Source organism: Vanellus vanellus, assembly GCF_965231255.1.
Source record: "Vanellus vanellus genome assembly, chromosome: 2".
NCBI classification, from domain to species: Eukaryota; Metazoa; Chordata; class Aves; order Charadriiformes; family Charadriidae; genus Vanellus; species Vanellus vanellus.
The window spans coordinates 64573170-64695150 of record NC_138906.1 but is presented as its reverse complement, the minus strand read 5'-3'; the positions used below and the strand labels follow the sequence as shown (position 1 = coordinate 64695150).

The 121981-nt window shown below is 42.2% G+C and overlaps 5 protein-coding genes across 7 annotated transcripts; 2 read left to right on the top strand and 3 right to left on the bottom strand.

Annotated features, from left to right (window-relative positions):
- Nucleotides 1-1899: 1899 nt before the first annotated feature.
- ZDHHC3 (zDHHC palmitoyltransferase 3) lies at nt 1900-28526 on the top strand. Of its 3 annotated transcripts, none has more exons than XM_082499533.1 (7): nt 1900-1983; nt 13778-14107; nt 16810-16934; nt 20167-20263; nt 22160-22241; nt 24037-24167; nt 26859-28526. In XM_082499533.1, exons 2-7 carry the CDS (start codon nt 13802-13804, stop codon nt 27015-27017), a joined length of 900 nt encoding a protein of 299 aa, XP_082355659.1. In that variant the 5' UTR covers nt 1900-1983; nt 13778-13801; the 3' UTR covers nt 27018-28526. The 3 variants fall into 3 exon arrangements, with proteins under 3 accessions (XP_082355659.1, XP_082355658.1, XP_082355660.1); XM_082499532.1 differs by lacking the exon at nt 1900-1983 and adding an exon at nt 2158-2195; XM_082499534.1 differs by lacking the exons at nt 1900-1983; nt 26859-28526 and adding an exon at nt 24988-25634 and having other exon boundaries at nt 12943-14107.
- An 8955-nt stretch (nt 28527-37481) lies between these two features.
- TGM4 (transglutaminase 4) lies at nt 37482-58010 on the bottom strand (the record flags this gene model as incomplete). The annotated part of the gene is given in 18 exon segments (XM_082499175.1): nt 37482-37672; nt 38199-38335; nt 38839-39008; nt 40342-40689; nt 41336-41587; nt 42244-42347; nt 42606-42744; nt 43248-43422; nt 43983-44090; nt 45516-45634; nt 46249-46378; nt 46669-46775; nt 46909-47088; nt 52213-52258; nt 52260-52377; nt 55524-55585; nt 57048-57259; nt 57926-58010. Coding segments are annotated over 18 exon segments (2634 nt in total). The 3' UTR covers nt 37482-37530.
- A 4915-nt stretch (nt 58011-62925) lies between these two features.
- TMEM42 (transmembrane protein 42) lies at nt 62926-69574 on the bottom strand (the record flags this gene model as incomplete). The annotated part of the gene is made up of 3 exons (XM_082478946.1): nt 62926-63658; nt 64511-64657; nt 69464-69574. The coding sequence occupies 3 exons, from the start codon at nt 69572-69574 to the stop codon at nt 63515-63517; spliced, it is 402 nt and encodes a 133-aa protein (XP_082335072.1). The 3' UTR covers nt 62926-63514.
- Nucleotides 69575-71443: 1869 nt separating this feature from the next.
- KIF15 (kinesin family member 15) lies at nt 71444-107916 on the bottom strand (the record flags this gene model as incomplete). The annotated part of the gene is made up of 35 exons (XM_082499443.1): nt 71444-71632; nt 71924-72055; nt 72484-72649; nt 74278-74315; nt 74883-74955; nt 77469-77575; nt 77967-78131; nt 78379-78483; nt 79461-79607; nt 81072-81194; nt 82039-82143; nt 83097-83183; nt 83454-83529; nt 83965-84050; nt 85653-85803; nt 87163-87328; nt 88046-88151; nt 88916-89023; nt 89914-90111; nt 90450-90591; nt 92910-93048; nt 93469-93646; nt 94700-94909; nt 95545-95636; nt 97335-97458; nt 98170-98292; nt 99733-99858; nt 100005-100214; nt 100924-101103; nt 101469-101566; nt 102512-102549; nt 103663-103739; nt 104782-104965; nt 106269-106311; nt 107898-107916. 35 exons carry the CDS (start codon nt 107914-107916, stop codon nt 71561-71563), a joined length of 4194 nt encoding a protein of 1397 aa, XP_082355569.1. The 3' UTR covers nt 71444-71560.
- Nucleotides 107917-108295: 379 nt separating this feature from the next.
- KIAA1143 lies at nt 108296-117456 on the top strand. Its single transcript, XM_082479461.1, has 3 exons — nt 108296-108457; nt 109984-110143; nt 115929-117456. The coding sequence occupies exons 1-3, from the start codon at nt 108350-108352 to the stop codon at nt 116138-116140; spliced, it is 480 nt and encodes a 159-aa protein (XP_082335587.1). The 5' UTR covers nt 108296-108349; the 3' UTR covers nt 116141-117456.
- Nucleotides 117457-121981: the final 4525 nt, after the last annotated feature.

The following is a 121981-nucleotide window of genomic DNA, read 5'->3' as shown; positions in this document are numbered from 1 at the left end:
TTGTTTTTTGTTGGTTTTTTTTTTTTTTTTTAACCTCAGAGATAGGTCTGAACGAGGTGCAGCACAACGGGGCAGATTGGCGCAGGAGCAGGGAAGAAACCAAACGGTGCCGTGAGGGAGAGTGCGGTTGGTCCCCTGCGAGGTATCCCTGGGAAAGTAGCATGGGAAGTGTAATTAAAAACTTGTATTATACATTAAAACAATAATTAAGGGTTGGTTGGGGTTTTTTTTTTATAACCTTAATTGAAAGTTTCGTAACAATGAGTGGTTAATGCTATAAGCCTCCCGCTTCTTTTGCACAGGTCTTGCGCATAATTTTCAAATTATTTTAAAAGTTGCTATCTGGCTTCACGCTGATGCTTACTTAGGTAAGAGTGACCCATGGCTTACAAGGATAACATGCCACGCCGCCAGAGTTTCTCCAGGCATTTCCAGCTCTCCTCTGCCCGGCTCCTTGCACAATCAAACACATGGAGCGTTTCTGGCTGTGCCTACCTGAGCAGGTGGCGCGATGCAGTGGGAGCAAACCTGAAGATTGAGAGACGTTTGGGAGGTTCTACTTTGCGCTGGCACTGCTCTGGTCCTGTTAGCAGGCTATGCATTCATTAGCAGTTGGGTGGATTTCTGGGGTGCATCCCATGGCTTCCCAAAGGAGCCCCATTTCTGCACGCCAGGAGTATTGTGTAGGGGATGGATTGCTGACTGCTTCTCGGTGGGGAGAGCCAGCGGTGGGGCCCAGCTGAGCTGGGAGTTGGAGGCTTGGGCAGCTCGCCCTCCCCACTGACCCCGAGGGGGCGGTGAGGGGGCCAGCCCTCCTGCCTGGGCCAGGGGATGCCAGGCAAAGGCAGCGCCCCTGCAGAAAAGGGGCCTGGTTCGGACATTCTCCCTAAATAGCGCTGCTGTCCAGCACAGATGGACCCTTCGTCTGACCTGCCATGTGGGTTTTGTACCCTCATGTTCCATAGTGTGAGCCAAGCTCTGCTGAGGAGAAATTAGAAACTCCCTTGTAAAAGAGAATGCCTGCTCTGAAACAGAGTGTTAACGCTGGCGCAGCCTGTGATGCCCACTGCGAGCACGGGGAGATGATACACTGGCTCCCAGTCCTGCCTGTGCCGCCGGTGAGCCCACAGCAGCTAACAATTCCCATCGTGAGGGATGAGTGATTTTTATTTTTTTTTTTTTTCCTTTTTTATTTTCCTCCTTCTTCTGCCATCCCAGCCTGGAGCCTACCAAACTCTTGCATGGCCCAGAGGCCCAGCTCACGCATCGCATAGAGGCCGGAGCACCCCGGCTCTGGCTCGTCGTTCCCCGGGGACAGCAGGGGGCAAACCCTCGCTCTAAAAAGCACTTCCTCGCACACTCGAATTCCCACCTCCGATGCAAGGCAAGGGTGGAAGTTACCAGGCAAAAAGGATGCCGGTTGTGGTTTTGGGTGTTTTTATTTTAACGAGGGCAAAGCCATGTCTTCTCCTTAGCCGACATAACGCCCGCCTGAGGGAACCACCTAGGAGGTAACGATATCCCACCCCCCCCCCCTTCCCCCTCAGAACGGGGAGCACCGAGCGAACTTCACCCGGTGACGCTCTGTCCTCATGGGGGCCGGGGGATCTTGGGATACCCACAAACACCCGAGCTCGCCTGGGGCTCGGAGCCGCGCAGTGAAGCCCCGGGTAAAACATAACAAAAAAAGGTGATTTTTTTTTTTTTTTTTTCCCCTCACAAAACCCGCATTTCGCCCCCGCCCCCGCACGCCCGAGACGTAAACGCGCACCGGGCACAGGCGCGCCCCGGCGGCTGGGCCGAGCCCCGCCGGGCGCGGCGCCGGTGCCCGCCCGTGGTGCCGCGGCGAACCCCCCGCGCCGCGCCCGGCGGTGGCAGCGGGGCGGGGAAGAAGGGCAGTGGGTGCGCGCTGCCTCCCGCCGCCGCCTCCGCTCACTTCCTGGTTCCTCCCGGCGGCCGCCCCACCTCCTCGCCGAGCTCAGCGTAAGGGGGGGGGGGGGGGGGGGAGCGGCGGCGGAGAGAGCGTCGGGGGTGGCCGCGCGGCTGCCGCGCGCGGGCTCCCCGGTGCGGCGGGGCCGCGCGGGGCAGCCTCGGCCGTGCGCGGCGCTGCGTGCGCGGCAAGTCGGGGCCGGGGGGGGGGGGGGGGGGGGGGGGGAAGCGGCGGGGCGCGCGCCGGACCGGCGGCGGCCTGTGGGGTAGGTGGTGCGAGTGACGGGGGGGGGGGGGTCGGGGGGGGGGGGGGGGTCGGCCCGCCGTGCCCGTGCGGGCAAGGTGTGCGCTGGCGGAGGGAGGCGGGGGGCGGGAGCGGGCCGCCGTCGACTACCGGAGGGGAGCGGCCATCCCGCCGCCGGCGCTGAGGGCGGGGGCCGCGCCCGCCGCCTGACCAACCGCCCGCCCCGGCCTTGCCGGTGCGCCCGCGCCCCGCGTAGCCCCTTATGCGGTGCGGGTGGTGGTGGGGGGAAGGGGATGGCGCGGCCGACCGAGGGCCGCTCGGTGCCCCGCTTCCCTCTGCCGGCGCCCCGGGCGAGGGGCTGGGTGTGCGGCGCGGCGGATCGCGTCCCGCAGCGGCGTCTTCTGGAGCTGTTGGCATCGGTGGGCACAGGGGAGGTGGGCTCCCGCTCGCCCCCTCGCCTCCCGCTGATCCGCCGGCTTCCAGCCCCGGGCTTTAAATACTGCGAGGCTAAATATGTTGAATAATACTGGGCTAAATACGTGATTTAAGTCCGCGCTGGCGGCCGTGCGGAGGAGCATAACGTCCCCTCAGCAGGAAATTTAAAATCGGAGCCTCCGGCAATGTTATCGGGGGTCCCGTGGTCTGGATTGCGGTGTGGAAAGGGGGTCCTGTGGTCCATTCACGCATTGCAGTGATGAAACGCGCCCGTCGGCCAGCGGCTGGACAGTGGAGCGGACCCTCTCACTTTGGAGGCGGCTGTGGTCACCTGGCGTTTGGCTGCGGCTGTCCCATGGGACCGTAGGGCGGTTGCGACTTCGGCATCGAGAGTAATCTGTGTGGAAACCATGGTGCTGTGCTGTGGCGGGTTTAGTTGAAATGGATGGGGAGTTGTATGATAATAGGAAGCAAGCCGGACTGTGTTTAAACAGCAGCTTCTAAGTATTACTGGAGTATTTCTGAAATTTTAGGAAGAAGCGACCACTCATGATGGCTTGTTAGAAAACAGTCTTCAAGAAAACATGGGCATGGTGGAGGAGGTAGCAGTTTGGTCTCTTGATGCACTCTCCTGCCGGTGTGCCACTGAGAGATGCCGCGTGGACAGCAGCGCTTGGTTAGATTTCTTTTCTTTGACCCTTATTCACAAAGGATAAATTCTATTTTTTCAGCGTGCAGGAGATTGTGTGCCAGGCTCCTGACACAGCAAAAGGTGCGCAATGTCACATGCATAGGAAAGGAGCCCAAATTCAGATGGTCGTTCCGATACAGTGGAATCACAGAGAAGGGGTTGGCGGGATGCAGGGAGTGACTGCCTCTGATGCCTGGTGGTGTAGATAGCAAGGCTTTAGTGGGTACCGTGTTTTTCTTTGCTTGCTGAAAGCAATAAATATGTCTTTTGTATAGTGTTACAGGCGTTTCAGTGATAACAGTCACTATAAGGGGAGCCATGTGTTCATTCATGTGTCTTTAAAAATGCAGCCCCACATGCAATAAAGATCCAGTCCTTCAAACACGACAACTCTGTCAGAGTAGCTCTTAGTGCTTTCTCACTGATGCAATAGTATTTGTCATACCAATGGGAGCTGCCTGTGGTTGTAAGTTGCATCTGACTGAATGCTCATTGAAATTTTAGAAGGTGTGACCAGAAGCTCTGTGCGGTTATAGGTTTATAAAAGGACAAATGTAAGGTCTGCCTCAAAGCTAAAATATTTGTTGCAATGTTTAACACCTCCCAGGTATTTTGGGGTACGTTTCTGCTTCCTTTTTAGTTTTCATTTTAAGTATTGTACTTACAGACAGGGTGTGTATTCCTATTTCAAATTGCTTGTGTGGTAGTAGGCAAAAATGTCAAAACGTAATTTATTGCAGCTGTTGGGAGCAGGTTGCAAGAAGATGAATTCTTAATTCCTCAGCAGATGCCAGTCTGCTGTGCTCAGATAGTTGCGTGTCTGTTCTGGACAGTTTCTTTTGTGTCAGCAAAGGGGAGCAATAGATAGTCTGACAGTATGCATATAGCCTGGGCAATGGTAACTCAGCTTTGGTGATTCTCTTTTTCTCATCTAATATGAATTTACTGTTCTTGATGGGTGGGTTGCTGTGCATCTCCAACAGAACAGGAGCTAGTAGCGTCACATAACCAATGTAATTTAAACCCGTGCGTTGCATTATTTCAGGGAAACCTGGTCATGCAGCCATGAAGCTTGCTCGTGCAGATGTTTCCCATGCATCTATAATAGGATATCTGTCCTGTAGAGGAGACTACAGGGTAGGTGATGGGCACCCACGGTGGTGTCAGTCTGAAAGTAGCTCGGCTGTAGCTCAGCCAGTCTCTGCAGATGTTAATTGACTGAGCTCATGGTTTTCTCTGCGGTGTCGACATGACCTTTTACTTAGGATGATATTCTGGAATACAGTTTTTCTGCCTTCCTGAGAGAAGACAGCAGGTAGTGTAAAATACGACAAGATAGAAAAGCTTGTTGTCAGTTTTTATTTTCCCTGTCCTGTGCTTAGCCGGTTGAAGCAAATGAGATGTGAATGATGGTACCCAGAACATGGTATTTGACTTATGCACATAACTAACCTGGAAGTTAAGGTTGTGTTAGAGAAAATGAGAAGTTAAAGCTTTCCTAATTAGAGCTGCATATTTCCTGGGTTGTGCAGACAATAAGAAAAAAGGATAGCCTCTAACTTGACTGGAACTGCAGTGCAGCAAGTCTGCCAGTAACGCTTTACACATTGTCCTTTTGCGAGAGAGTCCAAAAGAGAGAGCCAGCTTGCCTCCGCAGGCTGTGGGTGCCAAAGTCCTCCTCATACAGCAGTGGTTCACAGGTAGTGAGGTGCAAGGTGTTCCAGGCAAGGTGCAGCTAGGTACTGGCTCTTACTCCACAGGAGCAGTGGCAGGGTAACTCCTTTCACCTGCTTCTTGCTGTGCCCCCCGGGGTGGGGGGATGCTTGGGAGCACTTCTGGAGACTGGAGAGAGATTTATCTAGGTTTACAGCCCCCTATCTTTTTACTCCGCCAGATTGCAAGGTGACCATACAGAACCGGTACTGTTACGGGAGAAGGAGTAGGAGTGTAAGGAGACGAAGAAAAAAAAGCAGAGGTTAGGCAAAGTAAGGAAATGAGAAGGAAAGCTACAGTAGCAGGGTTCAGCTACAAAAATGTTGGGGATTGATGTTCCAGGAGCTGTAATAGCAAGTAAAACAAGGACACAAAAAACTCAGTGTTAATACCCTTGGACAAGAGAGGAATGTTGAATGGGAGGAAATGTAAGGCCCTTGTTGATGTTTTTGCTGCTAGCCCGGTGGTGGATGGCGTCTTTGTGAAGTTCAGCTGTGAGTTTTGCAATAACGCAGAACTGACAAGGGTGACCAATCTTAAATGGCGTGCGGCATGCAGGAGTTAAAACAAATGGGCTCAAGTTGAAACAGTTAAGAGTGAATAAAGGTAGTATGAAGTACTATGCTATTCAGAAAAAAAAAAAAACCCAAACAATAAAACATTTACAGTCCTAGTGGGAAGGCAGTAGTACTATACCATAGATACAGAGATCAGAGGGCTATAGCAGGCGATAAAGGGAGATAGTAATGTGATATACATCTTTGTTCTTTGCAATAACTACTTCAATCACTGATGTCCAATATAGCATAGAATAAATAAGCAATATACTATGTCTTGCACTTAGTCTGCTCTCCAACTCTCAGTATTTTGAAGGATAACAAAATTCATGTTTTCCCACAGAAATTTTTTTTATGGAGACAGGGATCACTTGTGCTTACTAATACAACAGTGAGCATAACAAGAAATACTCAGTTTGCCAACTCAGAAGTTCTTTCCTACATTTCAAAAGCTTTAACATACAGGAACTTTGAACCTGCAGGTTTTTCCAGTTCTCTGAAGTAGCAGCATAGGTTTCTTCTAGGCTAACTCTTAACATCGCAAAGGTGAATCATGACAATTGTGATTTTAACTGAAGGCCTTTTCACAATAGAGGTGATAATTTTTTGGTCTCTGTTTTATTAATGCACTATCTTAATGTATGCCCTGTGTCTTTCTGTATTTGGTTTAGATACCTGCTTAGGTGTAGTATTTAGATTTAAAATCTAAATGCCTTACTGCCTTCATACCTCTGTTTTCCCTACCCCTGCATGGTAGGGAAGAAGTGTAGACTACAAGTGGGGTGTAAAATACAGAGAGACTGGGTGACTTGTTCATGCTTGTGAAGGGGATGCTGTAGCAGAAGCAGGTGAGAGCCAAATCCTAGTTTACACCATCTCAGTGAAAAGGTATGTCTGATAGTTAAGGTGCTCCTTCTACCTTGAAATATAATATTCAGAATACTTTTTTAGACTAGGATGGTTCTGCCAGCTTCTTATTATGATTAAAACTTTAAAGCTGCAACTCTTCTCTGCTTCTCTGGTAAATACATTCCTTCTGCCATGAAAACAGTGTAGTTTGTAAAATAGATGCTAGAACTAATACCAGTTGTATAAATAAACCTTCCCCCTTTAATTTTTGTCTTGTTTTTTTTTTTTTTTTTAAGTTGATACAGGGAACACTGAGAATTTAAATTCCCTTAATCCAGTGGCTTGCTGTTTTAAGTCCTGAGTCAGCATCAAAGTTGCAAAGCTGTCTAGAAGACTGGGACAGCTTCTCCTGTTTTGTCTCTCATAAGGCTGTCTATTCAGGATAACTGCAATGCTGTGGGAAAGCATGACAGCCCCATTTGTTGTTTTCTGCTTCCCAGTTCAGTCCCTTCTGCAAGATTGCCCTTTCCTTCTGACACTTACTCCAGATAGGTGGCAGTGCCACAAAGCTGCTTTGTATTTATATGTTCAGGATTTGTATTTCTCTTTTTACATAGGTTAAGTAGCTTGTGTATATTTAGTCTATCGGGAAATTGTACGACTGAAGTGACAGAATTTCTCTGTTGCCATTGCAGCTCTAATAACTGTTAAGTTATTTTTTAGTGGTTTGTACTTAATGACAGTTTTGTGGAACACCTTCCATCTCTGTGGCTTTTTGATCAAAAGCTTTTTGAGATCACTAACCTTGTAATCAGACCGAGTCAGATCCAAGCCCGACCTTAGTCTCTGTTGCCCTTGTGACTAGTGTCCTGTTCCTAGACCTTGCCCCAATTTTGTCACTCATCCGTAGTGGTCCAGTGTCGCTGTACCTTGGACAGTGTCTTTGTCTCGGCTCCTTCGCTCAGGCTAGCAGCTGACAGGCCTTGTAGGTGGGAGTGCTGTCGCTTACCAGATAGCTCTTAGGTCGGTCTTTATTGCATTATAATTTATTTATACAATACATACCCATTAGTTAAACAGAAATGATATAGACATTAACCAGGAAGCTGTTGCCATCTGTCCTGAGACATTACGTGCCACAAACATTAGCATAGGAGAAAACCATGTTTTTAATTGAGAAAATGTAGCTTTATTTTCCTTATAGTTCTACTAATGGAATTCCTCTGGTACTGTTGAAGCTGCTTCTTGTTTGCACTGATGTAGATGAGAGGAGAACTGTGGGATTTGTGCCTTATGTGGATGTGTCTCTTTTGAGCGCATCAGTTCAGCCCAGTCCAGGCCCTCAGGATGGAGTTTTAGATCTGACAGATGTCTTTGAGATAATTTCCACCTCCCCCTGCTCTCCTAAGGGAGAAGTTCCCTCTAAGTATTCATACTTCCCTTCTAATGTATTCTTCAGAAATGCATGACTTCAGTTAAGTCTTCTTCTCTATTAAGATGCTTCTAATAAAGGTATGATTTTTAATGTGATACATCTTTACTAAGGTCTTGTTCACACACGGCTTCTTCAAAATAATAATTAAAAATAAAAAATAATAAATTATGATTCATCAAAGTAGTTAATGATGTAAACCGTTTTCTAAACCGTGACTACAAAGCAACATTGTAATATAGCCACTTACTCCCTTCATGCATAGAAAAATGTTATAACTGGTTTACCGTTTGGTTTTACGTGCTCTCCTTCCCCTTACAGGCAGGTAATCCAAGCCTGTGCATTTAGCCTGAAAAAACACAAGTTTGTTTTAAGATCTGTAATTTTTTTTTAAGATTATTTTTAATGCATTTAATATAAATCACATTCTGATTTCTTTATGCCATTTTTCTTCAGTATGGGAAGTGAAACTGATGAAATTGCATGACTTCAGTAGCCAAAGTTTAGGGGAATGAGAGATGTTTGTGAGCCTCTTGCTAAAAGCAGATGTGTAGCTGGTGATGTACTACTTAGGCTGAAACCGTACCACTTAATATGGCCTGAATTTCCAGAAGAAAAATGAAAATTAATCTGCGCTAGGCATTATCCTGTTACCCTGCTCCTGGGGCGGCTGGAGTAGGGCTAGCAGTACTGACTTTGCCCTGTGACATTTTGATCTGAGTCATCGGATGTCCCGTCAGCAGAGTGTTAAGCCCTGTGCCTGATCCCTCCCTATTGCTTTTGCCATTTTAACGCAAGAGAAGTAGTTTGAGGTTTTGAATTGGCGTTGAGTTTGTTTTGTTTGGGTTTTGGGTTTAGGTTTGCTTGTTTGTTTGTTTTGTTTTTTAACCATCTGTGGAGTCCCAAAAATATTCCAATGGAAGTACAGCTCTCTATAGCAAATTTAAGCCTGCTAATAATAGGCTTGCTTTTTTTAGCCACCTTTCACAGACCTGTTAGAAATGTCCCATTAACCCTCCAGGGTTTTGTAAACCCAGGGTTGGAAACTGCTGTGCTGATGGATAGCTGGATGAAGCTGCAGGAGACTGCCAAAAATTCTCAGCATAGCTGGGCTGTTTTGTTCCACTCCTGCTGATCAGATAAAGCTTTTTAGGCCTTGCAGAAGCCATTAGGAAAAAATTATATGAATACTGATATTTCCTTATTGTCCCTGCTAGAACTTGCTTTGGCAAGTTTTGACAGGCTTGTTGTTAGATTTGGGCTGTATGAAAGTGTGGCAGGAGAAACATAGGTAAATATCCTGTTATTTAGAAAACACACTTTCTCTCATTTCTGTTGCAAAGGGAGATTAAATATGCAGTGTTTTAATCAATGCAGTTTTACATAACAGAAAAAAAATGAAATAAACTTCAAAATTAACTCCCTTGTAGTTTCAATCTGTCTGCCTGTTTGGGGTTTGTTTGTTTTATTTAAAGGTGCCCCTTTAAATAAATCCTGTCCTGTGCATCTAGATCACCTAGTTCAACTGTTTGCTTCATTTTGATGATGATAAAAGGTTAACTTTAGCATTGTTTATCAGCTCTCAGAATATTGTCAATGAACTCTGGTTCTGTGTGTTTCATAAAAGCTGTTCCGAAGCATCTCTTTAAAGTATATAAAGACCCAAACTGAAAACCTGAAAAAATGCACATGATCTGCCTTGGTCACATTCTCATTCATTCTTTTTTTTTTTTTTTTTTTTTTTTTTTTCTTTCAGAATTGTTTTCATGTAATTGGCAGAACTTGAAATTCACTTGGTTCATATGACAAAATGTAACTTCTTCCTGAAGTTTAATGGACTTCTAATAGAGGAAATGGTTGCAATGTAGATAGTAATACTGTAGTTTTGCAAGTCATACCCATGTGCTTGACTTCACTAGTGTGAGTAATTACGTGAAAGTCAGCTGGGTGATGATGATGATGGCGTTAAGCTTGGTGTAAGTTTTATAACATCAGAACCTCAGGTAGCGTTCAGGTACATGCATTGGGTGAAGCCCCACATCATTCATTACTTCATTCTTAACATGTTGTTTGGCAGTCACAGTCCATTAAAAATAGATATTTGACATGGCTTATGGCAGGTCAAAAGACAGTTACTTCGTTTATATAGGGTGTAATAGCATATTTTAAGTGTTCATTGTAGCAGGAAGTGGATTTTAATTCATTTTATTTACATTTCTAATGTGTGTATCACATGGTTTTTTGATTGTTGCTGTAATGCCAAATGCCTTCCAGACAAAAAAGAAAAGGTCTTTGCTCTGAAATGTCGTTAACCTAAATTGATGTGTGTGTTGTCATTGTGTCTCACACTTACCTAGTGGCCTCTCTTATAGCCTGACACTGTGATTAAGTCCTTAAGCCCTTTGCCTTCATTGTTTACGTATTGTTTGCTCCAGAACAGGAGGGACTGACATATTCCATCTGTGTGTTATAAATTAAGTTCATATGCAGCATGATTCAAGGGCAGGCCAGTTAGTGCTTCCTCCCCCATACAATCGTTTTTGGGGGATATTTTTTGCATGAAAATACCAGGTTGGACAACATAAACAAAAGCAGATGTTTCTGTATGTGAGAACAAGGAATTAAAAACAAAAAACAAAAATAAACCAGGTCATGTAGAAGAGAAGCTGAGACACCAAGCTCCTGTAACTTAACTGTAAGTTAATGTACACTAAAACACATATGTATTTCTCAAAGAATGAGTGGTATTTATGTACTGATTAATGATTTTTCATTGTCGCCTGATGATGCCTCTAAAGCAAGCATTAAATAACAAAGTGCATTAAATAACAAATTTGTCCTCCAGCCAGAAGGCAGAATTGGACGCCTGAGCTGTGTCCTCCTAACTGCTTCCTTACCGCACTACAGAAATAATGAGTCCCCAGACTTTCAGACTGAGGTGCCTCAAGGCCTCTTCCAGTTTCTGCTTAAACAGTTCCACAGCAATAGCTTTTTTTTTTTTTTTTTTTTTAATTTAGCTCAATATTTCTGAGGGCGAGCTGTAGAACTCTTCTTGGGAGTGAAACCACTTCCTGCATTTGGAAGAGATGAATTTTTATTTGACTGCTGAAGTGTGCTGTTCAGGAGTAAACCCACAGTTTTAATCACTATGTGTTTGTCTAGCTTTCAGTCAATCTCTACTAATACTGACCTTAAGGTGACCTGTCAAACTAATTCCTCTGTTAAATAAGAGTTTGCTTTTCCTGTGGCTCTTTTCATTCCTTTGCTTTGGGAAACAAAACCTCAGGGGAAAAAAAAAAAAAGGTTCAGAGTCTAGGAAAAAATCCTGAAAGTCTGTGCTCAGGCCTAATCCAGCTTGTTACTCCACCTGGCGTGTCAAGTCTAAGACTTCCATTTGAAAATCAAACACCTAAATTACTATATTCTTTCTTATTTTTTAATGCAATATGATGTTACTGTCAACTAAACATTGTTGTCAGGCATGAGTCTTTAATTATGTCAGCTTTATTTCGAGCTGGCAAACCAGCATAACAATTTTAATAAGATTATTAAATAATGCAGTGAAGGTTAACCTGTTTCCTTGGGGGAGGGGAGGGACTGAGTCTTTAAAATACTTGTTAAGTCAGTGTGAATGTATGAATACATGTGTCCTTACAGAAATTCTGAAAAACTGGGGAAAAGGTATGGATTTACTAGTATAGTAAATTTTTTTTACTAGTATAGATTTATCTGAACTTAGACCACCAGATTGTCTGGGCAATCACTGTTTCTGAAAATTATATAGCTTGTCTCCCGAAGTACCGGGAGTCATGAGGCTAAATTATAGCTGTGGTTAAAATACAAAGTAATTACAATGTGGTATGTGAGTTTTGTGAATGAGGAGAAGGTTTTTGATTTTGTTTTTGTTTTTTTCTCACCAAAGTAAATGAGATCCACACGTGCATGTGTTTATCTTGATTTTTTTGTTCTCTGTGATGTGCGTATAAATATGACTGATGTGCTTTAATGTTAATCTGTGAGACTTTCTTCAGATTCCTAAAACATCTTAAACTCTTTTACTTGGCAGCATGCTAAATGCTCAAAGCAGAAATATAAGAAAATACCTAATTCTCCTACTTTATTTATATCTGTTATGTTAGAAAACAGATGCTGTAAATGGTCTGGTTCGTCCACTTGTGTGCACTTAGAAACATTGCGCTCTTGTCTTTTCCCTCTCACTGTGGCAGTAGCAGTTCCAGTCACCTCTCTTCCATGTCATTTGCACGAACGTGCACAAGCTCTTCTCTGCTTGGATGTAATTAATCATCCTGCTCATTAATAACTTTAATCTTTGGCTGTGAAAGACTGATTGTCCTTCATTAATTTGGTCCTCTTGAAATAACAACTAGAAAGCAAGCTACCATCTCTTTTCCTATCTAGGTAGGGGCAATAGTGTCTCCATTTAGGTTGGTAGACTGCAAAATAGAGCTTTCCTCTTGTACTTGACAGAACTTAGCTGTAAAAGTTTTGGGAGAAGTTTAAGGTCCTAGGTACTTTCACGATCCTCTCACTGTCTTGTCTATAAAATTTATCCATTTTGTGTAGGCAACAGTATCACTTTTTTAACAATTAAAACTCAAAAATAGCTTCAGTGTGAAGTTTTGCCAGGAAACATAATTAATGATGAACATTGTCTCCCTTTCTCTGAATTAAAATGGAAAAATGCACTCTATTTTTTGTAAAACAGAATAATCCTTACATGTTGAAATACGAGGAGGTTGAACCCCTCTGTTCAGGTATATGCAGTTCATTGTATTTGGTAGTGAAATTATTCTGTCTGTTTTCGTAGAAGGTGGGTCTTTGTGTAGAGGTTGTAGTGGTTTTGAGTGTTTACAGCATTGTGCAAATACTCTGTTAAGAAGTATCTTTGGCAGAAGTTGCTGGGTGTATCAAGAGCCGCTTTCAAAGCGTAGCATTCCAGGTGTGCTCTAATGTTGAGTGGTGTACCGTCACAGTGCAGATTGATTGATCCCCTGCCAAAGTCTTACGAGCACCTTTTTTGTTTTCTCAAATGCCCGCATTTGGTGAGAGTTACATTGAGACTACAGTAAGTGCCATGCATACCTGGAGTAGTAGAGTTTCTGGCTCCAAGATGGACCTTACCTTCTGGATGGGCAAGGTGCCTGCAGAGACAGAGAGGACAGGGCAATGGCAGCAAATGTCACGTTAGTGCCCTTATTGCAGTGGAGTGGACTTGGCTAGCAATGCTAAAGGGGAGGTAAAATGAATGCCATCGAGGGATGGAGCAAAGGTGAAAGGAGAAGCAAAAGTGAAATGAGAAGCATGGCAAAGTAGAAGGCTTAAGAGTGATGTAGAGCCAAAGGAGTTGAGAGTTTTTTTTTGAGGAGTTTTTTTTTCAGTTTTACCCCAATGCTATGGGTCAATGGATAAGGTGAAAGGAAACTTCTTCCACTTGCTAAGCTTCCCAGTATCTGTAGGAAAGACCTTTCCCTTTCCCAGGTCTGATGCAACAAAAAGGGACCCTGCCAGCTGTGCCAGGTCTTTACTTTTTTCCTCACGTGACTGTGTCCAGTTCTTGCTTCAGTCCCTGCTGTGGCAGCTCCTGTTGGCACCTGCCTGGTCACTGTTCTCTTCATTAAAACACTTGTTGCCTTTCCTCTGGGGGGAGTGGAGGTGGCACACTAGTGGATTTAACGTGTAATTAAGCAAGTCTTAAAAGCATTTAGAGAGTCTTCTGAGTAAGAGGTGTTCTGATAAGTGCAAGAGTCTGGTTTCCAAATCCATTATTTCAGGTTTGATTTATTTACCTTTTTTGCTTTTTCAGCTGACTTTCTGCAATTTGGAATTTCCCATGTGATCCCCATGCCATTATGCGAACAGAGGTCTACATGTCTTACAAAGCAGTGAACACTGTTTCTCTCTTTCAGATGCAAGTATGGACATAATAGCCTATGATGATTACTCCAGTCCACCGCTTCAGAGATATTGAAAGGAAACCTGAATACCTCCAGCCAGAAAAGTGTGTTCCACCTCCTAGCCGCGCTTCCCTGGGAACAATGTGGTTTATTCGAGATGGCTGTGGTATTGCATGTGCTGTCGTTACCTGGATGCTGGTGTTCTATGCCGACTTTGTAGTCCTTCTTGTCATGCTAGTTCCATCGAGAGATTATGTTTATAGTGTCATCAATGGCACACTGTTCAACACCTTGGCTTTCCTCGCTTTGGCTTCACATTTTCGTGCTATGCTGACAGATCCAGTAAGTATATCTCTCTCTGTATGTCTCGGAAAGAAACAGGCGGTGTTTTTCTTGTCTGCTAGATGTTGGGTAACTTAGTTGCTGAGTGAATGGCAGATTTAAATAACTTTTGTGTGTCAGCCTGCTGAGTGAGGCTGCTGATGTGGTATGCTAATTTCTCATCCCACTCAAGTCAGATGCAAAGTCAAGGACCCAGCTTTAGATTCTCATTGTGTGAGCAGCTCCTCTTTTTGCACTGGGAAGGAGAGCGTTTCTCTCTGACGCCTGCATTCTCCCCAGTGGCAGATCTGGTGTTTGTGGCTTGTTGTGTCTTGACAAACAGGAAAGCTGGAAAAGCTGGTTTTGGTTGTCTGCCTTGGCAAGTATTGCTTCAGCAGAATGGAGTAGAATGTGTGTTGTTTTGAAAAGCCATGTTACCATCTCTCATACTAGTGATTTAGTTGAGTTTATTGAACCATGCTGAAATAAATACTATGTGAGCATGGTAAGAGCTGACAGTTCTTAGGCAGATGGGAAGCATCAGAGTTGTAAGACCCCCGTGTATGTCTCCATAGGACATTGCTTTACGAGAGACCTGGTCTGCTGCTTTCTTGTCTTCCAGCTAGTGAGAAGATACAGTTTAGTACCGTCGTGTTTATTCTGAGTGGCCTGTGATGGTTTATTTTGTTTAATAACCTCTGGACAGTAGATTCAGTTCAAAACCCCATCTCCACTAGTCAGTGGAAGGAAAAAACACGCTTAGACTCTTCTTGGCCCCTTCCTCCCGAGTGTTCTTGTTGCTGTTGAAAATAGTGGTGTGCCTTTGATGCTCTAATTATTCCTTCCAAATATATTTCCTACTTGAAACCTTGTTAGGTGCCATTAAAACATCAGTGTAATCTTTGTTTCTTAGTTTCCACCTCTCCCAGAAGTCACAGCGCTGCAGAAACGGTTTGATTTGGGGTAGTTTCACAGTTTATGGTAAAGACTGATGCATTGAATGCCACTGCTGCTGGGCAGAACTGTGAGCAGTAGCTGAGAGGCTCAAACTTCTGGTCCTTGGACTTGGGAATGAAGGGTTGCAGCAATTTGTTATGTAGTCTATATCCTAGGGGTTCTCATCGTTGTTGTTGTTAATTATTGTATGTTATATGGCTTTAATGCCTAGGGACCTTCAGGTCACTGAAATTATTTTGCAGAGTTAGCAGGAACTCTTTTGAAACAAAAGCTGTTTTCTGAAACAGACTGGGCAAGCAGTGTTGCAGAAACAGATACAATCTCTATGCAGAGTAATTGGGAAAAGATATGTTAATTCCTAGTGCGTGGTGGGATTTTTGAGTGTGGATGGTAAGAGCCAGTGGAATTTCTTTTTTTATTCTTTGTAGAGGATATCAGATAAATTAAATGGAGGAGGGAGGATAAAGCGAGGGGATGCAGCAACATCTGGCAGACAATGTGAGTCAGGGATGAAGGAAGCTGCTGGGATGTGGAGAACCAGGGGCACATCTAGGACTGGAATGAAACAGAAAGCACCGCTGAGGCAAACAAATAGGAATTCTTTTTATAAATAAATGAAAACGTGACTTGTTCAGAATGTCATGCTTTTCAGGAACTGCTTCCTATGGGTTCTTGCTAAAACATTCCTAAGGTTTTGAGCTTTGCAGTGTACTAAAGAGAGAATAACAGTTGTAGCGTTTTGTGGAAATGGGTCGTGGTAATTTTTAAATTGGTCAGGCCTGTTAGGAGGTTTCTGTGTAAAAACTCAAAGGCTACTCAAGAAAGCCTTATAGTACTGGCTTAATGTGCAGTTCTCTCATTGATGTGTATTATTCCCATTTATTGCTGTTGGGAGGTTGTATAGGCGTGTTAAAAAGAGACTTCCATCAGAAATCTGTTAAAATATTACATCGCTGCTTTTATTTCAGTATAAAAGTTAACATCTACAGAGGTGCATTTGTGCCAGTGTACCAGCACGGATTTCATACAGCACATTTCATGACCTTTGTCCTCTTTTTTTGTTGTGTTTTTGTTTTGTTTTGTTTTTTTTTAATTGAGCAAATTTATGGCCCTAGAAAGGCTAGAAACTCTTGAACTCAGGCTCCTGCAGCAGCTATATGTGACCTGTTTAAAGACATGTGTTTTAAAGTGGAAATTGCATAGCTAAGAATGCTTTACCTAGTCTTATTCAGGTGGGAGGAGTCTTAGTGTTCACCGTTTGAATGTTAAACCCTAATTAAGTAATAAATACACGATGGAAGCATAGCTATAAATACATGAGGCGTTTACCAGCAACTCTTAATGTACACAATATTACTTCAGAAGTAGCTGCTTCTACTGGAATAAAACATCTGTGATTTCCAGTTTGTGGTGTAATACACTGGCATAATAAATTTGGTGATAGATGTGAAGAGAGCAATGAGGATTCTTAAGTATTTTAAGATTACTATAGGGTTACAAAAAATCACTTAAGTGAGGATTTACTGGTGTTCAAAAAAATAACAAAAACCACCAAAATGATGTTTAAGTATGTGGTTCCATATATTAGGACCTCGTTCTAATTTATTTTCTGAATATTCTTGCTCTTCCTGAAACTCTGTTGATCTTAGGGAAGTTTTTATTTCTTTCTCATCCCTCCCCTCCCATAGTTTTAAGTCATCCTATTGTTCTTAGCACTCGTAATGTACATAGGTTAATCTTCTGGTTTGTTGGGTTTTTTTATGCAGGGTGCTGTACCCAAAGGTAACGCCACAAAGGAGTTCATCGAGAGTTTACAGCTAAAGCCAGGACAGGTGGTTTACAAGTGCCCAAAGTGTTGTAGCATCAAACCTGACAGAGCACATCACTGCAGGTAAAGTCTTTTCTGAGGACTGCTATTTTATCGAGACCTCAACGATTATCCAGTGTGCCTTGGATCTAAATTGTTACTGGAGTCTGAGACTGGAATGGTTAAATTGAGAGATTGGCATCCGAATTCTGTTGCCAGTAGCGCCAGACACGTTCAACCTTCTCTGAAAAAATCTGGAGCCTTTTCTGACAATTTTTCATCTATAGCAGGCTGGGGCCACTTCTTGCAAAGTGAAAAGGACTTAAAATGAATGCTGCCTTGACTCCAGACCTGTAATTGACGTTCCATAAATTTTCATGTAAATGTGACTTAAAAAGGGACGTTATATACCAGAATAGAAATTCATAAAGTATAATGTCTCTCAGAAGGTCAGTGTCCTTTCTATTTTTGTTTTTATTTACAAACCCATTTGTCTTAACTGTAGATTCTACTTAGAAGTGATATTTAAAGTTCAGGTAACTGTAGATACTTTTTTAAGAGTTCCAACTTCCACATTTTCATTGAGTACTGTGACTTTGTTTTGTGCTTTGTGATAGATCAGTATGTCTACTGATCTGTCACCTCCTTTCTCTGGTAGGATAAACTTCCCTAAAGAGGGTAACAGGTAGTGAGCTTTTTAGTAGTAAAGGCAGTGAGCAAAACCACCACCTACTTCCTGAAATTCTCTTCTGCTTTTAAAACAAATGAACATGCTTTCCAGTAAGTAGTTAATAACTTTGCATTAGTGTCCCTTCCTTACTTACTCAAAAAACAAAACGTACTGAGGAAGCTTGTATCACGGTTACTGCTGATTCATGCAGGGGTCTTGTGGGGAGGGGAATACATGGTACTGAGCTGAACAACAGCTGAAACTTGTTCTGCTGTTTGCATTTTTCATATTTATTTTCAGAACTTTAGTTTGCAAATGTTTTCCCTTTTTTTATTGGTTTTTCATTTTAATCAAAATCAGGAGTTGGTTATTCAGCAGGAGCAATGTGATCGTGCCTATCACTTATTAATGCTACTGTAAAATCCCCTCTGACACTTCTTCAATTATGAATGAAACTTTGCATCTAAAATGCCGTCTTGCTGATGACTCGCAGCATAGGTAAATGAAAAAGACTCTTTGGCTAAACACAAAACCTCGTCTCCACGGTCCTTTTTTCTATGCTTTAAGATAACTTTTTAGACATTAATATTTGGGAAACTGATCCACTGAGCACTGATGCTGTTGAGAATCTTTGAGTCAAACATTTGTTTGTGGGATAGGAGGATTTATTGGGCTTTCACACATCAGTTATGCATATGCATCAGCAGGAGGTGCTGCTAGCTGCATGCCTGAGGGACCAAGGTGCTTTTTGATTCATATGCTACTTTGTGAGCCCTCCATGCCCCAAAAACTATTCCTGCCAGCATTTGGAAGCTGGGTGGTTGAGCAGGGGTCTGAGTATGGGCAATCCCTGCTGCCTATAGTTTTCAGTCTTGGTTTCTGTGTTTCCTTTTTCATCAGCTAGTTTCATGCTATGCCTCTTACCCAACTGCTTTTGGTATGTAAACATGGAGCAAAACCTCTCCTCTCAGCCTTAGCTTCCTCCTTCACGGAGGTCGTCTTTGGCTTGGCTGCTTCAGGTTGTCCCTCTGGGGAAATAGGACCTAGGAGCACTTGAACAGGTTGCTTGGGTATTTACCTGTTTTCAGAGCCCAAGGGAACTGTGTGCACATCTGCAGGCAGTAAATTAGACCACAGGGAGGCATCCTCCTGCTTTACACCACCTGCCCTGCCTCCCCCCCCTTCTTTTTTTTAAAACCAGTAATTGATACTTGTCATACGAGGTATGACATTATCTGGCAGATAAATTGTTTTTACTGTGCCAGCTGATTTTAGTTCCCGTGTAGCTGAAAAATAATTTCAAGCTACTTATTCTAGCAAAATGAGATTTTTCCTGTTTTCCACTGCCCTTGGGATTGGCAGGTAATAGGGTACCCGTCCCTGCCTGAGCAGAAGCAGCTCCTGATCTGGCCCCATGCTGGGAGGCTGGGTCCTGCCTGACCAACTTAGGATCAGGGCTATAGTAACTCATAAATGTTTTTCAGGCATTGCATGTATCCCTGGGGATTACCCCCTCCCACCGTGTAGAGTGAGGGCAAGGCTGTTCTGACAGAGAGGTTTTCTATTATTTATTCATACGTGCTCATAAGAATGTGTTTTAAGTTTTTGTTTGAGTTTCCCTTAAGCATTTGGATGTTGAAGTTTATTGTTTATATTAAGGTCAAAATATTTTTTGTTACAAGAAGAAAAATAAAATTAGCAGAGCCCTTGATCCTTTCTGTTTTAGTGCTGCCAGAATTGTTCTGGAATGGCTGTTTCCTTTGTGGGTCTATTGTTTGTTTGGTTTGGGGTTTTGTGTTTTTTTTTTTCATATTTGATTTCTGTGCTTGTTTGTGCAATGTAGTATCAGGAGACTGCCTTTCGTCTCCTATCATATGAGAAAGCAGCGGAGAAAAAGACTTCCTTTATTATGCAAGTTGAAGCAGTTACTGACTAAGCAAGAGAATGATGTTCAGACAAAGTAATAATCTTTTAATTATTTGACTTCTAGCCACAATGTGCATGCTGGCAAGAATTTGAATTTTGGTTTTATTAGTCTGGTTTTGTGAAGTGCATTAACATCTAGTTTTACCTTGAATGGATATTGTGATACTGTCTTCCTGACTGACTGCCGCAGCTATTTTATGCTAGTATGTGGCTTACCTTGATGTCAAGAATATTTTCTAATGCTTTATTTAATTCTCTTTTTTGCAAGTTCCTGCTACCAGCTAATGTTAGTAAACAAACCTTAGTCTGCTATTAGCAGCTCTGAAAAATATCTTTATTCATTACCAGTTTTCATATCTTTCTGGGTTTTGTGTGTTTTTAATCTGTGGAAATTTTCACAGACCGAATACGTTAAAACTAAATTAAATCAGATTTTTTCCATCTGCGTGAATGTATTGTTCAAACCATATTTTGGCAGAACCACTGATGTGAATATTATGCTAATGTGTCTTACTTGGCATTAATTTTTTACAATAGTAATTTGGTATTGTATGGTTCATTTTGAACAGACATAGTCAAGTGAGCAAACCACAGTAAATTTATTTAGGTTCAAATTTCAACTCTGATTCTTTCCTTTAATTTCTGTGTCCCCTAAACTCCTGTGAAATCTTGTATTCCTGGAATGAAATGTGCTATAAATAAAGACCTGTATTCTTTCAGTGTTTGCAAGAGGTGTATTCGGAAAATGGACCATCACTGCCCGTGGGTCAATAACTGTGTAGGAGAGAATAACCAGAAGTACTTTGTACTGTTTACAGTAAGTATTTTGCAAGTGGTGTTTGAGGTTGTCCGGTGGGCAGCAATGAAATGCTGTGTGTAGTCTGTTAAGCAGCTCTGAAGACTGGCTTGCTTTTTTTTCCCTCTTGTTTCAGAAGAACTTTACAGGGAACTCTTGCAGACTTTTGTTTCGCTAATTAGGGGACACACAACACAACAACGGGGAAAAGGCATCATGGGAAGTATTTGCCAGGGTTTTGTGAGGTTTGTGTTGAAAGTTTTTCAGCACACTATTTCATAGCGTGAGTAGTTAATTGTGTTGTTGAGCTCTTTGAGGCGTGGGCAGTCCTTTTACACCGTACTGTGGCTGATAGGGTCCCAGGCCATGTGTAGGATTCCTAAATGTTGTAGTTGTATGAGTACCCGCGTGGGATCATATAATAAGAGCTGCTGCCACATCTTAAGCGAGGAGTGGGAAGTCTGCATTCCCTTTGGCAAGAATTGTCCACCTCTTAGTTGCAAGTGGTTTATTTTTGTACTTGAAAATCAAGGAGGTGTTTGACTTTTTGTACTATATCTGTGGCATCATGCATAAGAAAACAGGAGTGCAAACTTGAATACTACATATTTATGGAAGGGTTGAAAGCTGTTTCATCAAAGTGAACTGCAAATATCCTGTGGGAGTAGCGTGAATGTTACAAGGCTGAGTTTCAGCGATGCTCTGTTTTATTAATAAATCTTTTGAGACATCTGTAGGTTCAAGGAAGAACGTTCTCATATTACCAAGTAAAAAGGGGGAGATTTTCAGTTAAATGGAAAGGCTTACTGCTAAACTTTTGTTCCAAGGTGTGGTTTGGTAGGATGTGGTTTACAGAACAAAACAAATCCTATTTCTTTCACTTGAGCAAGGGTTTTTACACCATGAGGAGTGAGCTGAGTGTTTTAATCCTATCAAAAATATTTCTGTTTCTGTTAAAACTGACATCTACTTTCAAGTGGGCTGTATTAAACACTTAATGTAGTTGATAGAGAAAAAAAATAAGGGTTGCTGGTTTTGTTCTTGGTTATTCTTTTTGAGCCCTGGGGAGGTGAAGGAACGGCAGCATGCTCAACTTGCAAGGAAAACCAAAATACTCTCCTATCATGTTTTATTGCTTCTACAGGGGTTTGTTGTAACGAAATCTCTCTCACTTCCAATATCTGCTGACCTTTGTCAGAGTCTGTACGTTCAGGAGAGTCATCTTTTTAGCTCTGTCTTAGTAAATTGTAGTGTACGTGTAGTGTTGCCTGTAGTTTAAAGCTCTTTGTTACAAAGCTAAGACCTAATTTAACCCAAAAAGGATTAAGTACAAAATATTAAAGCTTGAGAGAAACTTTCCATGCCAGTGTCTGCCTCAGTGAAAAATACTTATTAAGTAAATAAATAATTTTTCTGAAACTCATGCTGGAAAATAGATAAAATGCTTTTTGTGATTAAAACAAATTAGCTGTTGTTTCTCTGGGAAACTGTAGTGCTCTCAAGAGCAAGGATGTAAGCTTTGACAACATGATACCTCAGAGAGCTGCTGCTGCTCTCTGAAAGTTGCACTGTACTCAGTGGAGATAAGGACAGTAAGCTGTGTGGAAGGCCACGCTGGGGCGCGGGAGGCTGGGGTTTGTGTCCAGCTGGCTTTGAATTAAAGAGTCTCTCTCCTGTGCCCTCAGAGCTGTTAGTAAGGCCAGAATGTGTCTGTGTAGTCTTGGCATTTGCCAGCCTCTGGGAGCTTGTTTAGGGGGAATGGGAGGGCTTGGTGGTTTTTAGAGCGGTTTGTGGCTTGGTTGTTTGTTGGGTTTTTTTTTAAGTCTTAACTCTTTGCTTTATATGAAGTGTTTGGAAGATTTAGCATTTTGTTCTTTAAACTTACCTCATATCTATATTATATCCTTTATTTTTCAGATGTATATAGCACTGATTTCCCTGCATGCTCTAATCATGGTGGGATTTCACTTCTTGTATTGCTTTGAAGAAGACTGGACAAGTGAGTACTAACAAAGTATCTAATTAAAATACCAGATTAGCCTATGAATAAGACCTTATAATGTGGTTGCTTGTAAGGCAACCCCTTTTATGCTGGTTTCAGAAGAATGCTCTCAGGGGTCTGTTGTGCTATCTCGTTTGTTTGGTTGGTTTTTGTTTTCATGATCAATCCTAGAACTTCATAATTCTTTCTGACCGGCTGGGATCTCTGTCCTGAAAAGTCCTGTTTCAACTTAAGCCTGATACTGTGTAGGGAGAAGCTAAGATGTAAAAACACCTAGATAGTATGTGTGAATAACCTACTGTTGACGTGAACAGAGCACTAATTTCCAGAATGCCAACACAAGATAAGAAGAATGTGTGCGCTTTTTTTAAAAGAGTAATGTGAATCATTCTTGCGAGACTGCCAGGAAAACACGCTAACTCAGATCCAAAAATCCACCCTCACAAGAACAAACAATTCCTTTCCACAAAAAATACCCACCCCAAAAAAGCCAACCAACCAAAAAAACCCAACCCTCACTCTGGAGCCGCCAGTGAGTAAATTTTCATAAAGCCAGTTGAGATGTGTTTTTAAACAAATGGATATAGGAAATCCTCTAGGTAATGCTGAGTCAAACATCAAGCTGTCAAAAAATGTGTGTGCAGATCTATGTGCTGCTTGTGTATTTTTTTGGAAGAGTATGAGCTTTGTTTTTCTTGGAATTTCAGTTGTGACATTAAATATAATGACCTCTTTTAGTTCATAATACTGCAGAGGATGGGTACGTTTACACATATGAGCTGAATTTGACAAGGTTGTTCTGCAGTTCAAAGCTTTGCAAAACAGCTGCCAGCTGTCACTGTAAACATCTTGATTTGACTACAGCTGCCAGGGCCATAGGGGAAGGATGCATCAAAAGAGAGTTTCCTTTGCCTGCTTTCTCAGAGCCTGCGTCTGTGGGGGAAGCGCTTTCCCACCTGTCCCAGGTTTAGGTGGCAGAACAGAGCCATTACGAGAGATGGATCTGTTGTTGCAGCTACCTTGGATTTGCATTGGTTGTGTTAGCCCTGATTATGGTGTATCTGTTAAAGCTTAACATCTCATGAGGAAAAACAGGGTTTCTTTGGTGGTACTCATTCTTGGATTTCAGAAAAATCTGGAGATATTCTGACATACACAATACCCAGCTCAACACTATGATTTTTGCCCTGTAACATTTTCCTTCCTCTTTCTTTCTTCTGCTTCTCTTTTACAGTTACCTTCTCGGATTTTGTCACCTCTTGCCTGAGTTTGCCCTATAGACTATGAGGAAAAAATAGAATTTGGCTTAATTTGCCCTTCTTTAGGTAGTAACTTAGAACAGTTATGAAAGGAAGCATACTCTGGTTTTATGTTGGTGCTACAGAAATAATTATCCTTGTGTCCTGACCACCAGTTTGAGATTTCTAATTTTCCACTCTCACTGTGGAAAATCCATTAAGATTAGGAGTGGAATTTAAGGTGAAATGGAGTAGAATAGAGTCCTAGACAGTGTGCTGGGGAAACACCAAAGTGGAAAAGAAAGTTGCATTCTTAAGCATTGCAGGTTTTTTTTTGTTTGTTTTGCTTTTTTTTTTTTTTAACTTGCAGGAGTGATCATTTGATTGAATATCCTCAGGAATGTCAGAGCTTCCCTGTGCACCTTTTTGAGAATGGCGATCATACAATTTATTTTGATACTTTGAATATGGAAAACTCGTGCCTTAGCAGGTGTTTTGCAGCTGCTGCATTACCTGATCTCTCCCCTTCCAACTCTGTTGTTTTGTCTTCACAGAATGCAGTTCCTTCTCTCCGCCAACTACAGTGATTCTTCTTATCCTCTTGTGTTTCGAGGCTCTCCTGTTTCTCATCTTCACATCGGTTATGTTTGGGACCCAAGTACACTCCATCTGCACTGACGAAACGGTGGGTGACTCACACAGTCTCTCCTTTACCCTGTCTCTCTCACCGTTTGTAGAAACAGTGAAGGGCTACAGGGTTTTACCTCATTGCACGGGGAGTTCGTGTACGTGTACCCTTTGAGGAAAGACCCAGCGTAATAAACGGAGCTAGCAGTGCTGGATTGTGTTCTCTGAAGGTTAATGTGAGAAGTAGTGTCCACCTATGTATTGGCTGGGATGCTGTGTTGACAGTACCTCTGATAAGGCAGGCATTGGTAACTGGGATTGCTCTGTTGAGAGTTTTTGTCCCTGTGGATTCGAGAACCTTTTACTTTAATAAAGTGCTTTTATTTTGGTATTGTCTGAAATTCAGCTGTGTCCCCCCCAGTGTCACTATTTACAGCTTTAAGTGCTGGAAAGACAAGATGAGTAGGTTGGGGAGGGACATATATACACACACTCTTCTTTTAGTCTAGAAGATTTCCAGTTTTAGCTGCTTGGTAAACAGTTCAGAAACTCCTGCCAGAGGGAAAAAGAAACCGGAGTGGAGTAGGCTCATGGAAACCTGCTGGGTACAGTCTGCTACAAAGCCACCATGTCATCCCCTATTCAAAGGTGGCATAGTAGAGGTTACGTAGTAGTGTTGCAGCCCATCGTATATTCCCTGCATTTACCCACTTCTGTGAAGATGGAGCTGGTGACTCCTGGGGAAGTTCCCACACTTGTGAATACTGACGGCCTTCACCAAGCATGCTCAGATATCTGAATTAACTGGAGTGGTTGAAGAGAAGTGATAGTCTTAAAAGAGTGACGACTTTTTTTTTTCCTCCCCTGTCCTCCTTTAGTTTTCTCTCCCCTTCAGTTGTTTGCCCATGGCCAGTTGAAGCTAGAATAGCTATTTTGGCTGCCGTTGGAGAGCTATGACTGGCATTACGGACTGTAAGAGCCCATCACTCCCGAGTCATTTTTGCAGTACTTTTTTTAATGCTTGGCTTCTGCAAGAGGCCGATGTTCACACTGTGGCTCTTCTGTGTTCAGAGGAAGACTTCAGCTGTTCTTTCTGCTGGGGAGAGCCCCAGGAAGAAGTACAGTGTCATACAGAACAACAAGATCCTGCTGAGCTTGAGTTTATCAATAAGTGTGTAAATTAGCAATGCTGCCTTTGAAATCATCATCTGAATTTCTCAATCTTTGAGACCTGTCAAGAATTTTTAGAAGATGCTTCCTACAGCTGAGCACCCAAATAAGTCCCCCTATTTTCTCTTCCCCTTAAATTAAATTCTGGGAACTCATAGATGTTAAAGGAACAACGCTACAATCTGAAATAAAAAAATGAAATATAGTCTCCCCATGTTGGGTTGTGGGTTTTCATTTTTGTTTTCTTTTTTAATATGTACCAGTAAGGATTTTGCTCTGGAATGTCTCATTGTTGATTTGCTAGCATTGAGCTAGCTGTGTCGGGCAAGCAATCTGTTTTGAGCAGAGAAATATTTCCAGATTAAATTCTTCCATTCTTCCTGATGTGGTCGGTTGCAGTGTTTTACTTCACGTTATAGAGGCAAGGCTGTATCTTGCCCTTTCTCACCCTCCTCTTACAATCACTGGGAGACCTATTTCCCAACTTGTGTACTCTGTCCCACCAGGATGGTTCCTTACCGCCTGAAGGGACCCAGAACCCTAGTATTTTGCTGTTGTCTTTAGAGGTGACATTTACCAGGGATCAGCACAACCCTTGCAGTGGACCCATGTTGTGTTCTGCAGAGCTCCCAGAATCAGTAATTTGAGAGACACAGATGTATTACAATTTGAGAGACACAGATGTATTACAATCGATAGCAAGGGAGAGACATGTAGGTCAGGAGAAGCTTACTTTGCAGAAGGTCTGGAGTTAAAGAACAGAGTGATCTGCCTGCTGCCGCTACCCATGGACAAGTAATGCTCTCCAGTGACTGCACTCGTTCGTTTTGCTTCTTGGCAGCCAGGAATACCCTTCCTGAAAGACCAAATTCACTTTGTGGGTTTTAGACACAATACAATTATTTTTTTTCTTTTTTTAATGATTGACTAGTGAATGTTTCAACTGATTGCTTGTGGCTTGTTTTTGTTCTCCCTCTAACCTTTACTAAACAATGCCGATGATTTCTCTCAAATCGGTATCTTTTTTAACCCTTTCTCCCTGCTGTCAGCCCATGCATGTTTTAGCAGTGATTCTAATGAAACATGAAGCGGCACCAGGTAGACTCAGCTACACTGAGCCATGGGCACTTCCTGAACTTGCTTGGTGAATCTGGGAGCATTGTAGAGATTATCTTTGGGTTTGTGGTTGGTTGGTTTTTTTTTTTTGTCTGCAAGCTTATAATGGTTTCCTCTGAAACTTTCCATCTGGTTAGTGCATAATGCTTTCAGCCATTAAAGCACATACTTTTTGTTTGGTTTTAGGCGGCGGGTTTTTTTTAATTGGTGTCAGAGGCAATTGGAAGGCAGGTCTTAAAAGGTTTATGAAATATACCTGAAAGAAAGTCATTTTATTTCCAAGGGATACTGTGTATCCTTAATATTTTTTTTTTTTAGTATAAAACAATGAGAAGAAAAGGAAAGGCAGTATAGATGCATTTTTATTTTCTTACTCCATCCCTTGGATAAGGGGTAACTGAGAGTAGACCTTTCCCCAAATCCAGACTACGTTTGACTGAAAATGTGATATTTCTGTTTTCAGGGAATAGAACAGTTGAAAAAGGAAGAGAGAAGATGGGCTAAAAAAACAAAATGGATGAACATGAAAGCAGTATTTGGCCATCCGTTCTCTATAGCATGGCTTAGCCCATTCGCAACACCAGACCAAGGAAAAGCAGACCCGTACCAGTATGTGGTCTGAGGAATTCTTGACCAGCATTTCCACTAAAATAGAAACATATTACAGCACTACTGTTATAAATTTTCCATGAATGTTTAAAACAAAAAGCAAAACAAACTTTTTTATGTCTATTAAATGGCTGATAATTGCAGAGGAAAAAAAATAGCCCTGTATTCCACAATTTTAGATAATTCTATATCTCTGGCTGAAACTGCTGCTGCTTTTCTTTTTTCTTTTTTTCTTTTTTTTTGTATTTCTATTTTTTTTATCTTGTTAACTTTACTGGCCTTTGTTTCTCTCTGCTTTCTGTATGGCATAACTAATGTGAAGGGGATCCTCTTTCTCTGTTGTGACCCACCTCTTCTGAGTAGATTCTCATGCTGTCTCCTGACTGTGATGAGCTCTGTGGAAGACATATGAGTGCCAACAGCCCTACACAGACACCTTTGGACTTCCTGAAGGAACACATTGCTCTTTCATAAGTGAACCTGAATGGGGAAGCAAACATTTCACTTACCAAAAGGTGCAAGACAAGAACGCAACACAGTAAGAGAGCCAGTTGACCTGGTGATCACATACAGTTAAAGTCCTTCAAACAAATGTTGCCAATACTGATTCCCACCCCACCCTCCTTCTTCCTTCCAGCCACAGAACTGATTTCATCTTTCTGGCATTATTTTGTCTGTTCCCTCCCTTGTGCGCAGGAAATTGTTGCCCTCTTAGGGTAACTATGGCAGATTTAGAAGACTCTTCGGATTATTAAATGCCTTACACTTGCAGGAAAGAAAGAAATCCAATTTTCAAGTGTTTAGAATAGCAGAATCATCTTGTTTGTGTGTGTTTGTCTTGGTAAATGACTTGTTAGAGCAATGCCTGCTAAACAGTGTTAACGTGAAAAACTGACGTGAATGCCCAGATTACCGTAAAGACCAATATTGATGGGATGTGTAGGTGTACCAGGGTGATTGATTCTATATTCTTAGCATTGCCCTGGGTTAGAGCTTTGTAAATCTTCCCTCATATTTATGCATACATGTGTATGCGTGTAAACACACACACATATATGTGTAAGTATTTTAAATTGGGAAATATTGATGGTAAGGAGCATGCATACTGTTATGAACTGTGTGATGATGAAAGTGGGAGGGACAGAAGGCATTTCAGGAACGGGTAGAGCCTAAACCATTCATAACTGCAACTGACAACTTGTGTTCAAGCAGAATTTTATTATATTTTTGGATCATGACTCCCATGGGCTCATCAAGTGATTGCAAACAAAGGAAAAACACAAATCAGCTGTGTCCATGACTTCCAAGGAATCTTTTCTTTCCTTGGTTTAAAATGAAATGCGTTTTGGGGGGGGAAATGACCTGTTTTGACTGCTTTAAAGCCATGAGGGAAGGGAGGGGAGTCAGAAAAGGAGAAGTTTAATGGATGTCTCATTTTGGAAGTAATGTGAATGCTGCATCTTTTCAATCTGTCAATGCTTCCATATGGAAAACAAATGCAATAAAACTTTTCCAAAAACTTGTTTGCTGTTCTTATTTTCTTTCTTTGCTTTAAATGTTGGGGAAAATCTGTCATGGTTTTCTTAACTTTCACTTTAGTATGCGAGCAGGCAGAAGCATGTAAAGGTTAACTGAGCATTCAACTTGTAAGTTTAGAAATGAGTTAATCGGTAATATACTGATCTGGTAATTGGTGTTACTGTATCTCTTGGAAGAGGCTTCATGTAACTGCTCTGCTGTGTAAACGGGCAGTTCCTGCAATCCTGCTTGCTCAGGGTTAGATCATTAGGATCACGTTGTGATCTCTGCTGCAGGACTGCACGGAGGGATCCGCAGGCTGCCACCGTGGGAAGATTCCTGTGAAGGAAACGTGGCTTTTGCGTACACATTTCCTTAAAGAAGAAAAGTTCAGGAAAAGGTTAGGGTTTGTTTTTATAGTGCTGAGGCTGCTGATAGTGGAAAGCTATTGTAAATAAATAGGTGCCTCTGATTTAGGAATGCCGTGGTGTTTTTCAGAGAATGCTCCCAGCTTAATGGTTAAGGGCTGGATCTTTGGCCAGGTTCAGTTCAGCCGGTGAGACACGTGCAGGTGGTAACTTGAACTGGTAGAGAATCCGGCCCTAAAACTCTTGAGACAAAATCAAATGTACTGGGGGGAGAGGCTTTAGTCACCTCGGCAGTTAACAAATGAATGCATCTCTCTGTACAGTTCCTTGCTTTAAAAATTGTTTTGATTATAAATTCCTGGTGCACTTTCCAGTTTTCATTTATTTTAGTTACCTTTATTCACTATGTGTTTTGGAGGAAGATTGCTGACATTGTTCTGCTGTCTTGACCATTGTGAAAAAATGTGTAATTATTCAGTTTTTCTTGTTTCAAACAAATGCCAATTGTTGAACAGCATTATGTAGTCTTGTTATTTTCAGTCAAACTGTTTTTGTTTTAAATGAGGCATCATCACAGCTTGCAGAAATGTCCATTGGTATGTCTTGGTAACGGGGGATCCTCAGTTTTACTCACACTGTACGACTTGGTGATGCAATTTGATGCCATTTGAATGATACTAAATGTGAGTTAACGTGAGAAAGGCAGACTTAACCCGTTTGCTATTGGAAAGTATTTTCTCGGGCAGGACTACCTGATTTCAGGTGCTAGTTTCTGTTTTGGTGTGGCCAAGAGAAACTGAAGGACAAACTCGATGAGAGACGGGGTATTTCTTTTTTGAAAAGCTTAGCAGTGCTCCCAGCAGAAATGAGTGCAAGGATCTGCTGGAGGGAAAGTCTGCCTTAATCATGACTTCTGATAGCAACGCCTCCTGTGTCTTCTTCCCCTTAATGGACAAATTGTTACAGTACTTGCCTCTTCTGTTCCTTCTTTCCGTTTAGATTTTAAAAGTGTATTAAAAGAAGTTAGTGCAGTTCTAACAGGCAAGAGTTGTCCTGCAGATCGCTTCTGGGTCAAGCCATGCAGCCCAGCATCCTTTTTTTTCTTTTTTTTTTTTTTTTTTAAAAAGTGAAATAGCTGCATGATGGGAAAGGGAAACAGCTGTTAATTTAATTTGAAATACAAAATTCTCACTTCCTAAAATAATGGTGAGAGATTTGGGGCAAACTTATTTTTTTTTTTTAAGAAGTTTCATTAAACAGTAATGAAACGTCTTCTACAGTTGTGCGTTCCTTCCCTTTCTCCTGAAGTTTTGGGTTGTTTTGTTTTGTTTTTTTTTTTTAAGGCAAAACCTCACACCCTACTGACAGTGGGGCAGGCAGCCAAAATTAGACCAGGATACAGTTTTTAAAACTTCTGCTCATTTTCAATACGTGCCCTGAAGGGATTAGTAGGGTCGGGCTGGGAGAGAGAAAGTATGCCCCTGCCTGCTCTGATTAACTGCTCCCTAATCCGGCATTAGTGCGACCTCCAGCCTGACCTTGCTTATCGTCTTGCTCAGCGGATACTGTTCAGAGCAGGTGAACCATGTTTTCTGGGGAGGGGTTGCAGCCCAGAAGTGTTCAAGATCCTTTTTCCCGATGTAGATGGCGGCACGGAATCAAACCGGATTACGCACGTGGTGGAGGGCAGGATTAAATCTTGTGCTCCCGGGGAAATCCGGGTTTAAATGTGTGGTGTCTTGTTTCTCCTCCTGCCCCGTGCTGCATGTTTTCCTTCTCTCTAGACACTCAGGCAATTAATGCTGCCGCCGCGGTGACGATTTGTTACTAACGCGTTAGAAACCTCTGCAGTTTGCTAAGGAACAGCCGACAACCAAAGGTCTTCCCCTGCTTTAAGCTGCAAAAACCTCTGCCTGCCGGCTGCGCGGCCGCAGGGCGCTGGAATCGGAGTATCCCAGAGGAAAAACACGTGGCAGCGCTGAAAGACTTTGCCGAGGCTCTGCTGGGCCGTGCACCAAGTGCTGCCCCTCTCCCAGCAGGGAGGTGAGGATGGGCACTGGCCGCGGCGGTACCCAGTGCCTCATCCCGAGGGGCCGGAGGCTACAAGAGATTTTTCCCTGGAACAGTTGTGCGGCATTTGCCAGTTTGGGAGCAGAGCAGAGGGACACGCGCCCACGCTTCGCGTTGCAAGATGCGTGTTTGTGCTTCGGGGCTCAAATATTTCCCGAAATTGCAACCCTGCAGACTTCGGCTTCGGTATTGCATCATTTCTTCCTGCTGGATGGATTTCTCCAAAGTCTGCATGAGAAACTGGGCATGAATGAAGCTCACAAAAGCTTTTTGCACGTAATTCTTTGGTTTGTGGTGTGTTTTCTCGCGGGCCTGCTCGTGCTGACTCAATGTTCTTGCAAAACCAAGCTGCTGCTGCTGCTGCTGCGTTAAAATGTCGTTTTAATTATAAGGGTTACTGCAAGTGCAGCTGTGGTGCCGCTGAGCTGTTGGGAGTATTCATTCCCCCCACCCCCACCCCCCCCCAGCAAAGCTTTGAAATGTTTTGTGGGTCATTAGGGAAAACCTGCAGAGTTGGAACATGACAAGTGTATTTTTCATCCAGCCATTGGATGGAAAGAAAACGGTCTTTTAAATGGTTTTAACTGAATTTTGGTCTTTTTTCCTTTCCTTGAGTGTCTCAAAGCTTGCGTCCAGTATCCTCGCTTCTCCAAGAACAGAGTTTCTACCTGGTCGCTCGCACCATGAGCATGTACACGGCTGTAGGTTTGACTCCTCTCACATGATACAAACTATGGGCATAAAAAATTGTGCCCTATTTTACATAGTGGTAGCCTTAAAAAAAAAAAAAAAATACTTAGTTCCTTATTTCTGCATGAAAACTACCAGGAAAAAAAAACATATGTCACCACCTGAATTTGAAGGACCTGTTATTTAAATGCCATCAAAATGTTTACTAAAAGTGATGTTCTTGGAGGGAGGATGAATCAGAATATTGACCGACCAAGGCTCCGGTCCTGCTTTGAAGCCTCCGCTTCCACCCGTACAGATTTCGTCATGTCCCTGCGGGTATCCGGCTTGCATTGCGATTTCTCTTTGACAATTTGTTAAATGGAAATTGTGTTCCTAAATATTTGCTCTTAATTGACACACAGTGAGCTCGTTCTTATGTCAGCCTCTAATGACAAGCCTAGATACGGCTGTCGTAAATTACTGATCACTGGAAAAAGTTGCAGTATTTTACCCGTATCTGAACTATTGTAAAAGTGCCCAAATAAGGTGAAATTTTGAGTTGTAATTGTATTTTGTTACTCTTTGGAGGGATTAAAAAGGCATCGGGAGAAGAGATCCAAGATTCCAAAGGGGATGGCTTTTTAGAAGCCATCTCTTTACCCACAGAAATCAGTAGAAACTTGTACCACAGTAAGTCACCGAGATTCAGGTGGTCCATGCGTTTGGTCTTGGTTTGGGGTTTTGTTGTCTCAAATTTGGAGATGAAACTCTCAGCGATGCAGGACATCTCTCTTCATTGTTCACTAAAACCCGAGCACCGCCCTGGCTGCGGGTGGGCAGTTTTGCACGCGCTGCAGCGGTTTTACCTGCTTCAAATGTGAGACGACCCAAAACTCTTCTCTTCTTGCAGGGTATTGAGCGTCTTAAAAACCAGAAGCCAACCTGGGAGAAGGTCAGCGGCTGGGAAGGAATGAAGCTGGCATTCGGGGGTGCTTTCTCCTTGGGGTGGTTCAATCCCTTTTCGAACCTGAACTGCGAGAGCCCAGCGCCGGCCGAAGCGGTGGCAGCAGCTCCTGCGTCTGCAATAATGACCCAAGAAGAAATCGAGCAGTTTCTGGCTCGAGATGTTGCCGTCCAAGTGTTACATGAATAAGCAGAGCAGCCTCCAAGATGTCAAGAGCAGCTTTCAGGTGTTTTTTATGTTTTTTTAATAGCTACTCGTGCTGGAGATTTAAGGGGTTGGTTTTTAACATACTTTTGGTGCATTAAAAAAATTCAGGAGTATTTATCCGGAAGTCAGGTACGGCGCTAGCGGAAGCAATGCAAATCTCCAGAGAAGGCTTTATAGGTGATGAGATTCATAAGCTCCTTTTCGGACCCGCGACAACTGCTTTACTGAGCTTTTCTAACTTGGCCTTTAAGGAAGGTTTATAATTGTCGGATAGATTGGTCCCAGCTCCCAGAAATGCGTAAGGAGTCTGGTTAATCTTTTGTCCTTGCCACCTTTTGGAGGGTTAAATGATAAGCCCTGTCGAATGGCCAGATTAGCGCAGCTCTAAAGGTTTTGTTGAAAAAGTGTCTTTTTTTAGCTCGTCCCACGGATGCTGCCTCTGGATTATGAAAACTGCTGGTGCTCAGGTCGTGGCAGAGGTGGGGTACCAGGCTGCCGCCGCAGCAGATGGACCTGCTTGCCCTGGGTGTAACTCCTTTGGGCTCCAAAACATCTCCAGGGGTAAATTTTAACCCTCTGTGCTTGCGAGGCTCTCTGACATTGGTGGTACTTGGCCAAGCGGCGGCGGAGCTGGTGGGCTGGTGGTGGTGTTGGGCCAGTGGGAGCGTTTGCCCGTGGCCAGCACAGCTGAGAGCAGGCAAGTATTGGCCAGGTTGTTGTGCTGCTGGTGGGGGGGGGTACCTTTTGCCAGGGGGGGGCCGCGGTTCGTTAGCGCGTAGGACCTGTGGAGCGGGAGCTGCCTGGCTGAACTCCGCAGCCCAGAAAGGAGGCAGCTGGTCTCCACCGGGCACCAGGGGTATTTCTGCAGTCAAAGAAGAGAGGGAGATGTGAGCACGCTGCTGATGGAGGTACTGGCTGTCTCCTTTTGACTTGTCTAATTTAGATGTCTGTCTTTCTGGTGTGGTTTTTTTTTTTTTTTGGTTTTCCTCGGTAGCCAGAGTTAGTTGAGAATAAATGTTGCTGCTTTAATCTTACCGGGGCTTAACATTGTCCTGTTGGTACTTGCCATTGTGCAGGGTTTCCTTAGGCTAATTTGGCAGCCAGTGCTCGGTGAACATCGGTGAGCGCGTAGAAGGAACGTGCATCGCTCGAGGAAAGCGTCACTGCAGGTGGCAATAGCTGCAGCAAAGTCACGCAAGAGGTGACGTTAGCCGCAGCGTGCAGGCGCGCTGCAAACACTTGGGGTGCTCCAGGTGCCAGTTAGTGTAGTTTTAATTTAGGCTGGTTTTCAATTTTTTATTTTTTGTTTCTCCTTGTCATCTCCCTTAGCTTAATTGTCAGTAAATTTTGCGGGTTATTAGAGACATCCTCCTGGTTTTCCCCCACAGGACATGCCTGACTTCATCCCTCCCTCCCTTGTAATGTGGACCAAAGATAATTGCTTCCTCTCAAAAGTAAGAGAAAGGAGTTTGGGGGATGAAAGCATGGCATTGTGAAAGACCTAGATGAAGGTTTTATTATTTATTGAAGCAATACCAAATGGAAGTTGTGCAAGATTTTCTTTTTCTTTTTTTCCACACCCAAAAAAGCATCTTAATATGTATGAATGGTGTGACATTCAGGGCTACCGTGGAGGGATGAGATTCTCTCCTGAACTTGTCCTCTGCCACAGCAGTCCCTTTTTCTGGCAAAGGGACTGGGAACAAACCGAGTGCCGTGGCTGTTAGGAGCACAGCTTGGCTAAAACCCAGGGGATATTTCTGAACAGGTGTCCTGTCTCCTATCCCCTCTGGATGTCTCCACTTTGTCAATGAAAAATAGGTTAAGAAAAAATCATTAGGAACTGTGTGTTTATAAAAACCTTTCAGGTAAAGGGAAAGACCCTGCATTTGGGGCGAATTGAGGTGTCCTCTCATGTCTCTTTGATGTGAGGTCTTGAATGTCTTCGCCCTGTGCAGCAGTGTAGATAGTGAGGGAAGAAGCTCTCCTGCTTCTGCACCAGCCTACATTCTCTGTCAGTGTCCCACAGGAAAGGGACATCAGGGACTTAGGCAGATCTATAAGGGATTTCCTATAGGGAGCAATAGGGATGATGAAGGAGGAAAAGTAAAAGTGCCCTTTTTAGCTCATATTTTCTAATTTTGGCTTGCTGCTTGGCTTCTGCATCCAGTTAATGTCTCTGCCTCTAGTGCTGTGTCTGCAGAGTGGGAATGGTGCTACGGGGTCCCGGGGGGACAAGCTAGTTAAAGGTTAAAAATCACCTTGAGGTGAGCGCATGGGGATGTCGGTGCAGGAGAGAGCCCCTCGCGCTGCGTTTTAGTGATGCTTCTCGGGACATGGTCCCCACTTATGTGGCTTCGGGTAGGCATGGACGGAGGCAGCATATTTCCTCCTCCACTCTCAAACCTGGTTCACCTCGTCATGAGGACAGGCATCCTTCGCTTTTGTTTCCCACCTCCCGTGTTGTTCCTCAGGTGCTGGCATCTCTGGGCTTTGTTTGTGGTTTGTTTTTTTTATTTAATAGCTGAAACAGAAAAGCAGTGGGAAGAGGGGGAATGAGAGCCAGAACTCCTACAGTGCAGTTATGGTCCAAGTGAGAGATGGAGACATGTCCCCATGCCCTACGCAGAGCCGCAGGCAGCCGGCCCAGCACCAGCTCTGGTGCCCCCCAGGACCTGGCAGGGTGACGTCCTGCGTCCAGCGAACTGGTTCTGCTGGTGTCTCTCGGCTGTCAGTCTCCCTCATCCCCCTCTTCTTCCTCCTCCCCGAAGCCCCAGCACCCCTCAGTGTGTCTCCTCTCTGTCTCAGTATAGTGTGGCAACCGTCAGAAATTGCAAAAGTCTTCATGAGTTGGAAGAATCTGTTTTATCCACAGCTCTAGCATAAACCTCCTTCTTTAATGACTACCTGGTGGCTTGAGACCAAATGGAACTTTCACGAAACTGAAACCAAACTCACTGTTTTCCCTTCCCTTCCCTCCACGCGCTCCCTGCCCCTTGTTAAATTGTGCCTTCATCTTCAGGCAGTGCTGCTGTGGTCCCGGCCAGCTGGCCAGGCCCTGGGGAGGGCATTCCTCGAGAGCGCTCACTGTGCTGCCATCTGCTTGAGATCCCATCGCTGCTCCAGCATGAAGTGTTAATACATGACAGACGGGGTCGTGGCAGACGTGAGAAGCGTTCTTGTACTTCTTACCCGGTGTCTTCTACAACAGGTTTTCTATGCAAGTAAAGAACTTACATCTCTTGAAAATATATATATTTTGCTGTTTGTAACTCCTTTTTATGCCTCTGGTCGCTATTTTACTTATTAAAGAACTAATTTTTCCATCCACCAAGGACTGCCTGCTCCTCCCTTCCCCGCCGTCGCAGTGCAGACGCTGTGCCCGCTCTGCCTGCGGAGAGGGGCTCCCGCTCCTGGCCCTGCCACCACTGGAGGTGGCCGTGCAGGGACCCAGTGCTGCCGCAGGGCGCCGGGATGTCGTGGGCAGAGGGGCGGTGGGGGGCCAGGACAGTAGCCTAGCAGCCACCTGGGCACTCCTCCCGGGGTTCCCAAAATCTTTGAAATTCAAGTGAGTGGTCAAAAGCTTTTTTCCTCCTCCCTTCTTTTCCTCCTCCCTTCTTTTCCTCCTCCCTCCGTTATGGGCTGGTCCATGACCAGGTGTAGTTGCTGTTTCATTCTTCCACTCTACAGCCCTAACGCTTGAGCATTTGCCTTGGCTATAAACACGTAAATAAACCCCTATACTACTGTCTGGCTAAATTTCCTCTTTCCTCGAGAAATGCTGGAAACCCCAGTGCCTGACTGCTGCTGGCCACATTGCCGCGATGCTGTGGAGCAGAGCTGTCCCTTGCCACTGGTGGATTCAGGAGGTGCCGGGGTGTGCAGCTCAGCGGTGGGGCCAGGTGGGCTCCAGCTGTGCACAGCTGTTGTCTTGTTCAGCGTGACTATGGCTGGAAGAGGTCCAGATGTGCACCACCATCAAGGTCCGATGTGTAGTCCAGCAGCCTCCAGGGTGGAAGGGGAAGGATAGAGGTCATACATTTCCAGGGAAGCACTGATAGTGGTGCTATAGATGGTACGTCTTCCAAAAATGCCTGAAAACCCCCAAAAGAAATTGGGTGGGAGGAAAGGAAGAGGTATGAAAAATGGTGTTTGGGGAGACTGTGCCAGGTTTGATCTTCTTTGTTGTCTAAAGACAAAAAAAAGGTGTATGCCAGTGCGTTCCCCAGCTGGCTAACTGGGAGGGAGAGGGAATCACCCAGGAGGGGTATGCTTAAAACATTTTTTGAGCTGCACAGCAGCCTGTGGTGCCGTGAGGTCCCTGGGTGGCCTCCCATGTAGGACCACAGCCCGGATAGCCAAGCAGCTGCAAAACACCCCCCTGGGTGCACACCCACCACCAGCTGAAGCCGGCACCTCCGCAAGCTCCCATCCCCAGCTTGGGGTGGGAACGTCCCTCCGTGGGCTCGGAGCCATCCCACACCAGCGATACCATACAACCCAATCACGCAGTCGATTTTAACAACCTTTATTGAATCACAATTAGCTGCAATCAACGCAACTGTGCCCTTTAAGTCAGTTTAATTCCCTTAGCTTAATGGGATCTTTGCTCTTTACTTTGAGATTATGATCCAGCAACCAAGGAGGCATGAAGTGCCCGAGGGATGCACGCGGCTGTGCTATGCGTTTAGCGAGGCCACCGTTTGCACCCCGCCGAGGCACCGATCCTACTCAGTGATGGTGATGGCCTTCTCCGTAGAGATGGCTTTGACCTGGGCTGACGTCAGCTTGGCTACTATTTTCTTCTCTCCTACTCTGGTCGGAGTGCATATTATTTCAGACTTAATGATCCTACCGGGCTTTACATCCCTAAGGAGAAAGAAAAAACAAATAGTCCCAGCATCAGTTACGGTTCTCATTTGCCGCTTTCGAATCGTTTCGCTTAAAGAAATAGCTGCTGTGTGTATTTAGAGTGGTTGTTTCCCTTCTCCTGTGACCAACGTGCAGCAAGTGGGGCTCGGCACTGTGGCACTGGCTGGTGGTCCCGGAGATCTTGGGGACCTTCCCCAGACTTCCCTGTACTGCTGAAACACGAAATTTGGTTCTGAAGGGAGCAGCTGTGTTCACACTGGCCAGGCAGCGCCTGGCATCACAGCAGGAGCATGGGGAGAGCCCCTGTCCTGCCTGAGTGCCCTGAGCATGCCAACATCTGCGTGGATTTTTCTGCTGTGTGGACTGCACCCAGAGGTGGTGCAGGTGAGAACACAGCTTGCAAAGGGCACTGTTACTCCAAATCCCCTATCCGCTTCTTCAAGGGAAATTAAAAAAAAAAAAAAAAAAAAGAAACAAAGCAGAGTCCTGCCACGCTCATTTCATATTGGGCTCGTCTCCTTACCCCTGATCAAATGTTGCCATCTTAAATATGCCCAAGCCCTCCACGAGCAGCTTGCAGTTGTCCAGGGGCACATTCAGCTTGTTCTTAAAGATGAAGGCACAGGCGAAGTCCTTGTTCAGTTTAGCCATTTCTGGCATCTGGCAGAGGAGGAAAGAGAGAAACAGACCCAAATGCCAGGGATCAAAGAGGTAATAAAGATGCTGGAGCTGCTGCCAGTTTGCTCACCACCACCAGTGTGGTGGGGAGCAACCCGCATATCCTTTCCACCCTCCCGTGGCACCGTGTGCTCTGCCCCTCTGGCTGTTTTCCCAGCTCTCCTCTCTGATTCCTCAACATGTTTTTCCTTCAGGAGGTAGAGCTGTGGGGTCAGAGATAGGCCCCATACAAACTGTCCTCTTCCATCCCCTTCCCTCCAGCAGCCCCTGCCTGCCCGTTTTAGATGGGGCAATAAAATCTTCGTATCATGGCTGCTTTCAACCTTCAAATAAAGGCTGAATAGCCAAATAAAACGCTGAGGACTGAGCATCCCAGGAGGCAGCTGTTTGGGAGATCTCCCCGGGAATGCCAACACCACCATGGTGTTACAGGGAACAGGGCTTTGACCCTCATCCCCAAGGAGCCGGGCTGACGGCTATCTCACCTGGACGGTGATGGGGGGGTACTCGAATCTCATCGTCGTCTCCTTGGTGAGTTTGTCATCTGTCCCCTGGACCTCAGCAATGGCGGTGATGTGGATGAGCACTTCGTCTTCCACCGAGGCCAGTGTCTTCATGTATGAGTCGGCTGCGATTTTCAGAGGGACCTTTGTCTCTGTGGGAGAGAAAACACAACTCGGTGCTTCATCACGTACTCACAAGCTGGATGGTAAATTTGGCTCTGGTGGCTGGTGCCTCAGGGTGCCGGATGAGGAGTATTTGCCGAGATCATCCTGCTTTTGGCCAGACCTGGGAGCCCAGCAGGGGGAAGCCCCAGATCAGCGAGCGGTACTCAGCACATGCAGCCCGCAGGAAGGGCGGCTGAGCCCTCACCATCTCCCTGCCAAGCCGAGCACTGCCTCAAGCTCACGTCCAGCGTCTCAGCAGCCCTCGTCCCCAGCTGCCCTGGCACTCAGGAGGAGGCAGAGGCAGAGGTTGGGTACACTTAAGCCCGTGTCCCCCGGGGTTTCTCTGAGGCATTACTTGCTATAAAATTAGTGGCTTTCCTTTCACTTCAGATTTTATCTTTAATTGCCTGGACAAAATTCCAGTGGCTCGGAAAAGTCCCAGAGTCAGCAGCACTGAAGCCTGGACATTGCTTTAGCCACAATGCTTCCTGGCTTCTGGGAATCAAAAAAAAAAAAAAAACCCAAATGCCTGTCCTTATCTCTAAATGTATGTAGCTACCTTTGTGTCCTACCCTGCTGCATTTTGACAGCCACAATGTACGCGTGAAAACACTCAGCAATCACCAGCTTTTTTGCAAGTGACTCACACTTGGAATGAGCAAGTGCTGTTAATTATTCATAACTCGTTAGCCTCTTGTTTAGCAAATTTCAGTCACATTGCTGGGGATCAGAAATGCAACCCAGGTCGTTCAAAGATATCCAGCAAACAGCAAACAGCTCTTGGGATCAGCCAGGCAGCCATGAGGTTGAAATTCGCTTGGGCAAAGAATTCAGAAATTAACACTCATCAGCTCCACCACCAGCTGATCAACATTACAGCAGCAAGCACAAGAACACAAAAAAAAGGCTGAAATTTCCTGCCATCTAAATCCCATGAGGGATCTGACTCACATGGCCACACTCAAAGCTTGCGGTGGCATCTTTGATGCTTACAGGGTGAGGACAGGAGGGAGATGCTCCAGCACACCTTGCTCACACCGTGAAAATGTCTGTCTGCCCACACTGATGTATTTCTAATCATCTCATTGAAGCTGCAGCAGGGACAGGGCCTTCACGTTTTGTTCCCTGCTACGTTGGGATTCCAATGTATGACTGAGACTCCCAAATGCAGTAACAAGAGAGGCAGGTAGCACGCAGACAATTTCAGCTCTTCGTGCCTTACAGAGCTGTGCACTGACCTATAGCAGAGCTATTATAAACCAGCTCAAGTCAAACCACGCACTGCCACAGTAAATAGCCCAGAGAACACTCCGTGCCTACCAGATTTGCCTTCAAGCTTGATGGTCTCCTTGACGTATCCAAGGTTGGCCTCAACTTTCCCAGTGTAGGACTGCAGCTGGCAAGAGCCAGCAAGATTGATGGTCCAGTTCCCAGGAGTAGAGGTCTTCACTGTGATGGCCAGTTCAAGGGGATTGCCAGGATATAAAACTTCTGTATTGGTTATCTCGAGCTGCAGCCCAGTCTTGGAGACAGTCTCACGCAGGACCCCAGGCTTGGAGTCCATGTCATCCACGTGTGCAGTTGCAGCGAAGCGTGCTCGGATTCCCATTCCTGGAGGGCGTATGAAGGAGGAAGCTTTCTGCATGGCTTTCCTTTCCTCTTCAGAGCCTGGACAAAAAAAAGATGGGTGATAGCTGTATCAATCTCCTCACACAGAGCCACCTTCCCTTTAGTTATGCTTCTGGTGCTGAGCAGAGGGGATGTCAGGGCACCTCCAGCCTCTGCTCAGGAGACCCTCTTGGTTTACGCTACCACCAGTTCTAACTGTAGCATTTTGGACTGGAAGAATTTCTTAGAGGATGGATGCTCTTCAATTTTTCAGCCTAAGATTTTCCCACTGCTCTCTGGGAAGGATTTAACGGTCTAGCACAATGTGGCTGGATCTGAGCATCACGGGGAGGGAATGTGGGCTTTTTTGTTGCCAATATGGTCTGGGGAATGGAAAGACAAAAAGAAGAAGAATGAAGAAATGAAGAAACAGTGAGTCCAACCTCTAGGTTGGTCACTCAGCCCATTTCTGTCACTGCCTGCAAGCTTGCTCGCGCCTGTCCCTAAAGAGCAGCCTATAGGTGTCACTGCGGGCATGAAGATGCCCAGAAACAGCGTTTCGTCCCCCAGGTCTCCAGGCCTTACGCGGGGTTTGCCACTGCAGCTACCCCTGAGGTTTTCTCCTGGACAAAACCCACATTGAGGGGTGACCTACATGGCCAGGGCTTTCTTTTTTGGCACTACTTTAGAGGATGGGGGCAGTCACCTTCAGGGAACTTGTACTGCAAGGTGATGTCTTCCCGCTTGTCCTGCCCCACAGCTTTTGTGCTCATGTTCACACCAATGCCTTGGGTCTCCGTGTTAATCCTGATGTACTTATCCTTGCCGTTCACCTTCTTGACGACCCAGTAAACTTTGTCAGCATTCACTTCCGCATATACAAACTTGCTGTCGAAGGGCAAATACACATCCCCGTCTCGGATAGCCTTCAGCGGGCATGGGCCGCACTGGAAAATACCTAGAAAGTGCATTCAACACCGTTTGCTTTTCCAAATATGAGCAGAGCCTCCAATTTTTGTTGCACCCTCAGACCCATCCAAGCAGGAATCTGTGGATGTGGTAGTTGACTCTTAGTAGTAAATAGAGCTTTTATGTATGTCCTCTCACTTAGATAATTTTAAGGTTTGAAAGTCATGGCTTGGTGATGGAGTCAACCGAGTCCAACCACCTGTGTTTGATCTCCTCTTTCCGCTCAAGCCTTGAGGACTTATGACTTCCTCAAGAAAGCTCTACAGAAAGAATCTTTACTGGGGAAAGCTGTGGCACCTCTTTCTGCAGACTGCTTTGAGTCCTCAACTTCACCAAAGAAATCAGAGGATGGTGGAAAGAGAAATTATCTCTGATTTCCAGCTGTGCACTCTAACCTCTGAAATGACATTCATGTCCCCAACAGCACTCTACAAGGTTGGTTTTCTGCTTGCAAAGAAATGCCCTTCCTCCTGTCCTGGGCTGAAATGGCAGGGGTGAGAACTCTGGCTTTAGGATGCCACTGCCCAAGTGCATGAAGATGTGCATGGGGAGTACGTGCTTTGCTGACTGGGGACCACGGTTCTCATATGAGATGTCCCTGCCTCCCTTGGGAGTCACAGAAGAGCCTTTCTAGGCAAATCCTACCTTGACTTTGCTCCTGAGGGGTTGAATCGATTGCCTGCCAGCCGTCGAACCCTGACGGCAGGTCCGTCCGCTTCATCCAGACGTCATTCCACACATGGAAGTTCCTGCGTGCATTTGGGTTGGAAAGAAAAGGAGTGAGCTGTTACAGCCAGAAGAGTCATGCTCTCCTTTCTTAATCCTTAAGTAAGGGTAGGTTTAATGGAGATTTGCACGTAACCCTGTGAAACCCCAGGCTCTCTCCCTCCCAGGCAGTGAACCCGAAGCAGTAGGGAAATTCTCAAAGGAAAGGCTGCTGGGGCTGGGAAACATGGCGCTGCGGGACGTCGCGGGGGGTAGGGAGCGTTAGCCTCCTTTGGCAGTACCAGACAGAGTCGAGGGACATCCGGTTCAGCTTTTCTCCATATTCGTTCAGGTAAATGTCAACTCTCAGGTTCTCGTCCGTATCGTGCGCTGAGTTGAAGTTACTCACGCAGCGGGATGGGATCCCCAAGCAGCGCATAACTGTGGCACAGACAGACAAAACACAGGGTCCCAAAATCACTCGGGTTGGTGGTTGTGTCTCGTCCAACCTCTCTGCCCACCCAGAGCCCTCTAAAGCAGGCTTCCCAGGAAGGTGTCCAGACGGCTTTTGAATATCTCCAAGGATGGAGACTCCACAACCTCTCTGGGTAACCTGTGTCAGTGCTTGGTCATCTTCACAGTCAAAAAACCTATTTTTCCATGTTCAGAGAGAACCTTCTGTGTTTCATGTTGTCCCATCAACTCTGTTCCGGTCACTGGGCAACACTGGGCCTGGCTCTATTTGCCCCACTCCCTTCCATCAGGTATTTATACACATGGATAAGACATCCTGAGCCTTCTCTTCTCCAGGCTGAACAGTCCCAGCTCCCTCAGCCTCTCCTTACATGTCAGACCCTGCCACCTCTGGTGCTCAGAGGCACAGTAATTTGGCTTACTACCACAGTAATTAGGATATCAGAGAAGGGAGACACTTCACTGTTTACCTGTAGTGAGGACTCCTGCAAAGACCCAGCATTGACCATAACAGACCGGCTTCTTCGTTTTGTAATACTGCTGCAAAATCGAGACGCTCCCCATCCAATCCAGAGGGGAGGTCCCTCTGTCATATTTCCCTGACCAGTTCCCCAGCAGGACACCACTGTCATCGTTGGCATTAACCTGTGGCCACACACACATGCAAAGGAGAAAAATATGGGGATGAGGCTGAGTAAGGCTTAAACCCCAGGGTCCTTGCCCACCCTGTGGCTCCCCAGGTGGTCCACACCCCTGTGGCACCCAGCGAGTCTGCTGGTGCCAGCTGGGGACTACCCTGGTTGGAAACCCTCCACCTGGATATCTAGAGGGAGGTGGCACCACTGCCTGGGGCAGCCGTGATGCACTCTGCATCTTGTATCTTAAATCCCAGAGCTCCCAGAAGGGTCCAACTCCAGAGGGCAGTTGCCCCCCCAAAACACAACCCTCGTGTTGGCCCTGCCAACGCAGCTGCTGGGGAAGGACAACCACCGAGGGCAGCTGCAAGCTTTGGAGATGGGGAGATGCTGTATTTCGCTTGCCTCTTCCCTCCACCCAAAATGCCTCTGGCTCTTTCCTTTGGGTTTCCCAAAGGAACCCATTTCAATGCATCCTGAAATGGTCTTCAAGGCCCCGGGGAAAGAAAAACAAGTAAGAAGGAGGAGGGGAAGCTGGAGGAGCAAAGCACTTCTCTGAGAGAGGCATACCAAAGCAGACATGGCTCTGGACACAAACACAGGATCCCTTCTACTGCTCAGCCTGAGATTAGTTTTGTCCAGCAGATACATGCAGGCTTCCAAGATGAATTCCTCAAACTGTTTTGGAGAGAAAGTGGAGACATTTGTATACACTGCTCTAAACCAGAATTTGTTCAATCGCTACAAAGTCTGTCTAAATATGTGGAGGAAACTGTCTGACTCGTCCTAACTTCTGAACTTCCTTTATGATATTGAACATTCAAGCCTACGGGGCTTCCCAAAGCTGTTCTCTCCAAAGAAGGGCTTAAATGAAAACCCACCTTGGAAGAAAAAAGCCTGTCTCCTGTGTCTTGCAAACACAGTTGGAACCTGCCCCAGCAATCTTTACTCCTGTGAGTATTCCTAAGTCACCTACGTCAACTCCTTGCAACCCTGCAAATTACTCACAAGAGTAATGAAAATTTAAGAGCGCTACAGATATTCAGTCTACTGACATACGTACAAAATGAACCCTGGAAAAAAGAAAAGGTTCGTAAATGCAGATTATTAGAGCAAAAGATTTCTAATTGGCAATAACTGATAAAACTCCAATTAGGTCCAATTCACAGTGATGTCAAACATCCGATCCAGTGAAGCTTGGCAGAATATCAGTATCAATTCTCATTGCATAACAGCAGAATAAATATTAGGATAGGAACAGCCCTGTGGACAATGCCCTTTGGCCCCTTCACGGAAAAGGCATCAGCACGAGCACTTTTGCTGGGCTATCTATATCTTGCAGCTTGAAATGGCGGACTTATAAAACAAAATAAAACCAAAAAAGAGCACGCACAAAAAAAAAAAGAGAGAAACCCCCTTGCCCCAGATTCCAACATTTCTTAGTGGGAAAGTCTGTCTGGATAGGGTACAGGATGCTCCATTTGTGTGCCTGCGCGCTTTCTACAGGGTGCAAATAAGCCTGCTCTTATCTCTAGCCTGAGCGAGTTTGTCATTCTGCTCCACTGGGGTTATCTCAGAGGCAGCATGAAGGAACACCCTTCCTGAAAAGGCGGGCTGATTGCGGCCTGCACCCAAAAGTTCATCATGCAGTCGGCGAAGGCACCACTTCAACGACGACAACCTCTGCCAGTGCTTTTCCCCTATATTTCCACGATCATGATGCAAGAGGCAGAGCATCAGTTTTTTTCCCCCCCTCTCCATGGCTCACGGAGCTCATCACCGATGGCTGCTGTGTTGCACGAGAGCTGGGAGGACTCTTTTCAACCAGAAATACTCTGTCCCCTGTGTCCTATGCCAGGGGTCTCGTGATCTGACTATAAATGTGCCATCAAACCCTGTTCTCAAGGTGTGGCAGGGGAAAACACTTAAGCACACAAATTATTCTAAGCAGGTGAGCGCTCCCAGTGAAGACGGCAGGATTATTCCAGCGCTTTGAGCTACTCATGGGCTTAAACTGTCTACAAGTCTGATTCATTGAAATGAAAACCTAAGGCAGAAAGAGCACATAAGGGTGATAACGCCAAGAAGACAGCTGTTTTTTACCTGCCCGAAATTCCAGGGTCTATTGTATATGCTGTGTGCGGACCCAACATAGATGTAGCCTGTATCGTTGAGCACATACTCCTTTCTCTGTGCCTCGTCGGCCAGGAAGACGACATCACCTGGAGCAAAAAAAAAACCCCTCAGCTGTTAGTTAGTTAGCTCACACACTTATACAAAATTTTCCCTGGAAAGCTAAACTGGGGGAGCTGGTGGTCTGTAACATTCACACCAAATAATGACTGTGCAGCACTCATTTTTTTTCCTATAACGGAAGAATTTCGTAGAAGAATAGTCTTTATTTTACCCCTGTAGGACTATTGCTATATGACCATTGTTTCATTTTAGTGAAACACTTCTTTCTGAACAAACACTTTAGTAGACTAGGTAGACAGCAGAGAGAACTGGGGGACAGATGCCAACCAACAAGGCACATTTTTTTGTCTGGTTATTTTTTTATCTGGTTTTTAAGCCAACCCAGACCTCTCAGTTAACCTTTGTGCTGGCCCAGGGGAAGAGAGAGGGGTGACACAGGGGTGCAAACAGAGGTGACAGAGAGGAGCTGGCTCATTACTATTGCCCAGCTTCGCGCTGGCTCCGTGAGGATGCTGCTTGTGCTGTTTTAGGGGGGAAAAGTAACGTATGTGGGAAAGAGAGAAGGAAGAATGTGAGGAGAAGCTCCCCAGGGATGATCCCTGCAGCAGTAATTATCGCCCCTGGTTGCGGGACCACTCACTTTCACACCAAGGATTGAACAAAAGGTAGACAGCATCGTTTTCGGGCTTGTAAATGTTAGTCCCAGTCTTCACGTTCAGGATGTATTTTCCCACCGGGGCGCTGGGCGAGCTGGTGACAGACAGCAGGCACTGGGGAGGAGACAAGGAGAGACGGCATGACGGACCCTCTGCCACGGCCAGAGGCACAGCACAAGTACAGCAGGAGCACTGAATGTGGTGGCCACAGGGGAGGAGGGACGGTGGGGCATCGCAGTGGGGGAGCAACGAATTAAACAGGGCAAGGCTGCTGCCCACCTAAAATTACAGGGCTAAGGGAAAGCAGGAGGGGGTTAGGAGGGTTTGATCTATCGCTCCCAATGGGCTCGGTGTTGCTGCCCTCCTCTATCGCCATGTGTGGCAGCACGGCCCACGGGTTCTACCTCTTTGCCGCTGCTCTTGACGATGGAGATTTGCCACCCGCTGTAGTCCGGCTCCCGCCTTGGGTTCAGCGACATCAGGGTCCCCCTGATTTTCATTGGCTTTTCGCCTGGAAACAAACCCAACACGAGATGAAGGAGGGTTGCACGGGTCTGCAACGACCCCGCAGTGCGCAGTGATGGGAATAGGCTGCCGGGGGTCTCCGGCTTTGCCCGACGGCCGCGGAGGGGGAACCTACTTACCGATGCCGAAACGCAGCGCCAGCTTGTCGGCAGCCTTCAGCTCCCTGCTGAAGGTGAGCTGGAGCTGAAAGGCCTGCCCGCGCCGCACCACCAGGTTCTTGATGTTGTACCCATCCGTGTGGTGCTGGCGGGAGTTCTGGCTCTTGAGAAAGTCAATCCCAGTGACCTTCAGATCGGTCCCTGGAAAGCCGTTAGCAGAGAGGGAGAAAGGAAAAAAGAAAAGGGGGTTGATGGTAAATTGCTTAGTAAAGACAGTTTTCTTCTTCTTAGTGGAGCCCTGTGGGTCACCGAAACATCAAAGTGTCCGGTGGTCTAGCACAAGGAATCACAACAAGGATTGTCAGAGCTAATGGATGGTACAACAGGTGGTTTCTTTATATATATATGTACACACACACACACACATATATACACACACACAAAATACTCTACTAACTATACTATACTATATTATATATTTAAAATATATCATATATAAATATATATAATAAATATAAATATATAAAATATATAATATATAAAATATACAATATAGTATAGTATTGTGTAATATAGCATCACCTATATACTGTAATATAATGTAATATAATATAACGTAGTACAATATACAGAGATAATCTATAGATTATGCGTGTATATATATAATTTATATAGAGTCATATTGCTGGGATGGGTTACGGAGGCTGGCAGTGGCAAGCGCACCGCATCAATCTGCCCGGAGCAGGGACAAGTGCCTTCCTCATCCTCCGACTATTCAGCCCCAGCTTGCTGCGGCATGCCTCCGCCTCCCTCCCTCGCCGCCCAGGGAGTCTGAGGGATGTTTGACCTCTGAGGTGGCCCTGGGCGAGCGGTGAATGAGCAGCCCGGGGGAGGTAGCAGCAGTAGGAGTTGTAGCGTGAGGCCTTCTTCCCCTGCCGGCAGCCATACATGCAGCCGGCACCCCAGCACATCTGTGCACGGGCAGCTTCCCGCCGCGCGCCCTTGGGGCTGCTTCCTCAGCAGCCAAAAGGCTGTGAATGGGATCTAACTGGTTTGGAAATCCACGTCTGCTGGCCCACTGCCTGCCCTCGCATGCTGCCAGTTGGCTGGGGGGGGCCAGCAGCCATGAGCCAGCTCCACAGCCTGCCGCAGGCCAGGAAGATGGTATGACTGCAAGTTTTGTTGCAATACTGAAAGTCTTGCTTCTGCGAAAGTCTTGCTTCCCCCTCAAAAGAGGAGTGGGAACAGCACATCCGCATCCCATCCCCACAGCTGCTGTGGGGCAGCTCCGACGCCCTGAGCCTCTCGCACGGCAGCCCACCGAAGGTGCTGACCACCCCAGCATCCCCGTGGGCAGAGCCCATGGTCCCGTCACGTTTCTGAGCCCTCTCCTCCTTGCTCCCATCTGCTCAGCTGCTTTGTTGGTGGCATCTCATCAAAGCCACGGCTGTGACAGCAACTCCTGTTTGCTGCATGCCTGCGCCTTGCCAAGTGCATGGTGCATCAGCTCCTTGAATATTACAAATATTTCTTCGTTATTGCAGGTATTAAACCAACAGTAGTATTACTAATAGTAGCAGCAGTAGTAGTAATAGCAATATGGACAGGTGAAGAAAGCACTGCTTGCCAAGGCACATTCAGAGGTGAAGATCCCAAGCGGTCCCCAGCCAGCACGGGGCAGCTTAAAAATTAAACCTCACTGTTGGGGTTTTATTTCAGCATATTTCCCTCCAGTTCAAAGACTAGCCTTATATTAGCATTGAACACATCCGTCATGATTATCAAATAATAATTAACAGTAACTGTAATTGCTCCTTGCAAAACATAAAGCGCACAGTCAAGCTGGAGGTGAGCCGAATATGCCAAAATTCAGCTGCCCTCAGTTGCTGGGACCCCCGGTGTCTCTGGGATGCCATAGGCCTGGGAAATGGGACTCTTCAAAACTCTGAGGCTGATGCCTTGTATTTTCGCCTCAAAAATTAGTCCCAAATAATACCATAACTGTCATTAATCAACCTCTTACAGAAGTTTTCATACGTGAATCTTTGCAAGTTTCTTTTTTTTCCTAAGGACTTGGTTTCTCCTACAACCCAAGTACCAAAGGAAAGTCTGGGGCTGAGAACCAGCTGTGCTGCTGCGAACCAGCTGTGCTGCAGAGATGCTGCCTGTCTGGGGGTCGCTAAACATGGGGGGCAGCACTCTGCCCCCCTTCACACCAACTGGTGCTTTTGCTGTTTGACTTCAGCCCAGCTCTGGACTCCAGCAAGAGACCCTGCCAGGTGCCCTGCTCTCATTGATTCCCAAAACAGCAGCTATTTTTGTAGGACACGGCATTTAAAAGCACTGTATTCTGAGCTGCTGTCGCCTCCTGCAACTCCGCATGGGAGCGGGGCTGGGAAAAGGGTGCGGAGCTCCAAGAGGTACAACCCAGCACTACGCTTGAGCAAAGAGTGAAGCCCTTGAGCAAAGCTTGAGCAAAGAGAAAGCCCTCAGCTTGGGGATTTGGGATTTACTGCGTCAGGCTTCGGCAGGCTGCCCAGGTGTGACAGGGAAAGCCGGAGCATGCCAAAACGTGGCCAAGCAGTATTTCTTTGGATGTGTCTAAGCTGTCTTGTACCTGCCCATTAAATATCCTTAAAGGATAAATTCCATGTAAACAGTAGGGCGTAACAATACCTCAAAAGCACTTGCCTCATAAGTGATTCAGACAAAGATATGGGAGAGTCAGGAAATTTAAAACCACTTATGATAACTTAGAAATTAGCAAGTCAAAGGCATAATAGTTGATGGGATTAGTTCCCCAAATGTCTTGACAGATTTGCACGGTACCAGGGCAACTGTGCTAACTTGAGTATCAACAAGAGCCATCCCCAGCGTCGAAGAAGCTGAAATCTGCTGGTAGCTGCTGTGGCATGAGGGATGCTGCAGGCAGAGCCAGATCCAGGGCAGGCTGAAATCAGTGGCACGTTTCCCACTGTGACCTGTGCCGGGCAGCGATTGCAGCCTTGAGTAAACTGAAGTGACCGCCCCTGGATCCTCACCAGATTACTACCTCCGTGTATTTCTTCTTAGTAACTACATAAACCACATTTATCTTAATTGCATAACATTTATCAGTGGTACAGCAAATAGACTTTAAATTGACCATCACCTTTCGTTAACTGATTTCATTTTTGAGTGCTTTTTGTTTGCTTGCTGCCTGCCAGATGCCAGCCTCAGGCTGATGTTTTGCGCAACGGGGTGTGTGTCTGTGTGTGCATGTAAAAAAAAATCAGCTGAAATTGCTTAACCCTCCTCAGAAGGATGAAGGGGAAGTACATCTTCCTCAACATTAACAAATCTCCAGCCACCAAAGCTGCTTGACCTTGTTCCTTATGGAAGCTCTGGTGTTGGGCCAAGAAGATACCAGAAAACAGTCCTGGTGATGGGAGAGGGCTTTGGAGGGATGTGGGAGCTGAATGCACAGGACGGCTGTGGGAAAGGGCCCTGGGCGGTCTGTCCTTCCAGCACTTCCCAACTTAGGCACTGCATTTCCATCCCTTGATTCTGGAAATCACTGGTGTTGAGGATGCACAGAGAAAAACCGCAGAGAACAGATGCCTTGGAGTATGCCCTGACAGTGCAGAACGCGGTGCCGAAGACCTGTCCCCACGCAGCGCTGCCCGTCAATCGCGTGGCACTTATTCCTGTGCAAACACACCTGTGATACCCTGTGATCCGGCTGGCGTGGTGTCCCGTGCCAAGAAATGCCACGGAGCGATCCGGCAGCACACCCATCGCCACTTCTGAGGGGGCTTGGCCCCAGCCCGCCCTCCCCGGGCAGCCCCCGAGTGCCGATTTTGGCTTCCTCCTCTGCCTCCTGCGTGGGGCATGGGGCCAGGCGCCTGCAATGCCCTGTGCCTGGCTGCCTGCAGGTGCCCTGGTTTGCCAACATAGGAATTAATGATTTATAGCAGAGCTGAGCACGCCGAGAATGCGCCCGCTCACGGGACGGAGGCTCGAGATGCAAGAGGCAGCCCTGGCTGCGCTCACTCCTGGGGCAGGCCAGAAGCAAACCCGAATCCTGACGGATAACTTTTTCTTTTGGTTAACAAGAAAATTCAATACAGTATTTTTATTTTGATCTCCTAGTTCCGTGGTTTATCCCTTCTAGAGCTCCTTCCGACACTAACCCGCCGACGCCATCGCATGCTACCTTCCCGGGAAGATGTTCAGAGCTTCAAGAGCACTGATCACCCAGAACAAAAATGGGGACGTGAGGGCTTTGCACTGGTAAGGATCTGGGGTCTTTTTTCCATGAGGACGAGGTGATGGGGGTTTAAAAAAAATATTAATACAGAGCAGAGTGTTTATAGCATCTCTGGCTTTAGCGTGAATAAGGGCTGCTCAGGACAGGAGGGAAGTGGGATGGGAACTGTAGTTTTGCAAGAGAGCGCAAAATTTGGACACCTGCATTTACTCCTCATCCTTTCCCAACCTCCAGCAAACATCCATCTCTCACATCCCAGAGACATGAGATCACATCCCAAAGATGCTTGCTGTCTGAGACTTCCTGGATAAATTCAGCTCGTCCACACCCAGAGTATGGAGGTGTGAAATGAAGGGGCTCAGAGCACTGTCAGGACACCCTTCCCCTCCTGATGGCTGCAGAGACTTGCTCCCGGCTCCGCTGCAGGCACCATCCAGCCCGCACGCACAGCTGCTCAGCTACGCCCCAAACCCCAGGGATTTTGGGCATCCTGGGATTGGGCTGGCCCCAAGAGCACAGCCGGCAGTGGTGGTTCAGCAGCTGCTACAGGAGTGACTCAGGCACCTTTCTAGGTTGGTGCAGGATCTTCTGACAATAGGGCAGTCAGGATAGCCATAGGACGGAGCTCAAGTCCAAATAAAACCCTTTTTCAGTTATTTTGAAACTTCTGCCAGATGTTATGAGCCATCACTAAAGAGCGATAATCTACATGATTAAGTAGCCTGAAAGAAAGAAATTCCTTTCACCTTGACACAGAGCAAGTTTAGAAAAGCTGCGTTTCTTTCCTATTATCACCAACAGAGCCAGATGTCTACAGGTTGATGAAAAGTGATGAAAAGCGGGTTGCATTTTTCAGTTGGTTTACCGAGCCGTCAAAACCAGAATTTGCGCAGCCAGAGCAAACCTATCCCCCATGAGCAGTGGCAGCACCGAAATATCTTTCCCCAAGGTGTCACCCACAGCAGTCAGAGGGGTGAGAAACCCTCCACCTCTGCTGGAGCTGCCATCCTTGCCGCAGGAGACCTGCCAAACTACACATCTAACATAGGCTATCATATCGAGCATTAAAAACTCACCGGCGTTATTGCTCATGGTTCTTGTTGGTGTTTTGACCCGAGGCGCCTACGATGCCAGCAGCTTCTGAGCTCCTAAGTAGCCTCTGCCACTTGCTTCTGAGCGTGGAGAAGGAAGACGGGCTGCCCTTTTTATCAGTGTCTTGCTCTGAGGTGTCAGCAGGTCCACTGCCAAGGGGTGGTGTTTAGAGAAAGGAAGTTCCCGTGGAAAAAAAAAAAAAAAATGACTACAACTCCCTCTGCACATAGTCAGACCCTGAAAAACAGCGAAACTTAAATCCCGACTCACATGTAAGGTGGATTTGCACAATCAGATGACAAGTGGACAGACCCTTCACTGACAAACAGTAAAATCACGGGCTAGATGAGTAACAGGAATGTACCTATGCCCTAACATCCAGGCTACCGGGACTGCAACGCAAGGGCTAACATTACAAGGCACCCACAAACATTTAATCCTTAGGAAAACAGAGTTCCCCATTAGGACCAGTCTAACTTTCTTTGAAGTTAATGAGATTTTCGTCATTGTGTGTGGGACAGAAGCACTTGAAGCTGTGGGCTAAAATCCAGCATTTACATGTGTGGGTTGGAAAGCCCAAGGATCCTGGTGCTGGCCCCCTCCCTGAGGGGTCAGGCGGATGGCCGGGGAGATAGCCCAGCGAGAGCACTGGCTGGGAAAGAGGAGAAACAGGCCATGTCTAGGCAGAACAATAAATGTGGTGGATCAGGAGCCGTTTGCTGGCTGCGCTTTGCTGACAGCTGTATTAAAGGTCTCTGTCCAGGAGGTGGCTGGACCCCATGTGCCCCACTGCCGCCCTGGTCCTCGGGTGACCAAAGATGGAGAGATGAGTCTACCCAATGGAGGGGAGAGCTTGTGGCATAGGCCAACAGTGACATGGGCACAGTGGCCAGAAAGACATACAAACATGTCCCCAAATATCCGAAATATATAGGTGGCTCAGCCGCAGGAGCAGCCTCAGCCCCCGATGCCTCCATTCACAGCAGCAGTCCAGGGTCCAGCAAGGTGGGATTCAGTCTGCAAGACTGGTGCAACTAAATATAGGATCTCCCTAAACACAAGATCTCCCTGCAGAAGCCTTCAAATGCACCCATTTTTCTCCATCAATTCAGGTAGCAGGTATTTACTTCAGGAGTACTGTTTCATTTGGTGCTGAAATGTCGGTGCAAGCTAGGTGCTGAGTTAGCAGATCCCACCCTTCGGGCATGTCACTGCTTGCTGGCAGGTGTACGTTGGGTGTCCTTACTTGAGAGCATGACTAGCGCATCCCAGGGCACCGAGGGTTCAGTACACATCTATAATCTCACAGGACATCTGTATGAACATCTGAACCGCCAACGTTCTTAGTAGACGGAGCATCACTCACCATTCAGCACCTGACAATGTGCTGGCAAGTACATATTTCACTATTGAAAAAAACATTACAACCCCAATTTACCTTTCAGCATTTCTTTTACTCTGCATTTCTTTCCTCCTGGAAGGTGAAAGACATTTTTGTTTAGAACCGCCATGGGATGAAGTAAAGTATACGTGGAATGTCGGTACAATAACATAACCAATAATACATGTAATCTGAACATTTACAATGTATATTACTGGTTTCCACTTAATTACAGCAAGAGTAATCCACTTCATCTGAAGGCACTGAGAGTAGCTTTCTAATCCAGCCTGAGCCTGTTTTATATATATATATCATTCCACATCTGGTTGAAGGCAGCTTAAATTGTGTTGACACACAGTAGTCCTACAGCAAGAGCTACAGATTTTTGCAAACAGGAATGGGTTGATGTTGGTAACACTTTGCTGCTGAAAAAATCTTATGTAGGTGCGTGCTGGAGGGTCAGTGGTGGAGGCAGGGCATGTATTCACCAGGAACAGCCGCATTTCCAGTACTATGGGGTTTTGCAAAATGCTGATTTCAACAGCGTGCATGTTCTGACCCTCGCTTTGAACCTGAGAGTTCGAGGAAAGCGTGTAGAAGTTAGATGGGTGTGGGTTCTGCCCTGCCATGAACCTACTTCATCTTGGAAGGTGGTTGAACTTTTCACTGTCTACAGGAATTTTTTTGGTTTATGCCAGTAGACAGCATCTAGATTTCGGGTCAGTTCTCTTTTCACTTTGTGCAGCTGCTGGTCTTGCCTGCTCCCAGTATCTTTTTCTATGAACTGGTATTGTCTCAATTCAAGGGCACTAAACTTGGCATAGGGTACAATGCTCCTACATGAGCTTCCTCCCTTGGCTCATACAAGCTTGCCCTGCCAGAAAAGGCCATTGAACTCTTTGAGACAGTTGTTGGCAAGGTCTGAGAAAAGGGATTTCAACTTAAACTGCAGGAACCTTTTTCAAAGACATGGTTTCAGCTTGTTTCATATTGTCACAAGGTGATCTCTGTCCCTCCTACAGGCAAATCTCCTTTTGTCTTTGCTGGCCGGAGTGGCCAGAGTGACTGGCTGTGGTTCAGCAGTGTGGCTTTTTAACTCCTCCTTGGAGAAGCTACAAAAAATACCAGCCTTTTTGAATATTTTTTTTTCCCAAACAGTTACAACAGTTAATCACTGCAATCCATCTCATAAAAGTATACTCTCCCAATTAACAGATGCAGGAGATATCTTTTTCACAGGAAATCTCCAACCTACAAGCAATAAATTCAGAGACTCACTTCCCAGCTTGCAAAATCAGACACCAGAGGCTATCAGCCTTATCTGCATCTATCTATCTGCTGCAAGGTAAGTCACCTTATTAGCTGGCATAAGCAGGTAATAAAACGCAAACAAATAAAATCAGAATTCCCCAGTGGCTGCTCCCCTATTGACAAGCTTGCCCTTTGTCTCAGGTTTTGTTTATTTTGTGTATCAAAACCGACAAGAACAAGTCAGACTTCCAGAGCATGACCACAGATATCGATGCCAAGTAGGAAAGACATGAAGCGCAATCCAATCCTTAGCTTAACAGTTTTATTCACTTGCGAGCCCATGTCTAGTTATGGAGAAGTTGCCTTTTCTAGTAGTAATATACCGACCTACATTTTTATAACCATCTAAGGCTTCATGTTGCTTCTGTTTTGTCTTTCTTTTAAATATGTCCAGCCAGAGTAACAGTCAAAATAAAACACAGATCAAAAGCACCACAGGTTTCCTTTCCGGCACTCTGGAAAGGTGAACTAATCTTTCCAGTTGCCCTGCAAAGATGCTCTGAGGTGCCAAGGGGTGAGCGGTGCATCTGCCAAGGTACACACACGTACAGCTCATGTCTGGGTCCTGAAGGGCACCATGGTGAGAAGGTGTCTTCCACTGACCACAGCAGGACTGTTCTCACGTGTACCATCTCGTACGTGTTGAGTCCTTCCTGAATCACAGCCTAGGGAACAATAAGTAATGAGAAGTCTTGGGAGGATAAAAAGAAAAAAAAAACAAAAACGCACAGACGGAGAACAGCCAAGGGGCTGGTCCATCTCTTTTGAGCTGGACCTTATTCGAGGTGGTTCTCCCCTCACCATTTAATTACGCTTATATCTTAGTCATTAAGAATTTCCCAGTAGTGAGACACATCTCATCCACGTAATGACCCTGACATGTTGTGCTGCTGTTACTCTGAAAGGAGCGTTGATCTGATCACTTCTCACTCATGTACACCAACCATGGGCCGTAACAGTGGCTTGTCAGCTAAGCCTCGAGGGCATCCCATGTTTCCAGGAGGCAGATGCTCTTCTAATCTAACATGAGCCAACTTGTGGCAGGCAATTTGATGTCAGGGGTTGATGCAAGATGGCCAAGCCCAGATCTTAACTGATTCCAAGTCGTCTGGCCCCAGCTACGTGGTAATGAGTTTTTCACAGGCAAATACTAAAGAAATGATGGATGCCAACAAAATTATTATAGAAATTCCATCGTTTCCTTCTCACTGAACTTTGAAAGAGGGTTTTTGGATCTCAAGTTAAGGATGTAGGTGACTAGCTTTGGGCATTTACCTCCAGAAGGAATGAAAACCATATTGCTCTGTGCCCAACCCAGCACCACCCAGGGAGTCTGCTCCCGAAGAACGCAAAGACAAAGACAAAACAGAGACCATAACTACACATATATCAGGGGCAGGTTTATGGTCTTGTGATCCCTACTCAGGCAAAATACTCTTGTGTGGCACTTTCCCTGCCCTGAAAGAGAAGTCCTGTGGTCATCACAGGAAACTGAGGTTTTATACCAGGCCATCTTAGAAAAATACAGAGCTGCTTTAACAGCAAGCCAAACTGCTATAATGTTAAAGTCTCTTTTCTGGTTATTTTTTAAGATCCCTTTCTCCTTCATTGGCTGAGACGCAAGAGGCAAAATTGCAGAATCAGTCTAGATAGAAGGAGCAACTATGTGTAACAGTTGATCTTGGGATTTCAGTACTACAACCACTTGACCCTGAACTTTGGTACAACTGTTGCACTGGAAACACTGAAATAAGCATGCTTCAGCGCTGAAAAGATTACATTATGTATTGGACTAAAATGACTCAGGATAAGGCACTTCTTCTTCTCAGCAAAAAACTTTAGAATTTTGCGCAAGAAATGACAAAAAAAAAGATCTCCATCATTTCATTTCTTGCAGACAGCACCTTTTTTTAAAACAAAATTTCCTCCTTTTTGAACCCGAGGAACCCACCAGCATCTGCTGCATCCCATGGGTGGGAGTTCCTCAGCTGAATGACACACTGTAGGAGAAGGAAGCTCCTCTGGCTTTGAAGCTGTCTCTTGCTAGCTTCCCTTGCAGCCCCTATCCTTGTGGCAGAGGAGACAGTCAACAGCTATGCCAGCTTACTTTCTCCATGGAGAATGTACCTTGTCCCCATCTTGGGAGAAGGTACACACCACCACCACCACCATGTGATCCTGCCACACGCAGAGTGTGCTTGGAAAGGGTCCAGCGGGGTGGGTGCAGTTACTCTGGGGCCGTATCCACCCTACTGCCACTGACCCATGAACTAGCTTCAAGTGTGCATGTATGACCACACTGACTGATTGCAGTGTGGACACATATCCACAGACTACACCTAAAGCAAACAATATGAAAAGGTACGAGGAAAAATCAAGCAAAAGAGGGCTGCAAAAAATAAAGGGTAAGGGCAAGGAAATCAATAGCGCAAATATTGAATCAGGGATAAAATTGTTTATCCATATATTAAGAACAAGGAAAATACTGACAGAATACCTTCCCACCTACAGGATATGTGTTTGGTTGCACATGTCTAAGTGAGAAAACAGAAACTTGCATGCCAGTGTCTTCAAGCAACATTTCTTTCTTCAGGGGTGGCGCGACAGCTTCTCCCATCTGTCTATGTGGGTGTGTGTGTCTATATACATATAGATGTACACAGTCTACAGACTACAGGTCAGATTATGCCATGCCGCATCCCCACCAGCCGGCAGCGTGACTGAAATCGCTCCGTGGTGGGAAGGGAGAACCTTTCTAGACCAGTAGGATTTGTAGGAAGGAGCTGGTCCTGCCCAGTGCTGGAGGCCTGGCTCATGTGCTGCAGGGGAGTGGACCCAAAGCATGGATGTCATGTGTGGTAGCCTCCTTGGTATGGTGGGATTGACTGAGGGCAGGGATCTGTGGTTATTTGTTCTGAAAAGCAACCAAGCCAGCATACTCCCAGTCACCCCCTCTTCGCAGCATCCAGGCCATTGTCCTTCACAGCAGCACGAGACGCTCTCACCTTGGCAGGCAGCTGGAGCAGCTCCAGGCCCACCAGGGTTTCTTACCAAGCACTTTCGTGCGGCGCTGATTCCTGGCAGAGCCATGCCTGTGAGTTGCCTAAGTCAGGAGTGTCCTCAATGGAAGGAGTCATTCGAAATACCTCCTCTCTGGATGAGGAAGCAGTTGCTTGGCAGCAGGAAATGTGGTGTTTGTAATGCCTCATCCTTCCCTGGGGCACTGCTCATTTCTCTAAGTGTTGCCTTAACTTACTGAAAGCAGTTTGTTTCGAAGCCCTGGCTGATGTTCAGACCGTGCACGTGAACCAAGAGCAGGTCACGGTGCCAAGCAGAGTTGTTCAACTCTTATCTCTTGCTGCAAAAACGAAGAGGGTCTGCTTCTCTCAGGGGAGGAGGTGAGCTGCTCACTTGGCCAAGCCCCAGCCCCAGCTCCCACAGGTGGGATGAAACCCCTTGCCCACGGCAGCCTCTAAGCCAAGAGAGATGGAGCAATGAGTTCAAATTGTACGTGCTTCCAAAAAGCGGTGGTACCATCTGCCACACCCCGCTTACTACCACTCTTTCCAGTCCTCCCCTCCCACTTATTTCCGTTGTCACAGTGGAGCCTCCGTGCGGTGCAAGACCCGTGCAGGGGTGAGCAGGGTGCACGTCATCTCCCCTCAGCAAGTGGGAGCAGGAGGCCCAACCCAGGAGCTCCACAGGCATTAAGCCAGCACCAGCAATATCTCTGGATTTCAAGGGCGTGCAGTAGCCCCGGGAACCGCTTAGGAAGTCTTGGCAATTAGTACAGCATTTCCTTAAACCCCAAGGAAAAATCAAAACAGTCAGAAACCAAAAAGCTTCCCTGGAGAGCAAACAGTGCCTTGTTGGTTGCTCAGCAGGACAAAAAGTTTTCTGTGTATGTCAAGTGCTGCTACTAGACATGGGTTGCTGCGGTGCTGCATGCAACTACGGGATGGAGCACTGCAAGGTCCAGGCTACCCAGTGCCTTCATCACCTCATGCTGGGCTGCTGCAGCTGGTCAGCATTACCCTGCACTGGGAGCCACCAGCTTTGCACGCAGCAGACTGTCTTCTCAACCAGCAAAGGTTCAAATGCACAAAGCACTTCATTACCAGCAACTCAGTAGCATTGGGTCCTTCTCCTTTGATGACAGTGCATTTTTTTTCAGGCAATGAATCCATATGCAAGTGTCCGTTATGGTTTCTGTTATATGCTGTTATATGCAGTTATATGCTGTTGGCCATGAAACCCACCCTAGGTCACAGGCTTCCTGCCCAGGTGTGATGGTCACCAACACTAGATCAGGTCAGTTGAGGTCTTGTCTAGCTGAGCCTCAAAAACCTCCATGGGTGGAGGCTCTGCCACCTCTCTGGGCAACCAACCTCCTGGTGACATCTTTTTCCTTGATGGCCATCTTGAAACTCCCAAGACATAACCTGTGCCTGTTACCTCTTCTTGTTCTGGCCATTTCTACAAAGCGGCACTTGGCTCCATGGTCTCTGTGAGTCCTCTCCAAGCACGTGTTGGCTACCAGGTCAGCCTGAGCCTCCCTCTCTCCACTAAGCCCCCATTTCTCAGCCTCTTGTCGTAGGTCCCTGCCATCTTGGTATCTTACTGCCAGATCAGTTTCCCAACACCCACCTTGAACTGGGGGGTCCAGTGCTGGAAATTGAGTACATCAGGGTCCTGAGGGCACCACTGGGACAGACTGCCCCTGCCCAACCTCCAGGGCCTCCCCCCCAACCCTGCCCATGACCCAGGACCCCACTTCAGATTTTACAGGCAAGTCACTGACCTATTTTTTTTGGTGTTAAATTACCTAGAAACAGACTTGCCTTAGAAATGGCACTGAAACACCTAGCCCAACAACCATCTTCCACCAGAAGCTAGGTGTTGCTTTACAGTCTAAAGCACTGTTTCTTCCTCAGGACCACATTTTCAGAAAATGTCTTCTCGCAATCCTTTCCTTTAAAAAGTGATGTGGCACAACACCCCCTACACTTGATTTTTTAGAGGCAAACTTCTAGCTCTCTTGGGAAGGCTTTCACCACTGGCTGGAGCTCACCCCATGACCCAGTGAGCTGCAGGCACTGTGCGGATTGCTGTGGAAGAGTGCCCACCCTGTGCAACTCCCCTCCACAGCGTCGAACCCCCAAAATGCAGGCTTGCTGCTGGCACCAAGAACACACCAGGATTAGTACCCATTTATTCATAACTTGATGTTTTTTTGTGACAGCCAGGGTCAGAGCCATGGCAACACTCTTCTGGCATGTTGAGTCACCATTACTTCCTTCTTTAAAAGCACCCCACTGCTTCATGGAATTAAGTATGTGCGTGACATCCTTGTAATGTGATCAATTTGAACCAAATTCCTTTGAAACTGTAAATATACCAAACTCGGCAGAACAATCTACCGATCTTATTTATTGCATCCACTTCTACTACTTATCATGTGGGTAAACATACCTTCCTTCAAGTTATTTTGATATCTGCTGTGACTGAGCTGTTGTACAAACCTTCCAAGTTTCAGGGGCTCCTCGTCAATGACAACAGGGATATTTCTCAGGTTTTATGTATCGTTCCTTATCTAATCAGTCAAAATACGCTTTAAGGTTCAAGTGCAACTATAATTTCATTTGGCTTTGTTCCTTGTAAAGGTATACAAGGTATTATTTACCTTAGAATATAATACTCTTGGACCTTGTTTATACAACAGATTTTTCAAAACACTTCCCACCATTAATTCAAGAACACTTACTTCAATCTTCATGAGCGACACTGTGAGCCTTGCTGTTAACCATGCATCTGCTGCTTCCTCCGTTTAATGCGTGACACGGTATAGCCCTGCCTGAGGAAAATCTGCCGAACAAGCTGCTGAAAAATTAGGGTTGTGTTTGAGAACGAGGGGAACGTGCAGGAAGAACTCATTACCGCTAAAACCGGGGAGATGTGCAAACAAAAGTGTATTTTGCTGGAACGTGAGTGGAAATGTGTGCCCGAGACTCTTCCCTAAAAATACCTCAGCTCAAGTGTCCAAAAACGCCACACAAGCACATTACTGGAGTTCCCGCATAAGGGCAACTGACCTTCTGCCACGGTAAACCAAGGTCTTATGGTTAGCCATGATCTTCAGCCACTTTACAAGGTCTACCACATTTGAACCGTTCATTCTTCAAACACAGCTCACTCATTAGTCTCACATCGCTTTTGTGTGTGTGTGGTCTAAAATATCTGTAAATATTAAATTTCGGCCACTGAGCTTTGGACAGTGCTTTAATTTGGAAATGCGGGCAGCTCTTTTGGGATGACCACACACAAACCATTTACCAGAAGTGCACCGCTTTGCTGTATGGCAACTGCAGTCGTCCTTGCAGCCCTGGCACTATGCTGACAAGCAACATCGGCAGATGTGGGCCAAACCCTGTGTACATAGAGGAGAAGGATTCTGCCAAAAAACGCACCCTGCCTGCCAATCTTTTCCTCCCACAGGAACCAGAGGAAAACTCATTTCCATTCCCACCTTCAGGTATTTACGACAGCAAATTTACAGCCCTCATTTATGTTTTTCCACCTTAGAAGTGAGCATCACCATGTAAAACGCTGCCTATGCTTTCTGCACACGTGCAAGCATCTCCTAGGCCTTGACTTCCAACAACGACTGCAATAAAGAAACATTAGTTTTGAGATAGTCCATGTCAAAAAACCTTCCAAAAGGTTTGTTAGGAGGAGGGGTAACAGCCAAATTAGCCAGAGAGGAGTCCTTCTCCTGCTGTTCGCACAAAGGCAACCATGGCTTACAGCTGGCTGAGAGTTAATAACAAGGGCAAACAAATCAGGCCTGCAGCGTTCATTATTTCTCCATCATGTACGAAGGTCTAAGGAGACCTGACGTACTTAGAAATGCATAGTTCCTGGTTGTCACCTCTGCAGACTTATGTGAGGGATGCTGGGTCACCGTGTCAAGTTCCTGCTTCCCAGGTGGCTGGATGTGTCCCGCTCTATCTCTGCTGCTACCCAAAGAGCTCCCCAGGTGGAAAGACCCATGTTGGTAAGGAAGAAAGGCACTCGGAGCACTCTGTCCTCTTCCCCACCACATATGCAGCTCCTCTTTTTGGAGGGGAAGACTTATGAGCACACTGTGGGGAGAGACAAAGGCTTTGCCCCTCTTGGGACATGGCTGCCAGATGTGATGATCTCGGATGCTCTCCTGAAGCAGAGGACTTGGAGCAAGCAGCTCCCGCCCTCTTCCGGGGATACTGACTTTTCACCTTTCTGATACAAAGAATGAAAAGGCACGAACCCAACTCCAGTGGCATTTCCACCTGCAAGTCTATTTTTACGTTTCTGCTGGACATGGCGCAGAGCTGCCAGTCATGACAAACCTGACAAGTTCTGATACGGAGGCTTGCAGAAATGTGTCCTTAGGTTTTCTGCACATGCCACAACCATGACTCACTTTCTGTGGCTACAAGAAGACAGAGACAACCTGGCAAGCCCAGAGCAAACAAGTGGTATCACCAGCACGATGCATACGTTTATAGGCATCATTGTATTTCTCAATTAGGATTGCAACTAAAAAATTTCCAAGTAAAACAAGATGTGTGGGCATGGGAAAGAACTCAGTTATCTTAGAAATGATGGTTCCTGACACATGCACTGTGTCAACAAGCATCTCACCCTGACCACTGAGTAATCACTGACCCAAAATGTAGCTTATGTGTGGGTACCAGTGATTGGTTGATCGCATCACACGAACGGGAATTAGCATCATGTAGAGGTGTAAAAAAAACGTTGCTTGAGAAATTCCATTTTTCCAAATGTTAACACATTTACCAACTTAAGCAGGTGGTGGCATGTGTTGAACATGGACGCTCTCAGTGAAAGCAGCTGGCTGTTCACATCCAGCCTGTTGTATTCTCCCCAAAATGCAGTTTGATCTACACAAACCAGGAATGGTGATCAAAACTGCATCCTGGTTAAGTCTAAAGGAAAAAACAGTGACCTTACAGTGAGTAACATGTCGGGAATGGGTGAGTGGCAATTACAGGCCGCAGATAAAAATGGCAAGATAAAAGGTGTATGTGATTGATAAGGGAAGCTGAAGGAATTAAGCTCCACAGCCTTACAGGCAGAAGGACCTTAGGGCAGGTACGGGGCCATTTCAAGAGGCAGAGAGGAAAGGCAAGAAGAGCAGAGGAGAAATATCGGCTGCCTTCAGTGTCTACTTCTGATTGCTTTTCTATTTCAGGAGGGGTCCTCTTATGGAAAAGTACTGATGAACAGGCACCTTCTACAGCCACCATGTTTACTTTCAGCCCTCCCCAAACTGGGAAAGCTCTACAGCCGCAGGGTGTGAAGAAGAGGAGTGGCTGATAAGCCTCTGGCCCTGATTTCCACAATACTGACTCAGAGTGGACCAGCTCCCTCTGAGGCTGTCACTGCCACCACACCACTGCTGGGAAAGATGCGACCAGCATGACTTTGCAAGTTGGCAGATCAGCAGGTGAGCAGGGTCAGCAGGTCCATGGCCGGAGGCAGGCTGGCTCGGGTAGAGGGGAGGCATGGCACCGTGTCCAATCCGGTAGCTATCATGCCTCCTTGTTCTCCGCTGGGAGCCACACTGGCCGGGGTGAAGCTGTGTGCAGCAGCACGAGGCCACAGAACGTCATGGCGAGGCCGATCCACCACAGAGGCGTCCATGTCTCCCCAAAGAGAAGCTTGCCCAGCATGGCCTGAAGGAAAAGACAGAGACAAAGCTTTGCTGAGCTGAGATGCCCCAAAGCCTCCTGCACTACCAGAGCTGCGGGGACTTCTGCTGGGAGACCTGACCCAGGAAAAAACCTGCTTGAGGCAAGTCCTGCTTGGACCACCAAGAGAAATAGCTGCTGCAGGTCATGCCGGAGATGACCTACTCCACAATCCAGCCTGGAAGCAAAGCCATATTGTGGTCTCAAAACAGGATTTTGGCAGATGCACGTGTGCTTTGCTGCCTTCCCAGCACCTCTCGGAGTCCAGTTGACTGGGCGAGCCCAGTTGATAAAAAAGGGCATCACTAACTTGAGTTTTGGACACCACCTCGAGCTGGCTGTGGTGCTCTGTCAGAGCACAGAAACAAAGGTGGACAGCTGCTGAGAGTGAAAAGCAAGCAAAAAAACCATGCAGGTCAAAAATGCTCTTGCTGTCCTTAGAGGTGGTGCTTCTTCACACCCAGCTAGGGTGGCTTTGGCGTGTCATAGGTGAGGTGTTCCAAAGGAAAAGTAAAACAAAGCAAAGCTCTCAGCTCCGGCTCTCAATGGCAATTAAAAAAGTTCAAGAAACCTTACAGCTGCTGCAAAGCACTGCGCTGGGCAACAGCGCCCTTCTCCCTGCACCACCCAGAAAAGTCCTACAGTCTCCGCCGTGATCAACTGTCAGAGCAGCTGAGGCCCGATACGATCATTTCACAACTGCCTGGAACCCTCCCTCTGCGGCCAGCAATGCCAGTTGCACTGGGAGATGTGCTACAACCAGTCACATCCAGTGTGACCATTCCCACAACACTGTGCTCCTCCAGGCTTCGGCACCCAAGGAAGGCATCTACTCACTGAACAGATGAAGTTGGAGGCCGTCGTCGTCACAGAGGCAGCGGCCGAGGAGGAGGAGAGTCGCAGGGCTTTTGCGAAGACTGTCCACATCACCGCATTGCACGCAAACACCAAGCCAATGCAGCCAGTGCGAAGCAGCACTGGCAGCTGTAGGACGAAACAGAAAAACCCGTGTATTTTCACCGACCCCTCATTCACCCTCAGGATTTCACAGGCACTTTGGAGCAAAACCTGACGGCGTGGGCTGGTACTACATGAAGATGAATATATTAAATCACAGAAGGAAAAACAAGAGAGGAAACAGCCCTGATGGAGTGTGACCCTGGCACAACCTGCTGTGAGTCCAGGCTCAGACCACAAGCTGGGAAGTGGTCTGAGCATACAGCAGCTGTATCCTGGTTTGTCGTGCCTAAACCACGACAAGCTGCCATGCCAGAAGCCAAACTCCAGAAATCTCTCAAGCTCTTGACACAGGGCGCAGACAATCCTGTGAAATGCCCTTCAGTCATCACTAGACAAAAGGGTCAAATTCAGCCCTGCCAGAGAAAAACACCAAAGATGTACATGCTGGTGCTGCGTGTGGTAGGGGACCCATCCATTGTGAATTCGCGCCAAGACCAGCATGGTCCCAAATCACTGGTCCTCACCACCTCCTGTGACCTGGCCTGCCTTACCGCTGCAGTGAGGGCAGAGCAGGCTCCTCTGGGAGGAAAATCAGTGCTGAGAGGCTTCCTGTCTTATTTTACATGCTTGCTGGAGAGCAGGTTTACTGAGAGGTCTCTGCTCCAGTGTTTAGCAGCAACAAAACCACTTCTGCATTAAAGGGCCTTCAAGGCCAACTAGGTTCTCAAGAAAGACAACCTGACAAGACATGTAACAGCCTCAGCCTGGGAAAAGGGCAAAGTTTTGCCTAAAAAGCCTTCACTATTCACAGTCTCCCCCCACACCCATAGTTTTAGTTGCTGCGGCCATCTCCCTAGCCCCCAGGTGCCATGTATTTGACGTGAAGACACCAAGGGAAGAAGTCACAGGCAGATCATTGACTCTTGCAAACATTCTAGGAGCACACGAGGGCAAGGTACAGCAAGGCTTTGACTAACCCCATAGTGATCATACCTTCATGGCCCATCAATTCTCTCAGCCTGTGGTGGGATCCATCTTGAAGTGGACAGAGATGAAGGTAGAAAGCCACCAACAAACACAGCTGAGAGGGGGCACCTGCCCCACAGGAACAGCTGCACTTGTAGACCCCTGCCAGCCACCCAAATCAATGGAGGCCACCAACTGTGCTCTGCTCCCACTCAGAAGAAGACATTAACCACAAGCAAGAGGAGGCCACAGGGACTTCTAAAGCAAGTGATGTAGCAAGCACAAGGCCAAAAGGAAAAGGCTGTAAAGCAAATCCCTGCTCGATGGCTGGCACAAGCTCTCTGAGGCCAACCCATCCAAGACAGATGGTTGAGGTGTTCAGCCTCATTTTACCCTGCTCACAGCAATGGTCTCCAATTTTATCAGGGGAAAGGTAAATGATCCCAAACAATTCCCACCTGTGAAGCACTTTGCTCTCCGACCACTGCAGTGGCAAATTCTGCAGAGAGGGATAAGAGGGACAACTATGCCCAGCTGCTACAGGCCTTCTGAAGAATAAACTTGCTGCTGTGTTATGGCTCACCATAGGATGGGGTTTGCCTCCCAGCTTCACCCTTAGCCTGGGTGGCCAGACGGTTTCACCTTGCTCAGGGCAGCTGTGTATGTCCACATAAGCCTCTAGTGGGTAGGCAGACTCGGGAGCAAAGAGATGAGAGGGGAAAACAATTCTCGGTGTTTCACCTAAATTCAATATATTGTTTTCTGAATTAGCAAAAGGCTACCAAGGTACGCTGCTGGGAAAAAAAAAAAAAAAAAGCCTTAAGAAAAAGAGATCTTGTTACTGTCTTCAACAACCCACCAGAGGGTGTAGAGAGGATGGAGCCCAGGCTCTTCTCCAAGGTGCGCTGGGATATGACAAGAGGCACTGGAACAGAGGTCATGGGCTCTCCAACCTTGGAGATACTCAAAAGTTGACTGGGGAAGGTCATGAGCAACCTGTTGCAGAGCAGAGTGTGGACTAGCGACCTCCAACGGTCCTGCCCAACCTGAATTAGTCCGTATGTCTATCAGTGCTGAAGCAAAACTGGTTCCCACCATTACAGCACCTATACTATCCTTGAAAGTGACCCTGAACCCATAGGTTCTTCTTCTGATCTTCTTCTATTGCAGAGCCACAGAAACTAGCTGCACTACGCTTTGCAGGTGGCATATGCCCAGAAGAAAGGTTTTCCAGAGAGAGGTCAAGTCCCTCTCTGTCCTGGGCAGAGGAGTGGTCATCGCAGTGGCATGCAGGCAGAAAAATAGGAACATCCTCAGGTGTTCCCCACAAGGAAGGAGGGAGGTATAAATTCCTCCCCTGCCAAGGGCTCAGCCATGCCAGCCCAGTGAGTCAACGATTACTGTTCTGATTGCTTTTCTAACAAGAGATTAATTTCAGTGTACATTTCAGATAACCAACCCAGAATCACTCCTGAAGTGGCAGAAGTAATTTTAGATGAAGTTTGGCAGAGGAGAGGGGAAAGTAAAGGAAAACTTTTGTTCAAGTGAAATGACCCCTCCTGGTCAGGCTGCTCTCAGGCTGGGCCACCGCAGCACATCCTTCTGGCCAGGAAATCCATCTCTGTGCTGCCATTGAGTATCCTGCTACCCTACATCATAACCTCTTAGAAGCGTCAATACACTTTTTAACATTTGCTGCCACTTTCCACGCTGCACAAGTGATGGACGCTCTCTTAGACTTATTTTCAGATTGCTGTAGTTCTTCCTCAAACACAAAACCCTCTGAATCTGTCACCTTGCGGCTACTCTGCAGAAATGCTTTTCTTGCAAGTGTGCAGGATTCAAACAGCAGCCCTCTGAAACATTTAAATGTCTACGGTCCCGTGCCAGTAAGAAGATTACGGCATTTACTTAAACTATTAGTTTTACAGCTAAACCGATTAATTTAGTTCACAATTATCACCTAGAATGGACCTGAAAGAAGTAAATGGAGGAACCATTTCGTTCATAAAAAAGAAACACAATCACAGAATCACAGCATGGTTGGAGGGACCTCTGGATATCTTCTGGTCCAACCCCCAGCTCATAGAGCAGGTTGCCCAGGACCATGTCCAGACAGTGTTTGAGTATCTCCCAGGATGGAGACTCCACAACCTCTCTCAGCAACCTGTGCCAGTGCCTGGTCACCCTCACAGTAAAAAAGTGTTTCCTGATGTTCAGGGTGAACCTCCCATGTTTCAGTTGGTGCCCATTGCCTCTGGTCCTGACACTGGGCACCACTGGAAAGAGCCTGGATCCATCCTCTGTGCACCCTTCCTTCAGGTATTTATGCACATCAATAAGATCCCCCTGAGCCTTCTCTTCTCCAGGCTGAACTGTCCCAGTGTTCTCAGCCTTTCCTCATAGGAGGGATTCACTGGTCCCTTCATCATCTTTGTGGCCCTTTGCTGGACTCTCTCCAGTAGCTCCAGCTCATTTTTTGTACTGGAGAGCCCAGAACTGTGCCCAGCATTCCAGGGTGGCCTCACCAGTGCCAAGTAGAGGGGAATGACCTCTTTGTCAACCTGCTGGCAACACTACCTCAACAACATGGCACTTTGTCATAGCACCTTCCAAAAAAAAACCCAACACCAAAACCCAAACCCAACAAATGGGCAATATTTCTAAAAATTTCAAAGGAGAAAAATATTCAGAAAAGATGCTGTCAATGTTTTCAGTAATTCCATGCTCTGCTTTTCTGTCAGTGGAGACCACAATCTTTTTGGAGGGGATTGGGAAGAGTATCAGGATTCCAATTTTTTGATTCTCCTTCCTGCCACCCTTTCTGATATATCAGAAAGGGTCAACAGGACTGGCGAGTCCTGAGTTTTTGCTTTTTTAACCATCTCTAGTAACAAGACAAGTCGATTTTCTTTTTTCCTGATGCAAGGCTGGATTTTTTTCAGATCCAATTTCTCTCGTGGGTTCTCCTTTGGATTTCAAATCCAAATGTATGTTTGCCATATGAAAAACAACGCCTGCTCTATACCTAATAATGTGTTTTTATGATATGCGTATGCTGTCCAGCTCAGCATCTCCCCATTCACACACGATCTTGTGTACATCTCCACCTCTGCCGTGCCGGTGCGAGAGTTGACCTCTGTAGGTAAGGACACGGTGTGCTTGAGGTGAAAGGCCAGCAGTCCCATGTGGCCTCCAGCATAACTGAGGTTTGAGAAACACGACCGAGATAAAGATCGTCCCTTACAAACACTCGGGCAGAGCTCGCCAGATGAGCTGCGCGACGGAGATCAACCGCTCCACCTCTCCGCTCCTGCCAGGAGCGAACACAAACAGAACAGGCGACAGAGAAAGGTTTATGTCTTTGGCCTAAAGCGGGGGGGGGGTGGGTGGGGGGTGAGGACCGGCGCTTGATAGTCGAGCGTAGTAACACCCCGCTTTTAAGTGAAACTGACATAAGGGCGCTGCAAAGGAGACGGGTTTGGTTTCAGGCGTTCCCATGGCACGCTTTGTCTCCTTCTCCTTCACACAGCAGCAGCCCGGCTCCAGCCCGCTTGCTGCCTGCGTACACGGCCAGCGCGCCTACCTCAGCCCTGCCGCAGCCACCAGCCCGGCCTCCCTCCACAGGTGAGTCACGGCTCGGCTCTCCCAGGCCGCCCCGGATAACCAGCAAATCCCCCAGCAAGTGCAGGGCACCCCTGGAAGAGCAGGAGGAAGATGACCAGCGTGTTTCGTCCCTCATCACGGGAGGCGACGAGAAGCGAAGCTCTAACGGCTGAATAACGCCTGTCGGCGGGAGTGGGGGGGCGGGGAAGGCAGGCCGCACGGAAGCCGCTTCCCTCCACCCCTTCCCTGCTTCCTTACCCAGCCTCCGGCCGCCTCCCCGCCCGGCCCCAGCGCCAGCTTCGCCGCAGCGGCCGCCGCCGCCCCCAGCAGCCCCGCGGCCGCTGCCGCCACCCCGCCGCCCGCCCGCATGGCGGACCCGGCCTGGTCCCGCCGCCCCTCCGAGCCCGCCGCGGAGCGGCCTTCCGGGGCGCGGCCCGCAGCGGTGCCGCCTCTGGGCGGGGGAGGGAGGAGGCGGCCATGAGGGGCTACGTTCGTAGAAGCAGCGAATAGTTTAGGTTGGAAGGAAGCTTGAAGACCATCAAGTTCCAACCCCCCTGCCATGGGCAGGGACACCTCCCACTAGACCAGGTTGCTCAAAGCCCCATCAAGCCTGGCCTACCCCCTCCAGGGGTGGGGCATCCACAACCTCTCTGGGCAACCTGTTCCACCCTCATAGAGAACAATTTCTTCCTGATATCTCAGCCTACCCCCTTTCATTTTAAACCCATTACTGAAGTGGTGCTGAAGGGGAAAAGAAGGGGAAAGAAAAATGCACACACGCGATGTTCATTTATATACAAAAGCTTTATTTTTTTTCTGAAAAAAAAAAAAAAAAAAAAGAGTATGAGAACAATGACATACAACATACTGTGACATACAACATTCTGTGTAGACATACAACACAGAAAGGCTCAGGAGTAAGTACACATGCTGCAAGGACCATGCCTCCCTATCCAGGGAGGGATGGAAAACTCTGCCTCCGTGGAAACAGTCCCACAAGACAGACAGGTGCTCTAACAAATGTTCATAAACCCAAAATAACAAAAAAAAAAAAAAAAAAAAAAAGGCCCACAGGAGATAACACCTTTGTGGTCCAAGACAAAGCCCTTGAGATTGCTAGTAATGATTGTTAGTTACTTCTCATCTCTCTTATTACTGCCCCAGGTTAAGGTAAATTTTTTTTTTTTTTTTTTTTTACTGCTAAACTCTGTATCAAAGTTCAAGTGGAAAAAAAGCTGCAGGATTAAGCAACTTTAAAATTCATAGATAGGCTGAGGGAAAATTCTTCTTTCCCTCAAACGCCAACAAGACTCATTAGGTATCTGGCCCCTTACATGACACACATCTTTCTTTTCATTCCCTTTTGCTCCATTGCTTGTGGGCAAAAGCAGTATTGTAAAGTACCCAAAAGCGGAATGACTGTATTCCTGACAGTAAGCAAACAAAAAAAAGCTAAATGCAAGCATTTGATATTGGTATATAAATTAATGTCTTGTGTTCCACTAACAGAAGTTTGCTATTTGCAATAAATCTTAAGTGCGATTAAATGAACTTATGCTGTACTCCCTAAAATGTTCTGCATAGTTTCACATCTTGTTTCTTAACATTTCTAACTTTTGTTTGGTAAGAAAATGGTTGCAAAATGCTTAAAAAAAAAATTTCCTACAATGATAATATAGAAGTCTGCTTTAAGTTTACACTGGGGGAAAATGTTTAAAAAGTATTTTAATGTCAATTAGAGAAAGAAAAGAATACAAAGGCAAAAGATATTTATAGTACTATTTACAAGTCTATTCCTAAATTCACATTCGTGCTTTATTGAACAAGCTGCAATATGAAAATTATGGGTTGCTTAAAAAAAAAAAGTATTAATAGTTAATAAATTTGACAAACTAATTTTAACCCAGTAAAAACACCCTATGTTTCACTAAAAAACCCCAAACAAACAAACAAAAAAATCACAAAGAAATCATGCTTTTTAACATTTGGCTCCGGTGGAAAATGTAGCATTTCAGAAGAGGTAGGAACCTGAATAAAAGCACAAAAAGAAACAAAAATCCAGGCATGTCCCCAGTGAGAAGGTTTTTCCTTGGCACGGTATAAAAGTTTCAAGGAAGTATCTTCCAGCACCTACACAAAACCAGGTTTTGAATAATTATAGGAAGGTGTTAATATGTCATTGAAAGCTGCCCACTTAGCTGGAATAAAATTCTTCACTAGAATTTATTACCACCAGAAAATCCAGGAACTAAAATACTTGATTATTCTAGGACCACAGCAAAAGTCAAAGTTTGACAACTGGCTTTTGCTTTTTCTGTAGACTTTAAAAATACAGCTCTGTGTTCATTTGTGTCATTACAGTCTACATGTGTCACATTTTTTTGATTCTTTCAAAAAAGCATTTTCAACTCGCAGTCTTTCAGTCTCCTGTAAAACAGAAAAAACATGGGAGTATTAAGGAAATTCTACTTCTTTCATATTTCTAAGTAAGTGGTATCTACACTTATATTACGCTATGTACTTGAAGAAATAAAATGGGGTGATTCTTGTTTGGGGCCTGTGAGGAGACAGACCAGCCATGACCTAGACGGCTGCATAAAATCAGAGGTATCTATTACTTTCCAACAGACGAACAAGAATTTTAGTTTTCATTCTCAAAGCTTAAGCTCTCTTCTATGTCCAGCCATTACTTCATCCGTATTCTACTCTGCAACTTACCTCTGTAAGTTTAGCGTAATCTTTCTTCAGTTTCACAAGATACTGAATCTTCTGGTTTAGGTTTTGATGACCAAGTAGTTTCCCGTTCTCCTCAGCAAGAGAGTCAACTTGCTTCCTCAGCGAGTTCATTTCCTGTAATTAATAGATACATTGTGTACCTCGTAACGGTAGCCCCTCCTTCTCTTTTCAGAAGAAATAGCTTCTTTAAAACTATTAACATACTAACATTTAAGTTTGTTGTAATATATGATGCAAGAGTTGGTTCATTCAGGAAATATGTATTTGTCTAATGTCTCCTTAAGTACTACAGGAGATCCCTCTAAAGGCTGAAAGCACCATTTGATTTGTACTACCAATTTCAGCAGTGATTTCCATACCCAGAGTTCCACTAGTGCAGGAAACAGCATTACAAATACAACTAAACTGCAAGATAAAACATTTTCAGAAGCAGTCTTTGATGGCTAATTAAATCAGAATATTGTCCAATTAGCAACAGCTCTACCTCTGCTGAATAAGATTCTAGTGTAAAGACAACAACAACAAAAAGATACATATAGAACCTTTTCAATTCTGTCTCTCTCTTCATACGTTTCCTCCAGTTTTGATCTAATTTCTTCTTTCTCATGAAATGCTTTCAGCTCCAAAGCTCTTGTTCGTTCCATCTCCAGAGTCATTTCGAGACAAGTATTCTCTTTGATTTTGAGGGTATTTTTCATCTCTTCTAATCTGCCAATATAAAAGCATCGTATAATATTAAAAACCAATATAAACAGCATACAACTGAATTAGTAAGTCATCTTTGGACGTGTAGGCAGCCTCTTCTAAAAATACCTCTTTAAGACAATTTATTTTCCCCAGAATTCAGTGCTAACATAAGGAAAAATTACATTCTGCTTTACAGCTTGAGTTTGATAAAACCTCTTAACTAGTCAGTGTTTTGGAGTTGCTCTTCTTTTTGGGAAATACGCCATTTCCATACAAGTCCACACATGAAAGAAAACAGACGCTTCACCTACAAGAACACTAAGAATTCATCTAAGACATGTAAATTTGCCAGATGAACTCTGCTGCTCTTCACATTTCCCCTAAATTGCTTGTTTGTATATGGCTTTTCCCCAGTAGCCTCTGAACAGTTCAGAGATGTCTGAATTTGTTTGGTCTGGTAGCAGAAGGACCACCACTTTAGACAGACATCTTAGCATTAAAATGTTTTCGGAAGACATCAGGCTCACAGAATATTGAATCATGCCATCAAAATCAGCAGCTTGTCTACTGATTATATGAACTTTAGTAATTTTGCATGTCTATTCTAATACTTCATAAATTAAACTGGTTTTGTCATCAGTTTTATTTCACTGAAACCTGGTGTTTAAGACCTACTGTATGAAAACAGTATTTGCTTGCTGCATTTGTCAAGACATTTTCTTGGTGACAAAAGAATCTTTTTGTACATTATTTGTTTGTATGAGACTAACACTACTACAAAGCATATTGTGAAGACCAGACAGGTATGAAAACTCAATGCATCAAATAGCAAAAGAACCCCTAGGTTCAAGACTAGGGCTTCTGGAAAATTTAGTATTAATAACTTTTATGAACATGGTCATTTCAAAAGTAATCTTCATCCTCATAACTTATTTACATAGAAAGCATTCCATTAAATGGAAATAAGTCAAATAGGATATATTCAGCAACTATGAATCCTGAAGCAATACAGATTAGGAGAAGAATAACAAGGGCAACATTTTCAAACTAATTTTTATCTACTAATTCAGTGTTATTTCTTGACTACTACCCATCCAAGATGCAAACCAATTGAGTTTCTAGGACTACTTCCACAATAGTGCAAACACAATCTAGGAATCCTCTAATAATAAAGTTTTCATTATCCAAGCAGAAGCACAAAAAATAAATAGCATAAAAGAGCAAAGAGTGAGATTAAGTTTAAAATTAAAATATTTATGATGTCAATAAAGAAACAAACAGTATTTCAACTTCATTTGAAAAGGAATGTGCTTAGAATTTGCTGCATATAAAAGTATTCAAAACCCTGTGGCACAGATAATTTTAAACAATTTAAAACATCCTTTCATTTAAAGTTTTTCTACAGTTCCACCTATTTCACAGGATTTTCCCAATATAATGTTACCCTTTTAGAAAATGTAGTAATAGGTGCTACTACCACCTACTGATGAGAAAGAGTAAGAACTCAGTGTGTCTTGCAGAAGCGTAAACATTTCCAAAGTATATCTTTTATAATTCCAGATCTTGGACTTCTATTGCTTAAATACACCTTGTTGGTATTAATGAGTTTAATATAAGTCTCCAGTTCAATGAACAATATTTGAACTTACTCTGCTTTGATTTTCAGCATCTCCTCCATTGCTTTATTCTGTAAAAAGTGCAAAAATATTAGTTACATTCTTGATGTTTAATATACATATATGTAAAATTATTTGTCACAACTGATGCTATGTATCTCATTCCAGATCCCACCAAAATCATCCTACTGTCCAGTAAGTTCATGGCTTTGCTATATGCACATATTTCCAATTTCATGCCAACACAAATGACCCACAGCAATATCTCTGCCCATTCATACACAGCAGAGCTCTAACAGGGGGTTCTTCTGTCTGGGAGATCCATGGCAACCTCCGCTGTGACATTAACTTCCCTTTGGCAGAGCCATGACATTAAATAAGTGACACAATCTTCACTTTCCAACTCTGTGGAAATGAGTCAGATTTAGCAATCTGAATCTGGTTTCGCTTATTGTGCAATCTGACACCCAGTTCATCGGTGTTAGACCAAGATAGAAACCTTAAGAGGTAAGTATCAGGCCCTGTGTCTGTTAGGATTCACTAGAAATCAGCGTTGCTTTCACTGCCATGAAATAGAAGAAAACATGTTAATGCTTCACAGCAGGGAAACTGCAATTGACATGAGCAGGGTAATATACCTTGGCAAGTCGTTCTTCAGCAATCTCCTCCTCTTTCTCTTTGAGATACTGAACGTCAGGATGTTTCTGATCACTAGGAAATCCAAGAACGAGGAAAGTTTCTCACAGAGGAAACCAGTAGCAAACACAACACTTTATCCAGATGAAACCAGTAAGCATGAGCAGCTGTCTTGACACTTGTTTGTACTCAGACTACTAAACATCAAGAAACAGCTCTGGAAGGGTTTAAACTTATATTCCAAGAACATCACATTTTCCTTTGTTAGAGAATAGAGAAACTAATGTTTTAATGAAAAAAATTAAAATGTAATAACTATGCAACTGTATTTCAGACAGCTTTGGGATTGAGGTAAATGTTTTATGAGTTTATTATGTTCATGTGCATTAATAGATCGTTGCTCAGTGGTCTTGCCAAGTTAAGGAGGTAAAAAATTTTTGTATTCAGAAGACTCGGAAACTTTTAATTTTGTTTGTTTTTAATAAACATGACATTAGATGGAAGCAAACACCATAAAATTAAAGTAACCCCCAAACCAACGCACCATTGGGACAACTTCATTCTTGTAGTGTGCCATAAGGGAAGAACTTTATTGATTAACAGTTATTGTAATTTGATGCAATTATGAAACATGGGTATTTTCAGTAACTTAAAATCTTTGTCAACACACCTAGCTAGGGTGATTTATTTTTCCATATCTGATATAAACAGCCCCAGTCAGAGAGTAAGTGTGTGTATGTGTGGGTGGGGTTAATGTTAATTAAATGCCAGCTGAATAAGTCTAACAACTTCTGAGAACTAAAAAAAAAATCATATTTTCCTTGTTAAATTTTGATACCACCCACTTCCAAAATCTATCTAAATTCATCCAGCTTATAAATGGTTGGACAAAACTGCAACATTCTCAGTGGATACTTACATGAAGTTTAAAACCTCCAAGTTTAGAATCATTGGTTATGCTTGAGCCTTTCAAATTCTGGTACTGGTCAGCCTGTACCAGCTCCAGAGTAGTGAACTGAGCCTGCTCCAGTATAGCATTACAGAGGTGAAGGCTGACCTTTTCTCTAGAGCTTGCTCTTCCCTGTCCTAACACTAAATACCAAAAGAGAGTAGGGACTTGGTCTCATCTTGTATTCTCAAACATCCTCCAACGCAGTCCAAGATCCTTACATCTCATTACCCTGTCACATGTGACACCAATGACCAAATAATCTCGCTCTCTAACACAGGGCCACACAAAAGATAACTGCTACCTGCTGCTATCAGCTCCTCCCATAACATCTGAGGCATATCTGTTGTGAATATCCCCGCCTGAGATATCTAAACCTGATTTTTCAGAGAGCATGCAATATACTATTAGCCTTTGGTCTATTCAAACCACAGCAGCCAGGAATTGTTAATATGAAATTACAATCCAAGGTCCCAAGAATGTAAAAGTAATGCTTTTCTGTGAAAAATTGGGTCCGAGTAACCTACTCCATATACTGTGAAAAAACCAAAGCCACAGAATCCAATTCTCCATGTCAAAGTAACCACTTCTTGTTTTTCTGTGATTCCCATTTCAATTCACAACACACTTTCAAATATCTGTTGCAAACTAAGCAGAAGGCCCTAGAGAAAATACCATAATTCAATATCCCACATGATCTGTCCCATCTTGTGCACAGAATGTTTTCTACAAATTAATCCCTTCATAATTGAAGATTACTGTATAATACCTATAATGCAAGGACAAATTGGAATTGCAGACACCTGCAATTACAGCATCTTCTAATCAGAGTATTAATTTTACAAATTTAACAGTGTTCTTTTACATTAAATACTTAACTTACCAAAAAGTCAGTTCCAAAAATGACAACACTAAGACTTCATCAAATAGAGATAAAAGTTCTGGAAAACTTGTTTTTGATACATTTATTAGGCAAAAAAAGATTAAACTCCTACCTAGCATTAAGTTACCATTTACTAAATTGCCCCTTAAAAGTGAATTGTCATTAAATATCAACAGAATTATTTGCTGCCAGTTAAGATGTAAAACAGCAGTTTAGTTCTTTACAAAATTGAAAACAAAGAAAAAACAAGAGAAGCCACAAACCAAAATATTTTCTGTCCAAAACTAAACTGTACATGTTACAGTTTGAACCAAACCTCAGGATTATCTCCAGTCTGAGGTATACAGCAGCGTACCATCTTTTCAGAGGAAACTCATTTGTTACCCTCAAAGACACAAGATGGAGAACTGGTTCCATTTATGTCTAGGTTAAAACTTGTGTTGAATTCATTTGGACATTTCCCGTCTACTGAATCCATAACTGCACAAGTGATATGGCAATATATAAAACACAGAAATGGCTGTGCATGTAATTATTTACATTCCATTTCCTTTTATAAAACTTTATTGTATTTTAAAATTTGTCATTTAAAGACAATAAAGTTTACAAGCCAGTAAACAATTTTCAGAGGAAAGGATGAGTCAATCTCTAATTACATGAACAATATATAAGATTGTATTTAAAATAAAAACTGTAAATGTGTTTAACTTGAAGCAATTAACTAAGGCAGGTTTTTCTTGTTTTATTTTACTTTACCTGTTCTTGCTTAGTCTCTGAGCTTCTACAAGGCTCTGTAAGTTCCTGTTGTTCTCCACCAATATCTGGATTTCCAGACGCAAGTTCTCCAACTCATTTAATTGTTCCTAAGCAAGAGAAATTGGAAACATTTCATTTGAAGACCAAATTGCAATTCCTGTTTTCATTTCTAGCAGAATGTGTTTTTGAGCAAAAAAGAAGACAAAACTATTTCTCAAAAAACAAGCTCAGTTCTCTGGAAAAGATCTGCATCGCCCTTTCATTTACAGTTTCATTAGAAACTTGATTTAGAATATGTCAGAACAGTTTAATCAGCAAAAATGATGTTACTACTTGATATTCATGAACACGAAACAACTCAGTCCTTGGGAAAATGGGATATATGGACATCTCAAGCAGGTTGTCACCACTTGCTACCAGCCTAGGTAAAGAGAAGACCAGGAACTGCCTTTCTGCTTTTAACCTTACAAATTGTCTGTAGAGATTAACTCATAGTACCTTCAGCCTTAGAATTTCATCATTTTTAGCTCTTCGTTCTTCATTCAGTTCATGTACAAGGTGCTCCAGATTTATCGCAGAAGCCCTCCGATCAGCTATTTCTTGCTCATGAGTTTCCAAAAGCTTTGCCAAATTCACATCAAACTTAGGGGGAGTTTTTGGACACTGGCGAGTTAAAAGTACGAATTGGTTACATGTTTTAATACTTAATTGAAGACATATGTTAATAAATTCCTGGCAGACAGATCATCAATAATACATTTCAGTTACAAACAAGGTGAATGAGATTTGACCGTTCTTGACACATTGTCATTTCTGCTCCCAGCCTGAAGCCATGCTGTAAAGTTTGAGTTCTTTTCAATGAGTTTTAACAGTCATTACAATGAAATTGTTTCTCTCACAAATACTGTACCTGAGGAAATGTTACTGAAGATGAGTCCACAAAGCAATCTATTTGCTTCATTTTTAGTTCATACTCATTCTTCCTCTTCTCCAGTTCTTCTGCCATCTTATCCAACTATTAGAAACCACAATTAGAATTAAGTTAGCTCATAATACAAAATATTAAAGAAAACAGCAGCCAGATCTCTATTTTGAGCAAGCTTAAGTACACCATGTTATTTTAGATTACCTTAGACTTCACTTTAATTTTTTTTTTTTTTTTACATTTACCGAGTAACTGTTAATCATTCAATATTTGCAAGTAACAGCATTTTTTGAAGGCATATATACACTATATACTGCATACTGTGTAGTTAATCTAAATTTCGTTCTTGTTGGTATTTAATTTTTTTGCCTTGCTAACACAATCTACCTTTCAAAGGGCTAGCACCGAAAAACTATCATGAACTTTGTTGGCAAACAGTACCGGTCAAAACATGATTTGATACAAGCTAAGATTTTACTGGTATAGATTTAATCACTTTCCTCAAAGGGAATATGCTATCATGACAAAAGGACTCTTCTTTCCCAAATAACTTATCCTTATTAGAGTTTTTGCCAACACAAATATATTACTTAGCACTATGACAGTTATGACAACTAAAGCTAAAATATGGACAAAAGCTTAACACAGCTATTTGGTCTGCAAAAGCTCCAAATCACTACCAGACTGCATCATTTATAGAGCTCAACAATTATCTCCATTATGTTATGATATAGTTTGTGGCTAGGTGTTAAGCAGAGGAAAAACTAATCCTGTAGGTTACACTGCTTATAACCTCAGGTTATGATAAGTACTGATAATTTTGCTCTGATTTCAGAGTAAACATTTTTGTGATCTCTAGACACCATTTCCAAAGTTTGTAAGGGTTATCTAGGTTATCTAACCTTTGTTCAGAAGCTTCTGAACTACTACTTTGCTTTTACAGGAAGGAGTATTGCTCTTCACCAAGTGTACTGCACACAAGATGCTCTAAAACTACAAGTAAAACCTTTTCCAGAAGCTACAATTAACCACAGTTGCCTCCCAAGGAGAATATTTCCTTACTTTACCTGTTCCCTGAGTTCCTGGATTAGAGCTTCTTTCTTTGCTATGTCTTCCTGTGCACACTGAAGCAATGAATCATGTTTCTTAGAAGCTTCTGTCAGTCTTATCAGTTGATCAGTGGTATGATGCAAGTCTTCACACAGAAGGTCTCTCTATTTTAAGTCATGACGGGTAAAGAAAGAAATGTTAAAGTTATTACTTAAAGGAGTTGTTTCAAGATATTTTGTCATTGTTGCTAAGATTGCTAACAGCTACAAGCATCTCCCTTTTGCCCTCCACTTTTACATCATGAATTGTAGCAAGCATTATTCTTTAACTTTCTTATTTTAATGTTTTCTGTATTCATTGTCTTGATTGCAAAACAAAAATGACAACTTTCCCGCAGTATAGTTACAGTTGAGATACTTGTGGGAGATACTTGGAATCATCCACTGTTTTAAAGTATAACGCATACTTAAAAAGAGATATGATTCTTTAAATAAGAAACCAGAAAAGGACGTATAGATTTTAATTCATGCTGAATTAGCAATTACAGCTTTAGTGCACTGCTATTCTGTAGATACCTCTGGATTTATTCTAGAATCTAGACTCCCTCCCTATCTGATGGGGCATCATACCTACACAAGGTGTGTTAATCTGGAAGGAGAAACAGTTCTTAGTATTTTAAATGCCACCTTGGATTAGTTCTTCTTGTCCAGTCAAGAAAGCATGAAGGAAATTAGGAACTGATGTACCATGTCAAAGAAGAAGCGCTATGATTTTATCAGAAGCCAGATACACCCAAAGAAAAACAGTGTAATAAGAATTGTCACTTCAGTTTAAACAAACCACAACACCCCCCCCCCCTCCAAACCTGAGGGTGAGCCATTTGGCAGGTAACCCAGTTTAGAATGTCAAATTAAGATATGCTTATTAATGAAGATAGTCTATTTATTAAATGTAGTGGAAATCTATTTAAGAATAGTTTTGGAGAAGCAAACAACTCTGGAAGACTTTATTGGTGCTATATGATTCGACTAAGTGTATGTAATATGACAGATGGTCTTGTAGAAATTGCTTGTAAGGAGAGGCTGGTGGTTTTGACTGATGGACGTGTTCACCAAAATAATGGTGAGAGCAGTAATAGAAAAGACAAATTTAAAAAAAATAGATGCAATTTTAAAAAACAAAACCACAGCTGAATCAATCATGCATCCTAGACCTGTTTCCAGCAGGTGGAGCTTTTAGTTAAAATTATGAGTAAAGATGTTACTGAATATAGTAGCAGTGAGGGAAGAGAGAATATTAAACAATGTATTCCTCTACCTATTTTCTCAGCTGCATCACCTAATGTTGCCATTAAATTCAGCTGATGACTCCTTAGTGGCCTTAACAAAATTAAACCAGGCTTTTAGCATAGGTTTTTATGAAGTAGCTTATAAAATATTTATGTCAAGTAATGTAACAATTTAACAGAATTTGTCAGGTATCCCATGAAAAATTCCTTTAAGAACAGCTTAACTAGCTTTAGTGTGAACAAAAATGAGGTTAAGTTTCACACAAGTATTTTAAACAAAACCACATCCAATTGGTCTGGTGAACAAATAATCATAATATACCAACAATAATGTTTTTACCTCAATGTTATCAGCTATTTGTCTTCTCTCCAAGGCTTCCCTCAGTTCTTCAATCTTCTTTTCCTGATCCTCTATGATACCTTTGCTTTCTTCTTTTGCAGCCAGAACAAGATTATATTTGCACTATCAAAAGGATTAAATTAAATTTTAGAATATTTTAGGAAAACATGTTATCAAAGAAAGTTGGCAAACATAGTACAAATAAATGTATATCACAAATCTTATGATGACAACTACAAATGTTTAAAATCTCAGTGTCAATGACTAAAATCAGAATGATACTTGCTAAATTGTACAAACTATGATATCAGAAATGAGTTGTCAGAACAATGGAAAAAGATTAATTTAATATGATTAGCCACAATACATATTAACCACTAAACCTATTATTAAAAAAACAGATGATCATATCACGTGGAAATCTGTCATCAACACTTTTCTGTAGGACCTTTTGAATTCATAGTGCATGCATATACAGTATCTAAAGTATTCTGTGGGTTGCTCTATCAGTTTGGAAACCAGACCTATTTTAATAAAGAGGATGCATCATATATATTCATAGTTATTCAAATACATAGTTTTAGTTATTTACACTTACGTTTACAGACGTAGAACACAGTAACACCAGCAACATAAAAATTCACTCCCTCAAAAATGAATTTACAATTCAGCTTCAATTGTTGAAGTCTTAAATTGCCAATTTCTGAGAAAATCTAAATGTGACTGTCAGCTGAGTGCAGTTTACAGTATGTGAATAAGTCCCTTTAGAGACACTGCTCTTTACCCACCACATGGAAAGAGTTCAGTTTTCAAGACAGCCTTAGGCATAATATGTTCAGAAGATTTCAACATGTCAAAACAAAGAAGTTTCCTTCTAAAACACTACAGCAAGTTATGCTGTTTGAGACCCATGATAAGACATGTCATTGCCTTCCATTACCATGTCCTTCAAAATGACAGAACATACATTTATATCCTCGAGCTCTCTTGTCAGCCCATCTATGGACTCAGTTTTATGATTAATTGAAGACCTCAGCTCCTGGATCTGTCTCATCAAGTCAGTTACAACTTCCTGCAACATAAAAAAAAGTTAATCCTGATACATTAAAGATATATATTTTATTACTGGACATTCTTTGGTGTATAATTTGTCAATCCCAAATTTCACACAGCCATTTGAAATGAGGCCTCAATATGCCCATGTAAAAGAGTAACACGAAATTTGTTGTTAAATCATGGGCTATCGTTCCAAGCACTTACATAAAGAATTAAATAACCTGCTGTGTTCATTAGAAGAGAAGACTCCCCCTCTGATTTAGTCTCAGGCTATAATGGGTTTCTAATAGAACAAACCCACACTAATTACATTTGTTTGTAATGGAAAAAGGCACATTCAAGAAACACCACTGCACTGACAATACCAGATTCTTCTGACCTTATACATGTCAAATTTTTGGTTTTAGCATGAAAAAGCAAGACTTACCAATGCTGGATAGTAAACATATGATGTGATTTCTTATGCCTGCTTTACATACAGCATAAATGCTTGTACTATGGGAACTTTTGCTATTTAAGCTTTCAGAACACCAGAGCAGTCTTTTCATGTAGAAGTGCTTTGATTTTGTTAATAAAGATACCCACGCTCACATTCTTACATCACCTTTCTTACCTTTTCTATTAGCCCATTATGACATGACACTGACTAGGAAGGCCCTATTAATCATCAAGGGAATTATGCATTGTTTACGCGTTGAAAATTTTGTCCAGTAGACAGCTTTACCTTGATTTTTTTTTTTGTTTAACTTTCAGTTATCTTGTGTTTTTTTCTGAATGCACACCAGTTTCCTACTATCCTGCAAATTCCACACCAGTAAAAGCTAGGATTTATTTTACCTAAGTACACAGCCAGGATTGCCTAGAATCACAGAATTACTAAGTATCATAGAAAGGGTCTGGGCTTTCAACTCTACTACAGAACAGCGTTACCCATAAAATGGGGTATCAGTAACAGAAATAAGCCCACACCTTATCCGCATCATTTGTCTTCTTCAAAGAAACAATCAACTCCTCAGAAGCAGCCAGCTCCTGTTCTAATTTCTGCAGTTTTGCTTCCTAGAAGAAACAACAGTTGTGAAGGAGAGACTTAATTACTTTTGAAGTATGTTTTGTGAAGTGCAAAGCCATGGAAAAAAAAAGAAGGAACTCAGTTGTTTACCTTACCAGAAAAATTAAGCAGTAGCTTAACAAAACAATCTGAAACTTTAGAACTCTACATGTATTTTGCTGGCAGTCTACAGAACAGTCAGTTCACCAATAAAATTGCTATTAATGCAAAGGAAATCCATGAAGACATGATTTAGTCATTCAATTCTGCTGTTGTACCTGCTGCTCGCACCGTGTCACCATTTCAGAGGATGGTTTCACCACCTGTGCTTTTTCAAGTACTTTCAAGAGCTCTCTGGAGAAGAAAACATTTGCAATGAGAAATATAATCAGAACATAAGACAGCTTTAACAAGAATAAAGTAATATAAATTTATTCTTATTTGCACTTAATTTTTTCTGAAGAGTTCTTTAACTATCACCTTCTCAGTGCTATACAAAGGACTAATAGTTTAGTTACTAGCCATACACTGTTACCAGTAGTGGAACTTTATCTTTGACATGAAGAACTATACTTGTCATGAAATGACATTTGTCCTGTTCATTGAATACATGAAAACAAAGCGTTGTTCTAAGTTGGATAAAATAAAAAAGCCCATTATGTGATTATATCCACCCAGCCGGGGAAAAAGACCTCTATAAACAGGATCCCCATCTGAATACAAAACTTAACATAGGAAAAAACCAATGAAGTCAGACAAAAACAAACCCCACCACTAATTAGAACTTACTTTGAATTGTTTTCTTTGTCTTCTTGCAATTGTAATGTTAGTTTTTCATTGTGTTCTTTTTCTGTTTTCAGGAGTTTCAAAAGGTTCTAGAATATCAAAATATGTTGTCATAACAAGTTACAATATAAGGTCTGTAGAATAACTTAAACCAAAATTAAAATCTAAAACTCCTAAGATGAATAAAAGCACTCAGAAAACCTTAGATGAAAAAAGAAAGATATTTAGCTTTGTCCTGGATGTGTTCAAAAGTAAACATTTAGATCAACATGAGCTGCCAATGTGTGCTTGCAGCCCAGAAAGCCAACTGCATCCTGGGCTGCATCAAGGGAGGCATGGCCAACAGGTCAAGGGAGGTGATTCTGCCCCTCTAACTCTGCTCTCATGAGACCTCACCTGGAATATTGCATCTAGCTCTGGAGCCCTCAGCACAAGAAGGATGTGGACCTGTTAGAGCGAGTCCAGAGGAAGGCCATGAAGATGATCAGAGGGCTGGAGCACCTCTCCTATGAGGACACGCTAAAAGAGTTGGGGTTGTTCAGCCTGGAGAAGAGAAGGCTCCAGGGAGACTTTATCGGGACCTTCCAGTATCTGAAGGGGGCCTACAGGAAAGCTGGAGTGGGACTTTTGGCAAGGGCATGTAGTGATAAGCCGAGGGGTAATAGCTTCAAACTAGAAGAGGGTAGATTTAGAGTAGATACAGGAGGAAATTCTTTACTGTGAGGGTGGTGAGGCACTGATACAGGTTGCCCAGAGAAGTTGAACACCTCCAGGGATGGGGCATCCACAAGACCAGGCTGGATGGGCTTTGAGCAACCTGGTCTAGTGGGAGGTGTCCCTGACCATGGCAGGGGAGTTGGAACTCTATGATCTTCAAGGTCCCTTCCAACTGAAACCATTCTATGATTCTATGATTAAGGAACCAGCTCTTTTAATCTGCCATTGATAACGATTTCATATAGCTATAACGTTCCTCAATATCAAAGGCTTTAAAGGGAGAAAATAGAATTTTCAACTGTAGATTAATTTGGGGGATTTTTCAAATTCTAACCAGCAGTTCAAGATATTAGACTATAAGGAATTTAAAATAATTTTCAATCTGTCAGTATTCCTTTAAACACTTAAAAAGAAAACTTGAAGCAAACTTGCCGAGCAGGCACAGCATACACTGCAGAAAAGCAGGCAAAATCATTTGCAAAAGCCCTTGAGCAACCTTACTGCTGTTTTGCAGTCATTGCAGTCTTGACAGGCTTTCAAGGACAGCATCAACTAAATTGCAGTACAGTGATCCACCACAAAAAGGCATAGATCACATCCACTACGAAAATTTTTAAGAAAGCTAGTCTTAGTTAGCACTGAGATGAAAGGTCACTAGCATTTCGATGGCAGGATTCTTTTCCAAAGCAGTTTCTTATTCCTTTACTAATTAACCCATCTCCCTCAACACTTCCAGAGCAATTTCTTCAGCTGAAAAACAATATATCATGCTATTGGATACGACTTGTAGCCTGCAGTTGCAAAAATCTTGCAAAGTTTTAAAAAAGATTCTGCATACATCTTCCAAATGAGATCACCAGGAAACCTATTATTATTGTGGAATCTATTATCGATGATACAGTAACAGGAATTAAGCAATCTAGCTACATGAGTAACTGTATAATAAAGTCCTTTAAAAGCCTTGACTGTCTTACACAAAGCTCAGTTTTCATTGCTTCTGCTTCTTGTTTTCTGTCCTCAAGTTGTTGCTTCAGTTGATCTGTCTCAAACTTCGCTACTTCCTGCAAATTGTCATAGTCATCCTGCAGGCTTGCTTTTTCTTCAAGAATCTTTTCATGTTCTAGCCTTTATAAAACAAAAAAAAAAAAACCCACACAATATTACAATAAGGATTTGTTTCATTATAAAAATACTCCAGTCAATTGTATTGTAAAACCTTCAGACAATATACAGAGTACAGTCATTTTAGAAAGAAGCGACTGACATAAACAGTAACTTTTTTTAAACTCAGAAACCCCAAATACATGAAAGGCACAGGAAATTTAAGTGGCAAGTGGCAGAGAAGGCAGAATATTCGCTCTGATCCTTAGAAATAATTTACTTCTTAAAAAATTTTATAGAATTTTCAGTCACTATGTCTTGATAATGATGTTCACCCATTTATTTAATTTTTTTTTAGCCAGCTGTTGGACAAAAAAAACTCTGCTAGAATGATCCTGAGTACCTACATCTGCTTAGTTGATATCTGGCTTATTTAGCCCATATAAAATCTTTATATATTCTGGGCAAGTCTAGGTTCTTTCCCTTTAAATTGTTGCCTCAAAAAACTTATTTCATTTGATCTTTCACAAAAGTGAAAAGCAAAGAGGTGTAAAAGAGCTTCTAGACAAGTGTTATGAATCATGTTATTAATGGAGAGTCTATAGAAAGAATACCCTCCAAAAAGTCCGTACTTCTGCTAACACAGAAGGCATCAATGAAACCACAACATTTAATTTCATTTCCAGCTTCCCAGTCTCACAATGCATCACTCAAAAAATGACTTCAGCTAAGACACGACCTGCTAAAATGCAATAATATAGTTACGCTTTCAAGGAAAAAAACCCAACCACAAAAATCAAAACTCAACAAAACAAAAACCACCACCACCACCAAAACTCAACATAACTAAGTTACACTAATGATTAAAAATTTCACTGATTTTCATCTCCCAATAATAATATCAACCATTGCATAGTGAGCTTCTCAGGCTTCAATAATCAAGCTTCAGTTAATTTTTATGGTTGCTTTCTGCTTATATTTTTAGAGCAGCATCATTATGTCACCTGCTTCATGTGACCAGACTGAGAAGTAACAGTTAATTTTTAAGACTAAATTGGAAAAAACCCAAACCAAACTATGCCTCTTCAGCTGATTTTTGGAGAGCAATAAGGTTATAGGTATATTCTCCTTAATGGGAAAATACTGTAACAAACCAAAATTAAGGAAGCCTCATTTTATTTTCTTTCTGCTAATTTCACCGTATGCCCCCTCATGGCTCTGAAATAGGCATGGAAAGAATTGAGAAAAAAAGAGAAGGACATAAACACAAAATAACAACTTTAAATAAGAGATGTAAAGTGCAAGTTCACATGCAGAAAAGAACTAAATCACTGGATGCATCCAGAAAGGAGGTTAAGGCATTTTACCAAGCTGCCAACATACCTGACACTGTCCAGCTGGAACTGTACATCCATATGTCTACCAGAAAGCTGACTCATTTCTTTCTCTTGCTTTTCCCTAAAGGCACTATATTCCAATTTTACAGCAGACAGCTCCTTGTCCGCAGACTGCAGGACAATGCGCAAGTCACAGACTTCACTTTTTAATACTGTCAAAAGCCGAAAAATATTTAACATATTATTTGGAAAACTGTGCTAGATACAGAACATGTAACACTACAGAACGTCCTGGGAAAGTCTCACAGAACTTTACACATTTTCAGTGGAATTAACCTTGAAGGTCACACATAAAAGTGATTTGTAAATGGAAAAGGTCAATGAAACATTGACTTTAAGAACTAAAGAGTACAGGCACAATCAAAAACATTCCAGACAATATCACTGCATTTCCATACATCAGCAGAGGATTTTCCCTTTATTTTCAGTTAATATTTTTCTTTATAAAATACTGTATCCTATACTCCTATAGTCTATAGAAAGAATACCCTCTAAAAAGTCAGTACTTCTGCTAACACAGAAGGCATCAATGAAACCACAACATTTAATTTCACTTCCATCTTCCCAGTCTCACAATGCATCACTCAAAAAATGACTTCAGCTAAGACATGACCTGCTAAAATGCAATAACATAGTTAACATTCAGAGTTAACAGAGAACAATTTTCAATATTGTACACCGTACAAGACTAGGCAGAGAAAAGCTATTCTGCAAGTATTAGAGGAAAAAAAAAAAAAGATTAAAAAAATCAAACCAGTATGACTTTAACATCTTAAACCCAAATAGTTACTCAGCATGTGCTATTCTTGATTCAAAATATTAAAACACCTCAAAACTTCATATGGAATTTCAGTGTTACATAAACTTACTATCAGTCTTGCTTTGACTGTCTTGAAATTGCTTCTCAAGCGATTTTATTTGTTCAAGGAGCTCCTGGCGCTCTTTACTCCAGTCATTCCTTTCAGATGAAAGAAGCTTGAGAATAGAAGTAAAATTTTTAAATGGAAGGAAATGTAGGAGTGGTTAAGTCACAGAGATGTAACAATAATTAAGTATTAGAGTATTTCATCAGCTGATTATAAATACAAGATGCATTTTCCTTTAAATCTGATGTTTGGTTAATCTAGAATACAAGTAAAAAATAATTTCATATAACCGAAGAAATTACCTTATCTAAAGAGTTTATTTAAAAGCAACCCACAGCATAGGAGCTGAGATCTACTTCAGAACAGAGCTATCAGAAATTAGACTGATCTGGGAAGAAAACAGGCCTTATTTCCTTCTCTGTGTTCAATAAAACCTAGTGATTATGGAATACTTGTAGATATTTTATAGAGTAAGGATGTTTCAGTTCAGTTCCAACTGCGGCAAGTAGTATTTTCAGCATTCTGAAGTTTAAAGTTTCCTTGTGACTGTTGCCCTTTTCCAGAAATGACGACATTGGCCAAAACCAGGCACAGACACCTTGACCATCTATTTGCTTATATTTAAGATCAAGCAGGCTCAGAATCACAACATTTAAAACAAAAACAAACAAACCCCCAAACCTGCAGTGTTATGTTAAATGGAGTCCTTGTCTTCCTGCACAGCCCCGAGCTATGCTATGTATATTTTTCGAAAGTCAAAATGCAAGCAACACTGCAGACCTCACTAGACAACACAATAGTACGAGTATGGTAGGTATCACCTTGTCATATATACACACTCACATAGAGCCCTGTATTACATTGTTCTCTCACCTCCTGTATTTGTGCAGAATGATGCTCCAGTTTATTAATATGCTGCTGAAGTTTTATATTCTTGCTTTCCTCCTCATCCAGCTTTGTCTGCATTGTGCTCAGTTGCTCCTGTGACACAACAGACACTCAAAATTAGAACACCCACCTTCCAGTTATTCTCACATGCCATATGGCAGTCTGTGCATATTGAAAAAAAGTAGTTGACGCTTTTATATTTATGACCTGAAACAACAGAAAACAGAGTATTTAAAAATAAACCGTATCTTAAGTAGCTGATTTTTCCTATTGCTAAGTAAACTGCCAGAACACAAGAAAATCCGTCAGGGAATACAAGGACTGAATCCAATAAACATTTAGATATAGTTTTCAGACACATTTATCTTGGAGAAATAAGGCTTTAAAGATAAGTTATTCAAAACACACACTAGCTAAATTCCTTACAGGATCTCTGCACTACGGTAAGCATGAAAGAGGGGTTTTGGCTGTTGTGCCAGGGTTTTACATGCACTGAAATTAGTTCCAGCTTCTAGACAGCAGTTCAGATAACTTTGTAGCGCTCTTCTCTCTGACAAAAGACCTTCCCTGCCCTTTAGGGAAGATACAAGGCAATTAAGGTATAATGGTGGATGAGCAATATTTGGCAGGTTTCTTCAAATAATGCATTACATATTAAGCTTGGGTATTGTTCCAAATGTACGTGTCACCAGAGACTTATAAAGAAATTTCCTCAGAAACAAGTTATCAGGTTAAAGTAGTAAAAGTTTAAATTCCCTGTATATCTTAAACTACTTATAATAACTCTCAAATCCCTTTCAAGAGGATTAACAATGAAAATATTAAGTGCAACACATAATTAGAGAACTGTTTAGTGAAGCCTTAAGTATTCAACAAGAGCTTCAATTTCCCATGCAAATTAAAATATGGGGGGGAAATATTTCATGCCAAAACCCGCTTTATAATAAAGTTACACACACTCAGTTTTCATTCAGAACATTCACCTGTGATAGTTTGAGCTCCTCAGCAATGGCCTCATGTGCTTGTTCATTCATCTCTGGGGGAACTGGCTCTTTCAAGATGTCATCCATCATCTCTTCGGAACACTGAAAATCTTCAGAATGATAATCTAAGATGTCTGGGCTTATTCGCGGCACTAGGCGAGATCTTAGCTGGTAAGCTTTTGTTGGAGTGGTTATGTTCTGTTATAAAGGTTACAAAGCAGTCTTTATTTTAACTGTAAAATGGAATTCAGACTTTGTCTGGTATTGCATTTCATAGTCCTATAAGCAGAATAATGAAATAAAATGCTCAAAAGGATCAGTTCTAAACCACTACACTTTTTCAGATTTGTCATCTGATTACAGTAGCAGTCATTCAGTAAGCATTTTGGAACAAAAAAAGCACTGTATCTGCTTTATCACATATGTATTACATGTCAGAACACTAGTGAGGTTAAGGGATCATACAAATGAAAGTCTATGCTCCCACACAACTCAGGGGTAAGTATGAGTGGTTTTAAATAAACTTATTCTCATACCTTAAGAGTTTCTCTATGTAACTTATGTAACTGAGAGACTTCGCGGCGCTTGTGTGCTTTGGTTGCCTCCAGAATGTTTTCAAGATGTTGGTTTGCTTTCCGGAGGGATTGAAGCTCTGATTCCAGTTCCATATGCTTTTTCCTGTTTAGGAAGTATTTTACTACTGTCAAAACCACTCCATCAGTATGCCCTCCCAGCAGTAAGAATAAACTGCAGTACTGCCAATGAGTAAACAGAAGCTGAACTGTTGCCCAAACACTGAAATACATTATTTTGAGAAGAAAGCCACCACTGCTGTATTAAAAAGTTAAAAAAAAAATAGTAAAAAGCTAAGAAGCTTATTTGTGCTTGCATAACGAAGCAAGCAGATGGATAACTAAACTTGTCAGAAAAAATCCATTACATGGTAAGAAATAAGCTGAGAGCTCTGCAATCCCTTTTATAAGAAAGTGGTATCACCCATACCAATATGGTTTTAAGCTTTTAAAATGTTATCCAGTTATATGAGAAGTCTGAACTGGTGCTTCCCAGGATTAAAGAAAATCCTTTAAAGATTTTTGGTAAGTGCCGTTCTGTTAAGTTTATTTTGCCCTCTAAGAGTAAATTAATTGAAATCCAGCAGTTAAGCAGAAATTTAGGAATAATTTCCGTTAGCTATTTTGCAGAGCTACATGCTGTTACTGTGATAGTTGGCCTTACTGACATAATTGTAGGGTCAAAAATCTAAAGACAAAAGAAAATATACTATTTAATCTTTTGGCAGTTGAATGCTATCACTTTCCCTCATGTTTTTAGCAACAAAACTTATGGAGCAGAATGGAACTTTAGTTCTGACTGCTACTGGACAACAGAAAAATAAGCATACATTGATTTTGTGAAATTGTTAAATTTTACCCTTATCCAGTTATAGCATACACTTGCATGTAAAATTAAGCATCCTGTTACTCTGAAGCTGGAAACAAGTTTAAAATTTAATGAAATCCAGAGGTAAAACTAGAGGCTCAAAAGCACACTTCTGTTTGACGGCTCTCCACTAAGTAACTGGTAATAAAAATGCATACATACTATCAAGAAAGCAAGACATGCACAAAACATGGAATACATCGAATGCACAGGAAAATAAAGTAATTAATATATGAAGATATACATAAACTATTGTAACTAATGATACAAGACAACAGATGGATTGTTGCACTGATCAGTAAAAAAATAACATGATTTATAAAGTTCATAGGATTTGCTACACAAATCTAAGAAATCTAAGATAAAAATACAGACTTGTACAAGTTCCTGAATGAGCAAAAAGGACAGTACAAAGCTACTTTGGAAAAAAAAAAAAAAAAAAAAAGTGGGGAGGCAAAAATGGAAGTATCCTGTACCCAATGCTTTTAGAATTATACTCTGGATTCACTGAAATCAGTAAAAACCAGTGTTAGGTGCAAGATAAAAATAAATATAATTAAAAAAAAAAAAAAAATCAGGTCCCTTTTGCCTTCCAGGTTCACATTACATTTGCTGGAAATGGAATTATTTTTTTTTGTATCTCCAGTAACAGGACCCAAATTTTTCAGTAATGGGGTTGATGAAGTTAAGCCATATATTATTCACTTGTATATGAATATAAATATATACACACTGAAGGTATTACTCAGGTCTTTCACATTATCTTCTGCTGCCCTCAAGGAGAACAATGTCAGTAAATTCTTCACATTAGTAAGGACAAAGTAGACCTTTCTTTCTTGTTTAGATGCCAAATAAAATGGATATGAATGAACTATTGACACCACGTCTTTGTTCTAATTTGAATTAAGTCTCTGTTCCAATAACAAGTCTCAAGATAGTGGTATTATTGCCTTCTTGAAAATCTTTGAAGTAGAGACGAAAAATTAACAAACAGGCTAGCCAAAATTTTCTGGGGTGCTCAGATTCTACATTTATGTTGACTCAAACTTGTAGTCTTAAAGAGGTTATATTAAAAACTACTGTTGCACTAAAACAAAAACCTCAAAATACCCTTCCCCGAGCCCCATCAACTCTTAGTTCCTGGCACTACTTCCATCCATAATATTTCAGTTGCTTAAAAATACTTGCTCAACATGGAAACTAAGCAAAACTCTCCCTGTCCCATTAAGCAGGTGACTATCAGAATTCCTGGGAATGCACACCTCCTGCATGTTGTGACCCATTGTTTTGCATCTTAGGATAAAGAAGAGCTTTCAGAAAGACAAAGAAATCTGCAACGGTGCAGACATGCCTTCGGATTGCATCATGATTGTTCCCTAGTGTGGGAGTAACTGAGTTCAACAGGAACATATTTGGTGTGCATGCCATTTTTCTTAACCTGGTGCTGTCTTACATGAGAAGAACATACTTAGACTGTACATTCAGGATCTGAGACTAACTTTTAAATAATCATATAAGTAATTACTTAAAGACATCTCTACACTGTTTTGTCTCACTTGGTTAGCTCTTTGAATTCTTCATATTCTTGTTTTGAACTTGCCAGTTCACTTTGAGTCTGTAGCAGGCGTGCTTTCAGCTTTTCAGGTGCCAGTGAGTTGCCTTCCACAGATATGGTGGTAGAATATAAGTGATGACCTAAAGAACAAACATAAAACCTCTGAAATTACAGAGTAGCTCCAATATTGTAAGTTTTACTTAAGTGAAAGCATCTGTAGGCTTTTGAACAGGATGGCAGCAATGAGATTGAAGATGATGGGTATTAGCAACAGTCCACGTGAAAACCAGTAGAATAATTAATTCAGCCTTCATAACAAATAAAGACAATATGAGATTATGGATGGTGGTCACAAGATACACAAGAATCCAAAATACCCTACTGTTGTATTTGCTTGAAGGCCAACGTGCATAAAATGAAGTAAACCTGTTTTATCAGTCTTCAGGTATCACTTTGAAGAAGGCAAAAATACATCAAGACAGACAACATAGTCAACACTACACCGCACACAACAGCAATACAGTAAGCTTATTTAGCTGAAAACATTAGCATATTTTTACCTCCAGTATTTTTCTCTGTGGCTGAAGCTTCCAAAAAAGCTTTTTCTAATTCTGCGATGGTCTCAGCATCAATTTCTTGGGCCTTTTTAACTGACTGTAAAGAACGAAGTCTTTTATTCTCCTCTCTGAGGTTATGGTTCTCCATGGCATACTTTGCAATTCGTGGGTGTTGTTCCATCTGTGATAAGCAGTATTTTATTCAATAGTTGTTTTCCAGACAATGCTATACATAAATAGTTGTTGCTCTATTACCTTTAATAAGCATTAATTACATTGTAATAGATGAGGGGAAAAAAAGGTATTCCCTGCAGTGGTTAAAACTGCCGCATTTTTTTAGTCCCTAGGAATCTGCTCTCAAAAAAGACAGTGAGTTTACATTTTATCTGTTTTTTCTTTTACTGGTAATAAAGCAGTAGAAGCTTTTCTTGCTGGTCTTGACATCCCTTTTCAGTTTCAACCGTGAGCTTTGGCTTTCTTAACACTGTCCCTGCATGCCATAGTAATGGTTCTATAGTCCTTTAATGACTGTCCTGGCTTCTGTACTGTTTTTTCCCCCTTCACTTTGGAGCTCAGTCATGAGCTACAGATTCGAGTTGGTCTTATATTACATCTACTCCTTTTTCCTACTTGTGCTTAGAAGAAACTGTTTTTAAAGATTTGCCTTCTCTCTTGAGCTTCTTTGTTCTTCAAAACTGCCTCAGAAATCGTACCACACCTGAATAACCCAAAGCCTCCTCTCCTGAAGCCTTAGATACGTACTTTGCTACTTGCCTTCCTCACACAGCTCCAGGACAGCATCACCCTTGATCGGGCCATCTAGTATGTGTTATTACCCTTCATAAACCTGCTGTATTACTTGCATCCTGCTGTCTTTCCCTTTCAACTGATGTCATGGAGGTTAAAGTCTCCCATAAGAATGAGGGTTTGTGATTTGGAGACTTACTTAAGTTCCTTAAAGGAGACCTAGTCCTCTACTTAATCCAGATCAGGTGGCCTGTCATCTCCCACCATGACATCACCTATATTAGCCTTATGCAAACTCACAAGCTCTAAACTCACCCATTGCCCCTTCCATAGGGAAACTCCACGCATTTGAGATGCTTCTATAAAGGGACCCACCACCCATCCACCTTTTTTCTGCCTGGCTTTCCTAAAAAGCCTGTATCCACCCATCACATGAGCTATTCTCACAAAAGAAAACTGTTCTGGAAAGGACAAGCTAAAGACTTACCTGTTCTCTGAGTGTCTGCAATTCCTCCCTCAATTCACTGAGGAGATCATCTTGCTCTTTTGGCAATAAACTTCCACCAGCCTCCTTATGTAATCTCTCCAAGCGAACAATATGGTCTTCACGGAATTTAACTATCATTTTATTGGACTGAATAAATTTTTCCTTCTTGGTACACAGATCTTCTAGTTGAGCAATTTTTTCTAATAAACTCTTAGAAAGTAAATATACAGATTGGTGGAAGAATGACAGTTACACTAGATGTATTTTTAAGGTCCACATATCACATACACACCCAAATCATGCAAAACTCATTTAACATTTTAACTTTACTTAGAAGCTCGAATATGATCCTGTAGACTAAGCATTCAGTTAAGCACATCAGATGCACCCCTGGAGTACCGGTTTCAGTTCATTTCTTAAAAAAAAAAAATAAATATCCATTTTGGATGATTCAGCACTGTGCCATGATATGAACCAAAGCACAATAAAATGGGGATAACTGGGAGGTTTGCTTCAAAAAACACACCGTTGATCCAAACACTCAAAGATATGCTCAAAATTAGTAAAACAGAATTTTTTTGTTCTGTTCATTCTTTTTATTAAAGAATCCAAATAAAACCCACACCCTTAAAACTAAACACACTACGAAAGCCATCCTATGGCTTGTCTGAATTTGAAAGATTTTAGCTTGCATGTCATTTGACTAGCTCCCTTATTACTACATCTTATCATCTTTGGACAGAGCATTTTTATTCAAAAAACCCCCCCAAATCAGAGAGTCAGTTTCAATATGGTCTCATCAGATATCACACAGAATGCATTTAGAAATATTAGTGATTTCTTACCTTCTTTTCACCTTCCGATTTCTCCCAGAACAACATTGCTTCAAGAAAGTTGTTCATGTAATTTATGTTGTTCTTCCTTTTTTCAACAGCACCTGTAGGGCAAGTCAAAGAAACAAATGCCATGTTTATTAAAACACCAGTTAACCAGGTTTTCCTAAATACTTAATGTGAGTTGTGTAAAGAAAATTTAAATTAAGTTCTTCAAACAATATAATTCCTCTAAGATCATGTGCTGTACCCAGAGTAAAGACATTTAGACTGTAAGTCTTAGTCACCTGCAAGTGCTGATAAAGAACGAAGTCATTATACATAATTGTATAATTAACAAAATTGTTCAAGCATTAAATGGCTTTACGATGAACTTTTATTAAAATGAAAGAATCAGTTTTTTCAGCTGAGTACATCTATAAAATGCAAAACCCCCTTGAAATTAATTTGATAACACTAAGCCATTATTGGCAATATTATTACAGTTTGTACATATTAAAAGGGGACTAACTGGTTTATGAGAAGGAAATTCAGGAAAATAAGCATGAATTAAGTGGACAGTTTGTGATTTAATCTGGAAGGAAAGTGTCTACACAAGGGATTAAAAGGTCCTAACTAATCCACTGCAGAAATTAATTCAAAATAGCTTTCCTGAATATCCTCACGCAGGCAAGACTGACTACTTATGGAATACTAATCAGCATAGTATCTGGATGCATAACTACTATGCTATTGTAATTTAATATATTTAAAAATGTGATCATGTTTTTAAAGTAGCTAGTAAGCAGATCTCATATTTGTGTTATCAAATATTACAAACATAATTTAACCGCATAGACTAAACACAGTTCTAATACATTAGGTTCTGCATAAAATCTCTCTTCAGTGTTTAAACAATCTGCCTTCCCTGAGAACTCCACCACAAGTCTAATAACATTTTTGAACCCTCTGTCAGTGTTTGTGTATTCACAGACACTGATTCAGTGTCCCACATAATCACTGACTTGGTTTTACTGGTTAAATGTGTATTCTCAGAGAGAAGTAATTTTTCCTTAGAAAAACTCAGCCACAGATGCTTTATATTACATAAGTCTAACTTCTGTAGTAACTTCTATTTCTTGATAAGGTCAGGAAAGAGTTGACTCAGGATCACAGTAAGGGTTACAAGACCATGTTTAGTACCTTGTAATCAAACAGTATAAGGTAGCATATTTCAGTAGGAAGTATATATAGTAGAAAGCTATGCTGGGATCTTTATTGCAGATACAGTAGCCTGGTGAGAAGCTGCTGGAAGAAAAGAATTACTTATTGATAAAAAACCCCAGTACATTGAAACTGATCTTTTATCGAAAGGTAAATATCCTTCTTAGTATCTTCCTGAAGGGGCAAAAGGGGAAGGAGGGAGGAAATCCAGTCCTGAACTTAAGAAGAACGCAGATTCAATAGGCATTATCAACATCATTGTGCCCTAAATGTACAAGCAAGTCACATGTAATCTTTTGGTTACTTAAGGATTAGGCAGGATACCTGTTATGAACTGGAAGTGTATTCTAAGTATTCGATAATAGAAACATACCCCTGAATACAAACTTATGAAAAGGAAGAAAATAAAATCACATTGACAATTTTTGCAAAATATTAGATACAAATATAGGCAGTGGGATCCATAAGACAAATGCAACCTCTATAGGTCAGTCCCTACAAAATTATCAATTGTTCAGAAGCTTAATGAATTACATAAGGCTCCAACATTCTAGGCAAGTAAGTAGGAAGTTCTCTGTCCCCTCATCCCAAACTCTTACCTTGTGATACAGAAATATCATGTACAGATGGCACTGAAGTAAGTTGAGCAAGCTGCTCTTTCAACTTCTTGACCTCAGCTTGCAGTTGGCTCACGTTTCCTTGTGTATCTTCGTTTACCACAGCCTTTCATAAATAAGTTAGGAGAAAATTAGGAAGAGGTATAAATAATAAAAAAAAAAAATCTTATCTTTTATAGGATAAAAGAAAAGTCAAATACTGCAAAACAACAAAACTACTGAGAGGTTTTCGATTTTAGGAAAGGAAGAACTCATGGGAAAAGCACTGGTTTCTCAATAAATTTAAGTTGTACTTTAATTAAAATATTGGTTTAAAAATTTACTGTTTTCTCTGCAGCTTTTTGACCCACAAAGCTAAACAGTACACATCAAAGGGAGTAGTTTCCAGCCAGTTGCCAACATACATTCAAAAACCACTCGTGAGAAATTATGTTTTTGGAATTAGCACATATAGAAACCAGATGCACTAAAATACTATTGAATCTTTTTTTTAATGACAATTTTAATTTTTAGTACATATTTACTTTTTCCAATGAAGCGCTCAGAGAACAAGCAATGAACACTCGCTATCATCAGCTATTACCTAGTCTCCAGCTATTCTACTCTATTCATAATCAAAAGCAAAAAAGTCCTTTTCAAAAATCATTTGTCATAAACATTTAGGAAAGCAAATTTTGGATTTTAAAATAAGTTATAGTCATTTAAATTAGTGAAAGCACAAGAATATTTCAATTAAGCTATCCTGTTTGCAGATGTGCAGTTTAAATGACAAGAAATCATTTGTTGCAACAATAGAGACATCGAATAACTCTCTTACCTTGTTTTTGATTAACTTTGCTCGCTGAGCAAAATTAAGGGTGGACAGTGTTTCACCAAAACACCTGGATCCTGGATGAACATTTGCGATTATGCATGTTTTGGCATTACCACCAAGGGAATCCTATTTAAAAACATGGAAGTTATTTGCATGTTTTTGGCTACAGCAAGAAGCCATCACCTAAGAGGCACTGTGTATCACTTCAAACAAACTGCAGAAGGGATTTTATTTAACAAATCTCCGTGCTACTTAACTTTCTGAAATGTTATTTCAAATGTCAGTATAAAGTCTTTATTTACAGTCACATCCTCTATTTGGGTTTTGAAAACCCTGATTCTATATTACTAATCAACAGTTTGAGGTATCTGTTATACCTGAACAGCAGGGAGAGGAAAAAAAATATCAGGGAATAAAGTAGATAATTCACTTTAATCTTGGTCATTAGCAGATTGGTATTCATACTATTTTAATCATATTCTAGTCTGTTGATTGTTTCAACCTATCTTCTGGTGGCAATTCCCAAACAAACAAAATCACAAACCAACAGATTCTTGACAAAGGATATAAAAAGAACCTCTCCCTTTTACATGCATGCCTTCAAAACTCTCAGTGCTGTTAGACAGGTACCTCTCAAATCTCTGGAGAGGGCAGCAGTTACTTAGGCTCTAAAAGCCTAGTACTACAAAATAGCCCACAAGCCTCAATGGCATTCTCTCTGTCTAGTAGAGAAGGTCATGTTTGTGGACTTCTTTGCAGTACAACCACCTAAAAAACCACACACTTAAAGTAACAGATCATACAGTTGCAATTCTCTTCCAATTTCTATGTATTTTGGGTTGCATTGGAAGAACATAATTCTTCAGAGGTTCACAATTCTAAGATATACATGGACCAGGGATGGAATGATTGGAAAATTTTGCAGTGATCACAAAAATACTGTGTTGTAACACAAATACTATATTAAGTACTATATTATATTACGAAAATATATTACAGATAATATTTATTACTGTTCACAGAATTTTGGTGAGTGTTGGCAACCAACAAATCTTTGACTGCTTCCATCTTTGTTTTCTGTTCATCTGGTAAAGAGCCCATCAGCTCTCGGGCCGGAAACTGTAAATTTATCTAATCCTTAATATGTTACCAACACATAGCACACACAGGCTAATTCTGGAAATCCTGTCAAACATTTCAACACATCTCTAAATAATACACTGTGATACACAGTATTTCCAAAATTAGAGGGATGAAAACATATGCTTCTTTTTCCTTAAAACTTGCAAATATGTAAGAGGAGATTATGAGCATAAATAAGTTTCTTGTCTTCAGTTAACAACAATAAATCAACTGGAAGTGTGTTTAGGTAAAAAGATATTTTTCAAGCTTTCTTCTACCTGCCCAATACTGAAACAAATTTTTAATGTACCAGAGTTCAGCTTTTTAGAGTAAAAAAAAACCAAAAACAAAACCACACAACAACAACAACAAAAAAAAACACAAAACCCAAACAAGTATTTTTTTCTACATATAAGTATATAAAATCCAGAAGATATATATTACCCGTAACAGAAAAGTGAGCTTGGAATCCCGGTAACAAATGTGTCTCTGTTTTCCATTACCAACATCAACAAGTGCTGTGATTACTTGGCCCAGGCAACTTAGTGATCGATTTATGTTACCTGCTTCCTAAAAAAAAAACAAAACACAACAACAAAAACCAACAAACAAACAAAAAAACCCAAGAGAAGAGAACAAAGGTGAACAGATTTGGTGGACAGACCAGGGCAGTACATCTGAAAGGAGAAAGATGCTACAGATATTACAGAACTAACCTTCAACCTCAGTCCTTCTGTATGGGTGTCTTTCTGTCTCTCAGATCCTGCCAAGTCTACCAGGTTAAGCAGGGAAGACCGAATGTTAACAATCTCATTGTGTTTCTCCATGGATTCCACCGTGATAGTGAAAACCGCATGTGATCTTGAGGATTCTCTGTTCATTGAGGTCGATGCTACACGACGGTTTCTCCAGCCCATAGTTAATACCTAAGCATGAAAAAGACATCAAATAATATCAAGTATCTCAGACTGTATCGAGTATTTACATACAGGTAACAAACAGTAGAAAGCATATTTCAGTGTAACAGCTTTCAAAAAATATCAAGGACAAGGACTTTTTTAAACTTCTTTCCAATAGAAGTATTTAAAAAGTAAAAAAAAAAAAAAAAAAATATATATAGCTACATTCCAGCTTAATAAAAATACTAATTATAATATTAACTTCTTTCCTCCAAGAGTGCCATTGCCATTTGAAAGCATAACATATCCAATACTGGTGTATGTCAGCAGTACATAAGGAAAAAAGAAATTAAAGTCACAGTAGTACTAAGTGTATGTGTCATTTCTGGAGAAATAAACCTGTCAATTTCTGGAAGACACATGCTGCCTAATTAGTAGAAGATGTAGTTTTCTGTTGCTATTTCAGAGATGTGTAGGGCAAGCATTAGGGAAAGATTATTGTCATTGCAATTTATATATTCCACACTCCAGAAGTGTATGATTTCTTACATGCGTGGGATAGTCAGGAAGCATTGCCTAGAAATAGCTTTTTACACTGGTTTTGGGAAGATGGAGGTAGAGGAAGAGGGTGTCATACACACTGTGCAAAAAAAATATGTGCTTTAATCAAAGAGGAATATTTACCAAATAAGCATAAAGATAAATAGTCCAAACGTTAAAAAGTGACAAAAAATACCTGGTATGCTTCAGCAGCAGATGACAACACCTGTTCAACAGCACCATCAACAAAGACTCCCTTCTTGATGTGTTCTCTGAGAAAGAGTCCAGCTGAAGCAGAATCTAACAAGTCAAATATCTGTTCATTGTAGATTTCAATAAATGAGCATTTGCAGAGAAAACTCTTTCCGCTTCCAGCCTGAAAAACACAGTAATTTACACTATAAACAGATTGGTTATATTAAGTCTGGCATTGTGTGTCAGTGAGTATCTTTTAATATATACCTAAAGCTACTAGTTTGCATATATATTCTGCATTTCTGATGCCCAGATGACAACTGACACCCAGAAACCTAGATGCATTTTTAGTCTCAGAATATAAGCACACTTGTGTCTGAAGAAAGCATACTATAATTTGGTAGAGTATTGGACACAAGTATTTCTCATTAATAAATTTGATGTAAGACAGCAATAAACCTGGAAAATTAGCTGCTACGCACCCAGCTTACCAAACAGCCTTAACTAATCTTTAATTTGTCTGCAATAAGTATAAAATAAATGTACCTTTTCTTTTTCACGTTCAATTAGAAAAAATAAGTATTCAAAGCTCCGTGGAATTACACCTCTCAGACTGTGCGTGAAATTATCAGAATCCGATGGTCCTAAAGAGATTTTTAATTAAAAAAAATTAATTAGTACTACTGAAGAATAACAGTTGATCTTTTCAAGATGTCATTAAGGAAGACTTCAGTAACCAGGCTTTAGTCAGTTTACAGCAAAACCACAGAAAACATGCAATAAAATCCACTTTCAAGATCTAAGATAATATTCCATAATCAGATTTATATGTAGTCTAAATGATGCTTGTTAAAGTTTATTTTACCTGTCCATAAGTTATCTAAGTCTGAAATAATATAAAATACTTGGACTTCCATAGAAAACATGTAGAGATGTGCAAGTACATCAACACAGCTACCTTAACCCTGATTTGAAGAACCAGATGGGGTAGATTTTTCCCCATATTTAGTTAATTTCTGTTCACGAAAACATGTCTGCCAAACTGGTTTTGGTTATTTCAGTAACTTTCTAATGTCAAGTACAATATTAATGCATTTAAAATCACAACTGCATGAACAACAAGATTACATGGGGATCCCTTCATATACAGAGATGCCTTAAATTCCTAGTTGGGTAGCAAGCAGTTATTTTGAAAACCTCACTGTATTTTAATATGCAAGACCATATTAAAATACCAATACTAGAATATTTTTCTACACGTGCAAGAGATATCAGCCAAACAGGGAAACCAGTAGAATGCTAGTTTTTGAGAAAATTTAGTAAGAGTGTTTAGTTTAATTGAAAAGCTTCTCTCCCGTTAAAAGCAGAAAAAAATCTACATCTTCAAAAAGATCAAGGAGATCTATTCACTCTTGTGATATAAAGAAAGAACAACTGCACTGAGCACTACACCATTTCTTAAACCTTGAAGTCACCTACAGGAAAACAAAAATCTAAATAATCCCTGGTGTTTAAGCAAGGAAACATTTCAACTCAAGACAAAACACGCTAAGAAACCACTGAAAGATTAAGCTCTCTCATCCACTTACCCATCATAGTAAAGGTTTTTCCTGACCCAGTCTGGCCACTAACAAAGAAAAAAGAAGGTGAGATAAAGCTTTATTCTGGCTCTGAATTTTTCATTAATCTGCATCTTTTAAGGAGAACTCACAGCTTAAAATGAAAAAACAAATTCTTCTAAAAAGGAAGATAAAAAGAGACAGAGGGAAGCTGAGAAATCAATCAGCTAAAAAGATATAAAAATAGCAAATTTGACCATGAAATTCTGTTAGATAAATCGCCTTTTCTCTCGCCCACCACCCACCATTTTCTTCCTTAGTTCTGTTGGAAAAGGAAATAGCAGAACTTAACATTAAAATGAAGGCTTTAATGTATATACATTAAAGTAATTTTTGTGTCAATCTTTTGCATTTTGTGTCACTCAGTAGTGACCCAAAAATGAGAAAATACTTTTAAGTCGAATATGTCATTTTTTTAAATCATAGTTATTAATCATGCTAGAGAAACTTCAGGGCAATTCCACTTCATTTTTCCACATTTGTATATTGTAACAAAGTAGACTTCCCTTCAGTTTTGCAATTGCTATGCTAGGCTAAAAAACCCAGTAAGGTTTTGATTAGATCAGTCCTTCAAGTCAGCATTTCTGACCAAAGTGCTTACTCAGATTTAAAAGTGAAAAAATATTGAGAGTTAATATAATGATATTCATGCTACTAGTCATGGATATATTTCTACCTTGAAAACATTTTAAAAGTTAAAATTATCATTCATGAGTTTTCCCACAGGCAGGCAAAACTCACTAAAGAGTTGAGCTGGCCAAATATCAACATATTTTCAGTCCATTTTACTATGGCCATACTGAAAAGAACTAGCTTTCTCTTTAACAGTACACCACCACTTCTAGTTTTTAGACAAAAAATAGTAAAATTGAAATGAATTTACAATCCACCTTATTGACCTTAAGTATTAGAAGCATAATACTTACAAATAGATTGCTCCGAAAGACCAATAAGTACTCTTCAATATCGCGAGAACATTCCCTATGTTGTGCTACACAAAGGGAGCACTTTCAAAGTTTACTTAACATTAAGCAGGCTCTGGCACTTAAAACTATTAACTGTTCATGAACACAATCTCCTCAAATGTTGCAATTGCTATGAAATACCATTCCATTACTTACTATGCAAAGATGGTTCCATTGTAGCCATTCATACAAGATTCAACAATATTTTTAGCCACGCTTGAGAACACTGACTCCTGAGGACAACGGAAAGAGAAGGCACTTGGCACCAGTCATTTAAGCATCTCTTCTATCAGCATTTTCTATGCCATAACTTTATAATGTACAAAAGACACATTTGACCCCTAGAGTTCTCACAACAAAACAATACATCCTAAGTCCTTGTGACAGAGATCACTCCCTCCGAAAAAAATTTATTCCTTGTTGATAACTGAAAGAAAAATAATAAAACTCAGCATCATAGTAATGATTTTCAAATACATATTATGTTAATTTTGGTGCAGTGGTTTTGATTATGTTGTGTGGTTTATACCATCATTAGGTCAACATTGACCCTATGATTGTCATAAAATCTAGCTAACTTTCAACATTTGCCACTGCACAATGGCATATTCAGCAAATCTGCACAACTGTTAGCTGCATCTATTCTCACGTATTTCTCTTCGACCTGCAAGAAGAGTCTAGCTACAAATAGCAGCCTACAGTGTGTGGTTTTTTTTGTTTGTTTGTTTTTTTGTTTTGTTAAACAGAAGTTAAATGGAATTGAAGTCTTAGAGGAATTAAAATTGTGTTCCGAATTTCAAACACAATACTATAAAAACTGAAAGATTTTCTTTCCAGCGTTACCTGTTCCAGATGAACAATGCATCAGTTTAAAAGGCAAATGTATAAGAAGGAAATATAACTTATAGAATATAAACCTGTAAGTTCCTAACATACAAATCACATCTTTAATATCAGCTACTGTCATCTACTTTTGTATATTTATCTCAACAGGGGAGGTTGTTTTCTGTCTATGGTGTTACTGTAACGTTTACAAGTAGAAGCTTCAATTTTAATGCAAACTTTAATTAAAGAAATTAACAGGTAAAAAATGCATTGGAACTATTAAACAGCAGAATTTAGTGCAACCTTTCTGCACTATAATTACATGTTACCAATCTGACCACTGCAAAAAATAAGACCTAAGGCATTTCATCTTTAGAAAGGTTTAGTGTAGCAGTTGCCAAAATCTGGGGAAAAACTGCAATACTGTAATGAGATTCTGGAAGTTATTACCTGTGTTGTCTCCATATTTGCGACATAATCAAAAGTAAAGATCTTTGGCTCAGGCTTTGAATGCAGACGGATGGTATTTGATGAAAGAACAGATAAACACAAGCCTTGATCTCCATCGGTTAACGCAGTTCCCTCTGAAGGGGGGCGTACCCTTACATAAACTTTGATAGCATCACCTTCAACACTAAATTAATATTTATGCATTAGATTACTTCAAAATAGATCTATCAGCTGTTTGATAAAATTAAATCACAAAGATCAGATTAAGCATGTGAAGTCATGCAATACAAATACACTACTTCTAGCTGTAGACATCAATTGCTTACAAGTTAAACATTTATTAAAGGTAACAATGCAGCAGATTTAAAAACAAAGAACGTTGTTAGTGGAATTTATTGCTGTTGCATGTAACTTCAGCTCTAAGACAGCACATTTCATAGTAAACGAGATATATAAAACCAGCATTATAATAAAAGTTTTGGTAGTTTAAGACCATGGGCTTCCAGCATCCTTCTTACTACTCAAAGTTGTAAAAGACTTTACAAACGGAGATGATGCTACATTCCATCAAAAAAGTTACTAGCATTTTTCTTTGCTGCTCTAAAGAAGGGAAAGAACAATCACTTCTTGATCCATGAGTCCAATAAAGTACAGCAGCGCCTACATCTAAAAGCTCCCTAACCTATTTAATCATATTTATCACTGGATGCACAAGTAAATTTAGCTTGAACAAGTAGCTATGCATGACTACTACATTAAAGCTTTGAGTTCTGGCATAAATACCAATACACCTATGTAATACTAAAGAATCAAATTCTTACATGAAATGGCAGCAAACTTGGATTTAGTTTACTTCATTCTTTCCCAAAAGGCAGTTATAGCACAAGGGTGTTATAACTGTTACTAATTTTTACTGTTGGTAAACAAGAGAAAGGAGCAGAACAGTTTTAAAAGTGGTAGAAGGACTTCATGACTGAAATGTGGGGTTGGGGAGTGGCAGAAGAAAGGGCTAAAAAAAGAAGAGGAGCAGCTGAGAAAGGGAAGATGTTATACCAGATTTAAGACACAACTCACTAACTTGCTGAATATTTTTTATTAGATAATATTATGAGTTGTGGCAGAAACTGTTTATATTTGGAAGGCTTTTTGTTTTAGCTTAGGACTTCCTCATAGAATTGAAGTTCCTCATGGAATATCTCTTCAGAGAAGTTCTAGAGTCCAGCTGCAGAGTTAGTGGACAAATGAGAATTTGCTGCATGGCAGCATTCCAAGAGGAACCTGATGCCAACAACACTTTTATTAAGTGATTTTTTTTTTTTTTTAAAAGTTATAAGGAAGTTCAGAGAGAAAGGCAATGATCTTGTGCAGGAAAACATGGAAAGAAAAAAAACACCTTTAAATTATTTTACAGAGTTACACTAGGTTTTGGTTGCACTTTTTGTGCAATGTGATTATTCATATACAGGAACTGGTCAATACTACTTTACCTAGGTGAGTTCAACAAAGGTAATGAGGAGTCACGTAAATCTCCTATAAAATAAAAGTGAAACACACAAAAATTAAACATGACAAAATTATTGCTTAAAAAGACCATTTAAATAGAAAATACTGTAAGCAGTGCTGAGGGAGATAAATGGAGAGCCTTATAAATACCTGTTTCATGCACGAACCAGAACTGCACAAATACACTTAATATCTTCCTTTGACAGAAAGTTTGCAATATTGCAAAGGTAGAGAAAGCCCCAGTCCCACAATGTGAGCATGCACATACTTGTAAAGGTATGTGCAATAGGTAGTCTCTTAAATTAATGTATATAAGGTTTTGCAAATTTTGCAAATGTTTTGGAGAATTAGGAACATAAATGTTAATAGTATTATATATTGCCACTGGAGATAAAACAACAATATAGCATGAAATAGTTTTACTGACATGACTGCAAAAACTCTATTTCCTAAATCTGCACAACTGAGTAGCTATATTACTTCCACTTTTATTAAGTAAATAACTCTGTAATGCATACAGCTCCCCTGTATGTATGAGCATCATTTTGCACAGCTTCAGGTTTCAAGGAGGGGGTGCATATTAGCCCATAGGTAGAATACGGTGACTTATTTTTTACTTAAGGGTGAATCTGACATGAAGTTATTTCACATAGGTTAGTCAAAATATTTACCAAGTAACATAAATCTTAAAAATAAGTGAAAGATGATTTACCAACGTATTCCAGTAATAAAGACCTTATAAAGTCTCTAAAAGTGCACAGATTCTATTCTAAGAGGATGTCTTTAAAAGTAGGATTAATAGTGATGCGCAAAGGCACTAACTTCCTCATTAAGTCACACTACAAAACTATCCTGCTGCTGCTATGCGAGCCTACCTACTTTGATTCACACAACAACATTTCAGAACTGTGCTAACTTATGATTCAGTTATGTATTCTTCAAATACACAAGCTGGGACAAGAAAAGCACTGCATTTTAAAACTGAAATCTGACTGACACATACTTGCACAACTCGGACTTTGGGAACCGTTCCTACCTCCCGTTTTAAAGGGCGGCCTTCACTTAAACGTTTGTAAGAGACTACAGTTACAGTAATTAAGCATCACAGCTAATTAAAACCCGACAAAATCACGGAAGACGACCTGATAAACGCGGGGCGGCTGAGAGCAAGAGGGTTCGTACCGCCCTGCCGCTCGGGAGGGCTGCTTACACCCACCGACCGCGAGAAGCCCTTGGGGATACCGGTACCAGAAGTCCTTCTGGAAGCACTGGGGCGGGAGGTGTGTGTCACCCATCTCCGTGCCGCTCCTCCACCCCTTCCCGGGCACCCCCGGGCCCACAGCCCCGGGGCCTCGGCCCCTCCGTGGGGCACCGAGCCCAACCGGCACGGTCGTGCCTCTACCTGACCCTGTTAGTTCTTACGCCGGGGTGATACTCCCCCCTGGAGGCGGTCGGGCCCAGAGGGCTGAGCTGTCCCTCACCCGGCCGGGGGCATTGCCTGCAGAGGCGGCCTCCCCCACCGAACGGCCCCGATCCGCCGCCTGCTCCCCGCACAGCAGGGAAACATCCCTCAGCCCCTTCACGGCCGCACAGCACCGCAACCACCGTCTCACCTCTCACGCCGGGAGCCATGATCCTCGCCGGCCCTGCCGACCCCCGCGTCTGCCTGCCTGCCTCCCCACCCACCCGCTCGCCGATCACCTCTCCAAAATGGCGGAACTTTTGAATTTGGCGCTAATAGCCAGAGGCAGCGTGGCTCCGCCCCCTCCTCGAAGCCGGCACGGGCGCGGCCATTTCGCTCTATGTCTTCCTTGCCCGCTGCGGCTTCTCTCCTGCCATTGGCTGGAAGTGTCTTCGCCTCCTTCACGTGACGGGGAGAGTTGAGGAAGAGCGGTGCGGTGCATTAGTTGTGTCCCACTCGGGCCGCCGTCCTCTGGCTCTCGCTCGGCCCGGAAGTCCGGAAGTGTGCGGGAGAGGTTGGCCGGAGCGGGGCGTGGCTGGGGGAGGAGGCAGCGGCGGCGGCGACGACGACGACGACTGTGGGGCTCTGTTACAGGCAGCAGCCATGAGCAAAAGGAACCAGGTCTCCTACGTGCGGCCGGCCGAGCCCGCCTTTCTCAGCCGCTTCAAGCGGCAGGTCGGGTATCGGGAGGGGCCCACGGTGGAAACCAAGGTAACGGCCTGCTTCCCCCCCCCCCCCTCCCCCCGCGCTGGGGCAGGGCGGCCTTCCTTTCCCGTGGGCTTGTGTCGGGGCTCTGCTTCCTTCCTTCCCATCGCCGCCGCCGGCCCCTCGGCGGGGGTGGGAAAGGGCAGCGCCCGCTCCACGGCCCCCCCCGTCCCGCCCACGATGCCCCCCTTCCCCCGGGCCTAAAATGGAGGTAGGGGGAGAGGCCCCGCGGAGGCCGAAGGGAAGCGGTGCTTCCAGGCTCTGCCCCTGGCGGGCGAGGGGTAACAGTAGTTACCCGCTTAAAATTAACTGAAACTGTCTTTTAACTTGTTTTTGTTTATGTGTTGGAGAATCAAAACGACAACAACAACGACAAAAATCCAATGCTCCTCCCCATTTGCTGTTTTTAAAAATTGCGGCCGTGGTGGTCATGGTGCCCTTCACAGAGCAGACATTGCCGGGCTGTCGGCGCCCAAGGGAGCAACAGGGGAAACAGCGACGATGTCCCAACTTTTAACTGGCCTTACGAAGCCCAGGCAGGAATAAAAAAAACATTGGAAAGGGGTTAACATCATCTTAATTTCAGCCTGGAGAGTAGAAGACTCCAGGGAGACCTTATAGTGGCCTTCCAGTATCTGAAGGGCACCTACAAGAAAGCTGGAGAGGGACTTTTTACAAGGGCATGTAGTGATAGGACGAGGGGTAATGGCTTCAAACTGGAAAAAGCTAGATTTAGATGAGATATTAGGAAGAAAGTTTTCACTCTGAGGGTGGTGAGGCACTGGAACAAATTGCCCAGAGAAGCTGTGGATGCCCCATCCCTGGAAGTGTTGCAGGCCAGGCTGGATGGGGCTTTGAGCAATCTGGTCTAGTGGGAGGTGTCCCTGCCCTTGGCAGCGGGGTTGGAACTAGATGATCTTTAAGGCCCCTTCCAACCTAAACCATTGTATGATTCTATGAACTTAAGTCAGCAGGCACAAATTCTGGTGTGATAGCCAGGAAGGCAGCCTTTTCTGAGGGCATATTTTTTTTCTGTTTCCAGTGTGCTTTTGGTGTTTAAGAGGATGGAAACAGGAGCATGGTCTTGTGTCAATAATCCTTGCAATGATTAGGTTAGGTAGCTTTAATAACAAAGCCACCATGAACTTCCCTTCCGTTTGCACTGTTTTGAGTACAGCATCAAAAATTCAAATTCAGACCCATGCATTTAAGATTTTCTTAGTGTTGCGTGGCAGGCAGTGCCTGTAGAGTAAAGACAATGAACAAAAGGAATGCATTTCTCACCTCCCAAGTTCCTACTGTTTTCATCTTTAATTGAGAGAGCCCATACTGTTTTTTTCAAGGGGACGCTATGTCTCAGTGATAGAAATGGAATGCCAATTGGACAAAGCGTGTTGGAAGGGCCTGGCACTGACAGCTGTGCCAGGTCTCCTCACTAGCTTTACTGCAAAAGTGAAAAGAGTACTAGTCCACCCTTAGCTGTTGTGATTTAATGTGGTGATCAGAGTTGCTTTTCTTTTTCTCCTGTCTAGAGAGAGCAGCTTCCACTTGCAGATGATGATAGTGAGAATGGCAGTGACAAGGAAGATGAGCAGCCTCAAGTGGTAACACTGAAAAAAGGGGACTTGACTGCCGAAGAAGCAATGAAGATTAAACAGCAAATCAAAGAGGCCTTAAAGTCAAATGAATCAGGTGAATTTCAAACTTCTAGCTTCTTGCTTTGTACAGCCAAAGAGAGATAACTCATAAAAGGGAGCCTGATACTTGCTTTGGTTTTCTACCATTTAATACTACCTTTCATTAGTTTTGAATTTTTCAGCTAAATAATTTGGATCTGTGATTCCTAATCTGAAGTTGTTGAGTATATATCCAAGCAGTCTGGCTTTTTACAGTGTTGCAGTTCTTTGCTTCTTGATTGTGCATCATCCTACTTCCAAATACCACCTTAAATCTTTTTTTTTTTCTTTTCTGTTTTTAGTGTTTTGTTTTGGTGTGTCATTGTCCTAGTAGACAGTCTTTTGACATCACCTGTGATAATTTTTGAACTCATTAATTAGTTCAGCCAAATTTGACAGTGGAGTGGATGTCTTAAAGGTAATCATAGGAGTTCATGAAAGAGAGTGTCTAGGCAGAAGGAGGAAACTCAGGTTAGTGCTTCAGTAGAAAGAATGGCAGTTGTGTAAGTGCAGTAATGTGTTCACTTAACTGACTGGTCCATGTTATTACTTGCTTAAAATCATCCCAGTATGTGTTGTGACTTGAAAATATATTAAGCAGAACTAAATGGATCTGTTGAAAGTAACAGAAGATACAATAGTGCCAGTGAATAGCAAGGTATAGAAAAAATCGCTATGCTCTGGGGGACTGCTGCCCTCTGTTCTACATTATTGTGTTACTATTCATTCATCTGTCTTTGCTGTTAATATGAGGTCTTGGCCTTCTTTTCCTTTTTTTTTGGCTTATGGGAATAAACAGGGTAAGTGCTACTACGTTCCTCTGCTGTGGAGAAGACCTGCTGTGAAATTTTTAATGAAGGTGTGGGTAACTGGGCTACAGCTTGCTGAAGGCTTTTTTGAGTCTTTGTCCATCTTTGTACTGACCTCTAGATTTAAATTCTGATTTCTAGTCAGAGGCAGGTATTCAGACAGATGGTTACTTTTAGTTTAATAGAGTTTTGAGTAACATGTTAATTTCTTTTTTTTTTTTTTAATAATTGTCAGTTCTAAAAATTGGAAGGACAAAGAAAGTTTTATGCTGCGTGATTTGATTGCATTTCTTGTTGCTTTCATTTTTATCCCAGAGTTGAAAGTGAAATTAATTTAATGGGCACTAGACCATAATATATAGCCCCAAATCAGATCATTTATGAAACTGTGAAGCTGAAAATGTAGCAGGGAAGTAAATTTTCCAACTGATAATCTTCCTTTCCACCATGCATCAATGCCGAGGCACTTTGATAGATCATAAGTAACGTGCTGGTAACTATCTGTTGTGAATAGAAACTGTTAGTTTTTCAGAACATGGAAAGTACTTGGTTTTGAGGTTCTGCCCTCTCCTCTTTTCTATCTGTAGTGATTGTCTTCATTTGAAAGTTCTCATCTTCAGGCTTTGGTTTGGGATATTATTCTAGGTTTTTTCATATCTCATTTACATCCTTTCTCTTTCATTTTCTTCTGTAGCCCGTTTCACACTTTTTTTATTTCAGGCACCAGCAGTTCCTGTGACTTGCACTTTCTTCTGCAGAAACACTTGAGTAACACTTTTGCATTAATTTGGCAAAACCAGCTGATTTATGTCCTAGCTGCACTTAGTTGCCTCCTAAGGCAGAACAAAATTTAGTGAAGCTTGTACATTGGCTTTTGCAAGTATAGTCCCAGGGAACTTTTTTATTTAGGACTGAACCCTTCCTATATGAGAAAACGTCCTTCCATATTGAAATATTTTTCTCCATGGAGGACTGACTTAGAGGCTTTTTAAAAAGAAGTCATTTGTTTATCAACAGTCATTTTGCTTAATATTTTTATGCAGCATTTTATAAATCATTACTGTTGGCTCAGAGACAAAGAAAAATGATCGTGTGAGAAATTAAATTTGCACAAAAAAAAAAGGCAGTTACTGCAAGATACTTTATCCCAGCATTTATTATAGTCTATGGAATTGATTTTTCTACTGCTTTTCTAGGTCACCTGGCCTCTGAGACACTCTGATACATGCAGATGACCAAATTTGACAGAAGGTGTCCTTACTCATTCAAAGTCTTTTAATAGCATTATTGTCTCATTCCATATTCTGGGCTTGGGGGATGACAAGAGAGGGACGAGGTCGAGAGAATACAGTCCATGCTGTCTTGGCTATCAGAGCTCTTTCCTTAGCTTAAGCAGCTGTTATATCAGATACTTATCAGAGAGTTTATACTTCTCTTCATCATGTGAACAGCAGGAGTCTAAATCAAAGCTAATTTTACAGTATTTAAGTAACAAAAACTTTCCCAAGTGTCCTCATAAATGATTGAGACTGAATATCTGAGCGTGTCTGGACCTTTTTATGATACCAGTGTGCAGAATTCCTGTAGTAAGTGCTTCCAAAGACATGCGTAGAGATGGGTGGCCAGAAAGCATGAGAAGGAGCATCCGAAACGGCTGACCTGAACTTCTAATCTTAGAAACCATTAAGAAATTTGCCAGGTTATCATAATTTATTTCCAGCTGTTATTATTGGGTAGACATATATCTTGAAATACTGTTTGTGCTGCTCCTACTGTTGTTCCTGCCAGTTTAATGGCGTTTCCTGTTGTTGCCTCATTGATCCGTGCGGACAGAAACTGCTGAAAAATGGTGCTGCTAACTACAGAAGTGACTACTGAATAAAAAATACAGTAAACTGAAGAGCAGAGTTTCTTTTTCAGACCCTCATTTCTACTTCTCTTGTAATATATAACTTGCAATTAAAAGAGAAGAAAAAAATTTCTGAATGTGTGGCTTCTTAATGTCAGCTGTGAAGTGAGTTTTCAGCTCAACGTCTGATTGTGCCCCTCTTAGTCAACCAGTGTAAAGGTTTGTGATCCAGATAAAAGCAGCGATAACTAAGAACAGTCAGAATTTGAACTGCTACTGTAGTTTTTTGACTCTCTTATCAGAAGTGGATTTTATTATTTCTCCTGTAATGCTTTTATGTTGGTTGTATTTTACTTTGTGTATCTCAGCGTGTTTATCAGAAATCGTGCTTTCCATAATTTGTAATACTGATATAGTCTTTTATCAGGGCTCTTTTAAAAACTGCCAGCACTGAGATGGTTTCTTCAGTCTCTTCTTTGCATTGCTTAATACATGTCAGTTTTTGGAGGTCATGGATAAAATAAAAAAAGACAGCTGACACATTAGAGTCTGGTAAAATTAGAAAGGAGGAGGTGAAGCTTTTACCAGCTGGAAGACAGTCTTAACAAATCAACACAAATGTCTTGAGCTGCTACATCAAATTCTTTCAGAAAGCATAGTCTGTCTGTTCTCCCTCTTTCCACTGGTAAGGCTGGGCCTCCTGTGTTTCTTCATCTGCTTCATTCTTTGTTAGGCACTGCCAACTCATCATAGCTTTCTGAAGTTGGCCTGGGCTTCCTGCTGAAAGGAATGTCCTTGAGCATATAATGAAATTGTATGATTATAGGAGTAGGGCCAAGAGCTAAAATCTTTTCCTTTGATGCAGAATGATCTGCAAATAGTATTGAGGTCCTGGAGGTCAGAGCTAAGCTAGTTGCCATTTTGGTGGAGTTTTTCAGCTTTGCTTTGTTTATGCACTTTGCTTATTAAGAGTTTAAATTCATATTGCAAAGATACCTATCAGTTTCTCCATCTGGTAGACAAGAAAATGATTTTGTGCAGTTCAGAATGTGGGTAGCAGGAGACTTGGGGGTGAAATTGAAAGTTTTGACTTCCATTTTTACATGGAGTATGAGTACATAGTTGTTTATATGATTTCTTTTGTGGATATACTTTCATTAGGTTTTTAGGGGGGTCGTTTTTCAATTTACCATTCTGAGAAAGTTTAGTAATTGCTCTTTAAAAGAGTGTCCAGTGAGATTTTTTTGATGCTTCTCATGCTTATGCAGTACCTGTTTGCTTTGAAGTCCCATTTCCACAGCTATACTAGTACTGTATACAGTCTGTGTGCTGACTGGCTCAAGTATATAGGCAGTTGGGTCTGCTTATAAGTGATTTTTTTCTTATGGCTACTTTTTTTTTTTTCCAGAATTTGGCTTATATCATGTGCCTCAGATCTTGTTTAAGTTAGAAGATCTGGGTTTCCAAATAAACAATGTAGTTAGCCAACGATTAGTAAGGGGAATTATTTTATATTTAATTTCAGAGCCCCCAGGCAGTTACGTGAAAAAATATTTCGAATTTTGAATTTTTAATCCAACTTCTGAGAAAAATGGTACATATTGCTATTTGGTTGGGTGTGATATGTTTTCAGAAATATTTGTATTTCTCTGCCAGAATTTACCATACGCACTTCCTAAACTCCTGTATCCCACGTACAGCATCTAAGCACCTAAGCTTTCCACATGGAATTCACAACGGATCCATTGACAAGAATGCTGATCATATGTACAGTTTATTATTGCTGGTATTCCTTGTAACTGCAATGTTTTTCTAATGCACCAGTACTGAAATATGTTCTCCAAACCTGGTTAGTTATTTTCTGCATAGTAGTATTCTCTCATAAACTACCGCAGAAGCGTGCATTCTGTAGAAGTCATTGACAGAATTGGTGCTTAGTTTTTTAAGCTAGGTTTCTCCTTAAAAAGGCTCTATGAAACCTAAGAATTATAAGTGAAGGTTCCTAATGAGGTTGATGGTCTTAATTTGTACCACACAACTCTTAAGACATCAGATTTAAAAGTTGTATTGTTTGGAGTATGCGCTGAAGAGTGTTTCAGCCAGTGATGTGCATGGTAACACTGAAATGTTAGTCTTCTGCCATAATGTTTATGAATTGAGGACAGAATTTGTGTTAAAGACAAAAGATATTTATTGGTTATAATTAAATAGCACATAATCTTCTCAAGCACATGTATATTGTTAGGAAATTTCTGTTGAATAATGAATTTCACAAAAACACTTCAGGAAAAATATCTTGCACAGAACCTATGGTTCTTTAACATCCTGTCACATACACGTTATACGAATTGCAAACAACTTCAGCATGAGCCTTTCTGTCTGATTCATGACTTTACAGTTACACTTTTTTTTCCATAAATACTGCCTTGATGCTGTTACTTGTGCAGTAGCTTTCCTCCTCTGCCCGATAATCCTGGAAGGGACTCCTCTTGTATTTAAAATTATTTGCTCTAGTACATGCAGAGGAGCAGAATTAGTCAGTTGGAATAGTTTGGTGATTTTGCAGATACAAAGAAACCCTAAAACTTTCCTCCTATATGATAATAAAAGGCAGGTTTATGACCATGTAATTTTTTTAGCTGTCTCAGCAGGACAGGGTATATTAGAAGAAAAAGAAAAGCTTTGTCTTGTATATGTGCCATTTTGTTCTTTAAAGAGATGGCATAATTCTGAAATAAGTGCATTTGTTGTCATGGATTTTACAAATAGTGAAATGGAATTAGAGGATCTTATAAAGTTGTCCTCTCCCTTTTGATAAGTGGATGCAGCTGGATTGTGTGGGAAAAGCTCTGCGTCTCACAATCTCTTCGAAGTTAAAGCTCTGGCTAGTAATAACCGATTTCTAATAGTAACTGCAGGAGAATTGTCTTCAAGGGCTGGTTGCCATGGAGCAGATGTGCGTGCATGGAGGATGTTTATCAATACAGACTTTCTGGCCAAAAAAATAAATTTTCATGATTGTTGTATTCTATCAGAGGTCTTGCTGATCTTGGTTCTGGGGAAAAAGAAAAGATAATAGTGAAGGTCTGTAGGTGTGTGTGAACATGTGCAGATGAGTTCTGATTTTACTGTCTTTGTTATAGATGGTGAACCAGAACCTGCTGATGGGAAAATTATGTTCAGGAAGCCAACCAAACGTTCATCAGAGAAGCTTTTGGACTTTAATGTAAGTTCAAGTAAAAAGATGAAAGAGGCAAAGAAAACGAAGAGAGAAGCAACTACTCCTCAGAGTACAGCTAAGCAAATAAAAAATAGCAGTCTTCTGTCATTTGATGATGAGGAGAATGATGATTAGGAGTTATATTTTTTTATATATTTTACTTACCCTTCTAGGGATCTGAGTAAGATTGTTTTCATAGAAATTGAAGCATGGTATCTGAGTCTTCTCTTACTTTGTTATAGTCCAACTAGAGAAACATAGTATAAAAGTAGCAAGAGCTAAGTCTTTACGGTTCGGATGGAACTGTATGAACAGTATTTCATGTATTTATTTTAAAAGAGAATTTAACCATGTATGTAAAAGCTATTTGAGGTCACAAATGCATAGTAAAATATACCTGTACATATCCATCTTATATAAATTTTCAATCAATAAATTTTACAATGTCCTCCATTACTCAAAATTTATTTCTTCTCTATCTACTGGCCTTAGCTTTGTGTGTTTTTTTTTTTTTACCTGTTTTTGTTGACCTGACAGTCAAAAGAGGGGACTTAATTGCTGTGGAACAGAGACTGAAGTTTTCTGTCTCGTAGCTTAGCAAAAATTTGCACGAACTTTTGCATGCGTGGTTCAGCAGATTAGCTCTTTGCAGAGCCCTTGCAGTAAATTAGCCTGCAGCTGCTGAAATCATACAGTCTTAATCCTGTCTTTGGCGAATGCAGTCTAAGAAGCATCAAATTCATTTGAATTGATTGTGCTAGCAAGATATAAATATTTTGATTTTTGTAGTTGATGGTATCAACTAATGCAAAAGAAAGATGCCTAAACCCTTGGAGATTGTGCACTTTGGTTATCACACTGATGGGCTCAGTGGTTTGGTGGTGGGGTTTTTTTGAAGTGTATTTGTTCCAGTTGGCTACATACGTGTTCGTAATTATTTGGGATCTCAAACAGCTTATTTAAGAAAATGTATTTCATCTTTAATCTGTGGAAAAGCATTATTTTGGTTTTCTTCAAGTAGGAAATTGTAAACAGGAAATTTAAGTCAAGAAATGTGATAGCTGTGATACAAAGTTAAATTTTTTTCAGTTGCCCCTGTACAGTACACTGAAAGTGACCATTTCTGTACCATTTATGTAACAGGATGTGCTGAAATTGTAAATAACACTGAGAACTAATGGAATTGGGGAGAACAAGGTGGTGGAAATGGGACTAGTGACTTTGAAATTTGGTGTGTTCTGTAACCATATTTAAGCAAGACCTGAGACTGCTGCAGAATTACAGACTACAAGGCAATGAAACCAGTTCTGCTGCTGCTGCGTGACAGGACATTCAAAATTATTTGGGCTGTGAAGCTTCATTGAGGAGCAAATTTGAAGTTGCTGTGTGAAACAGCTGGTTTTAGTTTGTTAATCTGGTATTAAACAATAAATTATATTTTTTGTAAGTGGTCCAAAGATATTTTAATGAGAATTTCAGTGCATAAAATGGGATTTTTTTGTCTTCTGATAGTGAAGCCTCTTACCACTGCTACCTGTCTGTGTACATACCAACTTCCTGCAGCATAAGATCAGATGTAAGTCTGCATACTATTTCACACTAATTGTGTGGGTGTATGTTCCCCCTGATTTTGAAAATTGATAGATCTGTTGTCCTTCCAGAAAATTAAAAACAGACCTGTAAATGCATATTAAAGTCCTGTAGCACTGGCCTGATATTAGAACTGTCAAAGAGGTGCAATGTGACAACCTGATTATTCCCATGAGGACACGTTACATTTGTAAATACATAATTCATCTGTATTCTGCATATATAAAAAAGAAAATCAAATGTAGGAAGAAGAAATAGAGAATCAAAGGCTCCCAGGGATTAATCTTTCCATTTATTTTGTATACTTAAAACTCGTTTGAATCCATTAAAAATATATGTATACACCCATGAGAAATCTTCTAGCATTACAGTATACTGAAGGGATATTTGGGCATATTTCAACAACTGAGTAAATACTCTGACTTGCTGAGACTCCTCTGAAAGAATGAATTAACCATTGACTGCTTACTTAAACTTTTCTGGTTTTGTTCGTCAGCATGAAAATATATTTTCTTATATTTTTTTTGCACAGCCTGAAAGCTCTTCACTTAAGCTGTGAGGCACTTTAAGAGACATGGCTATCAAGAGATAAATGCTTGCCAAGGATCAGAGGGAATTTAGATTTACCTTAAAATTAGAGAGGGCCTCCCAAATATGCAGCTGATTTGGCATGTTCGAAATAAGATTGAGGTCTTATTTGAATCTGGTTAGTAACTGCATTTAAACAAAAATTACTATTTCTAGTGAAAGACTTGTGAGACTGAAGTCCAGTAAAAAGAGGGTTACCTCAAATACTGGGGACAGTATTTTTGCTTAATCATGCTCCTTGCCTTACAGCTTCAGATGACAGATGTCTGGAATGCAAATAAATTAATTGGGTTTACTTGGAAATAATATAATGAAAGGCATGTTGTTCTTCAGGCAACACAGCAGGGGAAAGAAAGGTGGATACAGAAACCCAGCTTCTTTCCTTTATTCTGACTGTGATTTGTAGTGCTCTAACCAGGAGGAGACCTTTGTATTCTTTGTATTTCACTCCCAGTTGCCCTAACAATAACTAATTGGATATATTTATTAAGAGGTGTGAGTGATGCACAAAAGCATCAAGTAGTCAAGTAGTCGTGAAAATTCAGTGTTCTTAATGTGACACACCAGGAAAATTACACACGCCATCAACTCCGCATGAAACCTGTGACTAAAGAGAACAATTACTTTTTCATTTAGGAAAGAAATGTGAAACTGTCTTAAGCAATCACCTGCCTTAAGCAATGGGTCATGGAAAAAAATAATAATTGCAAGAACTTTCTAATGAAGGGGAAGCCAAAGCACATGGAACATGGGGCTAAGACTGGAATAGACGATTTTACTGTTTTTTTTTTTTTTCCTTTCTCTCTCTCTTCCTAGCCCCCATCCCCCGTGCTTTTCCCCTCCTGTAGCGGGGAATGTATCTGTATTTTTTTCATCGTGGAGCTTGCTCAGCTAAGCCTGAGAGAAGCACTGTGGAAGAGCAAGGTGAAGGTAGCTGTGGCCTGTTACCTAATATGAGAATCTTGTACAGTTTTTATTAATAAAATCTTTGAAATTTCCCAGTTCATTAAGACTCCAAAACATTTATCGATAGTGGTATTAGTTCTTGCTCTTCTTAGCTGAGCAGTAGGGCGGAACAAACCTGGTGAATAGTAGCATTGCAGCAATGGCTTCTTATAGTGGAGGCTTTATATGTTGCAAAGGTGCTTGGATGTCATCACGAAAGGTGAGATACTCTGTCACCTTTCTTTCCTTTGAAGAAACAGGATCTTTCTCTAAGTGATGGGCGAATCATCAAGAATGCTGTATTATTGAGGTAGAAATTGCAAAGATATGGCACACAATGCACCAGAAAATGTATGTGTGGGCAGGTGGTCCAGGAGTTCCTACCCTTGGTTATATTTCTAGCATGTCTGATAAGGTGAATTCTTCTCAAATTAAAACAAAAAAAAAGTTGGACTGCAAATGGTCATTTCATTGGCCTAAACAGGAAGGGATGAGTCGGTATTCTATTCTGATAGTTTTTGTGTCCGGCACTTTTCCAGGAGATATCATTTGGAGGATCAAAGGCTGTGTTTTGCAGACATTGAACACAAGAAGGCTGTATTTAGCTGTTTTAATTACACAATTTGTTTTAAGTTCCATCACAGAACTTAACGTCTTTTTTTTACAGTGCTTCAGTATATAATCCTGTTAGGAAGCTGCAGATTTATAATGAAGCAGGAAGTAGCAGTGTCATCGCTTCAGCTGATTGTTTCCCTTGCGCTGGGGTGTATTAACTAAGTAATGCTTCACTTGGCTGTGTAGAGCCAATTGCATTCTCAAGGACATCAGGCATGCCTGAAGATGAGTCATTACCTTTGGTACAGCACAAGAGGTATGATATGCAGTCTCAGCAAGTGTTTGTCCATTGAAGTTGGTTAATAACCTATAGCCCTCTCCGGTGGCAAGATGCCATAAATCAATCCTTTGTGCATTCAGCAAACAGAAGGGCTGGTGTATCGACTGCCTCTTCAGTGTCATCCCTTTATTCCCATTCCTAGAGTGAGCTAGTTAGTCTGCAAAGAGATTTTTTCGTGTCGTAGACCTCCCATTCCGCCCCAGTTCCTTGAGGCAGCAATCACAAGGGTAGCCATTAAAACCAGGGGAGAAGCACCACAGGGTGTTATGTGAGTGACTGCAACCTCCTGTAGACTTCCTCAAGATTGTGAAAACCTATAAAATCTCAGAGCCAGCCCCTGGGAAGTAACTTCCTCCTGTGGAAAATGGATAGGACCAGTCAGGAAAATTACACAAGATTGAATTCTACAGTGTTTACTGTGCGATCAATTCTTATTTTTTGTTGGAGGTAAAGCAACAGCTGGCAAAAGCAGTTTTTCCTCTGTCAGGAGATGTAAAGTGGCTTTGGTGCCATTCCAATCCATATGGCAAAGGATTCCTTTTCCTCGACTCCTGTGGCAGTCCTCAGTGCAATGCCTGATTAGTTAAGGCCATGGGCAAGAGGGAGCTACCTTGTAATAGGCAGGAGTTATTAGAGGAAGTTGTTGTCAAGCCTCCGTGGGGTAACGGTGATCACTGCACGCTTTTAGTTTTGATATCATGAAAGAGTTGTTCCCTCAGGGACAACACAGTAACAACAAACTTTAAAAGGGCAGATTATAAAACTATGAGGAAAATGGTTAACAGCAGGCTGAAGGGCAAAGAAAAGTACTTAAAAACCATAGAAATCTGCCTGGAGGCTATTTAAGAACATTGTATTAGAGGCACAGATGGTTTGTATACCTCTGAGCAAATACAGCGTATGAGGAAGAATGAAACTCACAGGGTTACGTGGGAGAAAAGCATGAGTATAGAAAGGTTGAAAACATGTCCCTTAAAAATGACGACTGTCTGCAAGACAGACTAGGAAATGTTACCAGAAGAGTGGAAAGAGCTGGAAAGGGTCAGTGCTATGAACAAGACTATAGCAGCTGCTGACTTACTGACTTCATCCTGGGTCGAAACACCAAAAAGAGCGATTCTAATAATGTCCTGAGCACTTTGCCTTTAAAAACTGGGCTACTCCAGATGAGACTTCACCAGAAAAACAAGTATGCTCTTCATCTGAATTACTAGCACAGATCAAAATCTCAATAAAGCCAAAGCAGTCTGCAGTTTTTAATATGAGACTGGGCCAAATTTAAGAGTAAAGGAGCCCATTCAAACACACTTTCTCTATACTAGGACTTTAATTTCACCTTGTGTTAGACTCAGTGCCAAAAATGATGCTTTTAATCTTTGCCAAAGAAGGTAGAGATTAAAAAAGAAAATCGAACACTCCTAAAAATGCTAATTTTATAGTAAAAGCAAAAAGCCTACATTTGTTCTGGTACAACTTTGGGCTGGGAGGAAGACTACCTGATACGGATGTAGTGAGGTTTGCAGAGCTTTTTTGCACCAATTGTAATTGGGCAGATGCAGCATTTTGTTGTCATGTATCTGAGAACAGGAACACATCTCAAGTATCACAAATCTGATGATGTGTGCTAAAAAAGTGTCCTTGTGAAACCACAGAAAGTTTTCTTCTGCTTTAAAACCAAAAACTATTTTGGCAATACCAACTTAATGCACACAGTCTCAGTGGGACTACAGCCCTGGCATCTAGGCTGTTTTATTCTGCCCTGTTAAATTGAAACAAACAATTCAGCTCCCTGTGTCTCTTCTTTTCTCCTCTGACATGCCAACTATCTCGAGAGAAGAGATTAAGCATTGTTAGATCAGTACCATAGCAGCAGCGGTTTTATAATTTAAGGGCTGCATAAAATTTATGGAGCACTGAGAAGAGCTTAAATCAATTTTATGATTTTCATAAATTATTGC

Coding starts and splice junctions, on each gene's coding strand:
- ZDHHC3 (XM_082499533.1), top strand. CDS start 13,802: ATGATGATTACTCCAGTCCACCGCTTCAGAGATATTGAAAGGAAACCT. Junction 14,108..16,809: donor GTGCTATGCTGACAGATCCA/GTAAGTATATCT, acceptor TTTTTTATGCAG/GGTGCTGTACCCAAAGGTAA. Junction 24,168..26,858: donor CCATCTGCACTGACGAAACG/GTGGGTGACTCA, acceptor TTCTGTTTTCAG/GGAATAGAACAGTTGAAAAA.
- KIAA1143 (XM_082479461.1), top strand. CDS start 108,350: ATGAGCAAAAGGAACCAGGTCTCCTACGTGCGGCCGGCCGAGCCCGCC. Junction 108,458..109,983: donor GGCCCACGGTGGAAACCAAG/GTAACGGCCTGC, acceptor TCTCCTGTCTAG/AGAGAGCAGCTTCCACTTGC. Junction 110,144..115,928: donor CTTAAAGTCAAATGAATCAG/GTGAATTTCAAA, acceptor TCTTTGTTATAG/ATGGTGAACCAGAACCTGCT.